Source organism: Cetorhinus maximus, chromosome 19 (assembly GCF_964194155.1).
Source record: "Cetorhinus maximus chromosome 19, sCetMax3.hap1.1, whole genome shotgun sequence".
NCBI lineage: Eukaryota > Metazoa > Chordata > Chondrichthyes > Lamniformes > Cetorhinidae > Cetorhinus > Cetorhinus maximus.
Genome location: NC_135897.1, coordinates 91,328,593 through 91,452,968, shown reverse-complemented (window position 1 = coordinate 91,452,968; position 124,376 = coordinate 91,328,593). Strand labels below are relative to the sequence as shown.

Below are 124,376 nucleotides of genomic sequence, written 5' to 3'. Positions count from 1 at the left end.
AGCCAATTAGCGGCCAGCTAGCGTGAAATGTGCGCTGATAACCTCAGCGCTGCCGGAATTGTGGGCAGGGATGAAGGGCGAGCGCGGAAGTGTGCGCATGCATGGGGGTGCGCTTAGTGAGAGTTCCCTGAAGGCACAGAGTTGCCTCAGGGAGCTGAAGATTTTTAACCTGAAAAATAAAGATTTCAAAAATAAGGAAAATGTCCCCACATGTGACTCATGTAGAAAATGAGTTTTAAAAATTTTTATTGAATCTTTACTCACTGTTGGAAATCTCATCCCGCCCGTGGATGAGATTTCACAAAAAATGCAAAGGCCACCCTGGACTATTTGCCCGGCCACCAACCATAAGGTTAGTTGTGCAGTGAAAAAGTCAATTCAATTAATTGATTAATTGCTTAATGGTCCTCTCAATTGTCAGAGCTGCTGACTCTCATGCGCAATGAAGTTGGGATTCTCGCCCGATGTCATTGTGTGCTATTTCACGCTCGTGTGTGTTGGGCGTGTGCCTGCAAGCTGAGCTGAAATTCCTATCCTAGGGAAGTCTGGAAAAATTAAAACCAGTGCATCAACTATCTCACTGGCCACTTCTTTTAAGACCTTAGGGTGAAGTCCATCCGGACCTGGGGATTTGTCAGCCTGCAGCCCCAACAATTTGCTCAATGTCACTTCCCTGGTGATTATGATTCTCCCGAGTTCCTCCCCCACTTCCATTTCCTGATTTACAGCTATTTCCAGGGTGTTACTTGTGTGCTCTATAGTGAAGACCGAAGCAAAATACCTGTTTAATTCACCCGCCATCTCCCTACTTTCCATTATCAAGTCCCCAGACGCAGTCTCTATAGGACCACTTTGTTAACTTTCTTATTTAAATATCTATAGAAATTCTTACCAGCTAGCTTTCTCATACTCTAATTTTTTCCTCATCATCAATCTTTTTATCATCCTTTGCTGTTCTTTATATTCTTTCCAACCGTCTGACCTGCCACCCGTCTTTGAGTAATTAAATGCTTTTTCTTTAAGTTTGATACTATTGTTAACTTTTTTAGTTAACCACGGATGATGGGCCCTCCTCTTGGGATTTTTCTTTCTCATTGGAATGTATCCATTCTGTGCATTCTCAAATATCCCTTGAAATGTCTGCCACTGAATCTCTAATGACCTATCCCTTAGCCTCATTTGCCAGTTCACTTCAGCTAGCTCTGCTTTCCTGCCTTCATGATTGACCTTATTTAAGTTTAAAAATACTGGTCTTGGATCATTGGTCATTTCTCCCTCAAAATGAATGCAAAATTCAATCATATTATGATCGCTGCTACCTAGGGGTGCCTTCACTAAGAGGTTATCAATTAATCTTATCTCATTGCTCAATACCAGGTCTAGTGTAGCCTGCTCTCTGCTTGGCTCCAGAATACTCTAAGAAACTACCCCAAAAACATTCTATGAACCCCTCCTCTATGCTACCAATCTGATTTTGCCATTCTATAGGTAGATTAAAATCCCCCGTGATTACTGCTGTACCTCTCTGGCAAGCTCCCATTATCTCTTTTATACTCTGTCCTTCCTATCATAGTTACAATTAGGGGACCTTTACACCACTCCCACAAGTGACTTCTGCTTTTATCATTTCCCATCTCAACCCAAATCACTTCTACATCCGGTTTCCTGAACTTAGGTCATCCCTCTCTAATGTGTTAACACCATCATTAATTAACCTTTTCCTAACTTCCTGTCCTTTCTAAATGTCACGTACCCTTTAATATTCAGGTCTCAATCTTTATCATCCTGTAGCCATGTCTCTGTAATGGCTATCAGATCATACTTATTTATTTCTATTTGCGCTATCAGTTCACCTGTTTTTGTTTTGAATGCTACGTGTGTTTAGATACAGAGCTTTTAGTTTTGCCCTTTTATTATTTTTGTAGCGTCTAGCCTCATCTGCTGATTTACTCTTAGGTTTGTACTCTCTGTCTGTTCCTGTCAAAGTCTGTTTATCATTTCCCATATTAATACCTCTCTCTCTTGCCTTGTCTCTACTCTTTGGTTTACCACATCTTCCTAAATTTGATCCCTTTCCCCCACTGTTCAGTTTAAAACCCTCTCTACTTCCTTCCCCCTGCTCTATCCCTGTAGCGCTGTAAGTTAATTTCCCTCAAGTGCCTGCCCGATTTCTTTTGAAATCATTGATTGTCTCTACTTCCACCACCCTCCTAGGCAGTGAGTTCCAAGTCATTACAACTCGCTGCTTAAAAGAGGTTTTTCCTCTCACTTGGTCCGTCTCTCTTGCCCAAAACCTTAAATCTGTGTCCCCCAGTCCTTGTACCATCAGCTAATGGCAACAGCTTTTCTTTGTCCATTCTTCTCCAATCTAACTCTGTACAAGAAATTGGAGCTGGAGAAGGTCACCGACCTTCCCTGCCAACATGTAGGGTATAAGAGTGTAAGTTGGGTGAGAATAAATGGGCAGCTCATTTTAGACTGCTGGATTTTGGGGAGTCAAATGGGCTGCTGTTTGGTTATTGTCCATTTTGCACAGTGCCCAAGACCAATTTCAACCCCATCGTGTTTTAAATGTGACATTATTCAGGTTTCAACAGAATAGAACCATTGCTAGTGAGAGGGCACAGTTACAGCGGGACAAGTATTTCTGATGAGCTGTTTAACCTGAGGCCTCATTTGCCACCTTGACCTGGGAATGTATCTCCATTCCTTCTTCATCATTGGGTCAAAATCCTGGAACTCCCTCCCTAGCAGCACTGTGGGTGTACTTACACCACAGGGACAGCAGCGGTTCAAGTAGGCAGCTCAGCCCCACCTTCCCAAGGGCAATTAGGGATGGGCAATAAATGCTGACCTAGCCAGCGATGCCCACATCCCATGAACTTTTTTTTTTAAAAAGTAGACATAAAAGATCCCATGGCCCCATTTAACAACAAAACAGGGAAGTTCTCTCTGGTGTCCAGGACCAATATTTATCCCTGAACCAACATTACTATAATTAAACATATGATCAGGTCAATATCACATTGATGTTTGTGGGAGCTTGCTGTGCACAAATTAGCTACTGTGTTTCCTGCATTATAACACTTTAAAAGTACTTCACTGGCTGTAAAGCTCTTTACAATGTCTCAGGTGGTGAAAGATGCTATAGAAATAGGGTTGCCAACTGTGATTAAATGTATTCCTGGAGGTTTCATCACATGACTTACCTCCATGCTCCAGCCATTAGTCGGCCAACACATCCATCCTCCTGACCTTCTGCCTTCCTGCACCAATTGGGAAAGCAAAAAGACTCATTACCCAATTGGATGATGCTTGACTGTCAGCCAATCATCCTTTTCTCCCCATTTTCAATATTTTTTATACCTGGTTAAAGAGAAATGCTCAAAGAAAATGACACCAAAAAAAAATCTTTTCTACCATGCCGATGATTTTTCTCCAGGGTTGCCCATAGCAGTGTCCTAGTGGTTGATCTTCCAATTCCTGGGGACTCCAGGCCAGTCCTGGAGGGTTGGCAACCCTGTACAGAAATTTGCTTTGCTTTGTACAACAAACGCCCATTATTAACCTGCTGTCCTTGGGACCCCCCTACATCTGGGTCTGTATTAGGACTCCAGTCCCCACTCCTGAAGAGGCCGGCGAACATTAAATTCGGTAAGACTGACTAGAGATTGGACAACAAATGCTGGCGATACCCACCTCCTGAGAACGATTTTTTTAAAGAGTGGGAAACCAGAATTTGCGAGGGAATGATGCAATCTGTTCTACTTGAGAATGGGGGCCTGAACTATATCTCGCACCCCAATTATTTCACACAAAGCTAAGCCCCACTTTCCCTTGGTCCTGGTTTTTATCCGAAACTTTTTTTTTAAATATAAAAAAAAAACTTAAAAGCTGCAATGTTGCCAGAGAAATGGGGTTGCAGTGAATTGAGAAGCACTTGTTGCAATGTCCGCCCGCCAGACATTTAAACAAAAAAAAGACACAACTTCCATAACCAAGGGATTTCTCCTTTTCTTTCTCAAACTGAACAGCGAGACGTGAGACCGAATGGATGCCTTGAATTTCAGGGAGGGTAGGTGGTGGTGGGTGGTGGTCGCTTTAAGAGTAGCGGGCGCAACAATGTAACACGCTTGTTGATTCGAGGTCAGTTTCAATTGTCAATACCCAGGTCGATTTCATTCATCAGGAGAGACCATGTTCAGGACAGGACCCGCAGGCTTGGAGGCTTTTCACACTCTCGGGTTGGTTGAGGGCTACCTGAAATAGCTCAACATCAAAAAGGAAGGAAGGAAGGAGGTAAAAAGAGAGAGAGAGAGAGAGAAAGGGCAGTCAGTGAAATCACCCCTGGCTTTTTTTTTTATATATTCTCTCTCCCTCTCTCTCCTTCCCCCCCTCCCCATCTCTCTCCCTCCCTCCCTCTGTTCCTCCCTCCCTTTTCATAAAAAAAAAAATTGCTGGAAGATGGCGGCTATGAACGGAACAGGCACCAAGCCTTGTGTGGCTAAAACACTGGTGGAACTAGACTTCAGGTCTGGGGCTAGGATCGAGGACTTGAATAAGCTGATCCAGGAATTTAGCAAGCAGGATCAGCGGGAATACGACGATCACAGAGCCCTGGAAATCCACACCGCCAAGGATTTCATTTTCTCCATGCTGGGTAAGTAATTCTATAGCAGAGCTTTAGCCTAAAGTACAGCTCCGACTGGTACTGTAACTGGTCAGAGCCGAGAGAGCGCTGCCTGTAATATTTAAAGGTCACTTTTTTTTTCTTTTGACAAATTGCGATTTTTTATATTGGCGTGTGTGTGTGTGTGTGGGGGGGGGGGGGGGGGGGGTGGGGGATAATTTTCCCAACATCTCTTTTTTTTCTCCTCGGGAGCTTCAGAAACCCACCTCAATTGAGATTGAGAACTGAAGCGGTTTTTTATTTAATTTAAAATGGCAATGTAGACTTTGCAAAATTTCATTCCAACCTGTACGGTTAAATTGCAATGGGCAGTGTGCTGGAAAATAATTTTCAATTCATTGTGCCTGTTCCTCTCCAAGCTGTCGTCTTAACATTTTAAATTGGGGTCTGTGCTCCCAAGTGTTCCTTTTTTTTAAGTCTAGGATTTATCTTTCCAATCAGTTCACACTGGCACCACATTGACTGGAGGGCAATAATCTAGATTTACAAATCAGTGATGGGTCTCACTGATGCATCCACTTAGAAATTCCCACTCCAAGGAAGATTGTATTGCATTATCCTGTTGGGTATCTATTCCTCATCCCTCTTCAGATCCTGTTACACCCTGCACGGGTGTAACTAATGACATTCCCTCAAATCCCACTCCTTCATCTCCTACCCTTGGAACTCCCTAATTTCCTGACATTACTGCACAGAATCCCCCAAATCCCTGTCTTGTACTCCACTTGCAATCTTTGGGTTTTTAAAAACTTAACTTTCTCTCAGTTGGTTGTAACTTCCTAATTTAGTCTCTGCAAAGTGCCTTGGGGATGCAGAATGCATTTGATAAGTTGAGTGATTCTGACATCCCCTATCTCCTCTGCTCTGTGCAGGGTCTTGTACCAGTAAATCAAGCTGCTGCCTTTGATGCGGAATATAGTTTAAGCATAAGAATTTGAGCTGTTTCCTTGACACCGGTATCAGTGCAAAATTAGGCAAGTTAGAGAAGTCAGTCAGTCTGCTAGCTGCAGTTTGTAAACCGTGAGACATAAATTTGATTTCAACTGTGTAAAATCTTAACAGTTTCTCACCTTTGGCCAGGTATCCATTTCATTGAATCCATTCACCTGAAGTGGCTCAACATCTTTTTCTATGTTGAAAGCTGAATTTAACTCAGAATTGTCACTGTATTTCCTGACAATTTCCTTCAGAATTAACACAGAGCTAATGGCTCAGTGGGTGACGGTCACATCTGGCAAGATAACACTGTGCCATGCAGGGCAGGAGATCTCAACTCCCATCCCCACAACCTGCCATGAGTTGAACTGATCCAACAACAACTTTGATTATAAATAGTGCTTTTAATATAGTGAACAACAAAACCCACCCCCCCCCCTCCCCCCAAGGTGCTTTAAAAAAAGGACAGTTACGTAGAATTGCACAGATACAGGCCATTCAGCCCAGTCCATGCTGGCGTTTATGCTCCACACAAGCCTCCTCCTACCCTTCTTCATCTGGCCCTATCAGCATACCCTTCTATTCCTTTCACCCTCACGTGTACCCAGCTTTCCCTTTAAATTGCAACAGTGATGTCAGCAGTGGGCAGAACTGTACGTGCACCAGTGGACAGTGACAATGTTAGAAATGCAGGTCCCTTTAAGAGTGAACCAGCATAAGCTTCAGAGTGAATCGAGAGCAGGTGATGCTCGTTGAAGCCTGTATGTAAGAGCTGGGTTTTTCCCCATTGAGGGGGGAATTTGCTTGGGGGTTTGCTTCTGGGTAGGGAAAGGATCCAGAAGGGAAGAGTGATGTCATTTGTATTGTATTTGTACTGAACTGTAGTTTGACAATAAAACAGCTGTGATTCACAGAATGTCTTCTCCTGCCTGATTCAGCAAATGGACATCCACCTATTGGGTAATGGAGTAGGTGCTGAGTTCCCATTTGGTGTCCGGAGTTACGCTGTAAATGTACCATTACTATTCACCTCAACAACTTGCTGTGGTAGTGAGTCCTGCATTCTGACTAGTCTCTGGGCAAAGAGGCTTATTGTGAATTCCCTATTGGGTTTACTAGTGACTGCATCATATTTATGGCCCCCTAGTTCTGCTTTTGCCCACAGGAGGCAACACCTTCTCTCTCCTTATGTGATCAAACTCTTTCTTAATTTTAAAAACGTGTATTAGATCACCCCTTTGGTAAGTCCTTAGGTTATGAAAAGCACTGTCTAAATGTAAAGTCAAGAAAAATTGAACAGACTAAGGCTCTTGTCACTAGGAAAGAGCAGATGAAGGGCTTACCAAAGTGCTTGTTGTTGAAATGTAGTTGCTGTCCTAATGTAGGAAATGTGGCAGCCAATTTACGCACAGCAAGCTCCCACAATCCGCAATGTGATAATGAGCAGATAATCTGTTTCAGTGATGTTGCATGAGAGATAGGTAGTGACCCAGGATGATGGGGAGAACTCCCCTGCTCTTCTGCAAAGTAGTGACTGTGGGATCTATCACATCCATTTGAGGGCCGATGGGGCTTCAGTTTAAAGTCTCACCAAACGTTGAACCAAAAGTCTCACTCACAGTTGAACTGTTACTAAATTGCAGTCCGTAGACTTGAGCATTAAGAAAGGGGAGTACATTATTTCCCCTCCCCCTACACACACACACACACTTTTCCTGGAATGTCTTCCTTGACCCCTGCTCCAAATATCCAGAAATTGTCTTGACGTTCCCTCCCCCTAAATACCACCCAAGGTGATTATTGGACAGGAGGCGGTGCAGGTGGAACTGACCCCGGGCATCACTCGACTCCCCTGAGAGAGGGAAAGGCTGGAAAAGGAATTGTAAATGTGAATTTATATCACACGTGAATGATCATTCCGGCACCTTTTGGATGTGGTGGGGACTGCACACAGCAGCAGTGGGGTCAGTGAGTGGGAGATGTTATTGAGCTGTTCCAGCTGTAAACTGAGTGCTGCAGTAACTCTCTCATTCCTGCCCTGGGTGCTAATTCAGCTCTGGCTGCGGGTGTCAACTCCTTTACATTGACCTAAAGATTAACCCGCTGGACACTGTTCAGACAATCCCTGGGAGAAAAATCAAAGGGAGCATTAACAATAAGTTACATCCTCATTTCCATTGGACACGTTTTTATCAATTATGAAAATACGAAGATTGGTGGGGGGAGGAGAGAGACATTGATTGGAGATGGCAGGTCGTTGGATGAGACTACACGGAATGCATCCAATCAGAATCTGTCATGCTGTGTGGGCTCATCACTCCTCCAATGCTGGATTTGCTGCTGCCAAAAGAATAACTGAGAACAGCCAAGGAGTAGGAACCCTAATCATCATTCTGTTTTTTGTGAATAATGGTGAATCTTTTTCCCCAAAGCCCCCCTCCCTTCAAAGTCTGTTGTCTCCACTTGGTTACATTATCAAGTCACACCCTTGAGATGCAACTCAGTTTCAGCATCATTGGGCTCTCCTGTGAGTTGGCCTCGCGCCCCCCCTATGATCTGGAGTGTGCTGGGGGACTTTGCTCTGGACAGGACAAGGTTGAAGGGGTGATCTACTAGAGTTCTTCACAGGGCTGAAGAGTTTCAAAAGGTAGAGGTAGATCATGGTTGATCTGCACCTCAATTTCGTATCCTGGACTCCGGCATTGGAACTCTTCCACGAACAACTGATGCTGGATCAGATGAAAATTTTAAATCTGAGTCTATTTTTTCTCTTTGTCTTGATTTCCAAAGGTATTAGGGGATAATGGACAAAGGCAGGTATACAGAGCTAGGTCACAGATCAGCCATGATCTCATTGATAGCTAGAGCAGGCCTCGAGGGGCTGAATGGCCTCATCCTGTTCCTCTGTTCCCATTGCACAGGTCTGTCACTGTACAATACTGAGGGGGGCAGGAGTGGTACACACAGGCATGATGCCCACTACTCATGATCAGGTAGCCAGCTGACATTTTCTGTGCAGATTTCCACAGTGAGAAGAGATACTAAAGTTTGAGTCAACACCTTCAGGAGAGATGGGATGTGCCACAGCAAGTGAGGACGTCGGGTGTCTTGCAGGACTTTTCATCATCTCGGGAGCACGGATTCTCAAAGTGTACCCCAAAGCACGCGGTTTGTGACTGATTTCGGTGAAGGTGGGGGGGAGTCGGACGACAACTCTGAGAGGTGTTCAGTGCAGTATGTATGCTCCATGGGGCCTAATAATGAAGGGAGGAGGACTGGCTGCACGTTTCAAACCTGGGGAGTAAAAACAGAGAAATGACAAAAACATTTCTTGAGTTCATCAAATCAGCCGTGAGTTCCTCCCTCGGAATAGACCCAGTGAAGGCTCCATCAGAAAGCTATCTGCCTTTTACCATCAGGTGCAGCGCTGGCACCCTCTGCATTTATTAGCAGTTTGTAATGACCTGTCAAGCTGAAACAGCAGCTTGGATATTGCCACAGTGAGGGGCTTTATTTTAATCCCCCCTTTCTCCAAATTCCCCGACGAAAACACTTTTCCACATCTGCTGCTCTCCTGCGGGGAGAGGCTGAGGATTGTCCAATCGCCCTCAAGATTTTAGCAGCCTGCATTTATATAGCACCTTTTAAGTTTAAAAAAAGGTCGTGTGGCATAGAGGTGGGATGGTGGGAGAGAGAAAATAGCTAAAAAGAACGGATGATAGGCTAGTGATTTTTAAGAGGACTGATGTTGAGGTTGAGGTCTTTAAAGATATGGTGGATGAGAGACATAGGGGTTGATGGAGGGAGTTTACAGAATGGGCACGGGGTCCCTGTCATTCTTCAATGTTGGCCAAAGGAGGTTGAGAGCTGGGGATGAAATGGGTTGTTCAGGGTGGATCAGAGTTGGAAGCCATGCAGCATTTGACCATATAGCGTGGCGATGATAGACCAGGGCTACAAGCTCTTTAGTATAGCCTTTTAATAAAGTCCCTTAAAGTTAGCAATCTCAGAACTGAACATCAAGCCATTGTTTCCAGGACTGTTACTGACCTCATCTCCTCTGGAGATCTTCCTTCCACAGCTTCCAACCTGATAGTCTCCCAACCTCGGACGGCCCGCTTCTAACTCCTACCCAAAATCCACAAACAGGACTGCCCCGGCAGACCGATCGTGTCAGCCTGTTCCTGCCCCACGGAACTCATTTCTCGTTATCTTGACTCCATTCTCTCTCCCCTTGTCCAGTCCCTTCCCACCTACATCCGTGATTCCTCTGACACCCTACATCATATCAACAATTTCCAGTTCCCTGGCCCCAACCGCCTCCTCTTCACCATGGACATCCAATCCCTCTATACCTCCATCCCACACCGGATGGTCTGATGGCTCTCCGCTTCTTCCTCGAACAGAGGCCCGAACAATCCCCATCCACCACTACTCTCCTCCGTCTGGCTGAACTTGTTCTCACACTGAACAATTTCTCCTTAAACTCTTCTCACTTCCTCCAAATAAAAGGTGTGGCTATGGGTACCCGCATGGGCCCCAGCTATGCCTGTCTCTTTATGGGGTATGTGGAACATTCCTTGTTCCAGTCCTACTCCGGCCGCCTCCCACAACTCTTTCTCCGGTACATCGATGATTACTTCGGTGCTGCTTCATGCTCTCGTCGGGACCTGGAAAAATTTATTGATTTTGCTTCCAATTTCCACCCCTCCATCACTTTCACAAGGTCCATCTCTGACACTTCCCTTCCCTTCCTTGACCTCTCTGTCTCAATTTCTGGTCATAGACTGTCCACCAATATCCATTACAAGCCTACCGACTCCCACAGCTACCTCGACTACAGCTCCTCACACCCCGCTTCCTGTAAGGACTCCATCCCATTCTCTCAGTTCCTTCGCCTCCGTCGCATCTGTTCTGATGATGCCACTTTCAAAAACAGTTCCTCTGACATGTCTTCCTTCTTCCTTAACCGAGGTTTTCCACCCACGGTGGTTGACAGGGCCCTCAACCGTGTCCGGCCCATCTCCCGCGCATCTGCCCTCACACCTTCCTCTTCCTCCCAGAAACATGATAGGGTCCCCCTTGTCCTCACTTATCACCCCACCAGCCTCCGCATTCAAAGGATCATCCTCCGCCATTTCCGCCAACTCCAGCATGATGCCACCACCAAACACATCTTCCCTTCACCCCCCCGGCGGCATTCCGCAGGGATCGTTCCCTCCGGGACACCCTGGTCCACTCCTCCATCACCCCCTATACCTCAACCCCCTCCCACGGCACCTTACCATGCAACCGCAGAAGATGCAACACCTGCCCCTTTACTTCCTCTCTCCTCACCGTCCAAGGACCCAAACACTCATTTCAAGTGAAGCAGCATTTCACTTGCACTTCCCTCAATTTAGTCTACTGCATTCGCTGCTCCCAATGCGGTTTCCTCTACATTGGAGAGACCAAACACAGACTGGGTGACCGCTTTGCAGAACACCTTCGTTCTGTCCGCAAGCATTACCCAGACCTCCCCGTCGCTTGCCATTTCAACACTCCACCCTGCTCTCATGCCCACATGTCCGTCCTTGGCTTGCTGCATTGTTCCAGTGAAGCTCAACGCAAACTGGAGGAACAGCACCTCATCTTCCGACTAGGCACTTTACAGCCTTCCAAACTGAATATTGAGTTCAACAATTTTAGATCATGAACTCTCTCCTCCATCCCCACCCCCTTTCTGATTTTTCCCCCTCCTTTTTGTTTTTTCCAATAATTTATATAGATTTTTCTTTTCCCACCTATTTCCATTATTTTTAAATGTATTTCCATCCATTGTTTTATCTCTACCTTTTAGCCTATTTTGATTCCTTCACCCCACCCCACCCCCACTAGGGCTATCTGTACCTTGCTCGTCCTGCTTTCTACCCTTAATTAGCACATTCCTTTAGATAATATCACCACCTTCAACACCTCTTTGTCCTTTTGTCTGTGACATCTTTTGGTTATCTCCACCTATCAATGGCCCTTTATCCAGCTCTTCTTGTCCCAACCCCCTCCTTATATCAGCTTATATTTCACCCCTTTTCTATTTTTCCTTAGTTCTGTTGAAGGGTCATACGGACTCGAACCGTTAACTGTGTTCCTCTCCGCAGATGCTGCCAGACCTGCTGAGTTTTTCCAGGTATTTTTGTTTTTGTTTAGGATTTCCAGCATCCGCAGTTTTTTGCTTTAACCTCAGAATTGTACTGTTACTTCAAAGGATTTGATTCAATTCGCATCACATGTCTGCTTGCAAACTCTGGGTTTCTGCCAAATTGATTTACATTTAGCCGTACAGTTATTTGCCACTCTGAGTTACTGAATCGCTGGGTCAAAATCTTGGAACTCCCTTCCTAACAGCACTGTGGGTGTACCTACACCACGTGGACTGCAGCGGTTCAAGAAGGCAGCTCACCACCACTTTCTCAAGAGCAACTCAGGATGGGCAATAAATGCTGGTCCAGCCAGCGAAGCCCACATCCCGTGAATGAATAAAAAAAAAAGACCTGGAACTCACTGCCTACGAGGCTGGTGGAAGCAGAGGTGATGAATGATTTGAAAAGGCAATTGGATTGGCATTTTAGGGAAATAAACTTTCAGGACTACAGAGTAGAGAGGGGGTGGGGGATGAGAGAATTAGAGGAGCAAAGCTGGGTGAATGGAGTTGAGATCAGACATAGCCATTACAGCACAGGAGGAGACCATTTCACCCATTAAGTGCATGCCGGCTCTCTGTAGCACAATCCAGTTAGTCCTATTCCCCCACCCCCGCTATGACATCTTTGGCAATCTCTTCTTTGCCTCCAGTTATCACTGGCCCTCTATCCAGCTCTACCTGTCCCACCCCCCTCTACCAGCTTATATTTCACCTCATTTCTCTATTTCCTTAGTTCTGATGAAGAGTCATACGGTCTCGAAACGTCAACTGTATTTATCGCCCATCCCTAGTTGCCCTTGAGAAGGTGGTGGGTGAGCTGCCTTCTTGAGCCGTTGCAGTCATGTGGTGTAGGTACACCCACAGTGCTGTTAGGGAGGGAGTTCCAGGATTTTGACCCAGCGACGCTGAAGGAACAGTGATATATTTCCAAGTCAGGATGGTGAGTGACTTAGGGAACTTCCAGGTGGTGGTGTTCCCATCTATCTGCTGCCCTTGTCCTTCTAGATGGTCATGGGTTTGGAAGGTGCTGTCTAAGGAGCCTTGCTGAATTCCTGCAGTGCATCTTGTGGATGGCACACACTGCTGCTACTGTGCGTCAGTGGCAGAGGGACTGAATGTTTGTGGATGTGGTGCCAATCAAGGGCTACTTTGTCCTGGACAGTGTCAAGCTTCTTGAGTGTATTGGGAGCTGCACTCATCCAGGCAAGTGGGGATTATTCCATCACACTCCTGAGTTGTGCCTTGTAGATGGTGGATAGGCTTTGGGAGTCAGGAGGTGAGTTACTCGTCACATGATTCCTAGCCCCTGGCCACAGTATTTATATGGCTAGTCCAGTTCCGTTCAGTTCCTGGTCAATGGTAACCCCCCAGCTAATGCCATTGATCTTTAAGGAGTGATGGTCAGATTCTCTCTTGTTGGAGATAATTATTGACCAGCACTTGTGTGGCGCAAATGTTACTTGCCATTTGTCAGCCCAAGCCTGGATATTGTCCAGGTCTTGCTGCATTTGGACATGGACTGCTTCAGTATCTGAGGAGTCACAAATGGTACTGAACATTGTGCAATCATCAGCGAGCAGCCCCACTTCTGACCTTATAAGAGTCATAGAGTCATAGAGGTCTACAGCACAGAAAAAGGCCCTTCGGCCCATTGAGTCTGTGCCAATAAAACAAGTACCTAACTATTCTAATCCCATTTTCCAGCACTAGGTCCATAGCCTTGTATGCCATGGCATTGCAAGTGCACATCCAAATACTTCTTAAATGTTATGAGGGTTTCTGCCTCTACCGCCCTTTCAGGCAATGAGTTCCAGATTCCCACCACCCTCTGGGTGAAAAAATTCTTCCTCACATCCCCTCTAAACCTTCTGCCCCTTTCCTTAAATCTATGTCTCCTGGTTATTGATCCCTCCACCAAGGAGAAAAGTTCCTTCTTGTCTACCCTATCTATGCCCCTCATAATTTTATATACCTCAATCATGTCGCCCCTCAATCTCCTCTGCTCCAAGGAAAATAACCCCAGTCTATCCAATCTCTCCTCATAACTAAAAATCTCCAGCCCAGTAATATCCTGGTAAATCTCCTCTGCACTCTCTCGAGTTCAATCACATCCTTCCTATAATGCGGATTCCAGAACTGCACGCAATACTCTAGCTGTGGCCTAACCAGCGTTTTATACAGTTCCAGCATAACCTCCCTGCTCTTATATTCTATGTCTCGGCTAATAAAGGCAAGTATCCCATATGCCTTCTTAACTACCTTATCGACCTGTCCCGCTATCTTAAGGGACCGGTGGACATGCGCACCAAGGTCCCTCTGATTCCTCAGTACTTCCCAGGGTCCTACCATTCATCGTGTTTGTCCTGCCCAAGTGCAACACCTCAAACTTATCTGGATTAAATTCCATTTGCCACTGATCAGCCCATCTATATCCTCCTGTAATCTAAAGCTATCCTCCTCACTACCACCCCACCAATTTTCGTGTCATCCGCGAACTTACTGATCGACCCTCGTACGTTCAAGTCTAAATCATTTATATATACCACAAACAGCAAACGACCCAACACCGATCCCTGTGGAACCCCACTGGTCACAGGCATCCAGTCACAAAAACACCCCTCGACCATCACCCTCTGCTTCCTGCCACTCAGCCAATTCTGGATCCAATTTGCCAAATTGCCTTGGATCTCATGGGCTCTTGCCTTTGTAATCAGTCACCCATGCGGGACCTTATCAAAAGCCTTGCTGAAGCCCAAGTAGACTACATCAGATGCATTGCCCTCATCTACACACCTGGTCACCTCTTTGAAAAATTCAATCAAATTGGTCAGACATGACCTCCTCTTAACAAAACCATGCTGGCTGTCCTTGATTAATCCCTGCCCCTCCAGGTGTAGATTAATTCTGTCCCTCAGAATTGCTTCCAATAGTTTCCCCACCACTGAGGTTAGACTGACTGGCCTGTCGTTCCCTGGTTTATCCCTTCCTCCCTTCTTGAATTACGGTACCACATTGGCTGCCCTCCAGTCCTCTGACACCTCTCCTGTGGCCAGAGAGGGATTGAAAATTATTGCCAGTGCCCCTGCTATCTCCTCCCTTGCCTCACTCAACAGCCTGGGATACATTTCATCCAGGCCTGGAGATTTATCTACTTTCAAGCCTGCCAGACCACTTAGAATCTCCTCCCTTCCTATGCTAATTTCTTTAATTATATCACAGTCCTTCTGCCTGATTTCCATACCCATGTCGTCCCTCTCACTTGTGAACACCGACATAAAGTATTCATTTAGAACCCTACCTGCCTCTTCCGGCTCCACGCACAAATTACCACTATGGTCCTTAATGGACCCAACTCTTTCCCTAGTTATCCTCTTACTCTTAATGTACTTGTAAAATAACTTTGACAGGTAAAATAAAGGAAAATCTAATGTATTTTCATGCCCCCCTTTTGCTTTCCCAATTTCCTTTTTAAGTTTCCCCCCTACACATTCTATACTCCTCTAGGGCTTCCGCTGTTTTGAGCCCTCGGTATCTGCCATAAGCCTCCCTTTTTCTCTTTATCCAATCCTGTATATCCCTCGACATCCAGGGTTCCCTGGATTTATTGGTCCCACCCTTTGTCTTTACTGGAATATGTTGGCCCTGCACTCTCCCTATTTCCTTCTTGAATGAGTCCCACTGCTCTGACGCAGATTTACCTAAAAATAGCTGCTCTCAGTCCACTCTGGCCATATCTGATCTTATTAAGATTGGCATTCCCCCTAATTTAGAACTCTGATTTCAGGCCCAGCCTTGTCCCTTTCCATAACAACCTTGAATCTAACGCAGTTATGATCACTATCTGCAAAATGCTCCCCCACTGATACCTCTACCACTTGCCCGGCTTCATTCCCTATAATTAAGTCCAGGACCGCCCCCTTTCTTGTAGGACCTTCTACGTACTGGCTTAAAAAGCTCTCCTGGATGCATTTTAAGAATTCCGCTCCCTCTAAACCTATCATACTATGGCTAACCCCGTTAATGTTGTGGAAGTTGAAACCCCCACTATTACTACCCTATTATTTTTACACTTCTCTGAAGTTTGCATACATATCTGCTCTTCTATTTCTCTCTGACTATTTGGGGGCCTATAGCACACTCCCAGCAATGTGATTGCTCCTTTTTTGTTTTTCAGTTCTACCCATATGGCTTCATTTGAGGAGCCTTCTAAGATGTCATCCCTCCTTACTGCAGTAATTGATTCCTGGATCAATATTGCGATACCCCCTCCTCTTTTACCTCCTTCCCTGTCTCGTCTGAAGACCCTATATCCTGGAATATTGAGCTGCCAATCCTGCCCCTCTCTCAACCATGTCTCTGTGACAGCAATGACATCATACTCCCATGTGTTAATTTGTGTCCTCAACTCATCTGCCTTATTCGTCAGACTCCTTACATTAAAATAAATACCATCCAACTTTGCCAAACTCCCTTGTGCCTTAACTGGCCTATAATTTCTATGCCTTCCAGACTCACTTGATCTCTCTTCTAATTTTGGCTGTGCATCTCCGCCTGCTGAACCTCCTCTCAGGATCTCATCCCCCTGCCAAGTTAGTTTAAACCCTCCCCAACAGTATTAGCAAACCTCCCCACAAGGATGTTGGTCCCATTCCAGTTCAGGTGCAACCCGTCTGCCTTGTACAGGTCCCATCGCCCCCAGAAATGGTCCCAATGTCCCAGAAATCTAAAGCCCTCTCTCCTGCACCATCTCTCCAGCCACACATTCATCTGGACTAACCTCCTATTTCTATACTCACCAGTGCGTGGCTCTGGAAGTAATCCAGAGATTACTACCTTTTGAGGTACTGTTTTTTAATCTGTTTCCTAGCTCCCTAAATTCTGATTGCAGGACCTCCTCTCTTTCTACCTATGTCATTGGTACCAATATGTACCACGATCTCTTGTCTGTTTGCCCTCCCCCTTTAGAATGCCCTGCAGCCGTTCAGTGACATCCTTGACCCTGGCACCAGGGATGCAACATACCATCCTGGAGTCACGTCTACGGCCGCAGAAACGCCTGCCTGTTCCCCTTACTATCGAGTCTCCTACCACTATTGCTCTTCTCCTCTTTTTCCTGCCCTCCTGTGCAGCTGAGCCACTCACAGTGCCATGAGCATGGCTGCACTCCCCAGAGGAACCATCACACTCACCATTTTCCAACACAGAAAAATGGTTCTCAAGCGAGATGCACCCCGGGGGTTTCCTGACTACCTGCCTGACACCTTTCTTCTGACTTATGGTCACCCATTCCCTCTCTGTCTGCACTTCCGTAAGCTGTGGGGTGACCACGTCTAAAAACGTGCTATCCATGAAACTCTCAGACTCGCGGATGCCTCCAGCTGCCGCTCAAGCTCCGAAACCTGGGGCTCAAGTAGCTGCAGCTGGTGGCGCTTCCTGTACACGTGGTCGGTCAGAGCGCAAGGAGCGTCTAGGACTTTCCACATGTTGCAGGCGGTACATAACATGGGACTGAGCTGCCCTACCATGCCTCTAGTTGAAAAAAAATACCTTTTCTTTAAGTTAAATACAGTAAAAAAAAAAATTAAATTATTTATGTACTTTAAATAAAAACTAAAACTCTTACCTTTCTTCAGCTTAATCTATTTTAAGCTGGAGAAAAACATTGACCTACTACTCACCAATCAGCTCTCACCTTTGTGCTGCTGTCACTTTTTGAAGCTTCCCTGCACTCTCACTGGTTCTGACCTCTCCGCCGCTCTCTCATGCTGTCTTGTGATGCCACTCTTGTTATTTTCAACAAGAACTGACTGCAGGACGCTCTTCCCAGACTGCTTCACCATGATGCTGACTGCAGGACACTCTTCCCAGACTGCTTCACCGCGATGCTGACTGCAGGACCCTCTTCCCAGACTGCTTCACCGTGATGCTAACTGCAGGACCCTCTTCCCAGACTGCTTCACCGCGATGCTGACTGCAGGACACTCTTCCCAGACTGCTTCACCGCGATGCTGACTGCAGGACACTCTTCCCAGACTGCTTCACCGCGATGCTGACTGCAGGACACTCTCCCCAGGAACATTAGCCTGGGCCTCTGGATTACTAGTCTAGAGACATTACCACTACACCACCACCACCTCTTCCTTATGATGGAAGGAAGGTCATTGATGAAGAAGCTGAAGGTGGTTGGGTTAAGGACACTACCTTGAGGAACTCCTTCAGTGATGTCCTGGAACTGAGATGACTGACCTCCAGCAGCCACAACCATCTTCGTGCTAGCTATGATTCCACCGATTCCCATTGACTCTAGTTTTACTGGGGCTTCTTGATGCCACACTCTGTCAAATGCTCCCTTGATGCCAAGGGCAGTCACTCTCACCTCACCTCAGGAGTTCAGCTCTTTTGTCCATGTTTGAACCAAGGCTGGAATGAGGTCAGGAGCTGAGTGCCCCTGGTGGAACCCAAACTGGGCATCAGTGAGCGGGATATTGCCGCTTGTTAGGTCATTGCCATTCACTTCATAAAAGAAGTTCTTCCTCACCTTCCCCCTACATCTTTTGCCCAGAAGCTTAAATCTGTGTCCCCTAGTCCTTGCACAATCAGCTATTATCTATTTGCATGGCAGGGCAGCTTGAAGGGACAGAATTGTCTTCTCCTGTATTCCTATGTGGCATCATTGATCCCAATGTCCAGTTTTATTTCATGACCTGTCAAAGTGCTTCCTGGCATCACCCCTGAGCCGCTTAGCTCTTAATTTATGATTGTGCCCTCTTGTTCTGGACCTCCCGCTCCTGAAGAAATAGTTGCTCTCTCTCCCTGCCTCTATAGCTACCAAATCACTTTGTCATTTTAAGCAGCTCAGTTAGATCACTTCTCAACCTTCTGAACTGCACTCATTTTCTTAAACATTCGATGCATTGTCTAGTTCTTGTTGTTAATGACTGAAGGGGGGTCAATTTAAACAGCCCTGATTTCTCCCCTCACCATCCATCCATAAACAGAAAGATTTTTTTGATTTGCTTCCCCCTTTATAAGCGGTGGCATATTTCCCAACCCCTCAGTTTTGGTGTTATCCAATTTTCTATCAGTAAGCCCACAGCAAACTCAAGGTAAGATGAACTCAGAGGGTTGGTCTATTTGTACACGTAGCCCCCTGTGCACTCATACAGTAAAAGAGGGGTAGAGAAAGAAAGATTTATAAGACAAAGACCACAGAGAAAAGAATTATTGTTTCAAGTGTATCCAGAGTCCAGAATCAAAGCCTAATGGTGTATTCCTTCACAGAGGTCGGCAGGTTGAAAACTGATGCTGGATATTTCACTTTTCCAGTGGAGATGACTTCCAGGATGAGAGAAGCATGCAGAGATGAATCAGTCTTTTCAGCAATGGTACAAAAGATCTAATAGAAACAATATAGATGGGGCCAAGTATTCTAAAGAAGGGTCATACTGACTTGAAACATTAACTCTGTTTCACACTCCACAGATGCTACTAGACTTGCTGAGGTTTTCCAGCATTTTCTGCTTTTGTTTCAGATTTCTAGCATCTGCAGTATTTTGCTTTTATCCAGGTATTCAGCCTGGCAGAGCCCCTTTTCTGTGATGCTGCTATATAGATGGAAAAGTAGCAGACTGAGGTTTTTAGTACCACAAGGCAATATTACTGGTTGCACCAGCTAGGGGTTCATGTCACATGACTCACACCTCTCACTCTGGTTTTGACAAAGGATGTGCATCCCTTTGTCTGTGTTCCTGAGATTGTTAATGTTCCAACCATTAAGTCTTGAATGGGAGGTTGTGGGGTCCTTTGTCCTTGCAGATGAATCAACTCTGGTTGACCAGGCCTGGCTTATGAAATGTAGATGACCTTTGTATAGTTCCCTTTGAATTTGGTTTCTACAGCCCATAAGGGGGGTGAGGGTGCCATTAAGGCCTCTTCACAGATAATGAGGTGTTGGTTTCTGCGAAGCTGCCATATTAACCCTTATGACAGGAGGATGTGACTGTGAGTGAGGCAGGTAAAGGGACCAAGCAGACAATAGTACAGGAACCTCAAAGTTTGCAGTTGTCAAACAAGTTTGAGGCGTTCGCAACCTGTGTGGATGAAAACGAGGTCTGCTAGGTGGATGTGCAGACTGGCCATGGCGCCATGGTACAGGAAGCCGTTCAGGTGGGAGGAGCAAAAAGGAATGTAGTGAGAGTAGGCAACAGTATATTGAAAGGGATTGAACAAAGTTCTCTGCAGCAAAGAGCGAGAGTCCAGAAGAATGTGTTGCCTGCCCAGTGTCTGGGTTCAGGGCATCTGCTCAGGGCTAGAGAGGAACCTGCAGTGGGAGGGGGAAGACCCAGTAGCTGTGGTTCATGTAGGTACCAACAACATAGGCAGAAAGAGGTTCTGCTTAGTCAGTCTGAGGAGCTAGGCACTAAATTAAGAAACTGAACCTCAAAGGTGGCAAGCTCTGGATTATTACCTGAGCCATATGCAAATTGACATAGAGCAAATAAGATTAGAGAAATGAATGCATCGTTCAAAGACTGGTGTGTGAGAAGAGGGTTCCTGTTTGTGGGGCACTAACACCAATACTGGGGAAAGTGGGGGCTGTACTGTTGGGATGGTCTACACCTGATCCGTGCTGGGACCAGTGTTCTTGTGAGTCACGTAACTAGGGAAGTACAGAGGCTTTAAACTAAATAGTGGAGGTAAGGGATCAAATTTGGGAAGATGTGATATATTAAAGAGTACAGACAAGACAAGAGAGGAAGGTATTAATCTGGGAAATGATAAACAGACCATGAAAGTACAAATCTAAGAGTAAATCAGCAGGTAAGATTAGAGGTTACAAAAATAATAAAAGGACAACATTTAAGGCTCTGATTCCGAATGCATGAAGCATTCAAAACAAAACAGATGAACTGATAATGCAAATAGAAATGCATAATTATGACCTAATAGCCATTACAGAGACATGGCTGTGGATGGCATAGATTAGGACCTGATTATTGAAGGCGATGTGACATTTAGGAAGGACAGGAGGTTAGGAAAATGTGGAGGGGTGACTCTGTTAATTAAAAATGATATTAGCACAATAGGGAGGGATGACCTGTGTTCAGGAAACCAGGATATAGAAGCGGCTTGGGTAGATGAGAAATGATAAAGACAAGAAGTAACAGTAACCACACAGTAGGATGGGGTATCGAAGAAGAAATAATAGGAGCTTATCAGAAAGGTATAGCGATTATCATGGGGGATTTAATCTCCATATAGACTGGAAAAATCATATGGGTAAAGGTAGATGAGGAACTCATAGAATGTTTTGGGATAGTTTCTTAGAACAGCATGTTCTGGAGCCAACCAGGGACCAGGCTGTACGAGACCTGGTATTGAGCAACAAGATAGGATTAATTAATGATCTCTCAGAGAAGGCTCCCCTAGGTAGTAGTGATCATAATATGATTGAATTTTACATTCACTTAGAGAGAAAAGAGTGGGTTTAAGACTAATATTTTAAACTTAAATAAGGACAATAATGAGGGCAAGAAAGCAGAGCTAGCAAAAGTGAACTGGCAATGTAGGCTACGGGATATGTCAATAGAGGGTAAGCAGCAGACATTTCAAGGGATATTTCAGAATACACAGGATATATAAATTCTAATGAGAAAGAAAAATCCCAAGGGGAAGGCCCACCATCTGTGGTTAACTAAAAAAGTTAAAAGACAGTATCAAACTTAAAGAAAAAGCATATAATTACGCAAAGATGGGGGTGGCAGGTCAGAAGTTGGAAAGGATATAAAGCAAAGAATGACAAAAAGATTATTAAGGAGGGAAAAATTAGAGTACCAGAGAAAGCGAGCTAGAAATTTAAAGACCGAGAGTAAGAGTTTCTACAGATATTTAAAAAAGAAGAGAGCTAGCAAACTGTAGAAGTCCTATAGAAAGTGATAATGGAAAATAAGGAGATGGCGGCTGAACTGAACAGGTATTTTGCATTGGTCTTCATTATAGAAGATACAAATAACATTCCAGAAATAGCTGTAAATCAGGAATTGGAAGGGAGGGAGGAACTCAAGAAAATTACAATCACCAGGAAAGTGGTTCTGAGCAAATTGTCGGAGCTGCAGGCTGACAAACCCCCCGGGTCCTGATGGACTTCATCCTAAGGTGTTAAAAGAAATGGCTAGTGAGATAATTAGTGCATTGGTTTTAATTTTCCAAAATTTCACTAGGTTTGGGGAAGGTTCCATTAGTTTGGAAAATAGCAAATGGAGCTCCTTTTTTTAAAAAAGGGAGGAAGACAGAAAGCAGGAAACTATAGGCCAATTAGCCTAACATCTGTCATAGGGAAAACATCAGAAGCTATTATTAAAGACATTATGGCGGTGCACTTAGAAAAGGTGCTTCAAAGGTTATTCCAGAAAATTAAAGCTCATGGTGTAGGGGGTAACGTATTGGCACGGATAGAAGATTGGCTAGCTAACAGGAAACGGAGTAGACATGAATGAATCATTATCTGGTTGGCAAGATGTAATGAGCTGTGTGCCACAGGGATCAGTGCTGGGGCCTCAATTGTTTTCAATTCATATAAAGGATTTGGATGAAGGCACCAAAGGTATGGTTGTTAAATTTGCTGATGACTTAAAGACATCTAGTAAAGTAGGTTGTGAAGAGGACCTAAGGAGGCAACAAAAGAATATAGATAGGTTAGGTGAGTGGGCAAAGATCTGGCAAATGGAGCATAACATGGGAAAATGTGAAATTGTCCATTTTGGCAGGAAGAATAAAAGAGAAGCTTATTATCTAAATAGTGAGAGGATGCAGAGGGACCTAGGTGTCCTAGTGCATGAATTGGCAAAGGTGAGTATGCAGGTACAGAAAATAAGGAGCAAAGCTAATAGAATATTATTTTTTATTGCAAGGGGAATTGAATACAAGAGGAGGGAGGTGATGCTTCAGTTACACAGGGCACTAGTGAGACCGCATATGGAGTACTGTGTACAGTATTGGCCTCCTTATTTAAGGAAGGATGTAAATGCATTGGGAGCAGTTCAGAGAAAGTTTATTCGACTAATACCTGGAATGGGTGGGTTGTCTTGTGAGGAAAGGTTGGACAGGCTAGGCTTGTATCCACTGGAATTTAGAAGAGTAAGAGGCGACTTGATTGAAACATACAAGATCCTGAGGGGACTTAACAGGGTGGATGTGGAGAGGATGTTTCCTCTTGTGGGAGAATCTAGAACTAGGGGTCACTGTTTAAAAATAAGGGGTCACCCATTTAAGACAGAGATGAGAAATGTTTTCTTGGAGGGTAGTGAGTCTTTGGAACTCTCTTCCAAAAGGCAGTGGAGGCGGAGCCTTTGAATATTTTTAAGGCAGAGGTAGATAGATTCTTGATAAGCAAGGGAGTGAAAGATTATCGTGGGTAGGCAGGAATGTGGAGTTGAGGTTACAATTGGATCAGCCACGATCTCATTAAATGACGGAGTAGGCTCGAGGGGCCGAGTGGCCTATTCCTGCTCCTAATTTATGTGTTCGCATTGTCCGAGGGTCACAGGCAGACATAGCTTCATCCATTTTAAAGGGTCTTTGTCCAATTTTTAAAATTTTAGAAATTAGCCCTATATATATTTTATAAAAATTTAGAATGTGAGGTCTTAGCCCCCTGACATTATGGATAATTAAACCCTTCAGTTTCCCATCCCAATATCCTTGCTGCCTCTTTTGCTCTCTAGGTACTGACTTGCTGGGGTATGTTAGCCCCCTGGTACCTCGCCTGTGGCTACTCTTCAGGCCTGAGGCTAAAAAACTGAGCGTTGATAGACTATTCGACTGTGACATCATCACAGCCAAACCAGGTCTTGTCCCCTGACATTCACATGCACTTTCCACCAAGCTTTGGTTGGATGGGACTCAGGAGCACAAACTCCACCTGATTTCTCCATTCTGTACTCTGAGAAGTTCTGAGACCAGTTGTAGGCTCCTCTCCGCTGCCGGTAGCTAACTTGACACACACTGGAACGCCATCCCCCATTTTTCTCTTCAATCTTTTGCTTATGAAGAATCCCGCAGGATCTCTCTCCCATTTATCCCTCAAGATTCCTCAAAATTTTGTGTTTTGGTGGTTTCAGAACATGGACAGAAAAAGATGAAATTTGTCAAAACAAAAATAAAAATATCTGGAAAAACTCAGCAGGTCTGGCAGCATCTGCGGAGAGGAACACAGTTAACATTTTGAGTCCTTATGACTCTTCAACAGAACTAAGGAAAAAAAGAAGAGGGGTGAAATATAAGCTGGTTTAAGGGTGGGGGTGGGGGGACAGGTAGAGCTGGATAGAGGGTCAGTGATAGGTGGAGATAGCCAAAAGATGTCACAGACAAAAGGACAAAGAGGTGTTGAAGGTGGTGATATTATCTAAGGAAGGTACTAATTAAGGGTAGAAAGCAGGACAAGCAAGGTACAGATAGCCCTAGTGGGGGTGGGATGAAGGAATCGAAATAGGCTAAAATGTAGAGATAAAACAATGGATGGAAATACACTTAAAAATAATGGAAAAAGGTGGGAAAAGAAAAATCTATATAAATTATTTGGAAAAAAGGAGGGGGGGAATCGGAAAGGGGGTGGGGATGGAGGAGGGAGTTCATGATCTAAAATTGTTGAACTCAATATTCAGTCTGGAAGGCTGTAAAGTGCCTAGTCGGAAGGTGAGGTGCTGTTCCTCCAGTTTGCGTTGAGCTTCACTGGAACAATGCAGCAGGCCAAGGACGGACATGTGGGCATGAGAGCAGGGTGGAGTGTTGAAATGGCAAGCGGCAGGGAGGTCTGAGTAATGCTTGCAGACAGACCGAAGGTGTTCTGCAAAGCGGTCACCCAGTCTGCGTTTGGTCTCTCCAATGTAGAGGAGACCGCATTGGGAGCAACGAATGCAGTAGACTAAGTTGAGGGAAGTGCAAGTGAAATGCTGCTTCACTTGAAAGGAGTGTTCGGGTCCTTGGACGGTGAGGAGACGGGAAGTGAAGGGGCAGGTGTTGCACCTTCTGCGGTTGCATGGGAAGGTGCCATGGGAGGGGGTTGAGGTGTAGGGGCTGATGGAGGAGTGGACCAGGGTGTCCGGAGGGAACGATTCCTGCGGAATGCCGCTAGGGGTGGTGAAGGGAAGATGTGTTTGGTGGTGGCATCATGCTGGAGTTGGCGGAAATGGTGGAGGATGTTCCTTTGAATGCGGAGGCTGGTGGGGTGATAAGTGAGGACAAGGGGGACCCTATCATGGTTCTGGGAGGGAGAGGAAGGTGTGAGGGCGGATGCACGGGAGATGGGCCGGACACGGTTAAGGGCCCTGTCAACCTCCGCGGGTGGAATTTGTCAGTACTGAGGGAGTGCTGCTCTGTCTGTCTGTGATGCTGTGTTTTGGATGCGATGTTAAAAACAGAGGCCCTGACTGCTCCCTTGGGAAGATATAAAAGATTCCACGGACTCTATTTTGAAGAAGAGTAGGAAACCATCTCTGGTGAAACAAAAACAAAAATACCTGGAGAAACTCAGCAGGTCTGACAGCCTCTGCGAAGAGGGACACAGTTGACGTTTTGAGTCCGTATGACCCTTCATCAGAACTAAGACATATAGAAATGAGATGAAATATAAGCTGGTAGAAGGGGGGTGGGACAGGAGAGCTCGACAGGGGGCCAGTGATAGGTGGAGGCCAAGAAGAGACTGCCAAAGATGTCATAGACAAAAGGACAAAAGGGTGTTGACGGTGGTGATACGGACTCAAAATGTCAACTGTATCCCTCTCCGCAGATGCTGTCAGACCCGCTGAGTTTTTCCAGGTATTTTTTGTTTTTGTTCTAAATTTCCAGCACCCGCAGTATTTTGCAATTATCTCTGGTGTTCTGGGCGAATATTTATCCTTCAAACAATAGCACTTAAAACAACCGATTATTATCATTTTGTGGGAGTTTACTGTGTACAAAATTGGCTACTTGTATCCTGCATACAGCGACCACACTTCCAAAGTACTTTTTTTACTATGACGCACTTTGGGAACGGAGGTTGTGAATCGAGGCTGTAGAAATGCAGGTTCTTTATATTTTAAAACTCGATTCAAGTTCTCATTCTCTGGATTACTAGTCCAGTAATATAGCAGAGTGACTGCAGCTTTATTTGCTGCTTTGGATCTTGCTGCTCTCTTTGAACACATGCCAACAATGATTTCAAAAAAAAAAAGTCATTCATTAGATGTGATGCATTTTAGTGCAGCCCTGAGAAATGTGAATCGGGTGCCAGATAAAGGACAGGTTTTTGTTCATAGTCTCTGGGATAAGATGGTTTTTGTTCTGCTCATTGACACAGGAATGTCAGGGCTGGTGATGTGAAAGGGGATTAGATTGGATCGTGTACACATTCCTGGAGCTCACAGTCGAGTGATGAAGTCAGCCATTGAGCTATTGTGCCGGGCTGTGTATTAGGAATGTGTGCTGAGGGGGGCTGGGGTGTGCGATTTCATGAGCTCTCTTGAGTTTTGCTGCTCCGCTCCCTCTGTTTTTACCCCCATCCTGCCATTCCCCCCTGATGGAACAGCATCCAGCACAGAAGATTTCCAGGCTCATCCAAATGGCTGCTGAAAAACTTAAGGTCAACTTGCATTTATCTTTAAGTTCAGGTCACAAAGAGCCTTGCAGGAATGAAGTATTTTTGAAATCTCATCACTCTCAAAATGTTGTGTACTCAGTACTATCTCAACTAATTTGAATTCCTCACCTCAAATGAATCCATTACCACTGACAGACCTGTCCCCACCAGTACTGTACCCCAGTGTTATACAGTGACAGACCTGTCCCCAACAGTACTGTACCACAGTGTTATACAGTGTCAGACCCTGTCCCCACCAGTACTGTACCCCAGTGTTATACAGTGACAGACCCTGTCCCCACCAGTACTGTACCCCAGTGTTATACAGTGACAGACCTGTCCCCACCAGTACTGTACCCCAGTGTTATACAGTGACAGACCGATCCCCACCAGTACTGTACCCCAGTGTTAAACAGTGACAGACCTGTCCCCACCAGTACTGTACCCCAGTGTTGTACAATTACAGACCTGTCCCCACCAGTACTGTACCCCAGTGTTATACAGTGATAGACCCATCCCCACCACTACTGTACCCCAGTGTTAAACAGTGACAGACCTGTCCCCACCAGTACTGTACCCCAGTGTTGTACAATTACAGACCTGTCCCCACCAGTACTGCACCCCAGTGTTGTATAATGACAGACCTGTCCCCACCAGTACTGTACCCCAGTGTTAAACAGTGACAGACCTGTCACCACCAGTACTGTACCCCAGTGTTATACAGTAACAGCTGTCCCCACCAGTACTGTACCCCAGTGTTAAACAGTGACAGACCTGTCCCCACCAGTACTATACCCCAGTGTTATACAGTGACAGACCCGTCCCCACCAGTACTGTACCCCAGTGTTACACAGAGAGACCTGTCCCCACCAGTACTGTACCCCAGTGTTATACAGTGACAGACCTGTCCCCACCAGTACTGTACCCCAGTGTTATACAGTGACAGACCTGTCCCCATCAGTACTGCACCCCAGTATTGTATAATTACAGACCTGTCCCCACCAGTACTGTACCCCAGTGTTACATAATGACAGACCTGTCCCCACCAGTACTGTACCCCAGTGTTATACAGTGACAGACCTGTCCCCACCAGTACTGTACCCCAGTGTTATACAGTGACAGAACTGTCCCCACCAGTACTGCATCCCAGTGTTATACAATGACAGACCTGTCCCTACCAGTACTGTACCCCAGTGTTGTACAGTGACAGACCTGTCCCCACCAGTACTGTACCCCAGTGTTATACAATGACAGACCTGTCCCCACCAGTACTGTACCCCAGTGTTATACAGTGACAGACCTGTCCCCACCAGTACTGCATCCCAGTGTTATACAATGACAGACCTGTCCCTACCAGTACTGTACCCCAGTGTTATACAGTGACAGACCTGTCCCCACCAGTACTGTACCCCAGTGTTATACAGTGACAGACCTGTCCCCACCAGTACAGTACCCCAGTGTTATACAGTGACAGACCTGTCCCCACCAGTACTGTACCCCATTGTTATACAGTGACAGATCTATCTCCACCAGCACTGTACCCCAGTTATACAATTACAGACCTGTCCCCACCAGTACTGTACCCCAGTGTTATACAGTGGCAGACCTGTCCCCACCAGTGCTGTACCCCAGTGTTATACAGTGACAGACCTGTCCCCACCAGTACTGTACCCCAGTGTTATACAGTGACAGATCTGTCTCCACCAGCATTGTGCCCCAGTTATAATGACAGACCTGACCCCACCAGTACTGTACCCCAGTGTTATACAGTGACAGACCTGTCCTCACCAGTACTGTACCCCAGTGTTATACAGTGACAGACCCGTCCCCACCAGTACTGTACCCCAGTGTTATACAGTGACAGACCCGTCCCCACCAGTACTGTACCCCAGTGTTATACAGTGACAGACCTGTCCCCACCAGTACTGTACCCCAGTGTTATACAGTGACAGACCTGTCCCCACCAGTACTGTACCCCAGTGTTATACAGTGACAGACCCGTCCCCACCAGTACTGTACCCCAGTGTTATACAGTGACAGACCCGTCCCCACCAGTACTGTACCCCAGTGTTATACAGTGACAGACCCGTCCCCACCAGTACTGTACCCCAGTGTTATACAGTGACAGACCCGTCCCCACCAGTACTGTACCCCAGTGTTATACAGTGACAGACCTGCCCCCACCAGTACTGTACCCCAGTGTTATACAGTGACAGACCTGCCCCCACCAGTACTGTACCCCAGTGTTATACAGTGACAGACCTGTCCCCACCAGTACTGTACCCCAGTGTTATACAGTGACAGACCTGTCCCCACCAGTACTGTACCCCAGTGCTATACAGTGACAGACCTGTCTCCACCAGTACTGTACCCCAGTGCTATACAGTGACAGACCTGTCCCCACCAGTACTGTACCCCAGTGCTATACAGTGACAGACCTGTCCCCACCAGTACTGTACCCCAGTGCTATACAGTGACAGACCTGTCCCCACCAGTACTGTACCCCAATGTTATACAGTGACAGACCTGTCCCCACCAGTACTGTACCCCAGTGTTATACAGTGACAGACCTGTCCCCACCAGAACTGTACCCCAGTGTTATAAAGTGACAGACCCGTCCCCACCAGTACTGTACCCCAGTGTTATACAGTGACAGACCTGTCCCCACCAGTACTGTACCCCAGTGTTATACAGTGACAGACCCGTCCCCACCAGTACTGTACCCCAGTGTTATACAGTGACAGACCCGTCCCCACCAGTACTGTACCCCAGTGTTATATAGTGACAGACCTGTCCCCACCAGTACTGTACCCCATTGTTATACAGTGACAGACCCGTCCCCACCAGTACTGTACCCCAGTGTTATACAGTGACAGACCTGTCCCCACCAGTACTGTACCCCAGTGTTATACAGTGACAGACCTGTCCCCACCAGTACTGTACCCCAGTGTTATACAGTGACAGACCCTGTCCCCACCAGTACTGTACCCCAGTGTTATACAGTGACAGACCTGTCCCCACCAGTACTGTACCCCAGTGTTATACAGTGACAGACCGATCCCCACCAGTACTGTACCCCAGTGTTAAACAGTGACAGACCTGTCCCCACCAGTACTGTACCCCAGTGTTGTACAATTACAGACCTGTCCCCACCAGTACTGTACCCCAGTGTTATACAGTGATAGACCCATCCCCACCACTACTGTACCCCAGTGTTAAACAGTGACAGACCTGTCCCCACCAGTACTGTACCCCAGTGTTATACAGTGACAGACCGATCCCCACCAGTACTGTACCCCAGTGTTAAACAGTGACAGACCTGTCCCCACCAGTACTGTACCCCAGTGTTGTACAATTACAGACCTGTCCCCACCAGTACTGTACCCCAGTGTTATACAGTGATAGACCCATCCCCACCACTACTGTACCCCAGTGTTATACAGTGACAGACCTGTCCCCACCAGTACTGTACCCCAGTGTTATACAGTGACAGACCTGTCCCCACCAGTACTGCATCCCAGTGTTATACAATGACAGACCTGTCCCTACCAGTACTGTACCCCAGTGTTGTACAGTGACAGACCTGTCCCCACCAGTACTGTACCCCAGTGTTATACAATGACAGACCTGTCCCCACCAGTACTGTACCCCAGTGTTATACAGTGACAGACCTGTCCCCACCAGTACTGCATCCCAGTGTTATACAATGACAGACCTGTCCCTACCAGTACTGTACCCCAGTGTTATACAGTGACAGACCTGTCCCCACCAGTACTGTACCCCAGTGTTATACAGTGACAGACCTGTCCCCACCAGTACAGTACCCCAGTGTTATACAGTGACAGACCTGTCCCCACCAGTACTGTACCCCATTGTTATACAGTGACAGATCTATCTCCACCAGCACTGTACCCCAGTTATACAATTACAGACCTGTCCCCACCAGTACTGTACCCCAGTGTTATACAGTGGCAGACCTGTCCCCACCAGTGCTGTACCCCAGTGTTATACAGTGACAGACCTGTCCCCACCAGTACTGTACCCCAGTGTTACACAGAGAGACCTGTCCCCACCAGTACTGTACCCCAGTGTTATACAGTGACAGACCTGTCCCCACCAGTACTGTACCCCAGTGTTATGCAGTGACAGACCTGTCCCCATCAGTACTGCACCCCAGTATTGTATAATTACAGACCTGTCCCCACCAGTACTGTACCCCAGTGTTACATAATGACAGACCTGTCCCCACCAGTACTGTACCCCAGTGTTATACAGTGACAGACCTGTCCCCACCAGTACTGTACCCCAGTGTTATACAGTGACAGACCTGTCCCCACCAGTACTGCATCCCAGTGTTATACAATGACAGACCTGTCCCTACCAGTACTGTACCCCAGTGTTGTACAGTGACAGACCTGTCCCCACCAGTACTGTACCCCAGTGTTATACAATGACAGACCTGTCCCCACCAGTACTGTACCCCAGTGTTATACAGTGACAGACCTGTCCCCACCAGTACTGCATCCCAGTGTTATACAATGACAGACCTGTCCCTACCAGTACTGTACCCCAGTGTTATACAGTGACAGACCTGTCCCCACCAGTACTGTACCCCAGTGTTATACAGTGACAGACCTGTCCCCACCAGTACAGTACCCCAGTGTTATACAGTGACAGACCTGTCCCCACCAGTACTGTACCCCATTGTTATACAGTGACAGATCTATCTCCACCAGCACTGTACCCCAGTTATACAATTACAGACCTGTCCCCACCAGTACTGTACCCCAGTGTTATACAGTGGCAGACCTGTCCCCACCAGTGCTGTACCCCAGTGTTATACAGTGACAGACCTGTCCCCACCAGTACTGTACCCCAGTGTTATACAGTGACAGATCTGTCTCCACCAGCATTGTGCCCCAGTTATAATGACAGACCTGACCCCACCAGTACTGTACCCCAGTGTTATACAGTGACAGACCCGTCCCCACCAGTACTGTACCCCAGTGTTATACAGTGACAGACCCGTCCCCACCAGTACTGTACCCCAGTGTTATACAGTGACAGACCCGTCCCCACCAGTACTGTACCCCAGTGTTATACAGTGACAGACCTGTCCCCACCAGTACTGTACCCCAGTGTTATACAGTGACAGACCTGTCCCCACCAGTACTGTACCCCAGTGTTATACAGTGACAGACCCGTCTCCACCTGTACTGTACCCCAGTGTTATACAGTGACAGACCCGTCCCCACCAGTACTGTACCCCAGTGTTATACAGTGACAGACCCGTCCCCACCAGTACTGTACCCCAGTGTTATACAGTGACAGACCCGTCCCCACCAGTACTGTACCCCAGTGTTATACAGTGACAGACCTGCCCCCACCAGTACTGTACCCCAGTGTTATACAGTGACAGACCTGCCCCCACCAGTACTGTACCCCAGTGTTATACAGTGACAGACCTGTCCCCACCAGTACTGTACCCCAGTGTTATACAGTGACAGACCTGTCCCCACCAGTACTGTACCCCAGTGCTATACAGTGACAGACCTGTCTCCACCAGTACTGTACCCCAGTGCTATACAGTGACAGACCTGTCCCCACCAGTACTGTACCCCAGTGCTATACAGTGACAGACCTGTCCCCACCAGTACTGTACCCCAGTGCTATACAGTGACAGACCTGTCCCCACCAGTACTGTACCCCAATGTTATACAGTGACAGACCTGTCCCCACCAGTACTGTACCCCAGTGTTATACAGTGACAGACCTGTCCCCACCAGAACTGTACCCCAGTGTTATAAAGTGACAGACCCGTCCCCACCAGTACTGTACCCCAGTGTTATACAGTGACAGACCTGTCCCCACCAGTACTGTACCCCAGTGTTATACAGTGACAGACCCGTCCCCACCAGTACTGTACCCCAGTGTTATACAGTGACAGACCCGTCCCCACCAGTACTGTACCCCAGTGTTATATAGTGACAGACCTGTCCCCACCAGTACTGTACCCCATTGTTATACAGTGACAGACCCGTCCCCACCAGTACTGTACCCCAGTGTTATACAGTGACAGACCTGTCCCCACCAGTACTGTACCCCAGTGTTATACAGTGACAGACCTGTCCCCACCAGTACTGTACCCCAGTGTTATACAGTGACAGACCTGTCCCCACTAGTACTTTAACCCAATGTAACACCTCTCAAAATGCCACCTCCAAACACAAGTTGGGTTTAGAAGGATGGATTGTATCGCTGTATTGCTGGGTTTTTCTCACATTTCAATTGGATACCATCTAAAAATTTCCCAGGCCCACCATATTTCTCTGGAATGGTTACTCTGTGTCACACAGCATTGTTCAGAGTGAAATAAGAACTGGAAATGCTGAGTAGGCCCATGCAGCATTCATGTAGGTAGAAATAGAGTTCATGTTTCTGTCGGTGACCTTTCAGTAAGAGCAGCTTGTACTTTTTTAAAGTAGTAATAACATTGTAATGTGATTCACAAGAGCATAACCAGACAAAATCCGAACTGGAAGAAGTTAGTGATGAGCCAGCTGTTAAGCAAGTGTGGAATGAGGGAAAAGCTGGGATTTAGGAAGTGGAATATTGAGGGGATGGTGGCAGGGGGAGTAACAATGGGAAAAGTGTGATTCATGTGGAGGGCAGGATGACCAATGTGGATGCTAATTGGACAAGTAAAGAAACAAAAGATGGGTCCAGAGGATGTATAACTGGTCACCATGGAATCATCATCAGCATCAACTATCCAAAATAGTGGGAGTGGTGGATATGGTTTAATTCAGTGACAGGAGTGGGATTGACATAGTTTGGAAGTCTCGAGTTCTGGATGGTGTTTTCTTTATTTGAAGACCCTAAAAAGCTAAAATAATTCTTTTGTAAAGTTGGACTCCCAGTGTTAGACTCATGATATAAATATATCTGGACTATTGCTTTGGGCAAGTTTTTGGAATCTGTAAAGGACAGAGCGATTTGAGCAGCTGGAGAAGTTTCAGTTAATGGATTTGTGAAGAGTAGGTTGTATCTCCTGAACCTCTTTGAATATTCTGAGGAAGTTACTGAAGTAATGATGGGGGGGAATGTCTACGGAAGCAGTTTATATGGACTTCCAGAAGACGTTTGATAGAATGCCTTGGACGAGATTCACCAGAGGCAAGAGACTGTTGGCTAAAGTTAAAGCTAATGGATTTGAAGGCAAATTATTGACCTCGTTTGGAAATTGGCTAGGTGGTAAAAGACAGGGCAGGGACTCAAATTGGGAAGAAGTAACTAGTGATCGCCCACCAGGAAGGATCTAAGCTGGGGCCTCAATTATTCACAATGTTTATTAGTGACTTGAATAACTCAATAGAGAGCCATATATACAAGTTTGCTGATGACAAGGATCGGTGGCTTTGTATGAGCCCTGCAGGCAGAAGAAGAAAATTACAAAAGAGACGTTGATAGATTAGGTGAGCGGATGAAATTGCAGCAGATGGATTTCAACGCAGGGTAAGTGTGATCCAGTTTGGACCAAAAATGGATAGATTCTAGACTGTGAAGGTGCAAAGAGATTTAGGGGCCCACGGATAAAGATCATTAAAATATAATAGTTTGGTATAAAAAATAATGGAAAAGGCTAATGGGATTTTAAACTAGCGGGATGGAATATAGAGGGAAGGAAGTTTTGAAGCAGCTCTACACAACTCTGGATAGGTCACATCTGGAATACGGTATTTTGTAGCTTAGAAAGGAGAGAGTGACATTGAAACAACACAGATTCACCAGGGTTTCGAGGGTTAGATTATGAAGAGAAATTACAGAAACCAGACTTGTACCCCCTGGAATATAGATGTATGAGGGGTGATTTTATTGAGGCATTTTGGATTTTTAAAGGAGCTGACGGGCTAGTTGGAGAGAATTTTTCTGCTGGACTGGAAGACATAATATTAAAATCAAAGCCAGGAGAGGAGTTAAGAAACACTTCATCATGCAAAGGCTGGTGGAAATGTGGGACTCTCACACACAAGAACAATTGATACTGGGGCTCAATTAATTTTAGCTCTTGTGTTGATAGATGTTTGCTAACCAAGGGTAATAGGGATATGGTGCCAAGGTGGATGGATGGAATAAGGAAACAGATCATCCATGATCTCACTGAATGGTGAAACAGGCTCAAGGGGCTGAATGGCCTAATCCTGTTCCTAAATCCAGTCTAATCCCAGATAGATTGCATCCTCCATCCATAGTAACCCATCAAATTGCCCACTTGTCTTTATTCGTGAGGAGGAATATATTGACTCTCGGTTCTGGATAATTTTGAAAGCGTGCAGTCTTCCTGATAAAGAAGCTGGCATTTTTAGTTTGTATATTTCCAATAATAGCCATACAATGGCATAGAAAATGAAAAAAAAATTGTAGAGATTGTGCAGTGCCTTTATTTACTTGTACTGTTCCTGCCCACTTAACACACACACAACACTATGAACTTAAATGAGCACAGTGCTTTTCGTACTCTATCTTTATTAGGAATGAATGTAACATGGCTGTTTCCAGTCAGTGTCTCATGGCAGAGGTCACTTGACTATGGCAAGCCAGGTAGGACCTTTAGTACGTGATTGCATTTCAATCCAAATACAACACACACAATTATCCAGACACCATTTTACTCTCACCCTGCGTGTATACACACACACCACAGACCTTGTGCATACCCTCTGTACTTGCCTAACTTGAACAAACACATGCATGTCCGCACACAAGTGTACACAGATTAACTTGATTACACAGGCCCACAAGTATTAACACATTAATAGATTAACAGCCCAGGTACGCAGATATTTATATATAACCACACACTGTGCTGTCGATGAATACACGCGCAAATAATTCTCATTTAGCGCATACACAGCTGACACAATTACAGAGCTGTTAGGAATATGATTTGAGAGAGTCTGTAAACTCAGTTAAACATGCGGAGCTGTTTGTTCTGAAAGTAAGTTGTGTCTCCAAACTAGACTAAACAAGTGAGACATTGACTGCTCTGTACAGAGTCAAACCTGTAACAGCAAGGTAATAGCAGCCTCTGTGACAGACAGCCAGAGACCTGTGACTTGTTAATGCTATGGATGCGATGCAGCGTTCCTCAGTGAACGGCGGTGAGGCATATGAGCAGGTCTCAGACCTGTAAAAAGGCTTCATTTGAAGGTTGTTTTTCAGTGGAGGGTGGAGGTTCAGTCATGAGTTTTTGGCATTTCAACTATCTGACCTTGGGCAACGGGGAGGGAGGGGATGCTCGTGATAGCTGCAGTGCTCCATGCAGCCTGCAAACTGCTGAGATCTGTAACCGTGGGGATAAGAGGCGATTTCAATTCCTTTGGCTTGTCAATAGGCTGGCTTTATAAAGGCTTTATTAAGATCAACCATGAGTGCATAATGGTGGTTGACTGAGATCAAAAGAATTTAATTTTGAGGCTGGAAGATTTATTTACTGATGTAAATCTTCACTTGAGGGCGGGGGGGCGGCTTGTTTAGATTCTGAGGCCTCGGGTTGAACGGGTCCTAAGGCCAATTCCACAGGGGCATGCACCAGAACAAGGAGCGAGCTGCTTTTAGATTGGTTTGTACTGTTCTGGTCATTTCCAGACAGACACGCTCACAGGCAGACAGACACGTACTCTCAGACTCTGGCTGGGCAGATTCCTAAAAGTCCCAGCTATTAGGAAAGATTGAACCTTCTGAGGCTTTTTTTTGTTGCTTTGGAATGATCTGATAGCAGTCCTTAAAATTATGAATGGGTTTGACAGGGTACCTGTGCAGTGAAGGTTTCTACTTGTGGAAGAATAGGGGCCATAAATACGAGACAATTACTAAAAAAACCCAGTAGACAAACTGAGAGAAATGTCTTTACTCTGGTTGAAAAATGGAACTCGCTAGCACAGAAAGCGGTTGAGGCGAATAGCTTCAAAAGGAAACCTGATGAGTACATGAGAGAAAAGGGAATAGAAAGATGGGCTGAAAGGCTGAGTTGAGACCGGTGGAATAGGAGGAGATTCATGGAAGGATAAACACCAGCATAGACTTGATGGGCTAAATGGCCATTTTCTGTATATTCTCGGCAATTCCTCCTGCCAGATACACAGGTCGTTGACATGCCATGAACGGGCACAGGAAAGAATCAAAAAAGTTAATGAAATGCTGGCCTTTATATCTAGGGTAATAAAACACAAGGGGGTAGAAGTCATGGTTCAGTTATACAAAGCCCTGCTTAGACCAGACCTGAAAGGATCTGGGCAACACACTATTGGAGGGAGTGCAATGTAGATTCACCAGATTGAAACCTAGACTCCAACGGTTAAGCTATGAGAAGCAACTAAACAAACTAGGGTTGCATTTCCTGGAATTTAGAAGGTTAAGGGGTGACTTGATTAAGTGTTGAAGGTATTGAGGGGAACAGTTAAGATCGATGGAGAGCATTTATTTTCACTGGTTGGTGAGTCTAAGACTAGGGGACATATCCTAAAGATTAGAGCCAGGCCTGACAGACGTGAAATTAGGAAATGCTTCCCCACACAGTGGGTTGTTGAAGTTTGGAACTGTCTTCCACAAACTGCAATTGATGTTTGAACAATTGTTAATATTGAAACAGAGATTGATAGATTTTTGTCAACCAAATGTATTAATGGATATGGGGCAAAGGTGGGTATATGGAGATATAGGTCACAGATCAGCCGAGGTCTTAGTGAACGGTGGGACAGGCTCGAGGAGCTAAATGATTACCTGTTCTTATGCCTCTAACAACCCCACCCCCAACCTCCTCCCATTGGTTGCTCAACGTGTCCATACCCATGGCGTACGAACTTCCTACGGCCAATTGGAAAACATGCAGACTGTTTGTTAACTGATTGGGTGATCCTCTACTGTCAGTCAAACAACCTTGTTTCTCATGTTATTTTTCTATCTAATAGAAAAAATAAGGCTGAAAAATTCATGTTTTTTTGTAATTGGTCCAGTGATTTTGTACACTGGTCGCTTGCAGTGTTGTCCTGGAGATTAATCATTAATTCCTGGAGACTCCCCGGCCAATCTTGGAGGGTTGGCAACTCTAATGTCAGGAAGACTGGCTGATTCATTTTGTTTCTCTTGCCGGAGACTTAGTCCGAGCTGCCATCTTTCAGATGAGACGTTACAATGGCCTGTTCCCCTCGTACCAAAAGCAGACAGCACCCAGTCATCCATCTTGTTTCATCTCTGTGGGATCTTACTGTGTGTAAACTGGCTGCTGCATTCACCTACATCAGCATTGCCCAATAGAAATCTCTGACAGATGTTGCTACGGTAACCTTGCTTTAGTCAAGTGCTGGTTTTAGTCGAAAAGGCCCTGCACAGACACACTCACACCAACAAACATCATTCAAGAACCCAGAATAACTTGCATTTATATAGTGCCTTTGACATAGTAAAATGTTTGAAAGGAGCGTTGTAAATAAAAGTTTGACGCAACAACAAAAGGACGTGGTAGGATAGGCAACAAAAAGCTTAGTCAAAGAGGTAGGTTTTAAGGAGTGTTTTAAAAGAGAAAAGAGAGACGTGGAGGGAATTCCAGAGCTTGGGGCCAAGGCAGCTGAAGGCACGGCTGATAATTCGTGTAGTGATGATATTGCTTGGATAGCTGCTTGTCTTTTGGAAGCTAGAACAGAGTCCTGAGAGTTGTATCAATATTTCAGGAGCTCTTCCAGGATAGCGTCAGTATTCGTGGGAAGATTGGAAGGTTTCGGAATGTTGTTGGGAGAGTCTCCCTAACCGGAGAGAGATTGAATGCTCCCAGTGTAGGGCAATATGAAATGTGTCACACAATTTCTCAAATGGATCAGAACGTGTCAAAGTGTCTCGATGTGGGGTGGAGGGGTAGTGAGACTTTGGCAGGAGATAGAAGGAATTAGGCGAGGGGCTGATGTTTGTGTCAAAGTGATAGATTTTAACAGAAAGCTAGGGGGGGAAAGAAAGGAGTTGCATTTCTATACCACCTTCTACAACCCCTGAACGTCTCCAAGCACTTTACAGCCAATGAAGTGCTTTTGGAGTGTAGCCACTATTGTAATGTAGGAAACACACAGCAAACTTGTGTGCAGGAAGCTCCCACAATACAGCAATGTGAAAGTAAACAGATAATCTGTATTTTGTGATGTTGATTGAGGGATGACTATTGGCTCAGGATATCAGGGATAACTCTCCTGCTCGTCTTTGAAACAGTGCCTTGGGGTTTTACGTCCATCTGAAAGAACGGATGGCATCTCATCTGAAGGACTGCACCTCCGACAGTACAGCACTCTGTTTGTACTGCACTGGGCGTGTTGGCCTTGATTTTTCCTTTGTGCTCAAGTTTTGGGATAGGGCTCGAATCCACAACCTGATTAGATGTGAGAGAGCACCCCACTCCCCACAGCTGACACTTCCTAACCCTCAATTACACTTTGCATCAGAATGATTCCCTCTGACACCCACTTCTAAATGAAACTGATGTCAGCAGTGGTTCCAGTGTAGGGCCATGAACAGCCCTGAGCATACCCCAGTCTCCATTACTGCTAACCCTCTGTTTATAGGGGATTTCCACTGGTCACCCGCCCAGTCCTTATAATCTTAATTTTACCACCTGTCTTACATAAAAGCTTTTTGAAACCAAAGGACATTGGCAGAAAGAACATAAAGGCAAGAAATAATTTTCATGTTTCCAGCATCTTTCTTGACCTGTGGATGTTCCAAAGCATTTTACAACCACATAAGTGCTTTCTGAGGTGTACTTGTGCTGTAGTGTAGCAAGTGCAGCAGCCAACTTGTGTATAACAGGGCCCCATGAACAGCAATGCCTTAATGGCTAGATAAACTCTTTTCTGATGTTGTTTTAGAGATAAATATTGGAAATTGTGCTCTAGGATCCTTTATGTCCACCTGAGATAGCAGGCGAGGTCTTAGTTTAATGCGTTTGAAAGACTGTAACACTGATGGTCCCTGTGCTATACTGAAGAGCTGCTGAACCATCAGCCTGGATTATAGGCTTCAGTCTCTAGGGTGTACTGTGAACCCATGACCTTCTGATTCAGGGTCGAGAGTGTAACCAACTCTGCCATGGCTGACAGTCTGAAACTTCCTGGGCACTTTGCCAAAGATTTTAATCAGGTTAAAGTGGCATCAATCTGAGTTTCCGCAGATATGCGTTAACATGCTATCTCTTTTTTTATTCATTCATGGGATGTGGGCTTCGCTGGCTGGGCCAGCATTTATTGCCCATCCCTAATTGCCCTTGAGAAGGTGGTGGTGAGCTGCCTTCTTGAACCGCTGCAGTCCATGTGGTGTAGGTACAACCAAAGTGCTGTTAGGGGGGGAGTTCCAGGATTTTGACCCAGCGACAGTGAAGGAACGGCCGATATATTTCCAAGTCGGGATGGTGAGTGGCTTGGAGGGGAACTTCCAGGTGGTGGTGTTCCCAACTATCTGCTGCCCTTGTCCTTCTAGATGGTAGTGGTCATGGGTCATGGGTTTGGAAGGTGCTGTCTAAGTGGCCATGGTGAGTTCCTGCAGTGCATCTTGTAGATGGTACATACTGCTGCTACTGTGCGTCAGCAGTGGAGGGAGTGAATGTTCGTGGATGGGGTGTCAATCAAGCGGGCTGCTTTGTCCTGGACGATGTCAAGCTCCTTGAGTGTTGTGGGAGCTGCACTCACCCAGGCAAGTGGGGAGTATTCCATCACACTCCTGGCTTGTGCCCTGTCGATTGTTGTAAAAACCCATCTGGTTCACTTATGTTCTTTAGGGAAAGAAATCTATTGTCCTTACCTGGCCTGGCCTACATGACCCACAGCAATGTGGTTGACTCTTAAACACCCTCTGAAGTGACCTAGCAAGCCACTCAGTTGTATCAAACTACTACAAAGTCACAAAGAAGGAATGAAACTGGATGGACCACCCTGCATCCACCTAGGCATCTGATCATCCTGATATATTACATAGAAACAGCCCATACCCTGCTCAACTGATCTGTGCCTGTGTTCATTCTCCCGGAGCATCCTCTCACCTTACTTAATCTCACCCAATCAACATAACCTTCTATTACTTTCTCCTTCATGTGTCTAACTTCTCTTTAAACACAACTGTTCCACTAATCTCAATCACTGCCTGGGGTAGTCAGTTCCCCATTCTCACCACTCTCTGGGTAAAGAAGTTTCCTCTGAATTTTCTATTGGATTTATCAGTGACTATCTTATAGTTATGACTCCTAGATTGGAGTGTAAACACCCACATGGAATAACACACTTTAGCCCGGTGTCTCACACGTGCTTGTGTGAATTTTCATGAGGAATCGCAAGGGTGTCTCCTCCAAATCGTACATGCCACTGGGTCTCAAAGGCACCATGAGGCCTCTTTCTAACTGGTTTCTTCTCCTTGGTCGTCTTCCTGCTGGATGCAACATTATCTGATATTCTCTGAACACCCCATTGTTCGCATTGATTGACAAACAGAGATGAGAGGTCCCATGGGTTTTCACATCGTGCTGATACTTCCAATCATTTCCCTGAGCCAAACCTTTGTTAGTAAATGCCTCTCCCCATTCTATAGCAACATAGCCTGTATAACCTTATATATATTGCAGCAACCTCCTGTTCTGTCACTGACATGCAGCTGTAATAAGAAGCCTGAGTTGTAAAAGCTTGTGTGTTTTGACCTTTGTTCTTTTGAGCTCAATATTTCTCCAGAGGTTCAGCCACAATATGGCAAAGCAGCGTCGAGTGTTTGTATGGTCCACTCCAGCTCCTATTTCTTGTGTTCTTATATTCCAGCTATGTGCTTATCTGAACAGTGAAATGTCCTTGGTTCTGAAATTCATCGTTGCCTAATAGTATCAGGGTCACTCAGGGAAACAGACAGGCTTTGAGAGATGTTACAATCCCCATGGAGACTGATAACTTTCAACGAGAAATAGAAACTTCCAGTAAATGATTGAAACGATCGCACAAGATTTTAAGTTTTAAAACTTCTATTGCAACAAGCTAAATGCAGCATTGACTAAACGCTATTTCAGTGGGTAACACATGTTTCTAAACTACAGAAAAGATCCCCCATTTAACTTTTACAATGAGGGAAAAAATCCTCCTGCCGTGATTATGCTTTACTCTGCCCCTTAAGTCGATATCTCATTCTCCAGGAACCAGTCCAAAGCTATTTTCCCTTTTGCTGCTGGATAACTTCTATTGCCTGAGCCGACTTTCACAGTCAGGATCGAATTAGCCAAAGCAATGTGAATCTTCCAGCTTCTTTTAAAGCCTCACAAACTTGGCCTCTTCAATCTGATTGTGAGCTCCCGCCCGCATCTTGTGTAGTGAACAATAGAGTCTCTGGCCCCCTCTGTGTCTCCACCCCCTCTGTGCCTCCACCCAAATCTCATATTTGTAACAGAGAAAACCAATTTCAACAAAGTCTCCCTTTTGTTATTGTTCCCTCTTTATAAATACCTGAGTTTTAATTCTTACAGACGACATTAATGACTTAGATGAGGGAAAAAAAGTGCAGAAAAAAGCACAATGTGTCCAGTGCTGACAGTACAAAGTTAGGTGTGAGAAAAGCTGTAAGGGCAGATTGGGGTGAGCTTAAGAGACAAGTCAGGTGATTGGGCAAGAATTTGGCAGATGGAATATGATGTGGAGAAATGTGAAGTTATCCATTTTAGTAGGAAAAATAGAAAAGCCGAATATTTTTTGTTTGCTTTCAGAGGGCCCCGGGTGTCCTGAGGCACAGATCTCAACGGTCACAGTTAGCCCAGCAAGCAGATATGTGAGCCTTTATTGCAAGGGATTGGAGTGCAAGAACGAAGAACTCTTAGTACAGTTGCACAGGTCTTAGTGAGACCACACTTGGAGTACTGGTAAAATTTGGCGGCCTTACCTAAGGAAGGATATACTAGCCTTGGAGGGAGTGGACTGAATTGATTCCTGGGATGAGGGGGTGTCCTATAAAGTGAGATTGAGTGGACTTGGTGTATATTCCCTCGCTTTAGAAGGGTGAAGGGTAATTTCAGCGAAGCTTGTAAAATTTTTAATGGTGTAGACAGTCGGATGATGTTTCCTCTGGCTGGGGAATCTGAAACATGGGGTCACCGTCTCAGAATAAGGGATTGACCGTTTAGGACTGAGATGGGGAAAAATTTCTCCACTCAAAGGATTGTGAACCTTTGAGTATCCGCAGTTCTCTGAGGTAAAGTTATTGAGTATATTCAAGACAGAGATAGATAGCATTTTGTATGCTAAGGCAATTAAATGAAAAGGGAATTGTGCAGGAATGTGGAGTTGAAGAAAAGATCAGTCACAATCTTATTGAATGGTGGAAGAGGGTGGAGGGACTGATGACTTTCTCCAGCTCCTGTATCTTCCATTCTTACTAATGTAAAAAATATATACTGACATCCTCTAGGCTCGACTATTCCAAAGCAATCCTGGCTGGTATCCCACATTCTACCCTCCATAATCTTGAGGTTGTCCAAAACCCTGCTGCCCAAGTCTTAACTCACCATAAGTCCCATTCCCCTATCTTCCCCGTGCTCACTGACCTACACTGGTTCCCAGTCAAGCAACGCCTTGATTTTAAAATTCTCATTCTTGTTTTCAAATCCCTCCATGGCTTCGCCCCTCCCTATCTCTGTAATCTCCGCCAGCCCCACAGCCCTCAGAGATCTGCACCCCTCTAATTCTGGCCTCTTGTGCAGCCCCAATTATAATTGTTCCAATGTTGGTGGCCATGCTGTCAGTTGCCTACGCCCCAAGCTTTGGAATTCCCTCCCTAAACTTCTCTGCCCCACTACCTCTCTCTCTCTCCTTTTAAGACACTCCTTAAAACCTACCTTTTTGACCATCCTTCCTACTATCTCCTTATGTGGCTTTGTGTCATACATGCCTTTATAACACTCCTGTGAGGTGCCTTGGGACGTTTCATTATGTTAAAGGTGTTATAAATATAAGTTCTTGTTGTTAGTCTTACTTCAGATCCAGTTGCGATATGTTGTGGTGTTGTGGACCCCCAACTCGACCTGTTGCACACCAAGTGTGCCTGTTCGCAGGTGTGCCTACCATTATTCACCTGCTGTATGGGCATCCCTCAAGCCACGTCCTCAATCATGACATCATGGTCAAGAGGCATGGACCTAAGAAATGGTCTTCAGTCTGCATTGATCAAACTGGCCAAAAAGGGAGAAAATGAAAGAACTTTCATTTCTACAATTTTTAAAAACTCATTCACGGGATGTGGGCTTCACTGGCTGGGCCAGTATTTATTGTCCATTGCTAGTTACATAGAAACTAGGAGCAGGAGTAGGCCATTCGGCCCTTCTAACCTGCTCCGCCATTCATTATGACCATGGCTGATCATCCAACTCAATAGCCTGCTCCCGCTTTCTCCCCATACCCTTTGATCCCTTTCGCCCCAAGAGTTATATCTAACTCCTTCTTGAAAACATACAATGTTTTGGCCTTAACTACTTTCTGTGGTAGCGAATTCCACAGGCTCACCATCTCTGGGTGAAAAAATTTCTCCTCATCTCAGTTCCAGATGGTCAACCCCATATCCTCAGACTGTGACCCCTGGTTCTGGACTCCCACACCATCGGGAACATCCTTCCTGCATCTACCCTGTCTAGTCCTGTTAGAATTTTATAGGTTTCTATGAGATCCCCCCTCATTCTTCTGAACTCCAGCGAATATAATCCTAACCGACTCAATCTCTCCTCATATGTCAGTCCCGCCATCCCAGGAATCAGTCTGGTAAACCTTCGCTGCACTCCCTCCATAGCAAGAACATCCTTCCTCAGATAAAGAGACTAAAACTACACACAATATTCCAGGTGTGGTCTCACTAAGGCCCTGTATAATTACAGTAAGGCATCCCTGCTCCTGTACTCGAATCCTCTCGCTATGAAGGCCAACATACCATTTGCCTTCTTTACCGCCTGCTGTACCTGCATGCTTACCTTCAGCGACTGGTGTACAAGGACACCCAGGTCTTGTTGCACATTCCCCTCTCTCAATTTATAGCCATTCAGATAATAATCTGCCTTCCTGTTTATGCTACCAAAGTGGATAACCTCACATTTATCCACATTAAACTGCATCTGTCATGCATTTGCCCACTCACTCAGCTTGTCCAAATCACCCTGAAGCACCTCTGCATCCTCCTCACAGCTCACCCTCCCACCCAGCTTTGTGTCATCTGAAAATTTGGAGATATTACATTTAATTCCCTCAACTAAATCATAAATATCTATTGTGAATAGCTGGGGTCGCAGTACCAATCCCTGCCGTACCCCACTAGTCACTGCCTGCCATTCGGAAAAAGATCCGTTTATTCCTACTCTTTGTTTCCTAACTGCCAACCACTTTTCTATCCATCTCAATACACTACCCCCAATCCCATGTGCTTTAATTTTACACACTAATCTCTTATGTGGGACATTGTCGAAAACCTTCTGAAAGTCCAAATAAACCACATTCACTGGCTCCCCCTCATCAACTCTACTAGTTACATCTTCGAAAAATTCCAGTAGATTTGTCAAGCATGATTTCCCTTTCGTAAATCCATGCTGACTCTGTCTGATTCTGCCACTGTTTTCCAAGTACTCAGCTATTAAATCTTTTATAATGGACTCTAGAATTTTCCCCACTACCAACGTCAGGCTGACTGGTCTATAATTCCCTGTTTTCTCTCTACCTCCCTTTTTAAATAGTGGGGTTACATTAGCTACCCTCCAATCTGTAGGAACTGTTCCAGAGTCTATAGAATCTCGGAAGATGACCACCAATGCATCCACTATTTCTAGGGCCACTTCATTAAGTACTCTGGGATGTAGATTATCAGGCCTTGGGGATTTATTGGCCTTCAATCCCATCAATTTCCCCAACACCAGTTCCGTACTAATACTGATTTCTTTCAGTTCCTCCCTTTAACTAAACCCTGTGTTCCCCAACATTTCTGGTATGTTATTTGGGTCCTCTTTTGTGAAGACAGAACCAAAGTATGTATTTAGTTGGTCAGCCATTTCTTTGTACACCATTGTAAATTCCCCAGTTTCTGACTGTAAGGGACCTACATTTGTCTTCACCAACCTTTTTCTCTTCACATACCTATAGAAACTTTTACAGTCAGTTTTTATATTCCCTGCAAGCTTACTCTTGTACTCTATTTTCCCCTTCTTAATCAATCCCTTGGGCCTCACACAACTAGATTGCCAATTATTCCTATATCATTACACAATACGTAGTCTAGGATGACCTGTTCTCTAGTTGGTTCTTCAAAGTATTGGTCCAGAAAACCATCCCGTATGCACTCCAGGGACGATTCCTCTAGTTGCTCTTGAGACGGTGGTGGTGAGCTGCCTTCTTGAATTGCTGCAGTCCATATAGTGTAGGTACACTCACAGTGCTGTTAGGAAGGGAGTTCCAGGATTGTGACCCAGCGACAGTGAAGGAACAGCGATATATTTCCAAGTCAGGATGGTGAGTGACTTGGAGGAGAATGTCTAGGTGATGGTGTTCCCATCTATCTGCTGCCCTTGTCCTTCTAGATGGTAGTGGTCATGGGTTTGGAAGGTGCTGTCTAAGGAGCCTTGCTGAATTCCTGCAGTGCATCTTGTAGATGGTACACACTGCTGCTACTGTGCGTCGGTGGTGGAGGGAGTGAATGTTTGTGGATGGGGTGCCAATCAAGCAAAAACAGAATTACCTGGAAAAACTCAGCAGGTCTGGCAGCATCGGCGGAGAAGAAGAGAGCCGACTTCTCGAGTCCTCATGAGGACTTGAGACGTCGGCTCTCTTCTTCTCCGCCGATGCTGCCAGACCTGCTGAGTTTTTCCAGGTAATTCTGTTTTTGTTTTGGATTTCCAGCATCCGCAGTTTTTTGTTTTTATGCCAGTCAAGCAGGCTGCTTTGTCCTGGATGGTGTCGAGCTTCTTGAGTTTTGTTGGAGCTGCACTCATCCAGGCAAGCAGGGAGTATTCCATTATACGCTTGACTTGTGCCTTGTGGATGGTGGACAGGCTTTGGGGAGTCAGGAGGTGAGTTACACGTCACACGATTCCCAGCTTCTGACCTGCTCTTGTAGCCACAGTATTTATATGGCTAGTCCAGTTCAGATTCTGGTCAATGGATGTTGATGCTGAATGCTGAATGGGATGCTGGGATGCTGAATCCCCCAGGATGTTGATAGTGGGGGATTCAGTTAATGGTAATGCCATTGAACATCAAGGGGCAATAGTTGGATTCTCTCTTGTTGGAGATGTTCATTGCCTGGCACTTGTGTGGCATGAATGTTACCTGTCACTTGCCAGCCCAAATCTGGATATTGTCCAGGTCTTGCTGCATTTGGACATGGGCTGCTTCAATATCTGAGGAGTGGCGAATGGTGCTGAACATTGTGCAATCATCAGCGAATATCCCCACTTCTGATCTGATGTCCTTTCAGGGCATTTCAAAATGCTCAGAATAGAAAATGCTGCAACCAATCTGTGCCCAGCAAGCTCCCACATACAACAATGACCTGATAATCTGCTTTAGTGATGTTGGTTGAGGATGATTGTCCAGGAGACTGGGGAGAATTACCCTGCTCTTCTCCAAAATAGTGATGTGAAACCTTTGATATCCACCTGAGAGGGCAGAAAGGCAGCACCTCCAGCAGTGTTACCCCCTCCCTCAATTTGGTGCTGGGAATGTCAGCCTAGATTTTGGATTGGGACGTGAACTCATGGCCTCATGGCTCTGAGGCAAGATTGTGCTACCCACTGAGCCATGGCTGGCGTGCAAGAGTCTGTTCTCTCTCCAACAAGAGCGGGAAGGTGGATGCTGTGAAATTGTTTTTTTTTGGTGACAAGTAAATTGGGGAGTTCTGAGGCTGAAGGTCATGTGATGCAACTGGACCTCGTGGGGAGATCTAGAACTAGGGGGCACAATTTCTAAATAAGGCGTCTCCAGTTTAAGATGGAGATGAAGAGCAATTTCTTCTCTCAGATGGCCGTTAGTCTTTGGAATCCTCTACCCCAGCGAGCAGTGGAGGCCGGGTTATTGAGTATATTCAAGGCTGAGTTAGACAGATTTTCACTCGACAAGGGAGCCGTGGGTTTCAGGAGGTGGGGGCAGTTGTGGGGGGTTTGTGGCAGGCAGGAAAGTGAAGTTAAGGCCACAAATCAGATCAGCCATGATCTTATTGAATGGCAGGGTGGGCTCGATGGGCCTAATGTCCTACTCCTCTTCCCTCAACACTGTGCATAAGAATATAGGAAAGTTGAAAACACTCCCAAGCTTTATCTGAATACAGACTCTAGGTCTAAGGAGACTGAAGACATCTGTTACATTCAGGAGCGAATACGAACTTCCGATAAATCTCAAATGAAAGACCTCTTAGTGATGGGGCAGGCTTTGTGATGTTTGAAGAGGTGGATGATGCTTTATTTCAAATGTCAGTGATGTATTGATCTCTTGCTGCCCTCTTGAGGATAATGGATATTGAATGAGAAGGAGCTTTTCACTGATAATGTTTCACACAATCCATTAACTCCCATTCGTGAAATCTGAAGCTCTTTTCTATTTCAGTCCAGTTGTGTGAAACAGGTCTGTAAGGTGGCGGCATGAATTTCAGAACCAGAGAGAGTGAGAGACAATGAGAGAGATACAGACACAAGAGGAGACCCTTAACCGCCAAAGGCTCACTCACTGCGTCATGCAGTCACTCATTCGTTCACTCTTCGTATTTAACTGATGCTGTGCACTCCACCTAAAGCTTGGGAAGACTGAAACCATCAGGCTATTCTCCTGATTCTATCCCCCTCCCAGCTACAATTTCGAGCTGAAAACGTGAAACCCTGGCTTTTTATTTGATCCCAAGCGCCCAACCCCATATCCTCTCCATCACGGAGAATACCTGCTTTCACAGACCTCTCTCTGCTTGAAATACGTTTTACTTCTGAGAGATGCAATCAATGGTGTCTGGTTGGTTTATATGTATTTTGGGGGGCGGTGGGGGGCTGTTAGGTGAGGGAGGAATGTTGGCCCAGAAAATGGTGGTGATAAATGAATGGAGCCAAGGAATGTTGCAAGGTGCTTCACAGAGGCAAAGAAGATGTAGGCTGGGCACTAGAAAAGACTTTAGCAGAGATGACCACAGGAGCAGGAGGAGGCCCTCGAGCCTGTTCCTAGCATCATAGAATAGTACAGCATAGAAGAAGGCCATTCGATCCATCACATCTCTGCCAACTCTTTCTAAGAACAATCCAGCTACCCCTTCTCTTTTGGCCTATCTTTGCAGTTTTTTTTTTGCCCTTTTAAGTATTTACCCAATTCCCTTTTGAAAGCTGATTGTTCACCATTCCACTAGATCATACCTGGTCTGTACCTCAATTCCATTTACCCAACTTTGCTCCATGTCCCTTGATAACATTGCCCAACAAAAATCTATCAACCTCCAACTTGAGAATTTCAATTGCCCCCCCAAACAGTATCCACAGCTTTTCAGGAAGGGAGTTCCAGATTTCCACTACCCTTTGGGTGTTGTGTTTCCTAATTTCACCCCTGGTCTCCCAGCCACTTGCCGGGAAGGTCACATGCTCCTCTTCCGATAATGTTTTGGGATCTTTAACACCCAACTCAACTTTAATGTTCAACAGGAACATTAAAAATAGGTGCTGGATTAGGCCGTTTGGCCCTTTGAGCCTCTTCCACCAATCAACAAAGATCAGGGCTGATCTTCAACTTCAACTCCACCTTCCTGCACTATCCCCGTATCCCTGAATTCCCTTAATGCCCAGAAGTCTATTGACCTCAGTCTTGAATATAATCAACAATGAGCATCTAGCTTGGGGTAGAGAATTCCAAAGATTCGTGATCCTTTGAGTGAAGAAATTTCTCCTTATCCCAGCCCTAAATGGCTGACCCCTTATTCCGAGACTCTGAAACCAGGGAGTAGGTTAGCAGCAAGGACAAAGGGTGTGGCTCTCAGCTGGTCGCAGTCTTCCCAGTGCTGGGTCCCTCGATCAGGCACTGAGTGCCTTTGAATGAGGGACCCTCCCCAGAAGCCCACAATGAACACCAACAGGGGGTGCTTTTTGGGCTTCCAGCATGGCTAGACCCCCCTTCTCACAGCTGGATGGATACCAGTGGCGGTGGGATGAGGCCCTTAAGTGGGCATTAATTGCCCATGAGAGCCTCGATAGGCAGCAGGGTGGGAAGGCAGTCTTAACTGAGGCAGAGGTGGGAAGGCCGTGGGTCCCCATCGCCACCTCTCTCGCCGATTTAAATGCCCTTCTCACCACCAAACACACAACCGGGGAGGGCATTAAATTCCATCCAAGGGGTAAAAGTACTTTCTACTGAAAAGAAGATTTTGAATTAAACATTTTTGAGGGATAACCTGATTCTATTTTTTTTTCTAAAAAGCTCTAATATCTCCGGTATTTTGAGACGAGTTTCTTTTGGTATATGCACAGTATTTGTATGAAATATTTTTGCTGAATTCGGTAAAAGGAGCTGAGTCCATTGATGAATAAGTGCCTCAGCTCTGCTTTGCTACTATAAATGGACCTGAAACTTTTTTTTTCCTAAATTCGCACCTCCTGCTTTTTTATATCAAACCCCCAGCTGGCGGCCTGCTGCTAGGCTGGTGATCAAATCCCGAGTTCTGGGTCTCTTTTAGTTTTTCTTTAGCTCCAGCTGACCCTTTTCATCTCCAGACCATTTCACCCACACCCACACCCACACCTCCAACCCACACCCACACCTCCAACCCACACCTCCAACCCACCACCCCATCCTCTCTATCTCTCTCTTTTGAAACAAATCCAAGTCATTAATAAAATAAATTCACACCCAATTCAACAGGTCCTCCCGTGAGTATTTTCCATTTCCTCAGATATCGTTTTGACCTCCTCCAAGTCTTGCCAACAACGGAAGGCTGCCATTCCTCCCCTGGGTTACTGATCCTGGGATGTTGGCGGTTTTTTGACTTCAGTTTTTTTGGGATGTGGGCTTCGCTGGCTGGGCCAGCATTTATTGCCCATCCCTAATTGCCCTTGAGAAGGTGGTGGTGAGCCGCCTTCTTGAACCGCTGCAGTCCATGTGGTGTAGGTACACCCACAGTGCTGTTAGGGAGGGAGTTCCAGGATTTTGGCCCAGCAACTGTGAATTTCATGGTCACCGTTAGACTTTTAATCTCAGATTTTTATTGAATTCAAATTTCACCATCTGCTGTGGTGGGATTTGAACCCTGGTCTCAGAGCATCACCCAGGGATTCTGGAATACTAGTGCAGTGACAATACCACTACACCACTTTGTTCCCTCATTGTTTCTGGTTTGCCTTTTATTCCCCTTTCATTATAGAGTGCATCCTGTATCCCCATTGATTTTGTGACCATTTCACAAACTAAATGTGAGGATAGAATCCCTTCTACATCCATAAATGAGCACATCAAATCAGATGATGCAACGTAGGAATTGCTCGACTATAGATAGATCAAGATCCATCTAGTTCACCTTCTACCATCCTGCTCATCTTAAGATCCAGTGATAATGGAGTTATTGACGAATGACAGCAATGAATCTCTATCAACTTATCGTAACAGACTAAGGCAGGAGACGTGGAAACACCCAGTGGGGGAGAGCTTTGTGAATCAGAGGTCAAAGCCATCCTTGTGAATTTTCCACAGAATAGCTGGTGAGAAGAATATGTTCCTCTATTGCCCATATAATTCCTGGAATGAGGCTGACACCTCTCTCTGTAACACTGCCCGTTGTGTCCTTGACTCAGCTCGTCTGCCGCTGAAGTCTTAAGACTCAACAAGCCCGATGCTCTTCCGTCTGGCCTTCCATTAGGCTTGCCAACTGCGATTAAATGTATTCCTGGAGGTTTCATCACATGACTTGTCCCCGCACTCCAGCCATTAGTCGGCCAACGCGTCCATCCTTGTGAAGTTCTGCCTTCCTACGCCAGCTGGAAAGCAAAAAGACTCATTACCCAATTGGATGATGCTTGATTGTCAACTAAACAGCCTTTTTTTCCTCTATTTTAAATGCTTTTATATCTGGTAAACAGAAATATTCAAAGAAAATGACCAAAAAGCCCAATCTTTTAAAGTCCCGATGATTTTTCCCTGCTGTGTGCTATGTCCTGGAGATTGATCTTCAATCCCCGGAGACTTCAGGCCAATTCGGGCGGGTTGGCAACCCTACCTTCCATGTTCTATCCTCTGTAAATTTGCCGTCTATAACTCTGCTGCCCAAATCCTAATTCGCACCAAATCCCGTTCACCCATCACCCTGTGCTCACTGAACTACATTGACTCCCAGTCTGCCAATACATCAATTTTTTTATATATATATCCTTATTCCTATTTTCTGATCCCTCCAAGTCCTCACCCCTCCCTGTCTCTGTAATCTCCTCCAGCCTCACAATCCTCTGAGATCTCTGTCGTCTTCCAATTCTCGCCCCTTCACACCCCTGATTTTTAACCATCTCAACTGTCTGGCTCCCAGGCTCTGGAATTCCCCATTTAAACCTCTGAATCTCCCTCTGCTTCTTAAAACCTGCCTCTTTTGAGTGAGCTTTTGTTCACCTGTCCTAATATCTCCTCCTGCCCCAGTGTCAAAATGAATTTGAAGACGCTCGTGGGAAGTGTCTTATGATTGTTTGTTTTTTTTTTTGGCTAGTCTAAAGGAGCTGTAAAAATGCAAGAAGTTGTTGTTAACTGATTAAAAACTGGGATTTCTGAGCCAGGAGATAGCTCACCTCAGGGTAATCCCTTAGAATCTGAGAGTTCAGGGCAATCCCCTTTGGGAGCAAAGTGCCGATTGGAGATGTTTGCTTCGCACAGTTGAACAGCTGTAGTATGTACCCTCTGGACTCCCCGGCCAGTGTGTATTGGTACTTCAATGGCAGTCGCCCTGAGAGAGAGGAGAAGAAAGATGTCGCTGAACCACTGCCCTCTGCACATAATGACTCCCAGCTCTGCCATTCACTCCCTAAATCTCTCTGCCTTTCTACCCCTCTCCCTTCCTTTTACTAAGTTCCTTTAAAACCCATTTCCTTAGCCAAGCTTTTGGTAGTCGTTTGGTAGAACAGAACTTGCGTACTGCTGAAAAAAAAAGAGACATGTTGAAGCTTTTCGTCTTGTACTCATCAGGACACTTGGCAAGAATATCAATGTAAGGGGAGAACAACAAGTTATACCGTACACAGCACTCTCTTTACATACAGTATAAATTGTTGTTTTCCCCTTATATTGGTATTCTTGCAAAGTGCCCTGATGCGTGCCAGGTGAAAAGCTTCGACATGTCTCCTTATTTCAGCAATACTCAAGCTTTTGGTCACCATTCTTAACATCTCCTTATATGGCTCTGTGTCACATTTAGGCTGATTACCCATGCGGTGGGACGTTTTACTTTGTCAAAAGGTGCTACATAAATGCAAATGTTGTTTGGCCAGCCTTGGTTCCCCGTGATTGGTGGGAGTTTTCAGTTCAGTTGCTGACCATGTCTGCGTGTTGCTTCAATGTGCCTGCAATGCTGAAGAGATTGTCCGCTCTCCGTGGGATCCTTCTCTGCTTGTAGATGATTGGTCCCTCAAACTCAGGAGCACGTACCTTTTGGTATCAAAGGCTTTATTCCCTTTCAGATCATCAAAATGCTTTATTTAGCTTATTTATCTTGTATTTTGGTGGGTTCAGTTTACGACGCAGTTTTTTTTGTGTTCAGAAGGTGCTGCCTCATGTGCGAGGTGTTGTTCCTAGGCTACCCTCTAGTGTGGCATCCAAGTGTTATTCCACCTGAGGTACCAGCCGGGGGCTCAGGGTCGCCATCTCGCCTCTGAATCAGAAGACAGTGGGTTTGAGTCACACTTCAGGGGCTTGAGCACTTAATCCAGCTGACCCTCCCAGTGTGACCGTCAAGGGAGTGCTGCACTTTCAAAAGTACTGACTTTTGGAGGAGAGGTCATGCTGTCTTCCCTCTCGGGTAACTGTAAAGATCCCATGGCCATTATTTCAAATAAGTTCAAGAGACGTCTTGGCCAACATTTATCCCGTAACCAACATCAATTTTAAAAAAGGTTCTGCCCTGATCACTTGATTGCTTGTGGGATCTTGCTGTGTGCAATATGGCTGCAGAGTTTCCTGCAGTTCAGGAGTATTTCATTGGCTGTAAAGCACTTTGGCAGCACTTTTTAACGACCCAATGAAAATAGTTTCTCCTTATTTACCTTCTCTGTTGTGTGGAGAATGATCTGTTCCTTTAGTCACCATCCCTCTGTGTGGTGCAGACAGATGGGGGACACTTACCCAAAGAACTTTGTAAAATGCTAAACGCTCACAGCTAAATACAGGGGAGTTGCCAGATTCCACTGCACAGAAGGTAATGAGGAATGATACAAATATTGGTGAAGGTTCTTCAGGCCAGTTTAGCACAAACGTCTCGCTGGGTGGACCTTCAACACATGTCTTGGCTAAATCCTTAAACAATGTCTCCGGAGCTTTTTCACAGAACAAATTCACTTGGCTTTCACCCAAGTTGTTTTCTTTATCTCTGTTTCCTGCGTCACCCAGTAGCTGCCAAGTAACTCTGCCCTCTGGAGTGATGCCCATGCCTTGATGAATTGGGTATAGAATGTATAATTAGGGGACTGCTATTCTGTCATTATTCTTACCCCAGTGTTTGTTCTTTCCCTCACTTTTCTTCTGAAGACGTAGGTCTGGATTTTCTGATTAGCATCATTTTAATGATTTCTGAAAACCATTTACATCGAATTGCACAAAACTCTCAGCACAGAAACAGACCAGTCGGCCAACCGTTCATGTTCCACACGAGTCTCCTCCCACCCTGCTTCATCTCACCCTATCGGCACATCCATCAATTCCTTTCTCCCTCATGTGATTATCTAGCTTCCCCTTAAATGCATCTGTATTATTCGTCTCACAGTCCGTATGGTAGTGAGTTCAAGTTTTCTCCTGAACTGTGGGTTTATTAGGGATCATCTTGTGTTTATGGCCCAAGTTTGGGACTCCACCAGAAGTGGAAATATTTAAAATTAGTATAAATGGTGTGCTGTTATCACCTAAAATATAGAATTCAGCACATCCAAATACAAGTGCCTTGCTGGAATATCTGACCACGAGTCCACACCAGACATCCAAAATCTTTCAGAGGAGCTTTTATTCATGTTTCAGTTCAAATGCAATGCTGCATTGAGTTAGGATTGCATTTGGGGACGTACAATCGTTTCACTGGTTAGTAAGGAGGAAAAATTCTGATAGCAATCAGATGACCCTGTCCCAATCTCTGCGGAAACCAATAATGTGAAAGAATTGAGCTTCCCAAATGACCCCAATGGAAAAAGTCAATGGATAAGATTTCACTTTTTAAAATATTTACTGTAACAGTCAAACTAAAATCAACATAGGTTCAACATGAACTAACAGGAAAATAGTATTCAACTATTAATTACCCTTTAAGTAGCTGATACAACAAGTAAAACTCAGATTTCTCAGGCAGTCCTCTTAGCACATATGAGGCACCTTGTGTTGTCCCAAAGTCCTTTCCAGTAGACATCAACTACTCTTCATCATGCTGGATCTAATACTCAAGTAGCCTCCAACAACCACTTTACTCCATCTAAGATCCATGGCTCGTTATCACTAACGAGCCACACTTCTGTGGAACTTCTTACTCGAGTCACGATAGTCTTGATGGCAGAGCTTTGCAAACTCCTCTTCATCCAACTTATTCAGTAATGCCCCACATGGTATGGTCGGCTCTGGTAATAAATCACCCAGCCCTTCAGCATCTCTGGAAGGTACACAAAGTCTTTTATGTTTCTGACCTTTCAGCTTCACCAAAAGCTGCTGTGTCTGTTTTCTTTCTGCTTTGGGCCCTGCTTGTTTTGACCACCAGGGGGTGAAATCTGATCTTCCAATTAGCTTCCGTTTCCTTAGCAACCAAAGTCACAGGTCCATTTCTTGGAAGTCTTATATCACCGTAAGGAAAACCAAATAAGAAACCCCTGCCATAAACCTAGACTTGAGCCCTCTGTTTCAGTCAGGGACAGTCCTAAAAATTAAAAATGAACAGGCTTTGAAACCATTTCATCAGTGAGCCTCCTTAACAGAAAGTTCATATATATCCTTGTGTCACTCATAGCTTGGTGGGTACACACCTGCTTTTGCGTCAGTGTTGTGGGTGCAAGTCCCACACCAGAGACTTGAACAAAGATTCTAAGCTGATACTCTAGTGCAGTACTGAAGGAGTGCTGCATGGTCAATGACGTTGTTTCTTCTGGATGAGCCATTAAGTCTGTCCTCTCAGGTGGATGTCAAAGATTCCATGGTCACTAATTCAGAGACGAGCAGGGGAGTTATATTGGAGTCTTGGTCAATATTTATCTCTCAAACAACATCAAAAAAAACCCCAGAAGATCAAACTCTGAATTATCCTTTACTCTTTTTCATGGGATGCATGCGTTCCTGGCAAGACCAGCATTTTTTTGCCCACTGAGTGGTTTGCTTGGCCATTTCAGAGGGCAGTTAGGAGTCAACCACCTTGCTGTGAATCTGGAGTCACATGGAGGCCAGACTGCATAAGGATGGCAGATTTCTTTCCCTAAAGGACACTAGTGAACCTGATGGATTTTTATGACAATCGATGATATGGTCACCATTGGTCATGGTCACCATTACTGAGACTAGCTTTATATTCAAAATGTATTAATTGAATGAAGCACCAGCTGCCATGGTGGGATTTGAACCCATGTCCCCCGGGCATTAGCCTTGACCTTTGGTTTACTGGTCCAGTGACATTAGCACCATACCACCATCTCCCTCTGCAATGCGGACTGAGTGATGTTTGGCTATATCAGTTGGGAACAGGAATGAGATGTTGAACCTTGCTAATCTTCATTTACAGTGCATTAACCCAACAAAACCTGAGCTTTCACCAGACCTGGTCAAATAGTTGTGTCATTTAATTAGAATCATGCAGCACAGATGGAGGCTATTTGTCCTTTGCAGCCCTGTGATTCTTCTTAAATGTTATAGACCGGAGGGGGATTAATTTAAACAGCCCTGATTTCTCCTCTCACCACCCACCCATAAACAGAAAGTTGTTTTTGATTTCCAATTTCCCCCTTTATAATTGGTGGAGTGTTTTCCCCAACCCTTCAGTTTGGAGTCATTCAGTCCCCTATTAATAACTCCACAGCAAACTTGAGATAAGGTAAAATAAGAGTGTTGGTTTATTTACACACACACACACACACACACACACACGTGCACACGCCCACACAAAAGGGGTATCGCAACATCCACCTCTTTTTTTGCAATCATACAATAAAAAGGGATAAGAGAAAGAAAGGGGCCCAGGGCAGGAGCATGATAAAAATAAGAGCACTGGTTTCACGTGAGTCCAGAATCAAAAGTCCAATGGCATATCCCTTCAGAGATTAGTAGGCTGGAACTGTTGCAGGATGATCTGACTTTCCAGATGCAAGAACTTCCACGATGGGCGAAGGCGCTTAGAGATGACTTAGTCTTGAAGGCGCAGATACAGAAGTTCCAATGTTCCAATAGTTCACAGTGTAGATGAGGGCCAGGCACTTCACCCGGACAGAGCTCTTTCTGCTGCTACCTGTTGGATGATAAAATCGTAGACTGCCTGGGCTCAGTTCCACACGGCAATATTACAAGTTCTAGCAGCTTGGGGGTTGGGGGGGGGGGGGGGTCATGTGACATACCTCCCACCTCTTCTCCTGGGTGTTGGACAAAAGATATATTTTCCCAGGCCTGGAATGTTGAGGTGTTTAATAGAGGAGTCAGGGTCCCTTTTGCCCTTTGCAGATACACTGTCTCCATTGGCCGAAGGAAATGCAAAGGGAGTTAAGTGCATTTCTTTGGAATTTGATTGTCGGCAGTCACAGAGGGCATTAGCACCTCTTTAAAGATAATGAGGTCCCTGCTTGTTTCTGAAGGTTAGAAGTTCCTCTGGTATGAGTCATGGCTAGTCAGGATAAAACCTTGCCTATTTTTAAAATTAATAATTTTATAAAGTAGCCAGCTGAGGTAGAGATATATAATATATATATTTTCCTTCCTGTCTACTGGCCAGGATAAACCTGAGTCCTCCGGTTACTGACCCTCCGGCCACTGGAACCAGTTTCTTCTCCTTATTTTACTCTATCAAAGTCCTTCAAGATTTTGAGCGCCTTTGTTAAATCCCCCCTTAGCCTTCTCTGCTCCAAGGTGAACAATCCCAGCTTCTCTAGTCTCTCCACATGAAATGAAACCCCTCATCCACTGGAGAAAAACATCTCCTGAAGGCGATATGAACGCTGTTTCTCTCTCCACAGATGCTGCCAGACCTGCTGAGTGTTTCCCAGCATTTTCTGTTTTGATTTCAGCTTCCCAGCATCCGCAGTATTTCGCCCTTATCTTTTATTTAGTGTTAGTGAATAGCGATAGGAGAAACGCAATTCAGGTGCAAGGATTTTCCTTCCATGCTGTGTCAGGTCCTGGGGATGCAGCGCACCTACCGTTACAGAACAGTCCTTCAGTGACATACGGAATAATGCAATCCGAATCGGGGCGGTCGGGGGGGGAGGTGAAATATACACTGACGTCACAGTGACATGTTGTGTAGGACGGAGTAACCTAGTTTACTATTGGGTGATTTATTTCCTTGTAATGTTAGAGATGCTGACTTCAGGGAATTGCTTGTATCAGTAGAAGGACAAAAGAACATTAACCTTATCTTTCTTGTGCTGGCGGGAACAGAGAGTTGCGCATCAAGTCTGGAGGTGGAATTTCTGCTGAGCGGAGCACGAAAGGGCCAAGCTTGGTGTTTAGGACAGCAGTCTATACTCTTCAAATTCTACAACTCTGATGCTTTAAACATTGCGGGTTCAAGTCCCACTCCAGAGACTTGAGCACAAAATTTGAGCTCCTGGTGCAGGACGGTGGGAGTGTTGCACTGCTGGAGGTGCCATCTTTCAGAGAAGGTATTAAACCGAGGCTCCTTCTGCCCCCTCAGATGGAGGTAACAGATCCCAAGGCCACTATTTCAAAGTAGAACGGGGGAGTTCTTCCTGGATTCCCAGTCAAGAGTTAACCTGGAACTAGGCATCATGACAACAGGGTGTTTTAGCCCATTCTCACATTGTTTGTGGGATCTTGCTGTGTGTAAATTGGCCGCTGCGTTTCCTACGTTAAAAACAGTGACTACAATGCGAAAGCACTTCATTGGCTGTGAAGCATTTTGGGATGTCCTAAGCTTGTGAAAGCCATTATTATTTAAGTGCAAGCTTTTCTTTCTTTTTAATTTGTGAATAGCCAGTTTTTTTTTATCAAGATAGGGGAACTCCTTGCCTCTCCACATCTGCCCTTCCTAACATCTGTAGAGAGCTGGATCACAACTTACAACCTTTGGCCTCACCTACTGTTCTATCCCACCTTCTGGGTGTCCAGTCCCATGGAACCTGGCAACTTGACAAAGATTTCCCAATTCTCTTGAAAAGCTCATGGAAAGCCACTGAATTTATTTTGCATGAAAGTCGATGTTGTTTTTACCAAGGCAAAAAACGGAAAATTCTGGAAAAAAGCAGCATCTGTCAGGGCCGAAACAGAGTTAACATTACTCATCTGTGAGTATTCTGATGATAGGTCATTGACTTGAAATGTTAATTCCATTCCTCTCCCCTCAGATGCTGCCTGACCTGCTGAGTATTTCCAGCAATTTCTGTTTTTGTTTCAGGTTTCCAGTATCTGCAGGATTTCCCCTTTGGAACACTGGAGAATTGGCTCGGTGGGTGAAGGACATTCATGCACTTGTAGAGCTGAAAGTTCCATGTTATCGGGCTCCCAGGATTGGTGGGGGGGTTGGGGGGGTGGGAGGGGGTAGGGGTGGATGGGTTAGTCCCCGCCCATGCGGCGGAACCTGGCCTCCAGTGGTCTTGGCTATCCCTGCCACTGGACAAAAGACCTTGCTCCATCAGGACCATGCGGTAGCTGGTGTGCGATGGCCACCCCGCGTTAAAGGAATCCGCACACAGGCATCTTCCACCCCCTCAAAATGAATTTCAGGACATCAGGGCTGTCGTGGACCTCATCAGCAACAGGCCAGAATGTCGCAACGCTAAGGACCGTACCAAAATCCAAACATCCTACCCACCCGCCTCATCAAACACTACCTGTCCCACCCTGTGGCAGAGTGTGTGGATCCATCGTTGGACTTTTTAGTCACCTCAGGACCCACAACTCAGCGGTGGAATAAAGTTACAAGGACAGCCTAAGAAAGGAGAAAAAGATAGGTGGGGTAGATGGACAATATTTTTTTCCCTGTCCAAGGAATAAGCTCTCTCTGTAGCAGTTTATGAGCTCCCTGGCATCTGCAGAGACTTCTGTCCCTGGGGAAAGGAGCTCTGAAGGTGAAGATTGAGGAGCTGGGTCATTTGCAGAAGAGATAGGAAAAGATGGAAAGGAGGAGGGGTGGCGGTATTGGTTAAGGAGAGCATTGCAGTGCTGGAGAAAGAGGGTGTCCCGGAGAGTTCAAGGACAGGGTCAATTTGACTAGAGCTAAGGAACAAAAAGGGTGCAATTACGTTGCTTGGTGTAGTCTATAGACGGCTAGCTATTGAGAAGGACGTAAAAGAGCAAACCTGCAGGGAAATTAGAGAGATGCAAGCATTATAGAGTAATTAAAATGGGGCACTTTAATTACCCGAATGTAGATGGGATAGTGATAGTGTAAAGGGTGGAGACGGGCAAAAGTTCCTAGATTGTGTTCAGGAAAATTTTCTACAGCAGTGTGTGTCCAACCCAACAAGAAACAATGCACTGTTGCACCTGATTCCTGGAAATGAGGTGGGCCAAGTAGATCAAGTGTGAGTGGGGGAACATTTAGGAGACAGTGATCATTGTATTGTATGTTTTAGGATGACAATAGAAAAGGACAATAGGCAATCCAGAGTAAGAATAAATAACTGGATGAGAGCTGACTTCGATGGGGCAAGAACAGAGCTGGGCCAGATAGACTGGAACGAAAGATTGGCGGGAAAAACTGTAGCTGAGCAATGGGCTACCTTCAAAAAAGAATTGGTTCAGACACAGTCGAGGTATATTCCATCGAAAGGGAAAGGTAGGGCAAACAAATCTCGAACTCCCTGGATGAAAAAGGAGATTGCAATTAAGATAAAGAAGGAAAAGTGTGCTTTTGACAGGTGTAAGGTAGAAAATACAATTGAGAACCAAGAAGAATACAGAAGGTTCAGAGGGGAGGTGAAAAAGCATATTAGAGAAGCGAAGAGGGATTATGTGAAAAGACTTGCAGCCAACATAAAGGGTCAACAGGCTTGAGAAAAGCTATTGCACATGGAATAAAATGGACAGTTGCAACGTGGATACAAAATTAGCTGAAAAGATAGGAAGCAGAGAGTAATAGTCAATGGATACTTTTCGGACTGGAGGAAGGTTTGAAGTGGAGTTCCCCAGGGGTCGGTATTGGGACCCTTGGTTTTCCTGATGTATATTAATGATCTAGATCTTGGTGTGCAGAGGACAATTTCAAAATTTGCGGATGATATGAAGCTTTGAGAGTGTTGTGGATTGTGAGAAGGACGGTGTGGAACTTCAAAAGGACATAGACTAGTTGGTGGAGTGGGCAGATAGGTGGCAGATGAAGTTCAATGCAGAGAAGTGTCAGGTGATGCATTTTGGTAGGAGGAACATGGACAGACAATATAAAATAAGAGATTAAATTTTGGAGAGACTGCAGGAGCAGACACTTATTAGACCTCAGCTGGAGTATTGTGTACAGTTCTGGGCACCACATTATAGGAAGGATGTGAACACATTGGAAGTGCAGAAGAGATTACAAGAATGGCTCCAGGGATGAGAAACTTCAGCTACAAAGATAGATTAGAGAGGCTGGGACTGTTCTCCTTGGAGAGAAGAAGGCTAAGAGGAGATTTGATTGAGATGTTCAAAATCATGAGGGGGCTGGACAAAGTAGACAGGGAGAAGTTGTTCCTGCTCGTAAAAGGATCAAGAACAAGAGGGAACAGATTTAAAGTGATTTGCAAAAGAAGCACATGAGAAAAAACTTTTTCATACACATGAGTGGTTCAGGCCTGGAATGCACTGCCCGGAAGTGTGGTGGAGGCAGGTTCAATCAAGGCATTCAAGAGTGCATTATGTGCAGGGTTACAGGGAAAAGGCAGGGCAATAGTATTAGGTCACAATGCTCATTTGGAGAGCCTGTGTAGATACGATGGGCCAAACGGCCTCCTTCTGTGCTGTTAAAATTCTGTAATTCTGTAACTGCTCAGTCTCTTGAGTTAGTCAGGTAGGCAAGAGGCAGTGTAGCCTGCTCGATAATCCCTAGTGATCCTTATCATTGTTCACACTCGCTGAGACATTGAGTTGCATCTACCAGACTGAATAAGAGACAGTGGATCTGATCTGATTTCTGCAACAACCCACAATTGCACTCTTATGCTTTCTGTCGCTTATTCTCTTTGTCTGTCCTGTTTGCTCTGTCTGTCTATTGCTCTGCCTCTATTCTGCCTCTCTCACAGACTCTCACCTATTTGTCTCTCTTGCGCACTCTCTCTCAAGCTCTGTTTCTCCCTTGTGCTTTTGCTTGTTCACCCCCTGCCTCATGCTCATTATCACACTGGTTTGTGGAAAGAATTCTGTGCTCACTCTTGCTTCACCGCTCTCTCTCGCTTCGTTCTCTCATCTCATCTGTCTCACTCCCTCACACTGATTTATGTAATCTCTCGCCTCCTATCACTCTCTTGCTCTCTCATTAATTTCCAAGTTTAATGTATCTTTCTCCCCAAATCAGCAATCTCTTTTTATTTTCCCAGCAGAAGTAGATAAAAAGGAGGGATTGTACAACTCCAAATACAGTGAATGAACCTCTTGAGAAATGAAGTTGTACTTAATTAAATCACTCTTTACATTCAATAATTATCCATTTCAGAAATTAGACTCAGTTACAATTATTTAAATGCAGTAAAGAATATATAAATTTATTTAATCCATTTAATGTATTAATCCAACTCTTAATATCAGTTTAGTCTCTTTTTATTAATTTATAATTAGGAACGGGAGGGGACCTTTCAGCCCTTGGAGCTTGCTCCACCATTCAATTAGATCATGGTTGATCTGTATCTTAATCCCGTCAAACTGCCTTGGTTCTGTAACCCTTCATGTTCTTACCTAACAAAAGTCCCCCCCACCCCCTCCCAACCCACAAAGCCCTGTCCACCACCCACAGCCTCAATAGCCTTTTTGGGGTTAGAGTTCCGGATTTCCACTCCCCTCTGTGTAAAGAAATGCTTCCTGACATCAGCCCTGAATCACCTAGCTCTAATTTTAAGGTTCTGAACCCTTCTGTTAGACTCCCACCCCCCCCCACCCCCCACCACCATTAAGAAATAGCTTCTCTCCATCTACCCCATCAAATCTTTTAATCATTTTAAAGACCTCGATTAGATCCCTCCTTAATCCTCTGTACTTGAGGGAATACGAGCCTAGTCTGTACAACCTTACCCCATAAGATAACCTTTTTAGACCCAGTGTTATTCTGGTGAATCTGTGCTGCGTCCTTTCCAAGGTCCTTCCTGAGGTGCACTGCCCCGAACTGAATGCAGCTACCCCAGATTGGGTCTAATCGGACCTTGACATAACTGTTACGTAACTTCCAACTCTTTGCATTCCAAGGTCCTTTGGGATGAAACTAAAATTCCACTAGCTTTTTAAATAATTTTTTGTACTTATCCAGCAGTTCTTTTCGTGATTTCCGTACATTTTATGTTCCTTCACGGTTCCTAATCTCATCATTTAAAAATATACACTCACCTGTCTTTCTTCGACCCAAAGTGAATGACCTCCTGCTTCCCCACATTGAACTCTACCTGTCACAGTTTTTCCCACTCACTCATCTGTCTATATATTTGCAACTTTCTGCTTCAACTTTCAACTCCTATCTCCATGGCTTATTGTACCATCTAGCTTAGTGTCATCAGCAAACTTGGATGTTCATTCATTTGTGTCATCTACTTGCTGGAAGGTTGACTGCCCTGGATCTCCATCTCTGTGTGTTCTGTGCTGCCCTTACACATTCCACATAGAGTCAACTGCATTCAGTCCATTATGTCCATCATCCATTTTCTCCACCGCTTCCCTCTCCCATATTACAAGCTGTTAAATGTGATTTCCGTGATTGGACAGCACCTGTTGAACAATCCTGAATACGCTTTTGGCTACACTAACAACCAAGGTAATCAGTTGAGCTCATAATGTGGCTCATTTACGCTTGCTAGAAGCACCATACATTCACAGGCACGGACTCATTTTCTGGAAACTAAGGAATATGTTCAAGCCTTGCGCCTTTTCAAATTACCCAGGAGTCTGGGGAGCTGATAGTTCCCCTTGCTTTTTCCATCGCAACGCCTCAACCAAGTTGACTTGCCAACCAATCAGCACCCCTTTCTCCTGAAGTGTAAGTTGATCTGATCATTCTTGTGTTTGACCTAATGAGTACAAGATGAAAAGCTTTGGCATATGTCTCTCTTTTCAGCAATATTAAAGTTCTGTACTACCAAGTATTATACATTATATCTTTCTCTCCTTGATGTTATGTACTAATTCCCTCTTCAGCCATTTCCAGCACTTCCTCATTAGTCTTTGTCTGTGTAGGATATGTGGAACATCCTCCCATATAAATTAATTGGTACAATTCTAAGTGGAGTGCAGGAGCAGAGGGACCTGGGTGTATATGTGCATAAATTATTGAAGATGGCAGGATAGGTTGAAAGAGCAGTTAATAAAGCCAACAGTATTCTAGGCTTTATTAATAGGGATGTAGAGTACAAGGGCAAGGAGGTTAGAACTAAAACAAAAATACCTGGAAAAACTCAGCAGGTCTGCGGAGAGGGATACAGTTGACGTTTCTAGTCCGTATGACCCTTCATCAGAACTAAGACATATAGAAATGAGATGAAATGTAAGCTGGTAGAAGGGGGTGGGACAGGAGAGCTCGATAGGGGGCCAGTGATAGGTGGAGGCCAAGAAGAGACTGTCAAAGATGTCGTAGACAAAAGGACAAAGGGGTGTTGACGGTGGTGATATCTAAAGGATGTGCTAATGGGGACATTAAGGGAAGGAAGCAGGACAAGCCAGTGACTGATGGCACTAGTGTGGGTGGGGTGGGGGGAAGGGATCGAAATGGGCTAAAAGGTGGAGATGAAACAATAGACTGAAATAAATTTAAAAATAGGAGGGAAGAGAAAAAAATAGTTGTAGAAAAAATTATAAATTATTGGGAAAAGGGGGATCGGAAAGGAGGTGGGGATGGAGGAGAGAGTTCATGATCTGAAATTGTTGAACTCAATATTCAGTCTGGAAGGCTGTAAAGTGCCTAGTCGAAAGATGATGTGCTGTTCCTCCAGTTTGCGTTGAGCTTCACTGGAACAATGCATCAGGCCAAGGACGGACATGTAGGCATGAGAGCAGGATGGAGTGTTGAAATGGCAAGCGACAGGGAGGTCTGGGTAATGCTTGCGGACAGACCGAAGGTGTTCCACAAAGTGGTCACCTAGTCTGTGTTTGGTCTCTCCAATGTAGAGGAAACCGCATTGGGAGCAACGAATGCAGTAGACTAAATTGAGGGAAGTGCAAGTGAAATGCTGCTTCACTTGAAAGGAGTGTTCGGGCCCTTGGACGGTGAGGAGGGGGGAAGTAAAGGGGCAGGTGTTGCACCTTCTGCGGTTGCATGGGAAGGTGCCGTGGGAGGGGGTTGAGGTGTAGGGGGTGATGGAGGAGTGGACCAGGGTGTCCCAGAGGGAACATTGAAGTTGTGTAAAACACTAGTTTGGCCTCAGCTAAAGTATGGTATCCAGTTCTGGGCGCTGCAGGATGTGAAGGCATTAAAGAGGGTGCAGAAAGGATTCATGACAGTGGTTCCAGGGATGAAGAGCTTCAGGTATGAAGATGGACTGGAGAAGTTAGGACTGTTTTCCTAAGAGAAGCGAAGACTGAGAAGAGATTTGATAGAGGTATTCAAAATCATGAGGGGTCTGGACAAAGCAGATCGGGAGAAACTGTCCCCATTCATGAAAGGATCGAGAACAAGAGGGCACAGATTTAAAGTAATTAGTAAAAGAAGCAAAAGTGATATGAAAAAAAAACATTTTCATGCAGCAAGTGGTTAAGATCTGGAATGTTCTGCCTGAGAATGTGGTGGAGGCAGGTTCAATCGAGGTATTCAAAAGGGAATGAGACTGTTATCTGAGAAGGAAGAATGTGCAGGGTTACGGGGGAGAAGGCAGGAGAATGGCACTAGGTGAATTGCTCATTTGGAGAGCCGGTACAGACACGATGGGCCGAATGGCCTCCTCCTGTGCTGTAACAATTCTGTGAAACTGTGAGATGCCCCACATCTCGATGCATGGTTCTCTATTCCTTTATCCAAGTCAGTGAAAATCCCACCTCTTGTTATTTTCAAGCCTCTATATGTGTGGGGAATGTGGGAATTTTAACCAAAAATTCACAAACCTGGTCCCAGACTTTACCGGTGGGGCCTGGGAACTGGTGGCCATCTTAGACTGATTATGTTCCTGTGAAGTAAGGTATGACATTCATCTCCATCAAAAGCGTGACATGAGGAGAAATCAATGTTTACTAGAGAACGATTAGAATCTGGGACTTGCTACCACTGAAGTGCTTGAGGCAAATAGTTTAGACCCTTTCAAAAGGAAACTGGATGGGTATGAGAGAGAAAAGGAAATAGAAAAATATCCTGAAAGGCTGAGATGGGACAGATGGAATGGGAAGAGAGAAAAAACAACAGCACCAGCTGGTTGGGCCCAATGGCCTGTTTCCGGGCTAGGTAATTCCTTGTCATATAAAATATAAACTGATGTTGATGAAGATTTTCATCTTCTGGTTAGGGAATGAGGGAGAGGATGGGATCTCTTATGTATATGCAACGGTTCCCTGGTTTCCCCCCTGGTTACTGTGCTGAACTTTGATAGGAGGAAAATCTGCCCAAATTTACAGTTAAGGAGTAAGTTTAATTGAGGCATTCAAGATGATAATGGGTTTTGAGAGCGTAAATAAGGAGAAATTGTCTCCAGCGCTAAAAGCTTTAGTAACCTGCCAAGACAGATTGAAGGCATTTGGCAAAGGAACCGAGGGGGAGATGAGAAGAATTTTCTTTTTACACAGTGAGTTACGATCTGGAACGTGCTGCCTGAAAGGGCGGTTTGAGCATCTTCAATAACTTTTTCAAAAGGGAATTGGATAATACTTAAAAAAAAAGGGAGCAATTTACAGGACAATGGGGAAAGAGGAGGGGAGTGAATATAATTGGATAGTTCTTTCAAAGAGCGAGCACAGGCACAATGGGCTGAATGGCCTCCTTCTGAGCTGTTTGATTTTATATTCTCCAGCGACCGGTGAATGACACAGAAAGAAAGCTTTGCAGCCATGGAGGACCCTGGTGCCTGTACCCGGGGTTACGGTAAAATGCTTGCTATAAAATATCAGCACAACATCTGCGGGCACCAGTCATGCTCACAGTTGCCTAGAGCAAGTCGATAATGCCACCTGGGCACCTTGAACATGTGTGCACTCATCTGGTGCATTGTCATCCAGGGAGGGGGAAATGGAAGAGCTTCCATTTATGCAGCATTTTTTTCTGACCTCAGGATGCCCTACAAGTGCTTTACATCCAATCAAATACTTTACAAGTGTAGTCACTGTTGTAATGTAAGACATGGGGCAGCCAATTTGTGCACAGCAAGATCCCGCAAACAACACTGATATCATGAGCAGACGATCTGTTTTGCTGATTTTTTGATTGAGGGATTGAGTCTGATGCCAGCTCCCGTGCTCTTCTTCAAATTAGTAGCAGTGGGGATCCTTTACATCCGCCCAGAAAGGCAGAGAGGGGCCTCGGTTTGACGTCTCTTCCATAAGTTAATATCTCTGACGGTCCAGCACTAGGTGTCATCCTGGATTTTATACTCGAGTCTGTGGAGTGGGGACTTGAACCCACAATCTTCAGACTCAGAGGCTGCAAGCAAACACCATGAACTAGCTAGGTGCTTGTAAGCTATGTGGGTATTAATGGGGGGGGGACAAGAAGGAGTCACTGGGTTAGTCACACGGACCAGAGGACTGAGGCTGAGAGAATACTGCAAATGCTCGGAAGCGATGAGGGAACTCCATAAAGATATATAATGGTATCGACAGATTGAAGTTATTTCAAGGACTGATCAATGCAAGTGGACTTCAGCTCCAAATAGTCATTAATCCAACTCCTCTACACTGTCTCTTAGTGACACCTTCCCCATCTCTGTGTATCGCTGCCACATTCCTACTTATGTTCCATGTTAAGCAGCACCTCAATTTTAAAATTGTCATTCCTTGTTTTCAACTCCTCCCTCCATGGTCTCGCCCCTTCCTACCTCTCCAAATTGCCCCAGCCCAACAGCACTACGCTCCTTTAATTCTGGCCTCTTGGGCCTCCCCAGTTGGTCATGCCTTCAGCTCCCTGAGTCCCCAGCTCTCGAATTCCCTCCTTAAACCTTGCCCTCCTCTCTCCCTCGCTTTCCTCCTTTAAGCCACTCCTTAAAACATGCATCTTTGACCTAGCTTTTGGTCATCTGTCCTAATATCTCCTTTTGTCATTTGTTGTCAAATTTTGATTTATAATTACCCTCTGAAGCACCTTGGGATGTTTTACTAAGTTAAAGGCATTGTACAAATGCAAATTGCTGTTGTAGGACCTTCACTGAGAATCCAGCTCTCCCTCACCTGTTACTCGATAACCCTGCCTCATCCTAGCCTGTGTCACTGATTAATTGTATCTTTATTGATAATCTAATGTGCATCTTTAACATAGTAAATCCAAAGCTTTGCACAGGAGTTTTATTGAACAGAGTTTGCCACCGAGCCACAGAACGAGATATTAGACCAGGTAAGAGGGAGCAGTTTTAAGGGGTGTCTTAAAGGGGTGATGACGTTTAGGGAGGGAAGTCCAGAGCCTAGGGCCGAGGCAGCTGAAGGCAAAGCCGCCAATGGCGAAACGATAAAAATCGGGTATGTCCAAGATGCCAGAATTGGAGGAGTGCAGAGATCTCTGAGGGCTCTAGGTACCAAAGGACGATGAGAAACTGGGAGATCAACATCACCTAGAATTTCATCTTTGACAAACTCAGAAGGATAGAGGGGTCTCTGTTTCAAAAGGAGCAATTTATTTGGTTTATACTTCCAAGCTTATATTGTCTCTTTTGTGTATATTTATTTTGTTTTGTTTTGACCAGGCATGGTGCAGAAGTTGGACCAGAAGCTTCCAGTGGCCAACGAGTATCTCCTGCTGTCCGGAGGTGTCCGGGAAGGCGTGGTGGATATGGACCTCGAGGAGCTTAGCATCTATGTCCGGGGGACGGATTACGACATGGACTTCACTCTTCTGGTCCCGGCCCTCAAACTCCACGACCGCAACCAGCCGGTCACTCTGGACATGCGCCACTCCGCGCTCTGTCACTCTTGGCTGAGTCTCCGGCTGTTTGACGAAGGAACCATCAACAAGTGGAAAGACTGCTGCACCATTGTGGACCACATCAACGGAGGCACCAACTACTTTTTCTCCCCCACCCGGGTGGCCGACTGGTTTTACGATGCCATCACTGTGGTGCTGGCCGAGATCCAGAAGAAGCCCCAGCGCGGGATGCCCAAGGTGGAGAAGGTGGAGAGGAATGGCACGGTGATCTCGGTCATCCTGGCCGTGGGCTCCAGCCGCATGCTGTACGACATCATCCCCGTGGTCTCCTTCAAGGGCTGGCCTGCTGTGGCACAGAGCTGGCTGATGGAGAACCACTTCTGGGATGGCAAGATCACAGAGGAGGAGGTCATCAGCGGCTTCTACCTGGTGCCGGCCGCCTCTCTTCATGGGAAGAGGGAAAACGAATGGCGCCTGTCCTTTGCGCGAAGTGAGGTCCAGCTGAAGAAATGCATCTCCAGCAGCCTCATGCAAGCCTACCAAGCCTGCAAGGCCATTATTATGAAACTCCTGTCCAGACCCAAAGCCATCAGCCCCTACCACTTGAGGAGCATGATGCTCTGGGCTTGTGACAGACTCCCCGCCACGTTTTTGGCCCAGGAGGAATACGCTGCGGACTTCCTGCTCGGTTTGATCGACGACCTCCAACACTGCCTGGTCAACCGGTCCTGCCCCAACTACTTCATCCCGCAGTGCAACATGTTCGAGCACCTGTCCGACCAGGCGGCCGTGCTCCACGCCCGCCAGCTCTCATCGGTGCGCTCTGACCCCGCCGAGCACCTGCGGACCGCCACCGAGCACGCCAAGGCGGCCAACCGGCTGACCCAGGACGTCCACCGGAGGGGCAGCGGCTCCGGCACCCCTTCCCCGTCCTCGGACCACGGCTCCGGGGACAGCCGGCAGCCGGACGACCGGCTGGCCAAGAAGCTGCAGCAGCTGGTGACCGAGAACCCGGGGAAATCCATCTCCGTCTTCATCAACCCCGACGACGTCACCCGGCCCCACTTTAGAATAGATGACAAATTCTTTTGAGGCCAGAGTTTTGTGGTGGTGGGGTCCCGGGTCCCAACACCCCTCAGGCCCTCTGGAAGGACCAAAATCACTTAAATAGCGCCATTCGAACTGAGCGTCTAATACATGCAAATCAAACCTGGTATCACGAACACGTTGGAAGACTAAGTTGAAGAAGATTCGATGGGTTTCGAACAAAACTTTCCAAACAATAATTGCTTTCAATTTCCTCGGACTGAGCTCTTCAGGGGAGGTGGAGAGGAGGCGTCGAAAGTTCTTTGTCAAAAATTGTCTTTTTTTTCTTTAAAAAAAAGAGAAACGGATATGATATTACCCGGCTGAGCATTTCCAAAGCAAATGGGCAGAAGCCTCCGGAAAGGACAAGCGAGTGCAGTTCCTCCCCACTCTTGGGGTGAAGGTCGAACGGTGTGGCACTTTTTAGAGGTTGTGGAAAGTCTGGGGCACACTGAGGAGCTGGGGATGTGGCAAGGCTCCGGGGTGGGGTGAAACCCAGCCACTGTTTCAGTCAGAATGTCACGGACAGAGTGTCTTGAGGTTTTGTTTTCTGTTGAAGTTCCGTGGGTTTTCCAAAAAAGTGGCAGCTGTCTTCAAAAATACTTGGAAGGAGCGAATTAGGATGACATTATTATTTCACTGGGGGGGGGGGGGGGGGGGCGGGGGCAGGGGGGGGCGGGCGGGGGCAGGGTGGGGGGGGGGGAGGTCTCCACAGATCTCGGTTTTTGGACGCCATCTCACACTCGTTTATCATTAGTAGCATCTTTCTACCAAAGCAAGTGGACTTTGGGGTGGGAATTGGTCCCATGCTGCTCCAAGTCTCAGGTCTTGTAGCCATTTGTTAACCTGGACGAGCAGGAGACTCGCCCAGAAAGCTCCTCGTGTTCAATCAAAAGTCAGGTACTGAGCGAGCTGAACTTGACTAGAGTGGCTAAAGTTGACCTCAGTGCCGACGAGGAGGAGAAGGAGGGTGGTGGGGGGAGAGGGGGAATCCAAAAGGATGCTGCTCCTGATCACTGTCCAGTGACCTGATGTCTGCTGGAGTGTATATGTAGGTGTGCAGTGGTTGGATAGAAACAGAACTGGATTCAGCTGTGATGCTATTCGAGGTTGAACAGCCTGTATTTACTGTCTAGATTCAGGGTCAAAATGAAGCATTCTGCAGAAAAGAGTCAGTGAAATTGGGGAGAGGGTGAGGGGTGCAGAAAAAGAATTGAGGTGGGGGGGGAAGTGAGGCTCCTGTAAACTCCCACACTCGAGCCCCCCCTGGCTGATCAGAGCCTTGTGCTGCTCTAGGGATCTGTCTGCTTGCTGCCTTTACTACTCCTATTGCAATCCACAATTTATCTTTTACTGTTGAAGCTTCTCCATTGTTGGTGTTAGACCCAGAGATTCAGCAGGTGGGTCTTGTCAAACTATACAACTGTATCATGAGCCTGTGGGGCTTTGAAAGAGAGGAGATGTTGTTGTGCGCAGTTAAATTGTACCCAGATAAAAAGGCGACTGTGTCTTTACCCGCAGCGATGGATCAACCGGTAACGGGGATTAATGCCCAACCGACACCTTCTCACTCTCGGCTCCTTCCACTTTTAAACTGCCTTTTATCCATTACAGGCTGAGAAAAATTCCTAACTCAAGGCAACTAGGATTCCTTAAAGCGATGTCGCCTTGCCTTGGTAATCCTGGAATTTTATATAACTTCATATCCATATCACATATACAGAGCTCCAAAAGGCTTATGGTTCATGCATCATCCCTGTTCCTGTATATGTGGGAGGGGTGTGTGCACGTGTATATGTATGTATGTGCCTGTTTGACCGTCTGAATAACCCGCTCCATCAATCTATAACTTTGGTTAAATCTATGAGGAGGGTCTGTGGCCTGACCCATTCCATATCGGAGAGTACCTGTATTTTCTGCTAATTGAAAACTCCTAAATTAATCTATTACTCTTCCTTTTGCCAAACTGATCAGCCTCACGATGTGTCTGTGTGTTCGTTCCTTCTGCTTCAGATGTCGGGCCCTGAGGTGGAGTCAAATCTGTGTGTATTTGTGGAGAGAGAGAGGTCTCCTGTAGGTCTATTGTTCATGTACGTATTGTCTCTCTCTCTCTCTGTTATGTAGCGCCTGTGCCTGCAAAGAGAGCTAGGGACTTGTGCAGCTCCTGTTGCAAGGTATTAATTGGGTGGAGGGTCATCACGTTCCTGCTCAACAGTAAAGGTGTGTGGTTAGAGGAACATAAACCAACAAATTACCCATGAATTCCTTTCCTTATTCATCCACTTCCACTTAAGTTGGCAGGGGGAGTGGGGGTTGGGGTAGGGCCTTGGTGGCCAAAGGTTCTCTCTGATAAAACATATTTTATGGACTCCGCCACCCATTTGATCACTAAATGCTCCTTCTCGACTCTAACATAGTTCCTACCATGAGAACAGAACAATCTGCTCAGCTGTGGGATAACCGCCCCCTTCAGTAACTTGGGATTGTACTGCTCCAGGCCAACATTCCATACATCCAATGGGGAGTGGGGGGACATAAGGCATCCTGAAGGTCCCCAAATGCTTTCTCCCCTACAGGGATCTTATTTGGTTCCTGAGATTTGACTGGATCTGTCAAAAGGGTTTCCGTGATGGGGAGGACTGGGATAAATTATGCAGGCCCCAAATAGTTCATTCTCACTTGTTTATTTGATACAGCTGTGAGCTATTTTCTAATAGTCTCTACCTTGTCAAATTGGGACTTGATTAGATCATCCCAGACTACAAATTAACACACATGGCATTTCCCATGCTTGGCCATCAAGCCTGCCTGACTTAAACTATCCAGCGCTGCTTCTAACATTAAGAAACCTTTCTTCACCCTCATTCAACTCTCCCTGCCTGAATCGTTTCAAGTTCTGCCAACAGTAGCAGTTGGAGGCAGGGGCTCGCCAACCTAAATGTCTGCTTAGTCCCTGTGGTCCATTTTTCTGTCTCGGACTCGCCGCCTGCTTATTACAGTAGACCCATGGCTCTTTCTGTGCCTTTGTCAGGTACTACCTGACGACAGGAGTGGCTGTCTCCATCCGCTTCCCGCATTTTCACAATACGTTCCATCTCATTCCACAGAGGGGCTACTCCCTCCCCTCCCAATCCTCTCTACTAATGGGGATGGGGCTGAGGGAGATCCTGTTAAGCTGCGCTGCTTTAAAAAAACACCAATTGCCCAAGATTGGACAAACCAGCGGAAAAGACTGAGGAACTCCGAGCGCTGATAGATCCCATGCAAATCGAGTTTCCGTGACTTGGAAACCAGACCCCCTCTCTAGATCGAATGATTCACCAGCGTTGAGTTTTTGCTGATTGTACCCATTTGCAGGCCTTCAAGGGAACTAATAAGCACCTTTTTTTTTAAAAGCTTTTAAATATGAAAAAATATTTAATTTGCTAAGAAACTGACAACTGCACACCAATGAAAGTAGTAAGTGATTCTGTATAGTTTTTTTAAACATTCATTTTCAGTAACTAAAAAATCGGGTCACTCAGTAGATTAGGCACTGATTAAAAATGCTTTTTTTATGATCAATCCATTTTCAGCCGTATTAATCAAACTTCACCAGGTTACCGCGCTTAAATATAGAGGGATATTAATTTAATTTAATGCAAGGAGAAAAATATGAAGAATTACATTATCAAGCTGCCCAGTTGTTCTGGTTCATGGGAAATTTTACATTTGTCATTATAAGTGGAAATTCGAACCATAACATTGACTTGGAAACCTAACGCAATCTGTCTCCTGGTTGTCAATTCTGCCCAAAGTGGAAATTCTTGGTCAATATCTAGAAACACAAGTGATTTGTCTCGATGTCCAGAAGATGGAAGGACCGAGGATCTTCTCAAATTGCAGACGTTATGTACAATAACAAGGCACCTAATTCTTGCTATCCCTGCTTTAGCCTTACTGAAATACTGCACCAACCCATCAGTCTGCAGACGATGCACTTGAATTGCAAACAGCCTTAATCCTTTAACAACTTAAGAGGTCTTCTGTTGGTGTGGACATAAATGGGGTGCCCTGATCTGTCAGAATCTCTTTTGGAATTCCATTCCTGGAAAGCATCCTAATCAATTCATTGCCAATGTTTTTGGTATTGTGTTTCATAATAGGGGATAGCCTCTGGATGTCTGGTCGCCTAATCGATAATCAATAGAATATACTAACCACTCTAAAGACCCTGCCAGGTCTGTGGCAACTTTTTCAGAAGGTATGTCGATTGTGGATAGCGCATGGTGATGGAGCTTAGTTCCTGCTAGTTGACATTCTGGAACTAAATTGCAATGCAAGATAACATCTTTATGAATCACTTGACAAAAAATAAAATCATTGCAAGGATCTTTTCCTGTGCTTTCCCTACCCAGAGATGTCTATCCAACAGTCAGTCAGATCTAATATTAGCTGTCGGAAGGAAGGAGCCAAATGTTTGCTCTATCTATATCCCTGTGCTCACTGGTCTCTCTCTACAGCAAATCATTCACAATTATGCAGTTAATCCCAGATCCTCCTAGAAAACTGCACATGGCTCACAGGGACTGGGCTCTGGCTTCTTAGACCATTTCCTACTGTTAGGATGGGGTCTGGGCATATTACAAGATGATGTCCTAACGATTCTCAGATTTAACGTTGCTTTAACATGATCCAAGATGTCACAATGATCTCTTCATGCTACAGTTCAGCCTCCTTGTCCACTGTCAGGATCTCACTAATCATTGATTAGTGACGTCTCTTCGATTATGAGCCGATTCCTCCCATCATCACAGGTGTCGCTGGCTAGGCCATCACTAATTGCCCTTGTTCAGAGGGCATTTAAGAGTCAACCACATTGCTGTGGGTCTGGAGTCCCATGTAGGCCAAACCAGGTAAGGGTGGCAGCTCTTCTTCCCAGATCGGCAATGGTTCCATGATTGTCATCAGACTTTAAATTCCAGATTTTTTATTGAATTTCACTACCTGCCATGGTGGGATTTGAACCTGGGTGCCCAGAGCATTACATTGGGTCTCTGGAACACTAGTCAGTGACAATGCCACTGCCTCACCGCCTCAACTCTCATTCCTGTGTCTCTAGCCATTGGCCTCCTGATCCTGCCCATCTCCTGACAGTTGGAATTAGAGCTCTGATGAACCACTATGTACCTCGGGCTGCAGCCATGGGGTCAGATATATCAGATTGTACATTTGTGACCTTGGAGATGTCCCCATCCCATAGCCTGTGTGTGATGCATATGCATGTACACACATACACATATAAAATGCTAGCGTGAATGTTTTGCATATGTCAAATATGTGTATGTATGTATATAGTATATTCATTGTGTATATGGATATAAATAGGTTGAAGCAGATCCACAGAATAGAGCTTTACTGGTTAAATTGGGCCACATTTATACACCCACAAAAGCCGTGTCTTTATCTGCAGCGATGGATCAAATAGTAACAGGGATTACTGTCCAGTTTACACCTTCTCACTCTCTGTCCCTTCCTCTGAATCATTTTGTCCATTACTGACTGCGAAAATTCCTGACTCAAGGGAATGTAAGTTTTCTTAAAGCTGTACCACCTTGCCTTGGTAATTCTGGAATTTCCGATAACCTCTTGTCTCCCTTTCATAAATACAGAGCTCCCAAAGGCCAATGGCTCATGTATCATCCCTCTCCTGCTCTGTTACTGTGGGAGGGATGTGCATGTGTACATTTACAATGAGAGGAGTGTGTGTGTGTGTGTATATATACGAGCGGGTACGTGTGAGTGTGTGTGTGTGTGTGTGTGTGTGTGTGAAACAGAAACATCGAAAATAGGTCATTCGGCCCTTCGAGCCTGCTCCACCATTCAATATGAACATGGCTGATCCTCCATCTTAACGCCATACTTCCACTCTCTCCCCATATCCCTTGACACCTTTAGAGTCTAGAAATCTACCTAGTTCCTTCTTAAGTACATTAGTGGTATTGTCACTGGACTAGTATTCCAGAGACCCAGGGTAATCCTCTGGGGACCTGGGTTCAAGTCCCACCATAGCAGATGGTGAAATTTGAATCCAACAAAAATCTGGAGTTAAAAGTCTGATGATGGCCATGAAACCATTGCTGATTGTCGTAAAAACCCATCTGGTTCAGTGGTGCCCTTTAGGGAAGGAAATCTTTACCCGGTCTGGCCTACACGTGACTCCAGACCCACAGCAGTGTGGTTGACTCTTAATGCCTTCCGAACAAGGGCAATCAGGGATGGGTAATAAACGCTGGTCTAGCCAGCGAGGCCCACATCCCATGAACAAATAGAAAAAAGGTCGACCCAGTCTCTCCTCGTACAACAATCCTGCCATCCCAGGAATCAGTCTGGTGAACCTTCACTGTTTCCCTCTGAGCTAAGGAGACCAAAACTGCACAGGATACTGTGTGTGAGATCCCCGCCATTGATGTATGTCTTTGGTTAAACAGATGACAAAAGTGTGGCCTAGCCATTCCAAATCAGGGAACTCCGTATCTGTATCTTCTGGTAATTGCAGACTCCTGAATTGATCCATTGCTTTTCCTTTCCAAACTGATAATCCTCACCCCATGTTTGAGCGCTCTTTCCCTCTGCTGTATGTGTTTGGCCTCTGAAGTCAAGCGAAACCTCTCTGTGATGTGCATTTCTTTTTAGGGTTCCTCCCTCTATGCACCACACCCCCCCACCCCAAGTCCGTTCCCTGTTGTCTTTTATATATAAAGAAACAGGGCTGCAATCTCGGAGTCAATTTCCCCCTTTGCCTGCTGCTCTGGCCCTGCCTTACACCACCCCCCCACCCCCCTCTAGGCGAATGTTAGTGCCTTTCCTACAGATTCCAACTGGCACTGAAAGGGTGAATATCGTAGGTGATGCTCCTGCAATTCAGTGCCACACTCGGCCTGTGGGCAACCAGAGCATCTGGGAAGGGTGAGGGAACGGGCCAGGTGAGAAATTACTGTACTTTTCAGGTATTAGGACACATGACTTTTCAATATTCACAGCTGGAGTCTCTACAGGAGGTGGCAGAGGGACTGATGGGCACTGACTGTGTTTTATGGTATCGGGGTTCATTTTTGCATTGAAAAGGGTGGAGTTAAACAGATCGCACACTTGCAATTGAACAGCGGGTTAAGGTTTGAATAATGCTGCTGCATAATGCAAGACCATTACCATGGCTAAGGCCATGAGTTACTGATGGAGGAATGCCTCTAGTTCCATTCCCTGTTCTGCCTGAGTTCGCTGATCTGAGTTGAGCTGGGCTGGGCTGGGGTTAGCAGAGATGAGCTTCATGCTAATGGGAAAAAGAGCATGGGGAGTGGGACTAATCGGAAAGCTCTTGCAAGGGGCCGGCACACGCAAGATGGTCCAAACGGCCGCCTCCCTGTGCTGTGTGACCCTATGAACTAACCTCAGCAACACTTAGCCAGGATGAGGGGTGGGGGGGGGCAGGGAAATCAGTCAGTCAGGATCCCTCTTCTGTTGGCTAAGTGGCCCTTGTTGGAAAGCTGTGGAAGCTCAATCGTTGAGCTTGTTCAAGGCAGAAGTTGACTGATTTTGGGATACTAATGACATCAAGGGAAATGGGGTTAGTGGGGGAAAATGGTGGAGAGGTAGATGATAAGCCAACCATCCGTCTGAATGGTGGAGCAGGCTCGATGAGCTGAATGGCCTTCTCCTGTTCCTCTGAAAGTGTGAGGGGTCAGGATTACTTTCAAACACAATGGGTGGAATTCTCTGGCCCCTGGAGGCGATGGGTGTCTTGGCGGGCATGAGTGGACAATATGGGGAGATGGCCAAAAATCGGTTTTACGCCCTTGTGAAACCAGTTTGCGCTCGTCCACTCCGCCTGTCAATGGCGGGCTGCGTTTCCCACTGCCGCACATTGGGAACCGAATTTCCAATACTTTTAGCATCTCATAATGAGTCCTGCTCTCCGGAATCTTCCCCCCCCTCCCTCCATGCTGGACGATCTGGGCACAGCGACGTGTTTCACAGCTGTACACGAGCGACGTGCACCTGGCGAGCTGCCCTTCACTCGGGACTTCGAGGTTGGTTTGCCCACCTTGCTTCGGGCAGCACTCGCAGTCATCAGCGCCACGTCACTTTCAGGGAGGTCTCGGGCAGGTCTCTACTGACCAGACCAACCGTGAGGCGGTGGCTAGGGCTAGGGCTTGCTTGGGGGAAGGGGAAGGAGTGGCCCCAGGCAGGGGAAGAGCTGTGGTTTAGATATGATAGCCAGACTGAGGAAACGGTGAGGTAACAGTGTGACGGGCGATTCAGAGGCTGCCCACCAGCGAGACGGTGCATTTCTTATCGCTGCACAATTAATGAGGCGGGAAGTGCACAACACGGCACGAAAACCCGTTATTGCGGCTAGCGGGTAAAACATCATTTTTCACACCCGCTACCGCACTTGGTACAAATCTGGGACGATCACGCCCAATGCCTTGGATTAAGTGAGTCTCAACAACAAATTGGATCTAATGGGACAAAGAATTTGCATTTCGAGCTGCAAACCTCTTTGCAACTAACTTGAATATTTTGGAAGTGTAGCTACTGTTATAACATAGGCAAACAGGGCAGCCAGTTAGCACACGAGGAGATTCCACAAACCAGCCATGAGATAATGACCAGAAAACCTGTTTTAGTAATGAGGAAAAAAAATATGGACCAGAACAGCAGGGAGAGCTTCCCCCCTCCCTGCTCTTTTCGAATAGTGGCATTGGATCTTTTATATCCACCTGAGAGAGCAGATGGGGCCTCAGTTTAATGTCTCATGCAGAAGACAGTGCAGCACTCCCTCAGCACTGCACTGGGAATGACTGCTTGTTTATTTTGTGCTCAAGACTCTAGACGGAATTTGGCAATTGATTGAATTTTCAGACTTTGCCAAAGGATGGGAGGCGGCCTGCCTCACATCCAAACCTGGGCACAATGCCAGAGATGGGACATGATTATGGGTGATTAAAAGCTGGCGAAAATTCATTGAGAAGCCTAGCAGCTCACACCACGAGGAGAGAGTTGCTAATCCGTTCTAAGATGAGTATAATGAGATTTGACTGAAATATCTTTTAACCTGCCCAGATGGAATATGAGAATCCAAAGTGAGTGAAACATTGTGGTTAAAGTGACCAGGAGAGGTTTAAACATAATGCACTGATGTAAGTGGACATTTGTTTTCTGTAGCGCACCAGTTCTAATATAGCGGTGCTGACATGTAAGTTATATATGCTGGGGAGGGACATGAGGCTTGCCTGGGCCAGTCCAGGCTGCTGCATGGTTGGTTCTGGTAGTTGGCCAATTTCTGAGACCAAAAGTGAGATAACTCCTTGGGGACAAGTCATTCTGAAGCTGGTTTCATTTGCCTTTCTTTACCCTTCAACCGACATCACTAAAGCAAGTGATCTGATCATTATCACGTTGCTGTTTGTGGGATCTCACTGTGCTGAAATTGGCTGCTGTGTTTCCTATATCACGGCACAATGACTACGCTTCAGGTGTTTTTCATTGGTTTTAAATCACTTTGGAATGTCCTGAGGTTGTTCACTAGAATCTCAGAACGGTTACAGCACAGGAGGAGGCCATTTGGCTTGTCATGTCTGTGCTGACTCAGCATCAAATTTACTCAGCAATTCACCCCGAGCCACTCCCCCTGCCTTCTCCCTGTAGCCACGCACATTCTTCCTCTTCAGGTAATAACCCAATTCTCTCTTGAGTACCTCGATTGACCCTGGCTCCACCACACTCTCGGTGGTTCAAGGAGGCAGCTCACCGCCTACCATCTCGAGGGCAATTAGGGATGGGCAATAAATGCTGGCCCAGCCAGCGACGCCCACATCCCATAAACAAATAAAGAAAAAAGATTCCGAATCCTGACGCTGTTGTGGAAAGGCTTTGCCTCATGTCGCCAATTGCTGCCTTTGCCAATTACCTTAAATCTCTGGCCTCTGGTTCGCAACCCTTCCACCAATGGGAACAGTCTCTCCTGATGCAAGTTCGTTCTGTTTTTCCACTTCCTGCTCTCCCACTTCACTTCAGTTGGAGCGATTAGGAGATTGGGTAAATTTTCTGTGGAAATATTGCCCTGTCGATTATTTGAAGCTCACTCACCCACTTGTTTTTTTTAAAAAAAAGTAGTATCTGCTTTGCTGGAGCGTGCCAGCAATAGTTGGGGCTGCTTCTCTTTCCATGACTAATAATCTCTAGCTCTTGCCTTCATGCCCTCTCTTTCTCTGGCACCACATCGGTCTATTCTCAGTCTTAAACATGTTCTCACTCCCCTCTCTCATTACCTTGTTGCTCTTCTCCTACTTTATTATTACCAATATGGCCATCATTTCTCTGAACAATCCTCCTTTGTGTTCCAAATATCTCAGCCTATACCACCTCCTCTCTACTTGTTCATTTGTTGATATTCAGACCAATCTCACCATCTTCCTACTCTAGTTTTGCCTGGATTGCCTGCAAAGCTATGGAACTCCTCCGCTCCCTCAGTTTGTCTTTCTCCTATAATTGGCAGGTTTAGAAACAAAAGTGCCCCATTACCATCCCACCATCTTCTGATTTACATCACCCCTCTCTCCCACTCTTTGGCAATGTTTTGAACTTTACCTTTTGACCCTTTCTCCTGGGGCTTGTCAATTACATACATAAGATGTTCAATGGGGATTGGTTGATTCAAACGTCTCCGTCGGTCTATTTCTCAGGATCTTACAACCAGGAATGTAATTGTGCATCAAAAGACCACATACCATAGAATGATGGGGCAGAAAATGAGGCCATTCAGCCCGTTTGTGCCTCTGCTGCCTCTTTGGAAAAGCTATGTAGTTCATCCTACTTCCCTGCTCCTCCTGTCGAGCCCCGTCATTTCTCTTCTTTTCAAATACTTATTCGATTCCCTTTTGGAAGTTTCTATTGAATCTACTTCCACCGCCCTTTCAGGCAGTGCATTCCAGATCAGCATAACTCAATGTAAAACAAATTTCTTCCCATCTCTTAAGATAAAAGCAAAATACTGCGGATGCTGGAAATCTATAACAAAAACAAAACTGCCTGGAAAAACTCAGCACGTCTGGCAGCATCTGCGGAGAGGGATACAGTTGACGTTTTGAGTCCGTATGACCCTTCATCAGAACTGACTCGAAACGTCAACTGTATCCCTGTCTCCGCAGATGCTGTCAGACCTGCTGAGTTTTTCCAGGCAGTTTTGTTTTTGTTCTCCCCATCTCCCCTGGATTTTTTTAAACAATTATTTTAAATCTATGTTGCCTGGTCACTGACCCTCCTGCCAGTGTGAATAGTTTCTCCTGATTTACTCTTATCTAAATCTCTCAATTTGGAAACCCTTTATTAAAGGATCTAATGGGAGAGAATGGTGTTGTGGTAGGAAAACTGGGCTAATGGCTCAGGCTGATGTCCTGGGAACACAGATTCAAATCACAGTGCAGAAGAGGCCCTTCGGCCCATCGAGTCTGCACCGACATGTGAGAAACACCTGACCTACTTACCTAATCCCATTTACCAGCACTTGGCCCATAGCCTTGAATGTTATGACGTGCCAAGTACTCATCCAGGTACTTTTTAAAGGATGTGAGGCAACCCGCCTCCACCACCCTCCCGGGCAGCGCATTCCAGACCGTCACCACCCTCTGGGTAAAAAAGTTTTTCCTCACATCCCCCCTAAACCTCCTACCCCTCACCTTGAACTTACATCCCAACATGGCTGCTGATGGAATTTAAATTCAATTAATAAATCTGGAATTCAAATCAAACCTGGACTGATTATAATGAATTGATGTTAAAAACCTATCTGCTTCACTATGTCCTTTTGGTCTGCCTTACATGTGACTCCAGATCCACAGCAATGTGGTTGAAACTAACTGCCCACGGAAACATAGAAAATAGGAGGAGTTGTAGGTTGTTTGGGTCTTCGAGCCTGCTCCACCATTCAATCTGATTTTGGCTGATCCTCTATCTCAACGCCATACACCCGCTTTCTCCCCATACCCCTTGATGCCTTTAGAGTCTAGAAATCTATCTATTTCCTTCGGAAATATATTCAGTGACTTGGCCTCCACAGCCCTCTGGGGTAGAGAATTCCACAGGTTCACCACCCTCTGACTGAAGAAGTTTCTCCTCATCTCAGCCCTAAATGGTCTACCCTGTATCCTGAGACTGTGACCCCCAGCCAGAGGAAATATCATCCCTGCATCCAGTCTGTCCATCCCTGTCAGAATTTTATATGTTTCAATGAGATCCCCTCTCATTTTTCTAAACCCCAGTGAATACAGGGCTTAGTCGGCCCAATCTCTCCTCATACGACAATCCTACCGTCCCAGGAATCAGCCTGGTGAACCTTCGCTGCACTCCCTCTACGGCAAGTATATCTTTAGGTAAGGAGACCAAAACTGCACACAATACTCCAGGTGAGGTCTCATCAAGGCCCTGTGCAGCTGCAGTAAGACATCCTTGCTCCTGTACTCAAGACCTCTCGCAATGAAGGCCAACATACCATTTGCCTTCTTAACTACTTGCTGCACCTGCATGCTTGCTTTCAGTGACTGGGGTATAAGAACACCCCAGGTCCCTTTGAACATCAACATTTCCCAACCTATCACCATTTAAATAAAACTCTGCCATTCTGTTTTTCCTACCGAAATGGATAACTTCACACTTATCCACATCATACTGCATCTGCCATGTATTTGCCCACTCACTCAACCCGTCTCAACATCCTCCTCATCGCTCACATTCCCATCAAGTTTTGTGTTGTCGGCAAACTTGGAAATATTACGTTTTTATTATACATTAAATATTACAAATGCCTTGCAAGCCCCTCAGTTTAAGGGCATTAGGAATGGGCAACAAATGCTGGCCTTGCCAGTGACACTCACATCCCATGGAAGAATAAAGAATAAATTAAATCTCTCCTTAACCTTTCCTACTCAGTGGAGAACAGTCCCAGTTTGTGTATCGGTTGTGAAAAGAATAAAAATTCAAGATAGTGATTGAGTTGGAACATTGATATATGTTCGTTATTCGTGGTCATGCCAGTAGAAGAAATATTTATATAAACATCCTTCACGACCTCAAGTTGCCCAAAAGTGCATTTCAGTCAATGAAATACTTTTCAAATGCAGCTACTGTTGTAACATAGGAAAAATGACAGCCAATTTGCACACAGTAAGCTCCCACAAACAAAAGGTGATAATGACCAGTCATATTTTAGCGATGTTAGTTGAGGGATAAGTATTGGCCCAGAACACTCCCTTGCTCTTCTTCATAGTGTCTTGGAATCTTTTTCATCCACCTGAAAGGGCAGATGGGGTCTCAGTTTAATATCTCATCCGTGGGCAAGTGCGCCACTGACAGTGCAGCGCTCCATCAGTACTACGCTGGGAGTGCCGGCTTAGATTCTGGGCTGAAGCCCCTGGAGTTGAGGACTCGAACCAGCAGCCTATCCATTCAGGGACAAGTGTGCCACCCACTTAGCCACATGTGCCACCTTAGAAGGCTGACACTGCTTGAAATAGGGAAGTGTTGAAGAATTCCATCCATTGTGGTAGCCTCCCTTTCTCTTGCTGACACTGCCCTCGCGCATGCATCTCTGTGTTTGTGTTGGCCTTTATGTTTGTGTTTCTTTCATTTTAATTTCTACTTTCCAAACATTCTATTAGGGATTTGATTATATGATTTGCATATATTGCAGACTTCACTAATTAGGCTTAAATCCTCTGTGTACAGGAACTCTGCAGTCTAATTAGAAATGAAACCTCCTAGCATTGAGACATAATCTAAGCACCCAGTTTTGCTACTGGGATTTCAATGCATTGTGATGCTGTGTGTGTGCAGTTTTCATACTGTGCCCTCTTGAATTGTGAAAAACAGCCAGAGGGAAAATTAAATTATACGACTGTCCTTCCAAACATATTTGCAGAAAAATAATTGAGCTGTGTAACACTGGGGTACAGTACTGGTGGGGACAGGTCTGTCACTGTATAACACTGGGGTACAGTACTGGTGGGGACAGGTCTGTCACTGTATAACACTGGGGTACAATACTGGTGGGGACGGGTCTGTCACTGTATAACACTGGGCTACAGTACTGATGGGGACAGATCTGTCCTGTATAACACTGGGGTACAGTACTGGTGGGGACAGGTCTGTCACTGTATAACACTGGGGTACAGTACTGGTGGGGACAGGTCTGTCACTGTATAACACTGGGGTACAGTACTGGTGGGGACGGGTCTGTCACTGTATAACACTGGGCTACAGTACTGGTGGGGACAGGTCTGTCACTGTAAAACAATGGGGTACAGTACTGGTGGGGACAGGTCTGTCACTGTATAACACTGGGCTACAGTACTGGTGGGGACAGGTCTGTCACTGTATAACACTGGGGTATAGTACTGGTGGGGACAGGTCTGTCACTGTATAACATTGGGGTACAATACTGGTGTGTACAAGTCTGTCATTGTATAACACTGGGGTACAGTACTGGTGGGGACAGGTCTGTCACTGTAAAACAATGGGGTACAGTACTGGTGGGGACAGGTCTGTCACTGTATAACACTGGGCTACAGTACTGGTGGGGACAGGTCTGTCACTGTATAACACTGGGGTATAGTACTGGTGGGGACAGGTCTGTCACTGTATAACATTGGGGTACAATACTGGTGGGTACAAGTCTGTCATTGTATAACACTGGGGTACAGTACTGGTGGGGACAGGTCTGTCACTGTAAAACAATGGGGTACAGTACTGGTGGGGACAGGTCTGTCACTGTATAACACTGGGCTACAGTACTGGTGGGGACAGGTCTATCACTGTATAACACTGGGGTATAGTACTGGTGGGGACAGGTCTGTCACTGTATAACATTGGGGTACAATACTGGTGGGTACAAGTCTGTCATTGTATAACACTGGGGTACAGTACTGGTGGGGACGGGTCTGTCACTGTATAACATTGGGGTACAATACTGGTGGGGACGAGTCTGTCACTGTATAACACTGGGATACAGTACTGGTGGGGACGGGTCTGTCACTGTATAACACTAGGGTGCAGTACTGGTGGGGACGGGTCTGTCACTGTATAACACTGGGGTACAGTACTGGTGGGGTCGGGTCTGTCACTGTATAACACTGGGGTACAGTACTGGTGGGACAAGTCTGACACTGTATAACACTGGGATACAGTACTGGTGGGGACAGGTCTGTCACTGTATAACACTGGGGTACAGTACTGGTGGGGACGGGTCTGTCACTGTATAACACTGGGGTACAGTACTGGTGGGGACAGGTCTGTCACTGTATAACACTGGGGTACAGTACTAGTGGGGACAGGTCTGTCACTGTATAACACTGGGGTACAGTACTAGTGGGGACAGGTCTGTCACTGTATAACACTGGGGTACAGTACTGGTGGGGACAGGTCTGTCACTGTATAACACTGGGGTACAGTACTGGTGGGGACAGGCCTGTCACTGTATAACACGGGGGTACAGTACTGGTGGGGACGGGTCTGTCACTGTATAACATTGGGGTACAGTACTGGTGGGGACGGGTCTGTTACTGTATAACACTGGGGTACAGTACTGGTGGGGACGGGTCTGTCACTGTATAACACTGGGGTACAGCACTGGTGAATACAAATGATTAAGAACCAATATCTTGCAGAATATTGATTGTACGTTCGTGATTTTTTTTCATGTATTGGTATCAAAGAATATTTAAACCCAGTTTCATTTTGTGCAGGCAGAGGTGATGAGAATCTTTGCGATGGTTATTCACTCTGGGGAAGTTTTGTGCCATTGCTGCAGTATCACCTTAAAACAAAAAGAAACCTTAGCTTTTCATGGGTTGGAACGAGAGTATTGCTCATGAACCAAAGCTGGTTGTGGAGAGGTTTGGAAATGGAATCCTGTGTCTTGTCTGACTTTGCTTTGGCGGCTGTTGTGACCCAGCTGTGGATAAGACTGAGTGACCGTGCAGAGAGTCCTGCAAACTGACTATTGCCTTTTTGTGATCAAATGATTTTGAAAACATTTTTTTTTTTCAATTTCTCATGAATATAAAAAAATAGGAGGAATTTTGCTTCCACAGCCCACCTTTGGGTGGGTTGGTAAGGGTGCAGCATGAAAGGGTTAAGTGAAGGATGATTTTGAGATGGTGGTGGAAGTCATTATATAAGGATTTTCCCTGGAGATGTTTAAAACATGGGAAATGATAAACAATGATGTAAGTGGATTACAGAGGCACATTACACCCTACTCTTATCTGAAGTGACTTTTAGATTGTAAGGCTTGGTCTGGCAAACTGTGCCTTTTCTAATAGGTTATTATGAATAAGAGCTTAAAGAGCTCTAATAAGGAAGGCATACTCAGTACCTTCTCTGTGGTTATTGTGTGGAGCTTTTCGAATCTTGTTTGAGTTTTCCTGTGGTTTTACACAAGGGGAGTGTACACGCTGTCTCCCCCACAGCCTTTACACTACTGCAACATTTCAAGCAAACTGCAACTTGCACTAATACATTGATCATACCATGATAATGTGTCCCTGAATGTACTGTTTGGGAAGTATGAACTTATCCATGTTATATAATGTTTCCTTTGCATGATCGGGGTGTTGGAATGGTTAGGGAATGGGGGGTCAATTCTACAGTTTTGGGGAGCAGTTCTTAGCCTCTCCACATTGCAGACTTTCCCCCACAAACACTCGCCACCCCAACACGCACCCCACCCCACCCCCCACCATCTCCCTCATTTGTTCAGTTCACTTGAGTGCGTTTCTTCTCCCACGATTTCCTTGCCTCTCTTGCCACAGTCCAACTTACCCTGAAGAGAGAGGTATAGGTTGTTTGACTTTGGTGGGTGTTGCAATGGACTGTGTGCACGAATAGAGGGCAGAAACACTTGACATCTGTTGCCACCAATCAATATTCTGTGCATTAGTTGAACATTTCATAGAATGATTCAGCAAAGGAGACAATTCAGCTCATTGTGCCTGTGCTGGCTCTATTGAAAGTTACTGTTGAATCAGCTTCCACTGCCCTTTCAGGCAAGCATTCTAGATCACAGCAACTCGCTGTGTGAAAATAGTGTTTCCTTGTGCCTGTTCTGATTCTTTTGCCAATTATATTCCACCTTTGCCTCCAGTTACCAAACCTCCTGTCGGTGGAAACAATTTATTCTCATCTACTGCCCTTCACTATGATGTTGAACACCTGTATCAAATGCGAATGTGGTGGAGGCAGGTTCAATTGAAGCATTCAAAAGGGAATTAGACTATTTTCTGAAAACGAAGAACGTGCAGGGTTATGGGGAGAAGGCAAGGGAATGGCAATAGATGAGTTGCTCATTCGGAGAGCTGGTGCAGACATGATGGGCTGAATGGCCTCCTGCGCCATAACGATTCTGCAATTCTGAAATCTCTCTTTAGCCTTTTCTCTAAGGGGAACAATCCAGCTGATGTTCTCTCTACGTGTAACAGAAGATTAATTTTCCTTTTTTGTCTATTTAATGTTTCTCTTTGGATATTTGAAGGTTTGAAGGGGTGGCGTAGTGATATCATCAACTGGACTAGTATTCCAGAGACTCAGTGTAATGCTCTGGGATTCCAGGTTCAAATCCCACCACAGCAGATGGTGAAATCTGAATTCAATAAAACACTTGGAATTAAAAATCTAATGATGACCATTGTCGTAAAATCCCACCTGGTTCACTGATGCCCTTTTAGGGAAGAAAATCCGCTGTCCTTACCTGCGCTGGCCTACATGTGACTCCAGATCCACAGCAATGTGGTTGACCTTTAAGTGCCCTCTGAAATGGCCTAGCAAGCTCTCAAGGGCAATTAGGGATGGGCAATAAATGCTGGCCCAGCCAGCGAAGCCCACATCCCATGGATGATAAAAAGAATAGAGAAGTTTTTGGTGATGAATATGCAATATGGCTTGGTAAGTTGAAGCCTCACAAACATCAACTATTCACAACATAAGTAATTTATAACAGTCTGAGGTGCCTATCAAACCTGCACTCACAAGCCAGTCCATTAATGCAATGGTTTGCAGGGCCACAAGGAGCTGTCTTTTCTGTTCAGTTTACGAAACTGACTGGACGTATTCTGTGAGATTTCATCAAATGACCTCAAATCTCACTTCCCCTGCCACCCTTTCCCCCACCCACCCCCCTGCCTTCCTACAGACAAGTTGGAAAGCAAGTTGACCCTTCATTACCTGTTTGATGAGTCTTGGTGGTCACTCAGCATTTTGCCTCCTGTTGCCAACAATTTTTGTAACTAATAGACTCAAGTGTTAAAAGAAAACGGGGGGAAAAAAGCGCAATTTGCTTAACGCTACCTATGATTTTTCTCCTGGGTTTTGCTTACAGCAGGTGTCCTGGAGATTAACCTTCAATTACTGGACAATGCAGGGTGGCTGGTAATCCTATGTTATGTTTACAATCAACACATTGAACAATTCTGTGCTAGTCGAGGAACACCAAACCTCTGTCAACAAACAATTGTTACTGTGGTGACTGTTGTGATTTGGGACCATTTTAATTAGGGTAGCCACACAACCTTTAATTTTATTTACAGTCCATGCATTGCTCATAATGAAGGGAGTTGAGGCTGATATTCACCACCGAGGAAATCAAGAAATAATCTGAAGTGTTTAATGCAGCACAATGAACATCTGGAGAGAGTAAACACTACCTCACATGGGACCACCACGTACTAAACTTGCCGAGTCTGCTCAGCTAGACAGGATTTCTCCTCTACTATATCCTGTTTCAGCTGTGAATAAATCAGATCTTATTGCTGGAGGTTGCCACCCTTTGCTCGTTCTTGTCCGTAAGATATGAAACTTGAATCAAACTGGCCCAAAGGAATAATTGGTCAATTTTGGATTGGCTATTTACAATATCTTCCTTTACAAAATAGCTGAAGACAGGCAAACAGAAGGTCAAAAGCCTGCTTATCCCCCTTGCCCCACTCTCATCTATCTACAGCTTCCCCCACTGCCATGATAGGACACATCTTACAATCTTCGTCTAAAACTATGACAACAAAATTTGGACTTGCTAACCTGTCAGGGCTTTGCTTGTTGCTTCTCCGATTTCCAAACCTGTCACCTGCTCTCTATAGACCTTCAGCCGAATCCCCGCCCATCTGGGAAAAGTTGACAGGTGAGTTGCTGGATCAAGCACAGGGGGCATGTTAAATGTATCGGTATGCCTTTGGAAAAACCCGTGCTCAAGTTCTCTATAACAACAGCAGCTTGCATTTATATAGTGCCTTTAACATAGTAAAACATCATAAGGCACTTCACCAGATAAAATTTAGGCACCCAGCCACATAAGGAGATAGGAGGGCAGGTGACCAAAAGCTTGGTCAAAGAGGTAGGTTTCAAGGAACATCTTAAAGGAGGATAGTGAGGTGGAGAGGTGTAGGTAGGGAATTCCAGAGCTTAAACCCCAGACAGCTGAAAGCACGGCCACCAAGGGTGAAATGCTCAAAATCGGGTATGTGTAAGAGGCCAGCATTAGACAAGTGCCGAGATCTTGGAGGGTGGTATGGTTGGAGGAGATTACAGAGATAGGGAAGGGATGAGACCATGGAGGAATTTGAAAACAAGGATGAGAGTTTTTAGGTTGAGGCTCAACTGGGAGCCAAGGTAAGTGACTGAACGTGGATGCTGGGTGAACAGGACTTGGTGTGAGTTAGGATACAAGCAGTAGCATTTTGGTTGAGTTTAAATTTATGAAGGGTGGGAGATGCGAGTCCAGCCAAGAGTGCGTTGGAACAGTCAAGCCTAGAGGAAACAAAGGCATGGAGGGTTTCAGCAGTGGATCAGTTGAGGCAGGTGCAGAGTTGGAAATGTTATGATAATGAAAATAGACGATCATGGATTTTAGTTAAGGCATTTTACAAGGTCCCAGATGGCAGACTGGCCAGGCAAGTGAGATCCCATGGGATATGGGGGAAGGTGGTGAGTTGGATCCAAAATTAGCTCAGCGACAGGAAACAAAGGGTAATAGTTGAAGGATGTTTTTGCGAGTGGAAAGCGGTTTCCAGTGGCGTTCCACAGGGCTCAGTGTTAGGGCCCTTGCTGTTTGATGTATATGTTAATGATTTGGACTTAAATGTGGGATTTGGAAATTTGCAGATGACACAAAAATTGGCTGTGTGGTTGATAGCGAAGTGGATAGCTGTTGTCTCCAGAATGATAACAATGGTTTGGTTCAGTGGGCAGAAAAGTGGAAAATGGAATTCAATCTGGAAATGTGTGGGGTAAAACATTTGGGGAGGGCAAACAAAGCAAGGCAATTATCAATAAAGGGGAGGATATTGAGAGGAGTTGAGGAAGTGAGAGACCTTGGAGTACATGTCCACTGGTCCATGAAGTTGGCAGGATGGGTGGATAAGGTGGTCAAGAAAGCATATGGAATGCTTTCCTTTATTGGGTGAGGTATTGAATACAAAAACAGGGATATAATTCTGGAACTGTATAAAACCCTGTTTAGGCCACAGCTGGAATTTTGTGTACAGTTCTGGTCACCATATTACAGGAAGCATATAATTGATTTGGAGAGAGTACAGAGGAGATTTACAAGAATGTTGCCAGGGCGTGAAACTTTGCAGCTATGAGGGAAGATTGGATAGGTTGGGGTTGTTTTCCTTAGAGCAGAGAAGGCTGAGGGGTGAACTAATTGAGGGGCCTAGATAGGGTAGACAGGAAAGACTTGTTTCCCCTAGCTGAGGGGTCAATTACCAGGAGGCATAGATTTAAGGTGATTAGTAGAAGGATTAGAGGGGACATGAGGAAAAACTTTTCACCCAAAGGTTGGTGGGCATCTGGAATTCACTGTCTGAGTTGATGGTTGAGGCTGAAATGCTCAACTCACTTAAAAGGTACCTGGATCTGCATCTGAAGTGCTGTAACCTGCAAGGGCTACGGACCAGATGCTGGAAACTGGGATTAAAATGAATGGCTAGTTTTTTTTCCTCTCTTTTTTAGCCAGTGCGGACACGATGGGCTGAATGGCCTCTCCCTGCACTGTAACGTTCCTATGGTTCTGTGGTCTTAGTGCTAGCTGGGCTATATGCTCAGAGGCTCATCCCACGTGAAATACAACATCACGGTGGCAAACAGTTTGGCTCACTCTCAAACAGTTGTTAGGGAGTGAGATGGAGTCATAGACTAGGAAACTGAGCTTGTGACTAGATCTGAAGACAATTTTCCCAATATTTAATTGGAGGAAATTTCTGTTCATCGATTAATGGATATAGGACAACAGTCTGACAACCTCAAGCCAGTGCAGGAGTTCGAGGGAGGTGGTGGTGAGGTAGAGTTGGGTGTTGTCAGCGAACCTGACATCCTGTTTTCTGAGTCTTGGTGTTCAGTGATGATCTAAATTCAACACCACAAAGTAGTTCCGCCCCCACCACCAGCACTTCCCCCCTGTATTATGCAACTCAAAAGGGGTCTCTCCAGCCAAAGCCTCCTCAAGTTTGCAATCTATCATTGTATTGGGTGTAACACAAAACATGCCACATGCCCATTACATCTCACTAAAAGTGCCTGAAAGATCAGGCGGCTGAAATAAACTTAGTTCCGGAGTTCCAATCCTAGAATGTTACTGACATCTTTTAAAGGAAGCCAGTCAATATCTGGTACAGCCCATGAGTACAGAGCCATGTATTTCCTTAATTTAACGGCATATTTAATCTACCGTTATATCTAGGTCTATTGCCCCAACACTGAATTCCAACTGAGCACATGCATGGTTAATACTCAATGCATTCCCCTTAAGTCTTGTAAGGGTAAAATACGATAATTGGTCAGTCCAAAGGCAAGCCTTGTGTCTGTTCTTTTGGAAATAAAACCAGGAAGGATTTATATTGGAACTTTGCACTTTCAAAACAAGGCAGCAGATTACTTTGGGTGTGCATCGATTGTTGTGGGGGCAAAGTTTGCAACCATTTCACATCCATCAGGACCCTATAAGCAGCATCAGGATGGATTGGTTGGTTAATCTGTGTTTAGTTTAGTGTTGACCAGGGCTCTGGGAGAACTCCCCGTGCTCCTCTATGAAAGGTACTGTGGGACCTTGAACATCCACCTGAAGTACCAGAAGAGAGTCAAGTGAGACCTCAGTTTACCAACGTGTGAAATCGAAGAGCTCCTCTGTAGAGCCCTCCCCACACCACGATGGCCCAACAATCATAGCTAATCCCCTTCTTACCACCAGCCCCCCCACCAACTCCCCACCACCCCCCCCAACCTCGATCCCACAGACATGCCACCACCTAGGATTCCAGGCCCACACCAATGTGCTTGACTCTTAAATGCCCTCCAGTGTGGCCTAGCAAACCACTCTGTTCGATCTATATCATCTGTTCAGGGGCAACACAGGATAGGCAATAGATCCTGGCCTTGCTAGCAATGCCCACATCTCATGTTATACTGCCGTTCTACAGTGATACTCAACCAAAACCACTTGGCATTTACACAATAATGATGGTACAATTTCAAGTTTGCATACCCTGAGCCATATCTCAGAGCTGATTCCGTTTCTCCATTGCCAAAGGGAATTGTGGACCCAATTTCCTCTATTTTTGATAAAGTTCTATTGCACATTTATTTCAGTACATCCTGAACTTACTTAGGAAGAATTTCAGTGCAGAAATATCTTCACCGTCCATCAATTACACCAAAGACCTTGGATCAGAGATCATCGGTTTACAGGTATTGTTTCCACATTATTCAGCATTTGAATTAACCCTGATGTGTAATGGGCCTGCCAGCTGTAATGACTTCTCTCATACAGCCCAGAACAAGAGACTCACAGGTTTTATCAACTGAATGAATCAGATGAGCGCATTGCCCAATAATTCACAGGCTGCTGAACCTCCAGTTTTGATTTCAGTTGGAGTAGAAAAGGACCATTTCATCCCATTGGGAGTGGGGAGGGGTCATGATGCTGAATATCTGGGACACTAGTGACCTGTAGCTCATTATTGAACGTCAAATTCCACAGGTGGAATTTAATGCCCTCTCCTTAGGTGTGTTTGGAGGTGGGGAGAGTATTTAATTAGATGGGAGGGTGCTGGGTCATCTTCCCACCTCTACCCTGATCAAGTCCAGGGCGGGTGGGCTGGTGGGCAGCCTTTCCTCCCCAGCACCAATTGAGACCCTCAAGTGGGCAATGAATGCCCAATTAAGGGCTTCAACCTGCTGCTGCTGATAGGTCAAGCAGTCACCGTGTGAGGAGCCTAAAAAGCAAACTCTGTTGGGTGGGGGAGGAGTGGTGGGGGTGGGGGGGTGGGTGGAGTGATAGGGGGTATGGTTGGTGGCACAAGTTTCCTCGTTCCAAGGCACCCATTGCCTGATTGAGGGACCTGCCATCGGAAAGGGGTGAGAACCATTCCCTGCCCTGTCTTCCAAGCCCTCCACGCCCAGTCCGCAACACCCTCCCCCCCGACCCCCATCCCGCCCTCACTCACCTGTGGCCTGGGTCCCTCACTAATCCTGGGCCTCTGGTGGGTGCATTACCGGCAGTTACCACTGTTCCCCTGGTCAGGGTGACCAACTCTTATGAAATTAAATAAGGGACTCTTCAACCTTGGGACCGGGAGACTGGGGTGGGGTGAGGTGGGGGGGAGGGGTGCAGGTGCTGGTAACCATATGAGCCGGATGGGGGTGGTGGGGGAGGTTGTCGTTTATCATAATGGCACGGCAGGGTTGGTGAAGACAGGAGCGGGTGATCATAACTCCCCCTGTTGGCCAATGGCCACAGTGCACATGCTCACACAAAAAACCAGAGGCAAAGGCAGGAGGAGGTTCCCAGGCTCAGTCTCCCACAGGCTGTCCTAGAAATAAGGGACCAAAGGTGTTCCTTAAGGGAAATGGGGCAAATACTCAAAACAAGGGACGATCCCATCTCCTGGATTAAATTCCACCCTACTATCGGGTCTAAGCGACGTATCTGACAAACACAAACCTTTCAGGTAGTTAGCTTGAGCCGTCTGTTGCAATTGTTTAAATTTCCATCCCAGGTTTTTCATTGAATCCAGGACCCAGGTTACACATATCTGTCTCGCCCATGTGTGTTACAAAGCCTCATGGGCAGACTTGGAGATATACCATGAAGCAAGAAGACCATCCAATCAGGAGTACAAGCCCCATTTCCAAGCTGTATCTTCCATCTCTGCTTCCGATGCGCTGGGAAGACCAAACCCAGACTGGGTGACCACTTTGTGGACGCCTCTTCAGTCCATAAGTGTGACCCGAGCTTCCGGTCGCTTGTCATTTTAATTCTGCTCCCCACTCTCTCTCTTTGATCACTTTGTCCTCTGTCTCCAACCTTGTTTCAATGAAGCTGAATATAAACTCAAGAAGCAGCACCTTACTTTTGAATCAAGCACTATATTGCTTTCCAGATTCATGACAAGGAGTTCAATAACCTCTACTCCTACTTTTCCAGATGGCAACTGTTGGTGATGATTCTGCCGATCTGATTTACACTTCCTCTAGACCCATCTTCTGTTTCTATAGTTGCTCCATTACCGTCTACTTTTGTCTAGCACCATCATCCATTTGTCCTTTAATCTCTCTTACCTCCCACCCTATTATGGCCTGGATTTTCACTGGGTCAAGTTGACTCAGGAGCCTCTTAAAATTGGTGGGAGGGTCCTGAGAGCCCAAGCATCCATTAAGTTTTGTTGAAGCAGCTGCTCCCCAGAGGGAACATTGTTTGATTGATAGCTCAGGCTCTCTGGTCTCTACTGTCAATTTCACAATGTTTGTTAAGTGGTTTCAAGGGTTTGTAGATTTTGTTATTGATAAATTAAAGGGCCCGGATGATTGATGCTTTTATTAGCTTCTGGTGAAGACACTTTTCAAACATAGGGGAAAGTTATGAATGGATTACATTTTTTCTAAGCTTTCCTTTACACGTCCCTCTACACAATATAGGGTTCATTGTTTCTAGAGAGTGTACAGCGGGTCAATGGGCCTGGAAGTGCCATAGCTTGGCCTAGGGGGCATGAGGGGTCACTGGGGTTGGTGGAAGGGCAGGACTTGGCATTAGGGGTCACAGGGGTGTGTGGAAGGGCAGAGCTTGGCACCGGGGGCATAAGGGCTCCTAGAGAGGGGGTAAAAGGGCAGAGCTTCATCGCCTTGAGGATGAAATTCCAGGCTTATGTTCTTCATTCCCTCCCTCCCACCTTTTCTTATCTCTTTGCTTACTGTACGAACATGAGGGCGCCTAGGGGTGGGTGGAAGGGCAGAGCATGGTATAAGGAGCATTAGGGGCCAGGTAAAAGGGCAGAGTTTGGTAGAAGGAGCATTAGGGGGTTGGTGAAGGGCATATGAGGTGGCATGGACAGGGCATAGAATAAGGGTGAGGGGGTTGGAGGTGTGAGGGCAGGAAGGCCTTTCTTTTTCATTTTAACTGGGACAAAGTCCCACAGCACCTGGCAGGCCTTTTAAACAGCCTGTCTCCGCACCCAGCCACCCCCTGTGACTACCCCCACACCTCTCCCCGGGTTAGCTGTCCCGACTCCAGCCCGCATCCACTCACCCCACCCCGGCAATGGAAATCCCGCCTTGGCTGGCACTTTCTCCCAGGGCAAGCAGGCGGAGCCAGGAATTTTCCCGACTCCCTCTACCCGCCTGGAGGATGAAATTCCAGGCTTATGTTCTTTATTCCCTCCCTCCCTCCCACCTTTTCTTATCTCTTTACTGACTTAAAACCTGTTATGTCTTTAACTTTTTCCGGTTCTGATAAAAGTTCATCGGCCTGAAACCTTGGCCCTCTTTCTCTCTCCACAGATGGTGCCCGATCTGTGCCGAATATTGCCAGCATTTTCGATTTTTATTTCAGATTTTCAACATCTGCAGTATTTTGTCTCCCCGCTTGCTCCCAGCCAGATGTGCAAGCCTCAGTTTCTTTTACAGTTTTGTACAGTTACCCAGTTTTGTACATTACAGCCCCTTCCCAATATGGCCAGAAACTCCACTCGGAATATTTTGTTACCTTGTTGTGACCATCGGGGAAGTGTAAAAGCTACAAGTCCAATCCGATGGTGATGTGCGCTGGATGCAAATGGGCGCATGGAGAAACAGGCTGGGGAGAGGAGCTGGAGATAAGGGCAGGTGCATGAAAAGAGAGAGTTCAGACTGATACAAGAGATCACAACAAAGCTGTGCGGGAGCTATCAAGAGGAGGATGAGAAACAGCAAAGGAGACGAACATAATGGCCTTGAAATTCCACTGCAATATATTAATCTATTGTTACTTAACAGTTTGTCTGATATGCCCTGTCCTGCTACTCCACTTGTTTCAAATAAGTAAGTTATCGCTGCCTCTAAGACACAACAACAACTTACATTTATTTAGCACTTTATCATGGTAAAATATCCCAAGGTGCTTCCCAGAAGTATTATCAAACAAAATTTAACATCGAGTCCCAGAAGGGGATATTAGGACAAGTGACCAAAAGCTTGGTCAAAGAGGCAGGTGTTGAGGAGCGTTTTAAAGGGGAAGAGGACTAGGGAGGAAATTCCAGACTTTGGGGCCAAGACAGCGAAGGTGGAGTGATTAAAACTGAGGAGGTAATAGAGTCCAGAATTGGAGAGCGGCAGATATCTCAGAGGGTTGTACAGCTGGAGGAGATCACAGAGACTTGGGGTGAGGCCATGAGGGATTTGAACATGAGGATGAGAATTTGAAAACTGAGGCGTTGCTGGACCAGGATCTGGTCAGCAAACACAGGGAGTGATGAGTGAATAGGGCTTGGTACAAGTTAGGATACAGAGAGCAGAGTTCTGGATGAGCTGAGGGTTTTGGAGGGTGAAAAATGGTATAAGGTTGGCCGAGAAATTGTTGAAAAAGTCGAGTCTGGAGTTAACAAAGGCACAGGTGAGGATTTCAGCAGCAGATGATCTGATCTGAGGGTGGGGCGGAGCTGGGCGATGTTATGGAAAGTGGAAGTGAAAGACCACATGAAAGGATTTTCGCTTTGTGAAATTTTCCTTTTTTACTGCATAACTTCAGGGTCTTAATCCAGTACTTGTGCAGATGCATAAGGTGAAATAATGCAGAGTGGATCTGTCTTTAACAGACATTGGGGGTGGGGTTGGCAGTTAGACAGTGGCAGAGTATGGAGGTAGCAGCTTGAGAGGTAGTCAGTCAGGCAACTCGAACAAACCCATGGCTTTGGGGAGGGAAGGAACCTTTAGTCATGAAGGTGTGGGGCAGCCTTGATGGACCAGTGAATGATTTCCTACCTGTTGACTTTGTATGTTTGTATTTCCATCGAATGAGTGTTTGACTGATGAATTGGATTAATTGACTAGATAGCCTGTTGGTGTGTGAAATCAAGGAGATGCCTTCAGAATATCACCATCCCTACAGCCTGGCTCTAAGTGGAAAAGGAGGGATACAGGTCAGGAAAAGTGAGCAAGTTTGGATGGTGAGATGAAAGGCATGGCCAAAGAAGGTGCTTGTTATTTAATGAAGGCTTTATATTGGGATTGAGGGTAAAGAGATAGTGTTGGGAGACAATTCAGGAGGCCAGGGAAGCAGGGATTGAGTGACTGGACTCCAATAGAGAGCATTAGATCATCATGCAGAGTCAGGGGATTATAAAGGAGCTAACTCAGTACATAGAGGCTTACAGTACAAAAGGATATCATGTGGCCCATCTCATGAATGTAGGATTTCTGGTATAACTGTCTGTAAAATGAGAGAAAAATAAAGCTGCTGGGGTGAATAACTGAAAGGGAAGATAATGGGAACAAAAGAAGACAAGCCATCAGTAAACATGCATGAATTCCTTTTGCAGATCCTTCTTTACTTTCCCTCTCACTCCCTCTGACTCTTTCCCATTCTTTGTCACTCCTCTCTCTTGCTCTCACTGATTTGCTTTCTCTGTCTTTCATTCTCTCACTCGTGCTTTCCCTCTGTCCTTTTTTCTCTCTCTCTCTCTCACTCTGTCTCTCTCTTTCCCTGTCACTCCCACTCTTTCTCCTCCTACCCCTCCCCTCTCCTCACTTGTGACCCACTTTGAACCTCAGTTAAGGCCAATTTAGCGAAATAATCCTACAATGTTTCAGGAGACAAAGCCAACATTTTCCAACCACCCTCCCCTACTCCCTACCCCCCAGCAAGGACAGCTCTGAACAATTTGACATGCCTTCTGAAACTGTAGCTTGCAATCTATTTATTCGATGTGAATCCTTAGCCAAGAACCAAAACAAAAAAAGTGATTGTGATTCCAGACAAGAAACAGGGACAGTCTGTTGGGCTAGGCACTCTTGCTGGAGGCCTGAAGGTTGATATTATGTGATCCCAGACCCTAAGGCATTTAATCAGTTTATCATAAAATTATACAGCATAGATGGAGGCCATTCGGTCCATCATGTCAGTCCCACCTCTTGGAAATACTTATCCAATCACTATGTGGCTCTTTACCATATGGCCCCACGATTTCTTTCCTTTTCAAGTATATATACAATTGCCTTTTGAAAATCAATATTGAAGCTGCCACCACCACCTTTTCAGGCAGTGCATTCCAGATCGTAACAGCTTTAAAAAAAATGATTTGTTCATGGGATGTGGATGTTGCTGGCTATGTATGCCAGCATTTATTGTCCATCCCTAATTTCCCTTGAGAAGGTGGTGGTGAGCTGCCTTCTTAAACCACTGCAGTCCCTATGGTGTAGGTACACCCACAGTGCTGTTAGGAAGGGAGTTCCAGGATTTTGACCCAGTGACAGTGAAGGAACGGCGATATATTTCCAAGTTGGCAGGGTGTGTGGTCTGGAGGGGAACTTGCGGGTGTGGTGTTCCCATGCATCTGCTGTCCTTGTCCTTCTAGACAGTAGAGGTCACTGCATCAAATAATTTCTCCTCATCTCACCTCTAGTTCTTTTGCCGATGAGTGTCCTCCAGTTATCAACCCTTTTTGATATGCAAGGGAGTCAGGGGACATGGGGGGAAGACAGGAAAGTGGAGTTGAGACCACACTAGATCGGATGTGATCATATTGAATGGCAGAGCAGGCTCAAGGGGCCGAATAGCCTACTCCTGCTCCTAAGTCGTATGGCCTGATTCTTCTGGTTGGTGTGCGAGGGTGGGCCTCACACCAGAGTCGACTGCATGCTGTCAAAGGCCCATTAAGGCCATTTATCAACTAATTGAGCTGATTGTCAGGGCTGCCCGTCCAACCTTAAGGTTGTCGGGCAGGCGAAGAGCCCAGGCGGCCTTCGCATTTCTCATGATACCTCATCCACGGGCGGGATGAGGTTTCATGAAGGGTTTCTAAATTACAGTTGTTATTGAAATACATCAACATGTCCCAGCTCATGTGACACTGTCACATGAGGCGACATGTCTGAGTAATTTTTAAAATTCCTTTATTTCCACTTTTCATAATGAAACTAATCTCCCTGATACAGCTCCGTGCCTCAGGGAGATTTCTGCACTCTTTCGCCCGCAGGCCCCGGCTCTCCCTCCTCCCCTCTGTCCACACAGGTACGCTGAGCGCTTCCGGGTGCACATCGCACTGACGGACCTTAATTGTACCCCCACATAAAATGGCGGCGCGCAGCCGATCGTGGGCGGCAATTGGCTGCGCTCCTACCCACACCCAGCCCGCACGACGGAGAGAAAATTCTCCCCTACGTTCCTATGTTCTGCCAGTGGAACGAGGTTCTCTTCATTTTACTCTGTCAAAGCCCTTAGTAATTTTGAACGCCTCTCTTAACTCTCCCCTTAACCTTCTCTGTTGTATGGAGAGTAATCCCAGCTTCTCCAGCCTCTCCATGCAGCTGGAGTCCCTCAGCCCTGTTACCATTCTGGCAAATCTCCTCTGCACCCTCGACAAGGCCTTGACATCCTTCCTAAAGTGTGGCGCCCAGATTTGGGTACAACACTCGAGCCGAAGCCTAACCAGTGATTCATAAAAGTTTACCATAACATCCACAAATAAAGCTGAATATCATTTTGTCACAGTGATAACGAACTTCCAAGTATTGCATTAATATGCGGCTAATGCATTTCAGAGCTTAACTCGAGGTCACGATTGATTGGCTAATATTACCTACTTTCTGTTTGATATTGATCGGCATCAAATCTGTCAGCAGATATCTGAATCAGTGTGCTATTTCTGGTGGTGGAAAGAGAGATGCATTATCATTTAATGTTATACTTCTGGCTAATGGTTCTACACCCAGGTTGCGAACTAACCCTACAATAGGTGTGCAATGATTTTTGCAGATGGCCAAGGTGGCTGGAGGCTGGGACTGTCAAGCCTTGCTCTTTAGATATCAAAGATCCTTTGGGGGAAGGTCAAAGGTGATGGGGCTAAGCCCATATCCAACTGTGCCCAATTCCTCCATCATCCGATACACGCCTCCTCAGCCTCGCACGCTTAACGTGATCAGGTAGTTGCAACACCCATTGCAAACTGTAATCCCACACATCCAGGTTTTATAGAACTTCTGCTAGTTGCTATAATGTGCAGGCAAGTTTAATGGGAATCCCATCAAATAAAATTTGCTCGTGTCGAAGAAGATGTTTGCATGTTGTGTGTGTCAACGTGTGGTTCATTCTGTTTGCTTGTCAAATGGCAGACGTTTTAACATTAAACAAAACCAACATCAGCATCAACACACTTTCACCCATAACCTTTACAGTTGACTAGTATCCCAAGGCGATGTAATAAAAACGGTAAAGAAAGATTTTGCATTTATTTTGCAGGGCCTCTCAGGTCTTCCCATGTACCTTTCAGCCAATGAAGCCATTTTTAAAGAGCAGTCACTGTTGTAGTGCAGGAAACACAGCAGCCAATTTTCACACAGCAAGCTCCCACAAAGAACAACATAACGCCAACCGGATTATCTATTTATGTGGTGCAGATTGAGGGATAAATATTTTCCCAGGACGCCCTGAGACCCCGCTCTTCTTCAAAATAGCGTCACGAGGATGGAAGTTATATTTGAGTCACATAAAGTTCTGGCTAAGCCACATTTAGAGTACTGTGTTCAGCCCTGGCACTGCACTTTGGGAAGGATATATCACTGGCCATGAAGGAGTGCAAGGCAGAGTCACCAGAATGCTACAGGGGCTAAAAGTGTTTGATTTTGCGCAGACCAGGCTTGTTTCCCTTGAGTTTGGAAGATTAAGGAGTGATCTAACTGAGGGGTTTAGGCTGATTAATTGAGTCGATAGAATAGATAGACAGTCTTTCCTCAGCAAGGCAATGTGTTTCAGGGGGGCCCATTCCTGGTTTCCTCTGCAGCTGTCTCTCCGAAGTTCTGACCAATCCCAGAATGGGTGCAGAATGAGCAGGAGGACTGATACCTCGCAAGTAATCAGTTTTAAGAAGTTTTGACTACAGAACTGTCAATCAAAATAGAATGGTCTGGATCGTTCGCTCTCTCCGCCTCCAGCGGGTTTTTAGGTGGGGTGGGGTGGGGGGGGGGGCGTGAAATTGTAGGGACGGGAATCCCTCCGAGGCCCCCTGCCTGCCCCGACCTCGCAGCCATTTTAGGCTGGGGTGGGCAGGGCCTTAGATGGGAAGCCTACCCTTGCCCCAACTGAGGCCCTTAAGTGGCCAATTGATGGTGACTTAAGGGCCATTTCCCGCCCAGCCTCAACTTTTAGGCATGCAGGCGGACTGCAGATTCATGGGGGAAGCCCGAAAATAATCCAAATTAAATCTGGGGCAGGAAAGGGCGGGGGTGCCTACATCAGAAGCCCCCCTTCCGACAGGGGGCACCTCCCCCTCCCCGAAGGTCTGGTGACCTTTGAACCTCCCACCACCACCCTGGCCTCCCCACTGGAACACCAATTGCCCCCTCCCCCATGAACCTCCCCCCCAGATCTTCCCTACTCTCCCGCCCTGGGATCCCTTACATTGACTTTTCCCCTCAGTTCCCAGACTTGGTGTCAGGCCTCCTGGTGCAGTTCTTCATTTGGCCACTAGAGCGTTGTTGCTGGAGGGACTGGAGAGCTGCTGGCCAATCAGAATTACTCCTGATTGGCAGAAGGCTGACCTAATGCCAATCAACGCCTGTTAGAGCTTAAAATGGCAGTGTGGGTTGGTGGGGATATGTTGGGGAAGTCAAAAGTTAATGATATGCACCATAACAACAGGAAATACACTGAAGCAACAGGAGATTCTCCCTAACAACAGGAGGTATGGTGTAACACCAGGAGATGCACTGTAACAACAGGAAGAAAATACTGTAACGGGGATACACTGTAACAACACTACAGGAGAGACACTGAAACAACAGGAGATACACTCTAACAACAAGGAGATACACTCTAACAACAGGAGATGCACTAACAGCACTACAGGGGATACATTGTAACAACAGGAGATCCACTCCATTAACAGGAATTACAATGTAACAACACAACAGAAGATAGTGTAGCTGCTGTTGTTTCAGTGTATCAGCAGGGGTGATGCTGAAACAGCAAGAAATACAGTGCAACAATACTACAGAAGGGACACTGAAACAACACGAGATACATTGTAACAACAGGAATTACACTGAAACAGCAGGAGATACACCGTAACAACAGAAGATACACCCTAACAACAGGAGATACATCACAACAACAGGAGATACATCACAACAACAGGAGATACATCACAACAACAGGAGATACACTCTAACAGCACAACAGGGATACATTGCAACAACAGGAGAAACATTGTAACAACAGGATAAATACAGTGATAACAGGAGATACACTGTAACAACAGAAGATCCACTCTAACAACAGAAGATCCACTCTACAACAGGAATTACTATGCAGCAACACAACAGAAGATACAGTGTATCTGCTGTAGTTTCAGTGTGTCAGCAGGAGGTACACTGTAACAACAGGAAATACACTGTAATAGCACTGCAGAAGGGACATTAAATAACATGAGATACATTGTAACAACAGGAGACACACTGCAACAGGAAAAATACTATAACAACAGGAGGTACATTGCGACCACAGGAGGTACACTGAAACAACAGGAGATATACTGAAACAACAGGAGATACACTGTAATAGGAAAAATACTGTTACAATAGGAGGTACACTGAAACAACAGGAGATATACTGTAACAACAGGAGATACACTGAAACAACAGGAGATACATTGAAACAACAGGAGATACACTGTAACAACAGGAGATACATTGAAACAACAGGAGATACATTGTAACAGCAGGAGATACACTGAAACAACAGGAGATACATTGAAACAGGAGATACATTGAAACAACAGGAGATACATTGAAACAACAGGAGATACACTGAAACAACAGGAGATACACTGAAACAACAGGAGATACATTGAAACAATGGGATATACATTGTAACAACAGGAGATACACTGGAACAACAGGAGATACATTGAAACAACAGGAGATACACTGAAACAACAGGAGATACACTGTTACAACTGGAGATACATTAAAACAACAGGAGATACACTGTAACAACAGGAGATACATTGTAACAACATGAGGTACTGTAACAACACAATAGAAGATACGCTGAAACAACTGGAGATACAACATTGGGAGAGGAAACATGGAAGATACAGTTTTTGTAAAATGATTTTGATTACTGCATTATAATGAGCTGAATTTTACACTGCCCCGCTGGTGGGTGGTGGTGGTGGTGGTGGGGAACCTGTAAAATTTCCCGGATGGTCTTCCCGCTGCCCTCCTGCCCGTCTTCACCTTGTCTGCAATTTTAGAATGGAACGGACGAGGCTTAGGCCGACCCACTTGCCCTTGCCTCATTTGAAGCCCTTAAGTGGGCAGTTAACGACCTCTTGAGGGCTGTTTCCCACCCAGCCTCAATTTTCAGGCTGGCAGGAGGAGTTCAGGAGCAGTGGGGTGGGGGTTAGGGAGGAGGGACTTTTGAAAGTCACCCTGCTCAGGTCCCAGCCAGGAAGTGGAGGAGAAGCGCCTCCTTCAAATGTCTCCTTTCCACATCGGGCACCTCTCCCGCCCCGGCCTCTTCATGAATACCCCACTCACCTCAGACCTCACATCCCTCCCCTCTCTGCCGTGAGACCACTCGCACTTACCATGTCTCTTGACTTAGATTCCGGGAAATCCCACCATCTGAAAAATCCTGCCTAATGTTTTATCACTCTTTATGTTTCAGGTAAGTATTTATATCTATGGTGTTTTTGGATTTGGATGTCTGTGCTTAGGCATTCTAACACCACTCTATAAAGCAGAAAATTCCAAAATTCAGAGATGACTTGGCCCCAAGCATTCAGGACTGAAGAGGTTACAGTGTAGTGAGTTGCTGAGTGAGCGGATGATAGATATCATCTTTCAGGAAAGCCCTTGAATTTTAAGGGGAAATCAATCCTTTCTCATGGGTCATTGCTCAGAAACTATTTAGGATGGTACATTACTCCCAGTGCCAGGAGTGAGGGAGTGCTGCACTGCAGAAAGAAGCCATCTTTCAGATGAGACATTAAACTGCCCTCTCAAGTGGGCGTAAAAGACCCCATGGCAATACTTTGAGTTCTCCCATTGTCCTCGGACAATATTTATCCCTCAAGCAACATCGCTTAAATACGTTTTATCTGCTCATTATCACATTGCTGATAGTGGGAGCTGACTGCACACAAGCCGGCTGCAACATTTCCTACATTACAACAGTGACTACACTTCAAAGTGTGCTTCATTGGCTGTAAAGTGCTTTGCCATTTCCCGAGGTTATAAAAGGAGTTCTATAGATGCAAATTGTTTCTTTCTGTTCATAACTGTAGAATACGGGAGAGTCTGCATCAGCAGTTAATTTGTAATTGCTAAACGATAGGAGGTCAGTTGCAAAGTGTAATTTAGGATTGTGCCATTGACATGGTCTAAGACACTATCCCTGTTACTAAGGCCGTCTTAGTGGATGGGTGATATCAACGGGATTTTCCAGTCCCGCCTGCCCTGGGAATCGCTGCGGGTGTGACCACAGAATTTTGATGGACCAGCAAAAGGTGCGGGTGGGGCTGGGAAACCCTGCCAATCATCTTCCAGGAATATCCTTGAACTTTAAAAAGAGGGCAAACCTGTCAACATTTATTTTCTTTTTGTGATGTGGGTAACACTGATAGGTCAGTATTTATCGCCTATCCCTAATTATTTTAGGGGGGAGAGTCACATAGAGGTCAGACCCAGTAAAGTTGGCACCTTCCCTCTCAAAGTGACTAATGATGGATTCAGAGAAAGATGCACATGAGTACCCTGACATTTTAAAAAATTCATTCATGAGGTGGTGAGCATCACTGGCTGGGCCAGCATTTATTGCTGCTTTATAAGGCAATCCCTAATTGCCCTTGTTCAGAGGGCACTTAGGAGTCAACCACATTGCTGTGGGTCTGGAGTCACATATAGGACAGACCAGGTAAGGACAGCAGATTCCCTTCCCTAAAGGACATTAGTGAACCAGATGGGTTTTTACAACAATCGACAATGGTTTCATGGTAATCATTCCCAGATTTTTATAGAATTCAAATTCCACCATCTGCCCTGGTGGGGTTTGAACCTGGGTCCCCAGAGCATTACCCTGGGCCTCTGGATTACTAGTCCAGCAATAATACCACAATGCCAATGCCAATGCCTCCCCCCTAATTATCATAACTTCCCCTTTAGAGGACCATGGGATTCTGCATCCATGATTTTCATCACACCACCATTAGCGGTCACACCTCAGCTTTGTAGACCGTAAGTTCAGGGCTTTGGCAGCTGATGGGAACCATGATCATATTGAGCAGTTGAGCGAGCTCGAGAGCTGTATGGCCTACTCCTGTCCTTATTCCTTATGCTCTTAACTTCTTATGTTCCTTATGCTCTGGAATTCCCTCCGTAAACCTCTCCATCTGATGCTTCAAAGAGCTGAAACACACATTGGTACAAAGCAGGTTCCTATAGCATTGCAAAACAAGCCACATAAGTAAGGATTTCTGATAGATCGGGACAACAATAAAAAGAATAGAGTCACTAACTGCTGAGACAGGGAAAATAAGTAACTAATATTAGCTTATTATTATCATTTATGCAGAAGGTTTATGTCTTCAGCTTGTGAAAGGAAGTGAATCTAGTTGGCAGTGATCCCAGTGATGTGTGTGATGTGTGTCAGAGGTCGTCTCTTCTGCAGGAGTCAGCCACATCCTACTTCACAGCTGGATGAATAACTGCATCTGCTCCTTGACACTCACCCAGTTCTCACTGTGGCTCCAAGAACAAAGAACCAAGAAAAGTACAGCACAGGAACAGGCCCTTCGGCCCTCCAGGCCTGCGCCGATCATATTGCCTGTCAACTAAAACATTTTGCACTTCCGGGGTCTGTATCCCTCTATTCCCATCCTATTCATGTATTTGTCAAGCTGCCTCTTAAACACCACTATCGTACCTGCTTCCACCACCTCCTCTGGCAGCGAATTCCAGACACTCACTACCCTCTGCGTAAAAAACTTGCCCCGCACATCTCCTTTATAGTTTTCTCCTCTCACCTTAAATCTATGTCCCCTAGTAATTGACTCTTCCACCCTAGGAGAAAGCTTCTGACTATCTACTCTGTCCATGCCACTCATAATTTTGTAAACTTCTATCAAGTCGCCCCTCAATCTCCGTCGCTCTAGTGAGAACAATCCGAGTTTCTCCAACCTCTCCTCATAGCTAATAACCTCCAGACCAGGCAGCATCCTGGTAAACCTCCTCTGCACCCTCTCCAATGCCTCCATATCCTTCTGGTAATGTGGTGACCAGAATTGCATGCAAGTGTGGCCTAACCAAGGTTCTACACAGCTGCAGCATGACTTCCCAGCTTTTATACTCAATACCTCTGTCAATGAAGGCAAGCATGCCATATGCCTTCCTGACTACCTTATCCACCTGCGTTGCCACTCTCAGTGACCTGCGGACCTGTACACCCAGATCCCTCTGCCCGTCAATGCACTTAAGGGTTCTGCCATTTACTATATAATTCCTGCCTGTATTAGACCTTCCAAAATGCATTACCTCGCATTTGTCCACATGGCTGCTTGGGCATGGCAGCAGCCACACCCCAGTAAGTGCGTTGGTTCACAGGTCAAACCCAGGTGAGGCTGGCATGTGGTCTGGTATCCACAATGTGAGGGAGAATGCCTATCTCCAGCTACCCCCTTTTGCAGTACAAATAAATGCTGCTTTGACAGATGTGGCATGGTGTTCTCTCACTGGCACTGAAAGCACCCCAGCACAGCTGTGTGGACAGCTGTAAAGTTCATTGGCAGAGGGCGAAGAAGGTGCTGAAGATCACCCAGCGCAGTCAACCACATCTCCAATCGTCTTGCCTTGCCAAGCCAATATGTGCAGGACCAAGTGAGTTGGGCTGGTCAAAAGCAGTTATCTCCATTGTTATCGACTCGTGTGCAGTGTTTCTTGTGTGTACAGCTTACTGACTCCTTCACACACATCCCGCTACATCCTGCAATGCATTCCTTTAGTATTCACCCACACACTACAGTCTATTGTGACTGAGACAAGGTACTCTACTCAGCTTCTTGAAACGTACAAGCTCTGCTTCCTAAAGGTGACAGCTCCCGACCCCAGCGCAGAACTGCTCTGATTGACAGGGAGCTATCACAATACAATATTGACATTGCTGTTTTAAATGAAACTTGTATCGCAGAGGAGGGCCAGCTAACAGAGCTTTCAACAGGCTATACATTCTTCTGGATAGACAGGTCACAGAGTGAGAGGTTAGATAGAGGCATGTGTCGGCATTGCTATCAGTCTGACATTGCAAAAAGTTGGGATACTCTCCATAGCAACATAAGCAATCACCTCATGACTGCTTCTATCTCTTGTGAGCAACAAGTATGAGACTATCATCAGTTCAAATGCTTCAACAATGACTAATCCTTAGGATCTCAAGGATAAATTCTATGAGGGCCTAGACAGAGCTATTGTAAATACCCCACAGGAGGGCAAGCTCATTGTGATGTGGGACTTCAACTCAAGGGTAGGAGCTGACTCTCAGGCTTGGGAATGAAGGTGTGGGGAAATGCTGCAGTAGTGGCATGCTTCTCCTGAGTCTTTGCATCCACAGGAATATCTCAATCACCAAAACCACCTTTAGACTGAATCATTGAATCAGTCTCGGTGGTTTCTTTCCTGTGTTCACAGGACATCATTAGCAGCTTCTAGAACTGTTGATTTGAAGGTTGACCTTTGCCACTTCAGACTTTAGACTGAAGGCAAAGTACAAAAGCACTTGAATGCACCCAAGATCTGAACACTGGCAACAGACTGACTTTATCATCACCCAGCAGAACGATATCAAAGATGTTATGATCACTGGGGTTATGAGTGGAGTGGAGCACAGAGCGTAGGTTGCTATGCTCAAAGATAAAATTTACTATTGTACCAAAAAAAAAACCAACATGCACAAAGTCCCCAAGAAAGCTAGATGCACAGACACCAGCATCTGCAGAGTGCTGTGAGCAATTTCCACTCAGGCTTGGGGAATAGCAGTCTTGCAAAGAAACCCAAGTGACGATGTTGAAGTGGCAAAGGTCAACCTTCAAATCAACAGTTCTAGAAGCTGCCAATCATGTCCTGGGAACACAGGAGAGAAACCACCGAGACTGATTCGATATTCACTTCCTTTCACAAGCTGAAGACATAAACCTTCTGCTTAAATGATAATAATAAACTACTGTTAGTTACTTATTTTCCCTGTCTCAGCAGTTAGTGACTCTATTCTTTTTGTTGTTGTCCCGATCTATCAGAAATCCTTACTTATGTGGCTTGTTTTGCAATGTTATAGGAACCTGCTTTGTACCAATGTGTGTTTCAGCTCTTTGAAGCATCAGATGGAGAGGTTTACCGAGGGAATTCCAGAGCATAAGTGAAAACGATGATCAAATTAAGGAACTGCTGCAGGAGCAAAATGCAGCATGTGCAGCATATGGGCTGGAAACAAAGATACAACTGCTGCTAAGAAATCACTCAGCAGAGGAAAAGGGACCTACAGCAGAAGTTGAGTAGGAAGCAAGACACATGGTGAGCCAAGCAATCCAGAGAGCGTCAAGTCTATGTTGATCAGCATGACATGAATAAGTTTTATAAAGCCCCGAAGGCTGTGTATGGTCCTCCTTTATGAGGCTACTTACCTGTGCACAGGTGCTGATGGGGAATGTCCCCTGATGGACAGGGCAGTTATCAAATAGTGCTGGGATGAGCATTTTGGTGTGCTTAACTGCCCATCCACTGTAAATGGTGTATCCATAGACAAGCTTACAGATTGGCCCAAATGTGTAAACCTGGACAGCAAACCCTCTGTTGTGGAGGTTGGCAAAGCCATCAGACCCCCGCCCTCAAGGACAACTCCAGGGTCAGACAAGAACGCCAGGAGAAATTTACAAACCTGGGGAGCTCCAGCTAACCATCAAACTAAATCAATCATAACACAGAATGTGGTATCAACAGACCGTCCCTCAGGAGTTGAAGGACGCCGCGCTCGTTCACTTGTGCAAAGGGAAAGGGATAAAAATCTGTGTGTGACAACCAGAAGGATCTTGCTGCTTGTGATAACTGGTAGGATCCTAGCAAATGTTCCACTCCCCACACAGACTGGTAATCCACATAGCAGAACGAGCACTGCCAGAATGTCAAAGTGGGTTCAGGAAAAGCAGAGGTACTTGTGGCATGATCTTCACACTTCGGCATATACAAGAGAAACACTGTGAATAGCAGATGGAACACTAGCTGTGCCTTTGTCAACCTGATGAAGGCCTTTGATGCAGTAAATAGAGAGGCCTGTAGAAAGTCTTAGCTAAAGCTGGATGTTTCTGATAGAACTGTAAATCTGATAGGGCAATTGCACAATGGAATGACAGTCAGAGTCGCTGACTGTGATGAATACACTGATCCTTTTTGACGTGACAAGTGGTGTGAAGCAAAGGCTATGTTATGGCCCTTCGTGTGGTGTGTGCCCTTCAGTATCTTCTTGCTTTCTGGGGCATTTGATGGAAATGTTGATGGAGCTATCAGAGATGATGAAACAGGAATTGCTGTCTGCCGATGACTGTGTCATCGTGTGCCACACTGCCCAACGTCTTCAAATGATCAGGGACTGTTTATCAAAAGCGGTTGACCACTATGAGCTAATCATCAGCTGAAGGAAGACAGAGATATTGCACCAATTGCCAAATTCTGACTATACCCTATCTTCTATAACAATCAGTGACACAACCCTGAAAGCTGTAGATAATGACCCAGATCTTCCAGTCATTATATTGTTGGAGACCGCACATATCCCCCAAGATAGGCTATGGGACCCCTCGGAAGCCCAGTGCACTGACTCTGGGAATTGTCCAGGAAGTTTGAAATCCCGATGGGCGATTCTCCTGCTCCCAGGACCAGCCGAGAAGGTCTCCAACTCTGAGTTTGAGTCGAAGACTTCAGACGGTTCTCACTCATTTACCTGGATAGTCAACTAGGAAATGTTAGATAGAAAAATCCTAATCTAACTCCTATACAACTGATCTGCCAATCACTCACACTGATGCCCGAATTCTAGCTCGACCTCCCCACTATCCCCCTGACTGCCTGTCTCCCCCCGGCCCCCTGATCGGACCAGACTTGCCCCCATCACCCCACCCCACCTCTCCACCACCCCACCCCCCCAACTCTCCGATATCCCCCAATACCCCTGATGTACTCCTGACCTCACCACCCTATCCAACTGCCACCCCGCCCCCTTACCACTGACCTCACCCACCCACCACCCTACCCCATTACCTACCTCCCTCATCCACCCTACCCTACCTCCTTAGCCACTTACATTCCCTCCAGAGCATTTCAAAGAGGTTTTGGGACATCTAAACTCTTTACTTACCGTAAAAATGGGGCTTGGCATCTGCGCAGATTCTCTTCACTGATATCTCCGAGGTTTCCTGCGCTGATGGAGTTTGGAAGGACTCTCCATCAAAATAGAAATCTGAGGAAGGCAAGTGGGTAATTTCTCCACCTGATCAGGAGCTCCAACCCCGATCAGAAGATTTGGGCCAATTTCACCCATCTTAGCAGCACAGTCTCCAGAGATGTCTGCATTGACAGCAAGGTAGCAAACAGAATTGCCAGAACAAGCTCAGGATTTAACCGTTTACACATGGGAATGTGGAGGAAATGAGGTGTAGAAAGCTGTGGGAATACTTACCCTTCTATATGCCTCTGGGACATGGACTACCTACTCCAGACATATTACGCAGCTGGACAGATTCCACATGAGATGCATTTGGAATATCATGGGCATCAAATGGAAGGACCAAGTGCCCAACATTGAGATACTTCAAAAAGCAGAAATATGTGGAATTGAAGAACTCAACGTCAGAGCCCAGCTCAGATGGAGTGGGTCCCTAGTACATATGACTGACAATAAAATTCCTAAGGTGGTTATGTGTTCACAACTTAAAATTGGACACTGCCTGCGAGGTAGGCCAAGATCAAGGTTCAAGGAATTCTTGAAGGCGAACCTCTGGAAATGTGGCATGAAAGGCCCAGAGACAAATGCACAAGAAAGAACTACCTGGGCAACAATCTCAAGTAGTGGCATCATTTTCTTTGAATAACAAAGAATAGGGGCAGTAAGGACATTAGGCAAAAGACCGGTCAGTCCCCAACAAAATCATACAACTCATCCTTGCCTGCACTGTGGAAAGCCGTGCAGCCTTGCGATCATTAGGACCACGACTGACGACTCATTTGCATGCAGAATTGGCCATCTTCAATAACAGAGGGAAACTGGCAATCCCAGAGAAAGACTGGCTCTGGAAGTTTTATGGCCAAATACATAAAGAAGAAAGGAAGCAAGACTCAGGCTATAATCAAAATACAAAGAATTTGCAGCACAGGAAGTGGCCATAAGGCCCAACTGGTTTATGCTCCAAATGTTCCTCCTCCACTTCATCTCATTCCATAGCACATCCTTCCATTTATGCTCAAGTGGAGCATAAATGCTGGCATGGACTGGTTGGGCCAAATGGCCTGTTTCTGTACTCTAAGTTCTATGCCATTCTATTCCTTTCTTCCTCATGCATTCGTCTAGCTTCCCCTTAAATGCATCTATGTTATTCTCAAATACTCCTTGTGATAACAAGGCCCATATACTCACCAGCCTTTAGGTAAAGAAGTTGCTCCTGAATTCCCTATTGAATATAAGTTTCCTCTCCTTCAGCACCTTCTCAGGTAACACCTGATAGAGCAAGTTAAACACTCACATCATTAATCGGAGGTCTTGTGGTGCAGTGGGTAGCATCCCTGCCTCTGAGCCAGATAGCTCTAGGTTCAACTCCTATTCCAGGATTTGATGCCAAAGAGGGTGCATTCATAATGTGGTCAACCAAACAGGTTGAGTATATGTGCATAAGTCATTGAAGGTGCAGGAGAGTTTGAGAGAGCAGTTAATAAAGCATGCAGTATCCTGGGTTTTATTAATAGGGGCATAGAGTACAAGAGCAAGCAGGTTATGCTGAACTTGTAGAAGATACTAGTTCAGCCTCAGCTGGAGTAGTATGCACTTTAGGAAGGATGTGAAGGCATTAGAGAGGACACAGAAAAGATTCACAAGAATGGTTCCAGTGATGAGGAACTTCAGTTATGAAGATAGGACAATTTTCCTTGGAGAAAAGAAGGCTGAGGGGAGATTTGATAGAGGTGCTCAAAATCATGAGGAGTCTGGACAGAGTAGATCGGGGGAAACTGTTCCAATTTGTGAAAGGAATGAGAGGGCACAGGTTTAAATAATTAGTAAAATAAACAATAGTGATATGAGGAAAATCTTTTCCATGCAGTGAGTGGTTAAGTTCTGGAATGTTCTGCCTGAGAGTGTGATGGTGGTAGGTTCAGTTGAAGCATTCAGAAGGGATTTAGGCTGTTATCTGAAAAGGAAGAATATGCAGGATAGGGAACGGCAGTAGGTAAATTGCTCATTTGGAGAGCCGGTGCAGACATGATGGGCCAAATGGCCTCCTGTGTTGTAACGATTCTGCGATTCTCAGTGTTAACCTGTTCCTATAGGATCCAGAGAGATTCCTGGTCAGCCATGCAACAGAAAAAAGTTGGGGCCTCCACCATCATTATCCATAACTCCAAACTACAACAGGAATGTAAAAGTGTATGTTGCCAAAGCAACTCCAACTCCCTGAATGAACTGTAATACCACCATCGTTGATTAAGGGGACAAGAATACTCGATCATTTTAAAAGAATTTGTTCGCGGGTTTGTACGTACGATAACTATGGATATGGATTTGAATTACTTAAGCCCTAACCCTAATATAATCTTTAGATATGCTTAGCTTTAGCTCAGTTGGTAAAAGACCATAAGACCAAATGACATAGGAGCAGAAATTATGCCATTCGGCCCATCGAGTCTGCTCTGCCATTCAATCATGGCTGATAAGTTTCTAAACCCCATTCTCCCGCCTTCTCTCCATAACCTTTGATCTCCTTACCAATCAAGAACCTATCTTCCTCAGTCTTAAATACACTCAATGACCTGGCCTCCACAGCCTTCTGTGGCAATGAATTCCATAGATTCACCACTCTCTGGCTAAAGAAGTTTCTCCTCATCTCTGTTCTAAAAGGTCTTCCCTTTACTCTGAGGCTGTGCCCTCGGGTCCTAGTCTCTCCTACTAATGGAAACATCTTCCACACGTCCACTCTATCCAGGCCTTTCAGTATTCTGTAAGTTTCAATCAGATCCCCCCTCATCCTTCTAAACTCCATCGAGTATAGACCCAGAGTCCTCAAACGTTCCTCATATGTTAAGCCTTTCATTCCTGGGATCGTTCTCGTGAACCTCCTCTGGACCCTCTCCAGGGCCAGCACATCCTTCCTGAGATACGGGGCCCAAAATTGCTCACAATATTCTAAATGTGGTCTGACCAGAGCCTTATAAAGCCTCAGCAGCACATCCCTGCTTTTATATTCTAGTCCTCTCGAAATAAATGCCAACATTGCATTTGCCTTCCCAACTACCGACTCAACCTGCAAGTTAACCTTAAGAGAATCCTGGACTAGAACTCCCAAGTCCCTTTGCACTCAAGATTTCTGAATTCTCTCCTCATTTAGAAAATAGTGTATGCCTCTATTCTTCCTACCAAAATGCATGACCTCACACTTCCCCACATTGTATTCCATCTGCCACTTCTTTGCCCATTCTCCTAACCTGTCCAAATCCTTCTGCAGCCTCCCCTCCTCCTCAATACTACCCGTCCCTCCACCTATCTTTGTATCATCTGCCAACTTAGCCAGAATGCCCTCAGTTCCTTCATCTAATGTATAAAGTGAAATGTTGTGGTCCCAACACTGACCCCTGCGGAACTCCACTAGTCACCGGCCGCCATCCTGAGAAGGACCCCCTTATCCCCACTCTCTGCCTCCTGCCAGACAGCCAATCTTCCTATCCATGCTAATACCTTGCCTCTAACACCATGGGCTCTTATCTTACTGAGCAGCCTCCTGTGCGGCACCTTGTCAAAGGCCTTATGGAAGTCCAAGCAGATAACATCCATTGGCTCTCCTTTGTCTAACCTATTCGTTACCTCCTCAAAGAATTCTAACAGATTTGTCAGGCATGACCTCCCCATGCTGACTTGCTAAAACTGACACCTCTGAATCAATAGTTCAAGGGCTCAAGTCTCCAGAGATTTAAGCACATAATCCATACTGAGTACTGCAGTAGTGCTGCACTGACAGAGGTGCAGTCTTTCAAATGAGGTCCCATCTACTCTGGGGCAGATAGGTAACAGCACGAGTTAGATAAAAAGTAATACTGCGTCTACACTGTCCCATCAAACACTCCGAAGGGCAGGTACAGGTACAGGTGAACTTTAAAGGTCTAAAGGACGCACAGAGGACTTCTTCCCAGTGCCCTGGCCAACATTCACCCCTCAGCCAACACCACTAAAAGAGTTTTATGTCATCGTTGTCGTGGGACCTTGCTGTGCACGAATTGGCTATGGCGCTTCCTTGCCATTGGTTGCTTCCGTGTAATTCTGTGCCTGTGAAACACTTTGGGACATGCTGCTGTGGTTGTGACAGGCGCCATCTAAATATTCATTCCTGTGGCACCCTGGCGATCTTTGTCAGGCTGTTTCCAGGAGAGAGACAGGGGACAGTTGCCACTTCTCTGATTTTTGCACCAGGCTGTTCTCTTGAATGCGCAGTTGAGAAATACCTCAGGGCAGACATCTCTTTTCCTTTATTCTTCTTCCTTCTGTGCCTCGTGGTGTGGAACCAAATAGTCCCTGAGGTTATTCAGGCATTTAATGTACTTTCATCAGCACTGAAGAAAACATCAGAACCCGTGTCTCAACCCAGCCTTCAGTTTTATGTTCAAACAAAAGATCATCACCTGAAATATTCATTTCTCTTTTCTCAAGGGGGCTGTAGGTTATGTTACAATTGTTTTCACCTCTGGTTAGACCCCACCTAAAACACTGAGTTCAGTTCTGGGCACCTCAGGAAGGACATACTGGCCTCAGAGTGGGCACAGTGCAGAAGATTAAGGGTGATGCAAGTGAGGTATTGAAGTTGACTAAGGGGAGTTAGCCGAGCAGATACAGCGAAACTGTTTCCTCTGGTGGGAGAGTCCAGAACAAGGGGGCAGAAGCTTAAAATTAGAGCCAAACAGTTCAGAGATGATGTCAGGGAACACTTCTTCACACAAAGGGTAGTGAAAATCTGGAACCCTCTCCCCCAAAAAAAGCTTTTGAGGCTGATGGTCAATTGGGAAATTCAAAACTCAGATTGTCAGATTTTTATTAGGTAAGGATACTGAGGGTTATGGAACCCAGGAGTCTAAATGGAGTTAAGATAGAAATCAGCCATTATCTAATTAAATGGTGGATCAGGATCGAGTGGCTGAATGGTCTACTCCTGTTCCTATATTCTCTTGCCGGATGTTGAAGGACCTGCAATGTCTTTTCACCCTGCACCTTACGCTTCTAACCCATCTCGCCACTCGAATGGGGCCCCACCACTTCCAACTTGGATCTGGCATATTGTGGCATTACTAAAGGAGAATTCTTAATCAGTCATCATTCTGAACTCCACAAACACCCAGGCTCTGATTTCTCCTGGCTAGGGTTCTGTTTTGTAATTGGTAAGTCTAGTTAAGTGGGCTGTTAGAATCAAGAATAATTGTATTTCCAGATGGTCGTGAGCAATCGATTATTCTTCTCTTGGTTAAAGTTACACAATGGCAAGGTCCCCACTAGTTATTTTCAGTATAGCTTCAGCATCTGATCCTTATCAAGGTTAATTTGTTTCTGTCAAAATAAAATGGGTTCCCACAAAGGCACCCTCATCTGAGGTTTAGCACCAAGGTCCAAAGCTGAGCTCAACATTATTTTAATTTTCCATTTGAACGATTTTTACTCAAGTGAAATGTTCTGCCCAAACTCAGAATCATGAGCAGCATGTGCTTTTTATTAATGAGAAACTTTGTGTGGAATAACATGATTGATGAAAAAAACCAAAGGGTATTCAGCACTCTTTCAAACACTCCTTGGTCCAATACCTTGCAGGTCAGATACCGGGTAAAGCTTCCTCTACACTGTCCCCATCAAACACTCCCAGGGCAGATACAGCACGGGGTTAGATACAGAGTAAAGCTCCCTCTACTCTGTCCCCATCAAACACTCCCAGGACAGATACAGCACGGGGTTAGATACAGAGTAAAGCTCCCTCTACACTGTCCCAATCAAACACTCCCAGGGCAGGTACAGCACGGGGATAGATACAGAGTAAAGCTCCCTCTACACTGTCCCCATCAAACACTCCCAGGACAGGTACAGCACGGGGATAGATACAGAGTAAAGCTCCCTCTACACTGTCCCAATCAAGCACTCCCAGGACAGGTACAGCACGGGGTTAGATACAGAGTAAAGCTCCCTCTACACTGTTCCAATCAAGCACTCCCAGGACAGATACAGCACGGGGTTAGATACAGAGTAAAGCTCCCTCTACACTGTCCCATCAAACACTCCCAGGACAGGTACAGCACGGGGTTAGATACAGAGTAAAACTCCCTCGACATTGTCCCAATCAAGCACTCCCAGGACAGATACAGCATGGGGTTAGAGACAGAGTAAATTACTTTTTGCACTGTCCCATCAAACACTCTCAGCCTAGGAACAGCCTAGGTTATATATAGAATAAAGCTCCCTCGACACTGTCCCAATCAAGCACTCCCAGGACAGATACAGCACGGGATTAGATACAGAGTAAAGCTCCCTCTACACTGTCCCAATCAAGCACTCCCAGGACAGATACAGCACGGGGTTAGATACAGAGTAAAGCTCCCTCTACACTGTCCCGATCAAGCACTCCCAGGACAGGTACAGCATGGGGTTAGAGACAGAGTAAAGCTCCTTCTACACTGTCCCAATCAAGCACTCCCAGGACAGGTACAGCATTGGGTTAGAGACAGAGTAAAGCTCCCTCTACACTGTCCCAATCAAGCACTCCCAGGACAGGTATAGCATGGGGTTAGAGACAGAGTAAATTACTTTTTGCACTGTCCCATCAAACACTCTCAGCCTAGGAACAGCCTAGGTTAAATACAGAGTAAGGGTTCCTCTACACTGTCCCATCAAACACTTTCAGAACAGGTAACAGCATGAGTTAGGCAAAGAGCAATACTGTGTCTACAGTGTCTCATCAAACACTCTGAAAGGCAGGTACAGCAATGGTTAGGTACATGGTAAAGCTATTATCTCAAAAATGTTTCCTAATCCTCTGTATAACAATCGGATACCAAACTTGTGGGTATGGTTCTGCCGCTGTAGGACATTGGGCTTCACTATTGTGAGATACAGATCTATCACTGATATATTGCTTTTGCTTGTTGAATTCCAGTGGCCAGATCTGAACTGAAAAGAATAAAGTAAATAGTTGGTATCATTAAAAGTGACCATGAAGCTGTCGGATTGACGTAAGAACCCAAAAGATTCACTGTTGCCCTCAGAGAAGAGAACCTGCCATTTATTCCTGCAATAAGCCCGTATTCGACACCAGTCCCACATCAGCATCATTGACTGTCTGAGATGGCCAAGCAAAACACTTGGGAACTAGGAATGAGCAATAAATGCTGACCATACCAGCGATGCCCAAACCCTGAGAAAATATAATTATAAAAAGCATTTGAGGCATTTGCACCTGCAACCCTTGACTGTTTAACTGGTGGCTCACTTCTAGTTTATTCATTCGCAGGGTGTGGCATCACTGACAAGCCCAGTATTTATTGCCCACACTGAATTGCCCTTGAGAAGGTGGTGGTGAGCTGCCTTCTTGAACCGCTGCAGTCCATGTGGTGTAGGTACACCCACAGTGCTGTTAGGGAGGGAGCTTCAGAATATTGACTCAGTGACAATAAAGGAACAGTTGATATATTAAATTGGGATGGTGTGTTTGGTTTGGACAGAACTTGGAGATGATCATATTCCTATGCATTTACTGCCCTTGCCCATCCAGCTGGTACAGGTGCTGTCGAAGAATTTGATATGTGACAGAATTCCAATTTTTGTTCCAATGGTACCTCCCAAGCAGCGAGTGTGAAAATGACCCCCTTATATATCTTTGCTACTTTGAAAATTGACTCAGAAGGCGCTAAGCTAAATATTTACCAGTTGAGTTACTGGAGCCCACACTGGGAACCATTTACCCAAATGATTGGTCAGACTAGATGGACCATCACCCATCTAATTCAGGCACTTCTAGTTTACCATTTGTTTTTGTGACTCTATCCCCACAGTTCTCATTGGTATTGATGCTGACTGTGTGAGCATCTTAATTTAGAGAATAAAACCATTAAACCAGCAAAAATATGAAAATAACTTTATACTGAACAAAAATAACTGACCCCAACCTATGTTTTTTAGTGATTCAGCAAATAATGAACAATAGAGAATTGTGACCCTGCCAATCACCAAACTCCCGCTATACAGTACAGCATTGATCTGATAGCAAGGTTACAATAGCAAGGATGGGGGCCAAGTAACAGCTGGAGGTAACCAGCAAGCATCCGTTTCACAATGTAACCAACAGGAATATGCAGGAACCATGGTGTAAAGACCTGATAACGGTAATCAAAACACAGCTTCTGGAAAGGTGGATCTTGCTTTTTCTTTGAACCAACAGGATGCCAGTTCCAAGTATTAATTGGTATCTACAATGAGTGATCTCTCACTCCAATATGTTGCACCGGGATCGATAAGCATCAACATGACCTTGATCACCTCACCAGGTTCATGGTGATCACCATCATGTTGGACACTGGCGGAATCAAACAATACGGGGACAGGATGGGAAAGTGGATTCAAGGCAGAAGATTAGCAATGATCTTATTGAATAGTGGAACAATCCTGAGAGGCCGTATGACCCACTTCAGCTCCTATTCCATATGTTCATTGTCATCATAGTCTTCAGCATCAACTCCATCTTCATCATCACCTACCCCAACATTAACATATTTTCTCTCTTCCTTATCAAATCCTCTATCACCCCAAGTACCACTTAATTATCCCTTCATGCTCTAAAGTTAAGGGAGTTAGGGAAAGTGGAGGAATTAAGAGGGTTAACCATAATTAGGGTCTGATACACACAAGAAAAGTAACCACTTGATTAATCTTTCGCAGGGTTGTCAACAGCCACAGAATGACCCACTAATGTGACGCTGGGCTTTCAGGAGAGGAAGAGGGAAAATTCCAGAGGAAAAAAAGATGGAATGCATCAAAATCGCTTCACTCTGAACCCTTGCAAAGCAGCAAAAAAAAAAGAAGAAAACTGATGTCCCCTCCTCTCTGGGCTGGACTCAGCCAAGGTGGTGCTGACTTGTGTCACGGCTTCATGTGTGATGGGGCAAGGTTTTAGACAGTCTAAAAACTTCTTAAACATAAATGGAATAATTAATTATACATAATATAATGTGGTGGTTAGTTTGGATTGACATACAGCACAGCAGGCAGCAGCCCTCTTGATTGGCATCCCACCTATCAACTTCAATATACACTCCCTCCACCACTGGCAGCAGTGTGTACCATCTACAGGATATACTGCAGCAACTCACCAAGGCTCCTTCAACAGCACCTCCCAAATCACAACCTCCACCACCTGGAAGGGCAAGGTGCATGAGAACATCACCACATTCAAGTTCCCCTTAAGTCACATGCAACATTCCTGACTTGGACACATATTGCTATTCCTTCAGCATTGCTACCTCAAAGCATTGGAACTCTCTACTTGAGAGCACCGCGGGAGCAGGTTCATCACATGGGCTGCAATGGTTTGAGAAGAGAGCCAACTATGAGCTTCTCAAGGGGCAACTAAGAATAGACAATAGACCTTGGCTTTGTCAGTGATGCAGAATCCTCAGGATGAGCTCCAACATTCCCTCCTCTTCCCACAGCACTTTCCATGAAAGTGTAGGAGATGTAACACCTTCCCTTTTACCTCCTCCTTTCTCATTGTCCAAGGCCCCAAACACTCCTTCCAGGCGAAGCAGCGATTTACATGTACATATTTCAATTTAGTATATTGTATTCGCTGCTCACAATGTGGTCTCCTCTACAATGGAAAGACCAAATACTGATTGGGTGATTGTTTTCTGGAATACCTCTGTTCAGTCTGCAGGTATGCTTGGAGCCTCCAGGCGCCTGTCATTTTAATTCTCCACATTGCTGCCACTGTGACCTTTCTGTCCTTGACCTGCTGAATTGTTCCAATGAAGCTCAACATAAGCTCCAGGTACAACACCTCATCTTTCAACTGGGCACCTTGAAGCCTTCCAGATTCAACATGGAGCTCAGCAATTTTAGATTGTAAGCCCTGCCTCAATTTTGTTTTCATAAGTTCACAATGGAGGGCAATGACTGAGGAGGCAAGTGGGAGATGAGGGTGCTGAGGAAGGTTGGCGAGGGAGACACTGAAGCAAAGTGACCTTGGGAGGAAATTCCGGAGGGCAGGGATGTTGTGAGAGAAAGTTCAACCTTTCATTGAGAAGCTGGGGTTATGGGATGGGTGAGCAGTAGGGGTGCAGAGGTGGCTGGGGGCAAGGTGGGAGGGTATAAGATTGATGGGTTTGTGTGCCATTTGGTCTCAGATCATCCTGGCAAGGCTTTACAAAGGTCCCTGAAGCGATCTGGGTACAAGCACATCCAAGACAGTAAAGGGGAGAGAGTAGAGGTCAGCACTTTTCTTGCCCTGATATCGATGAGTGACTTCGATCAGTTTGTGTGTTAATGAACTTGGGTCATTAAAAACATCCCGGAAAAACTTAAATTTCGCTTTGAACGGGGTGAGGATACCTCGCACACTCCCTCCTTCAGACCGACAGGTCCCCTTCAAGCCCTGCTGTGCGGGAAGGGGGTGGGGAGCGTTACATAATCTTTTAATGCAAGTTTCCAAATCAATAATCTGATTTATTCCGCGGCCACTAATACCACCTCAAGACCGCTGCTGTGTGAGGCTGCGTCATCTTTTGGAGGAAGTGTTGACTCCCTGACCCACACTTGCAGCCAGCTCCCCACACAAACCACTCGGTCCCTTTAAGTGACGCTGACTGTTTAATTGCAGGTGGTGCATTCGTGGTTCCCAAGAAGGATAGAGAACACGGAACCTGCATAAAAACAACAAAACCAAAAAAAAGAAGCATCTCTCTCTCTCTCTGTTCCCGGGGCTGCCCAGAGATTTAAACGCGAACCAGATGGACAACAAAGGTAAGAGCTTTATTATTATTATTTTTTTATATATATAGAGATTTTCCCATTTCTGGAATGTTCCTGGTCCTGCATTATTTAGGAGAGAATATGGGGAATTACAGAGAGGAGGAGACTGCAGTAAACTGTACTCACTTCATCCCGGCTGCTGTGAATCTGTTTCACTGCAGTATCAAGAGAGAAAGTGCTCAGCTCACTCTCAAAGACAGCAGATTTCAGCTAATGTGACCACCTATAACTAACTCTGTTTCTGTCTTTGAAGGTATTTGTCAAGCTCAGGGGCCGTGGTTAAATACATGGGTTGATCCGGAGAAGATTTATTATATTGGTTGCAAATAATTGGGTTCGAACAAGGGACCCCCTACATCTCTCTTTATTTTTTTGTTGCAAATAACACGAGTTTCTCGTGAACAGGGCATTTGTCTCGTCGGCTTAGAAACGGGGTTCAATGTGTGATATGATTTAATAAATAGCGTGGTCATTCTAGAACCGCACTCCTCCCAAACCTGTCTTACTGACTTTACCTCAATTGTCCGGGTGGGGGGTTATTTAAGGGTTAATTTTGGAAGATTGATAGGGTATATAATCCTTTTCTCATCTGTGTGTATTTTTAAAATGTTTTTTTGCTGAGCCCATCTCGTTTTGTCCCGTTTCAGTTGCTGCATTGCACACGTGGAGCACATGGTAATGACCAAATGTATCTCCTGGATGAGATGTCTCGCCTCCCCTTCGCTACCCACCTTCCCCGCGCTTTGCTTCCTCCTTGTTCTTCAATCATTCAGGATTGAGTTAACGCCGGAGCTCCTAGTTGCAGAAGTGGTCCCTGTGTCCTGACTACTATGTTTATTGATATCAAGTGATGGCTGGTCAGGGAGATTAAACTCTCTGCATCAGGAGGTTCGAGGGCCTTTGGACTAAAGGTGTTCACACCCCTGAGCAGCTAGACTGTAGCAGGATGGAAAGTTGTCTACCTGCATTTCTGGGGATGGTGATTGGTCACTAAGTCCCAAATTGGTTCTGTAACATTCTGCTCTTAGGGTTGTATTTTAAGAAAAAATAATTTCCTTGACAACAGTAGTCATTAATGAATTAGAGATCAAGAAAAAGCGAGTTAAACATTGATAGGTTGTACTCCTGTCCATGCCTCCAAATGTCTTATTGGCTCCTGTCAATGTTTACTTGTAGCCAAGTGCTTTTTAATGGCTCACTGCTGTCAATTAAATCTTCCCTGTATAATAGACCTATAAATTGGATCACACTATGCCTTTTTTATAAGTACAAAGTGGGTGCCAGCGAGCGTAATGTGGTGTATACACAAGCTTGTTCCACACTGATGGAGCATTGCATGCTAAGTTGGTTAGGAAGCCCTTGAGATGTCAGGGCACATACCGAATCCAGTGTTAGGCCGATTTTTCCACATAAATCCAGGACCTGAAGCCAGTCTTGGACACGTTTTCCATATTTGATCTCTCGAGCCTAAAATCGTCCAAGCCAGCAGTTTGGAAAGGGACAGCTAGAAGCTGCCACCAAAAAAAATAGAATGTTGACCTAGCTGAATGTGCGGCTGATGGAGCAGGAGCACCTTCTCCTGGCTCCACGTTGAAGCTGTGGGCTGCTGCTGGCTGCCATTTGAAACCCCTATCCCCTGGTAGCCGACTTTGATCATCTTTGGGAGCAGCACACTCCTGGATGTGACTGATGCCCCCACCACTACCCGCTCATGTCCTGGTGTGCCAGTCTAGCTGTAAAGTTGTCATTGTTGGTTTGCTCCACTGACCTGTATCCATCCCATGGTGTTTCACAGCTGATGGTGTGAGGGTTAATGGTATCAATCATTTGATTCATAATTTAGAGTTAGATGTTTATACTAACCTGGAATGATTCATGGTTAACTGTGTCCTTATAACTCTCTTCCTCTGACATAACATCTAACTGCAGTTATATTTTGGGGAATGATTACATACAATTTTACAGTAGAGAAACAGACTATTCAGCCCAACTAGTCAATGCCAGTGTTTATGCTTCACACAAGCCTCCTCCCACCCTCCTGTTGACACATCATTTTGTTCCTCTCCTGTGCTTATCTATCTTCCCTGTAAATGCATTTAAGGGGAGATGGTGGTGTAGTGGCAAAGTCACTGGGCTAGTAATCCTAAGGCCCAGGCTAATGCCCTGGGACATGGTTTCAAATCCCACCACAGCAGCTGGTGATATATAATGGTGACCATAGCAACATATCATCAATTGTCATGAATACCCATCTAGTTCACTAATGTCCTTGAGGGAAGGAAATCTGCTGTCCTTACCTGATCTGGCCTACACATGACTCTAGACCCACAGCAATGTGCTTGACTCTTAACTGCTCTCTGCTCTGGCCCTAGCAAGCCACTCAGTTCAAGGGTATTTAGGGATGGGTAACAAATGCTGGCCTTACCAGTGATGCCCACATGCAAGAAAAAACCTA

General features: G+C 45.6%; 1 protein-coding gene across 1 annotated transcript; it reads left to right on the top strand.

Annotated features, from left to right (window-relative positions):
* The first annotated feature begins 4,464 nt into the window (after nucleotides 1–4,464).
* LOC144694248 (nucleotidyltransferase MB21D2) lies at nucleotides 4,465–87,976 on the top strand. Its single transcript, XM_078564592.1, has 3 exons — nucleotides 4,465–4,660; nucleotides 68,816–70,093; nucleotides 85,866–87,976. The coding sequence occupies exons 1-2, from the start codon at nucleotides 4,465–4,467 to the stop codon at nucleotides 70,084–70,086; spliced, it is 1,467 nt and encodes a 488-aa protein (XP_078420718.1). The 3' UTR covers nucleotides 70,087–70,093; nucleotides 85,866–87,976.
* The last annotated feature ends 36,400 nt before the right edge of the window (nucleotides 87,977–124,376 follow it).

Bases quoted from the DNA above. Each gene is read 5' to 3' on its own strand.
- LOC144694248 (XM_078564592.1), top strand. From the start codon at position 4,465: ATGGCGGCTATGAACGGAACAGGCACCAAGCCTTGTGTGGCTAAAACA. The intron at 4,661-68,815 runs GTAAGTAATTCT...TGTTTTGACCAG, and splicing joins TTTCATTTTCTCCATGCTGG to GCATGGTGCAGAAGTTGGAC.